Source organism: Salvelinus alpinus, chromosome 2 (assembly GCF_045679555.1).
Source record: "Salvelinus alpinus chromosome 2, SLU_Salpinus.1, whole genome shotgun sequence".
Taxonomy (NCBI): domain Eukaryota; kingdom Metazoa; phylum Chordata; class Actinopteri; order Salmoniformes; family Salmonidae; genus Salvelinus; species Salvelinus alpinus.
The window spans coordinates 22,372,868-22,494,763 of record NC_092087.1 but is presented as its reverse complement, the minus strand read 5'-3'; the positions used below and the strand labels follow the sequence as shown (position 1 = coordinate 22,494,763).

Here is a 121,896-nt window from a genome sequence, read left to right as displayed (position 1 = left end):
AGTAGAAAATAACATTTTTGGGGGCATAAGTATAATACATGAAGGCACAATTTATAGTCCAATATTTACACGTGTTAAAGGGAAGCGGGGATTGGGGGGGAAGTGTTAAAATTGTGCAGCATTTAGCAACCATAGTCTGACTCTGGTAGCAACAGTTCAGTGTGTGTAGCATGAACATACACTAAGTGTAAAAAACATTAGGATCACCTGCACTTTCCATGACATGACTGACGATGTCATGAAACCTATGCTCCTTTATTTATGTCACCTGTTAAAAACACTTCATCAGTGTAGATGAAGAGGAGGAAATGGAGGAGACAGGTTAAATACGGATTTTTAAGCCTTGAGACAATTGAGACATGGATTGTGTATGTGTGCCATTCAGAGGGTGAATGGGCAAGACAAAATATTTACAGTGCATTCTGAAAGTATTCAGACGCCTTGACTTTTTCCACATTTTGTAACATTACAGCCTAAAATGGATAAAATACTTTTTTCAGACCCTTTGCTATTAGACTTGAAAATGAGCTCAGGTGCATCCTGTTTCCATTGATCATCTCTGAAATGTCTCTACAACTTAATTGGAGTCCACCTGTGTTAAATTCAATTGATTGGACATGATTTGGAAAGGCACACACCTGTCTATACAGTGCATTCGGAAAGTATTCAGAACCTTTGACTTTTCCCACATTTTGTTACGTTTCCTCATCAATCTACACACAATACCCCATAATGACAAAGCAAAAACAGGTTTTTAGACATTTTTGTTAATTTATAAAAAATACAAAACTGAAATATCACATTTACATAAGTATTCAGACCCCTCACTCAGTACTTTGTTGAAGCACCTTTAGTAGCATTTACAGCCTTGAGTCTTCTTGGGTTTGACGCTACAAGCTTGTCACACCTGTATTTGGGGAGTTTCTCCCATTCTTCTCTGCAGATCCTCTCAAGTTCTGTCAGGTTGAATGGGGAGCATCGCTGCACAGCTATTTTCAGGTCTCGCCAGAGGTTTTCGATCGGGTTCAAGTCCGGCTCTTGCTGGGCCACTCAAGGACATTCAGAGACTTGTCCTGAAGCCACTCCTGCGTAGTCTTGGCTGTGTGCTTAGGGTCGTTTCCTGTTGGAAGGTGAACCTTCGTCCCAGCCATTTCAATTAGCCATCCTTCTATAGCTCCTCCCACCAGCCTCCACTGGTGTGTGTGTGGATGTGTGGATGTCTGTGTGGGTGTGTGCGTGAGAGAGTGCATCTATGTTAAGGTGCGGAGAATCAGAGCAGGTTTTCAGTCCAGTTCAAGTGTTCAGCAGTCTGATGGTTTGTAGATATAAACTCTGAGCCTGTTGGTATCAGATCTCATGCTCCGATACCGTCTGCCTGACGGTAAGGGAGTGAACATCTCATGGCTTGGGTGTGTCGTGTCCTTGATGATGTGGCGGGCCATCCTCAGGCACCATTTCGAGTAGATGTCCTGGATGGGTGGGTAATTTCCGTACCAGGCCGTGAAGCAACCGGTCAGGATGCGCTCATTGATGCAGCAGTAGTATTTGACAAATTTCTTCAGCCGCCTTAGGAAGTAGAGACTATGTTGCACCCTCTTGACAAGAGTTGTGGTGTTGTTGTTTCGCCCATGTGAATAGCGATGGACATGGCAACTTCTGTTGGAGCGTTAGGCAAACTGGAGTGGGTCCACTGTGCCTGGCATGCTGGCCTTGATGTGGGCCATGACCAGCCTCTTGAAGCACTTCATGATGACCGGGGTGAGTGCTATGGGGCAACAGTCATTTGGGCATGTCACACTGTTTTTCTTGGGCACTGGGATGATGGTGGTCTCCTTGAAGCAGGTGGGGACTACAGCCTGGGACAGGGACAGGTTGAAGATGTCGGAGCAGCAACAGTCTTCCTGGATGGCTCGGTATTGTCTGACTCGAAGCGAGCATGAATGTGTTAAGCTCATCTGGGAGGGAGACTTCGGTGGGCACCACACAGCTGGATTTGCCTTTGTAGTCCGTGACATGCGTCACATTTAGTCATTTAGCAGACGCTCTTATCCAGAGCGACTTACAGTAGAGTGCATACATTTTATTACATTTTTACATACTGAGACAAGGATATCCCTACCGGCCAAACCCTCCCTACCGGCCAAACCCTCCCTAACCCGGACGACGCTATGCCAATTGTGCGTCGCCCCACGGATCTCCCGGTTGCGGCCGGCTGCGACAGAGCCTGGGCGCGAACCCAGCCCAGCCTGGGCGCGAACCCAGAGACTCTGGTGGCGCAGCTAGCACTGCGATGCAGTGCCCTAGACCACTGCGCCACCCGGGAGATGTCGGGTCACATGCGTCGCAAGTCTGAGTTGTTTGAATCTATATTGTCTTTTTGCATCCCTAATGGATTTGAGGAGTTCGTACATGCTTGCCTTGAACTCGTTGCATGCCACAGAGTGATCGGGATGTAAAGCATTTTGCCTATGCCTAGCTCCATTCCATTTATTTTTATCCGGAAAACCTCCTCACTCTTTGCCGATGTCAAGCATACCCATACCATGATTCAGCCACCACCATGCTTGAAATTAGGGAGGAGGTTACTCAGTAATGTTTTGTTGGATTTGGATCCATGTATTCTCTCTCTATATATATTTTTACTCTGTCATTTAAGTAATTATTGTGGAGTCAACTACAATGTTGTTGATCCATCCTCCCATCATAGCCATTCAACTCCATTGCTGTTTTAAAATGACCAATGGCCTCATGGTGACATCCCTGAGCAGTTTCCTTCCTGTTCTGCAGCTCTGTTCAGAAGGATGACTGTATCTTTGATTGTGTCTGAGTGGTTTAATACATCATCCACAGCATAATTATTAACTCACCATGCGTAAAGAGAAATTCAATATCTGATTTGTTATTGTTAACCATCTACCAATAACTGCCCTTCTTTATGAGGCTTTCGAAAAGCACCCTGGTCTTTGTAGTTGAATCTGTGCCTGAAATTCAATACTTGGCTGAGGGACCTTACAGATGTCGTATGTTTGTGGGACAGAGGAAGGGGTAGTCATTCAAAAAGCATGTCAACCCCTATTATTTCACACAAAGTCCATGTAACTTATTTTGTTGATCTGTTAAGCTAAATTTCACTCCTGGACTAATTTTGGCTTGCCTAAACAAAGGGGGTGAATATTTATGCAATGACTATATTTTAGTTATTAAATTGTTATTAATTTGTAAAAATGTGTAGAATGTTCTTTTCACTTTGATATTCTGGAGTATTTTGTGTGACAAAAAATCACAATTAAATCTATTTCAATACCACTTTGTAATGCAACAAAATGTGAAAAAAATCCAAGGGGGATGAGTACTTATGATACCCACTGTAGCAAATTATTTTCCCACCATATGTTTTGTTAGGTAAATGTACCATACGTTTAGTGGCTGATTTCACGTGTGCTGATTTGGTTATCATAATAGTATATCTATGGCTGACTTCTTGGACATCATTTATCTTACCAATTATGTTGGTTAAGTGAGAGTACGGGAGAAAGACAGTTGGAAATTCCCACAACAATGGAGCCCTCTTGAGCGTTGCAGAACACCTGACGGGGATAGGTTAAGGTCAAACGGTGTGGGGTCACGTGTCAGGGGTCTGTAAACCCCTGTTACACAGTTACACAACATATTGTCTGTGAGGGATGCAGGATCACTGCTCAGCCACATGTGGGCATGGTATCCTCTTAAACAGACCTCTCTCCCTTCTCTATTCTAGCACGCCCTTTGTCATGTCAACAGATTTGTATTAACAGGAATGAGGCTCTGTATCTTGTGTTTGCGCATGCTATCAAGTAAGATAGCATACAAAAAGAAAAGTGGACAGTGGAGATAAATAAAAAGGAAGGGGAGAAGAACATTTAATTAATATTTCAACTGTTTTCCTCAAAATCTGCTTACCACTTCGAAAGAACATGGTCATTCAACTTTCAATCTTCTCATTCGTTTTCCTACTCTGGGAAAATACTGCTTGGGTTTTTTCTTCTTTCTGTTGTTAAAATCCCAGAACAAAGTACTTCCTGTATCTCAACCACAAAAAGAGAAAACAAATACTTAAGCATACTGTATAAAGGATGGCTTGGCCTTAAATATAACTCTTATAGGATATATGCTGTGTCAATGAAAAGCCCTCCTCCATGCAGTTAGACCACAGCACAGATTTGGTTTGCGTCTGGTTGCTTTAGTTGTTTGTTTTAGCCAGACTTTAATGATGGTGAGAACTGGGTTTGGAATCAAAGAATGGGTGTGTGTATGGGAAAAGCAACCATTTCAGCTGTTATGACTGTGTATGAAGAAGAGAAGGAGGAAGGAAAAAGATGTCAAGAAGAAACCAGAGGGAGGAGTGGCCTTGAGGCCTTTTTGGCTCTTCTGAGAAACACAAACTTTTGATAAAAATGGAGAGAGAGGAGAGGTATGACACTTTGGAGAAGTTGACATGACACATTGGTCTTGGATGGACACACCCAACTCCCAGATAGTACATCTTAGCACCCAACTGCCAATATAACTTTATCTAAAATATAGCAAGACACCAAAACCAAATTCATGGTAATGACACCCAGAGTAAACTCACTAAATTACCCTTTTATTTATTTCAACTTTTTTTAACCAGGTAGGCTAGTTGAGAACAAGTTCTCATTTACAACTGCGACCTGGCCAAGATAAAGCAAAGCAGTGCGACACAAACAACAACACAGAGTAACACATGGAATAAACAAACATGCAGTCAATAATACAATATAAAAAGTATATATACAGTGTGTGCAAATGAGGTAGGATAAGGGAGGTAAGGCAATAAATAGTCCATAGTGGCAAAATAATTACAATATAGCAATTAAACACTGGAGTGATAGATGTGCAGAAGATGAGTGTGCAAGTAGAGATACTGGTGTGCAAAGAAGCAAAATAAATAAAATAAATAGCAGTATGGGGAATGAGGTAGTTGGATGGGCTATTTATAGATGGGCTATGTACAGGTGCAGTGATCTGTGAGCTGCTCTGACAGCTGGTGCTTAAAGTTAGTGAGGGAGATATAAGTCTCCAGCTTAAATTATTTTTGCAATTCATTCCAGTCTTTGGCAGCAGAGAACTGAAAGGAAAGGCGGCCAAAGGAGGAATTGGCTTTGGGGGTGACCAGTGAGATATACCTGCTGGAGCGCGTGCTACGGGTGGGTGTTGCTATGGTGACCAGTGAGCTGAGATAAGGCGGGGCTTTACCTAGCAAAGACTTATAGATGACCTGGAGCCAGTGGGTTTGGCGACAAATATGAAGCGAGGGCCAGCCAACGAGAGCATACAGGTCGCAGTGGTGGGTAGTATATGGGGCTTTGGTGACAAAACGGATGGCACTGTGATAGACAGCATCCAATTTCCTGAGTAGAGTGTTGGAGGCTATTTTGTAAATGACATCACCGAAGTCAAGGATCGGTAGGATAGTCAGTTTTACGAGGGTATGTTTGGCAGCATGAGTGAAGGATGCTTTGTTGCGAAATAGGAAGCCGATTCTAGATTTCATTTTGGATTGGAGATGCTTAATGTGAGTCTGGAAGGAGAGTCTAACCAGACACCTAGGTATTTGTAGTTGTCCACATATTCTAAGTCAGAACCGTCCAGAGTAGTGATGCTGGACGGGCAGGCAGGTGTGGGCAGCGATCGTTTGAAGAGCATGCATTTAGTTTTACTTGCATTTAAGAGCAGTTGGAGGCCACGGAAGGAGAGTTATATGGCATTGAAGCTCGTCTGGAGGTTAGTTAACATAGTGTCCAAAGATGGGTCAGAAGTATACAGAATGGTGTCATCTGCTTAGAGGTGGATCAGAGAATCACCAGCAGCAAGAGCGACATCATTGATGTATACAGTGAAAAGAGTCGGCCCGAGGATTGAACCCTGTGGCACCCCCATAGAGACTGCCAGAGGTCCGGACAACAGGCCCTCCGATTTGACACACTGAACTCTGTCTGAGAAGTAGTTGTTGAACCAGGCGAAGCAGTCATTTGAGAAGCCAAGGCTGTTGAGTCTGCCGATAAGAATGTGGTGATTGACAGAGTCAAAAGCCTTGGCCAGGTCGATGAATGATGAATGCTCTATTGGGCATAAGGCTATTTTTTTCCCCCCAGACGTGTGTACTGTCAAAGTGAAGTTTCGTATTCACTCTTTAGTGTAAGAAGATGAGCAATTTTCTGGTAAATCTATATTTTACCTTAGTTTCTACCAAAGAATGACAGATGGTGAGCAAGTTTCCTCTTTACTTCTAAATTGCACAATCTGCTCTTTAAAGGAAGTCTCTCCCTAAATCTGGGGTTGGTCATACAAATCAAAGGACATATGAATGCAGCCTTTAGGATAAACAACTGACAAGACATTTAAGCCACTGTCCAGCATAGCTAACCCCAGCAGCAGAGAAGGATCTAACCCTGTTCCAAACACACAAACAGACATGCACATACGCTAGGCAGTCACACATACTAACATTTGTTGTGACACTCTACCTTCTTATTCATTCTCACTGTCACATCATCCTAATCTTAATTAGAGTTCTGCTTTATTATTGAACCATGAGGAAACAGCTATTTAGCTTTACATCAACAGCCTACTTGCCAATAACCAAACGCCTCAGTGACTTCAGGATGTCAGTCTCATTACTTCAAACACTAAACAGCTGTGCATAAGACCACACAGTTCCGGGACTTGCTTTGCAGTTTGTGTTGAACTCAACAGGGTGCAGACTGGCGTCTGAATGGGGCTGAGCCTTTATCAGCAGTGCTTTGCTAACAACACTGAGAGCCCCAACTCTGCCCTTGCCGTCCAGATACAGAACCAGAACCAGTGCCAGGGCTGTGAAAAGGGAAGAGGCAGTCAAGGGGGAACAGCCTGAGTTAACCTCCGTGGCTCATGTTTCTACTGGGCACTAATGGAGACCTGTCATCGTTACGGACTGAAACAGGAGGGCGCCTGCCAGCTGCGTGACCCCCATAAAACAGAGCAGGAAATCTTAGCAGGGGAACGAGAGTGAGGGACAGAGGAACTCCTACTAGTTTTTTTCTCTCCTTCAACCACTCTCTCTTTCTTCTCTCTGTTATCTCTCACATGACCAGTTTCAGTCTTTGACCTCCAGCTTACTGCTGCTGCACTCTGTTCATTAAGCACTACATGGATTAACTTTCATGTTCCCCTCTCTGCCAATCAACTGCCATGTCACCTCTATGAATAGAAAAAAAGAGAAAGCACTGTTTACTGTAATAACTGTCAGGAGTTTCAGAAGCACAAGGGTAGGAATTGGACACAAGATGATTTTAGGTCTCTGTACAATTGATTTAACCGTTACATTGTGCTCATGTCTGGATTTCAATCTGATATTCAAATTATATAGATACCCCCCATTTAATTATGGTTACAGTTGTTGAGGGCCTTTGAACTGTGAATTATTATATGCAGAACGTCACCTTTGCTCTGTCTCTAAAGTCCATGGTCAGTAATCTGACAGGACTTTGTCACATCCCTCTCAGAAGTGCTCAGTGAGACGTGACTGGGGGGGATCCTTATCAGATCCTCAGTGACTCACGCCTGCAAACACGCAGTAAACAGTATCGTCTCCTGACGCTCTATTACATCAAACCGACCTTTATTACAACGCTGGAGCTACACATTAATCTGGATCATGAGTGTCCTCTGCTGAAACCTGCTAAGGCCGTCATGTGATAACCTGGGTCATTTACAGTAGTGCCAACATAATTACAATATAACCCTTTAAAATGTGGCCATCTTGGCTTGAAGACGTGTATTTTATGGTATGCCCAAGGGACTAGCTATAGGAACAAGAGAAACTTAAGACTTGAGAGACTTGACTAATACATTTAGGATCATGCAGTACTTTCAATAATGATCCTAATGTACATGTTTGTGTGTGTGCATGAGTGCATGTGTGCATGTGCATGCACAATCTGTGAATGATTCAGACTGTCACAACTCTGCACAGATAGGACTGGACATCCTGAGCGGAAACCACAAGCTGCATTTTCCTGCACTAAACAACCCGCTCTCACAAAGAGTCACTTGACTGGACCCTCATATAGGAAGTGAAAGAGGAACCCCATTCCATCCTCTATTCCACTCTGCTCTGCTGTTCATGTGAAGTCACAGATAGACAGGTCATCTGAACCAGCCTCATCCATTGCACAATAACAATGGTTAAGTTGGAAATAACTGGCTCTGACTGGTAACGTCCTGCTGCTGTAGAGGTCAAATGTCTGGTCAGTGGATGGTATTATCATAGAAATATCCTCAGCAAGCAGTTGAATAATGAGAAATAATAATTTTACTGGAACTGTTGGCAGGAGAGGGATTAGTTATAATGTTATACCAAGGTCTTGCATTTCTGATGTATGGGTTTAGCTAAATAATGGGTATGACTGTGAGAACGGCGGTGGTGGATTGGCTTCATGTTTGAGAAGGAACAGCCCCTTTTGCCCCGCACCCCTCCTTTACTGACGCCCCTGGCTGTGTTCATTGGTGACACTGCAGCCTGGCGGCCTGCATTCCTGTGCATCTCCCCACACAATGGCGCACATCTCTGACATTCCTCTGTCACCAGTGCCCACTGGGAGCAGCCAGGCCTCTGCAAACCACCACAAAGCGCCAAGCAGGATTCCATTTGCCTGCCCCAAACCTCATCTCACAGTCACCATCCCTACAACTGAGAGCAGTATCCCTAAAGGAATGTTGTCACCTCCGTTTACACATTTTTATTGTGTAACAGAGTTTAAAGTCAAACAGTCTATTGATATGTATTACATTACAAATACAACTAAATCAGCTGTAATAAATGATGATGACACTTTAAAATGGTCTACTCTACTGTGATGACCTGCTGGTATCAATGAAGGTTCACCGTTTGTGACATTGAAAGGAGTGAAGGTGACTGATGATGATTGCCCTCCTTCTTCATTTTTTCCTCCCTCTCAACCACTCTCGCTCTCAACTATCTCAATATATCTCTTTTTCGCTTGTTCTCCCATCCATATATTCTATCTCCTCTCCATCTCTCGTCTATTTTCTCTATCCAACATTCTCTCCACTCTCTTCAACTCTCTCTGACGCCACAGAGAAGCAGACACCTTTTCCTCCTGCTGACTCAGTAATCAGCCTGAGGCGGTGGGTTTGAGGTGGGGGTGTTGGTGGCAGAGAGCGAGGCCGCGAGCAAGGGGGAAGTGCTGGGCTCCCACATCAGGCACACTAGCGTATCACATGCAAAGAAAAAGAGCTGGCTAATGGCTTTTACAATGGCACCCTGCAAGCTGTGTTACATGACCACAAACCGCTGTCTCCTCTCTTCCAACAGTCTACTCCATACTGAACACAGTGACCATGCAGGCAGACATGCATGCACACGTGCACACACGCACACACACAAACACAAATAAACACATTCTTATGCAGATGAAAGTGTGTGAAAATGATTTTCCAGTGTGCTTTTGCAAGGTAACTGCACTGGTTATTAAAGTCAATATTTAGATCTTGGGGGTGGGTCCATCCCTGATTCACGTATTCCTCCTCCTGTGTCACATTGGTGATGGTAAGCTGAAGACGCTACAGACCACTTGATCCTCACCCTGAGCAGTGGGGTGACCTTCAGGAATCTACCTTCTGTTTTCAGTGGGAAAGTGCCTTTGCATCTGTGCTCTGTTTCTGAGGCAGTTTGCACACTGCACAGAGGGCAAGGTCAACACTGTGAGGTAATATACGAGTGGAGGAGAAACAGTCAGCCAGGTTAAAGGTTAGAGCCAATAGTACCCTACCTGCTCATCTAACTGTGGAGAAAAAAAGGTACGGGAAAAAGAACACACACTGAGGCAACACTTCAATCTGTTTTCAATGTATTTTTTTATGCAATTTTATTGTGTCTACTGAACAGCCAGTGGGTATATGTAAATATCATACCAAAAATAACTACACATTTATGTCCCACTTTATTGTGAAAGCATTGCAAAAATTGTATTAGCCTATTTAGGCTACATGGTTGGTACAGTACTGTAGCACTTACAAATGTTAAATATCTTTGCAACTTGCCCAATTTCAGAGATTTTAAATAAAATTTGCGTGATAAAACGTGAGGGAAGGCTTAATACAATAAATGAGTTTGTTTGCAAATGTAATAGATGTACAACATTTGATTAAAATCAATATGCAGTCACACCAACCACATTGTACAAATGTGTATATATTGTGTAATTATACAGTAACATAAAATTACACCTGCCTACAGTTTGTAACTACTACATAAATGCTTTAACAACACTTAATATGAAATGGGACTATGGTGCACAATTTCAATTAAACGTATTCCAAGCCATTTCTCCACATATACGGCTCTGAGAAGTCCCTTAATCCGGGCTCTCGAGTGGCGGTCTAAGGCACTGCATCTCAGTGCTCGAGTCGTCACTACTAACCCTGGTTCGATCCAGGGCTTTAACACATCCGGCCGTGATCGAGAGTCCCATAGGGTGGTGCACAATTGGCCCAGCATCGTCCGGGTTAGGGAAGGGGAAGGGGTATTTTATCATTGTAAAATAAGTCTTTGTTCTTAACTGACTTGCCTAGTTAAATAAAGGTTAAATAAAAAATAAAAAATAAAATCTGAACAAGCTTGCAGTACTGAAGTTTGTGATTGCGTTATATACATTTACCTTTTAGATCTACAGAAAGTATTAAATGATTGCCATCATCTCATGGACATTTTATGAAGATACATTCTAAGATCAACTCCACTGCATGTATTGTGAATATGGTTGGTTCTGTGCATTTCAGCACTGTTCACCGGGCAGAAACTGTCACATTTTGTCCAAGGACTTTCCTTTCATCATATTAAACTTTTACCAAAACTTGAAAATAACTAAAAAGGTTGGAACAGTTCTAATGAAAAATACCCTATAGAGTTCACCGAAAGAGACAAGTGCACAATAATGTGCTGTGCTTGGTGTTTCTCTTTTCCTCTGTTAATGAATGCAGAGGTGACCTGTTTGTCTGAGGAAGAGAGCAGAGGGGAAGCCTGATTTCCACTCATATTATCTCCACCACACAGCCCCAGCCAGCGAGTCTTCAGTGCCTTCACATCCAGGGGTCCCTCAGGAAGCAGCCGTCCATGAAGGTCAAAGGTCAGCACAGAGAAAAAAGACACTCATCCTTTCATTTGTCATGAGTCAAATGAGTGCATTGGTATGGAAAATAGTTTATTATTAGGGGTTCACAGCAAAGCTGTGCAACCTAATGTTATTCTTAGGATTGTTTTTTCCTTGAGATGGTCAAATAACTCAAGCATAGATTGGTAACTTTTTTTCTAATTTGGAACACAGAAACTAGAAGCCTTGAGTACTTGGTCAAAAAGAATTGCACCGATTAGCAAATAAGTGCAAGTGCTTATAAGTGCTGTTATAAGCAGTCTCACTTAAACCCTCATATCCGCTTCCCTGTGGGATCTAGAGACTTGAAACTTTGTATGTCGCTGTCTTTCTTCAAGCTGAATACATTTGCCTCAAGCACCAAAAAGGTCTATCAGGATAGATTTTCCTCCATCTTCAAATTTTTGAAAACCTTTGAAAAAACGTATTCTCATGAACAATAAGTCCAAATAACAACAACTCGGTATGTAGGCCCATGGTACATCTCTTAACTTAGTTTGAGAAAAGCTAAGGGATTGTTTAAGAGATGGCTGAGTTATTAATGAATCAGGAAATCAGATTTCCATTTAAATCCATTGTAAATCCACTCCACAATGGACTATCAATTTGAAGCCTTTTAGGGTCAACAAATACATTACCATGATGAACCATGTTAAGTTTGGCTTTGATATCCTAAAAAATAAGGAAACTATGAACAATTCACTTTTTGGACTATGTCATGCTAATGCTTAAAATAATCTTTAAAAATGTTTTCTCGCGGACTAAAAGTCAGATTAACGCAAAATGTGGTCTTTGAACTCATCACAATAGTCCCTAAAGAGTATGAGAAAATAACATTGATGCATTCAAAAATGGCCACACTATACCAGTAGATGCATATTAGCACATACACTAATATACTAAAATGTGCAAAAAATATTTCAAAAATATTCTCATGAATCAAAAAGACCAAATGACACCACATTTGGAATGTAGGCCAATGGTACATCTATCTTCGTTTGAGAAAAGCTAATGTACTGTTCGAATGATGGCTGAGTTATTGACAAATCATAAATCAGATTTTACGTGTCCATTTAAATCACTGTATATCATCTCCACAGTGGCCTATCAACATGAAACTTGTAATCGCTATCATGGATGTCCCTTACATGAACCACACTAAATTTGGTATTGATACCTCAAAAAACAAGGAAACTATTAATGACTAATTCTTTGCATATGTAACGCTAATGCTCAAAATTATATGTAATAATTTTCTCCTCATGAACCATACCTCAGATTTTTTAAATAGACTCATGATTGCACATAAAGGAAGATAGTTCCTACCATTGTCTCACATCAGATACCGCAACGGCTGTCTGCACTGATCTGTCTAATAACTCGAAAACACTCATGGGATAGCTAAAAAGAAGTCCGGCTACAATATACAAGCTGACATCATCCACTGGGTTAAAAGGGTCAATACATGACACATTTTGATATTTTAAAGAATACAGACAATTTCCAATTAATATTTTGAGTTGATATGCACCATATCCTTTGGATATGCACCATATCTTGGCAAATTCCGAATCCAGATGTGTCTTTTAGATATATATAATATTGGGATTACTCTGAATATCACACATGGACATTTCTTATGGCCGGATATGACCTCATTCAATATCCTGAGATATGCGACATCCTACTTTCTCTCTTTATGTTGACAAATACTGACTGTATACATTGCATATTTGTGTTTTCTCAGCACATTCAAGATATGAAGCTATATTGATTCCAGATATCCTTATCTTGGCTGAGGTCCATCTCCGGATCTTGATAGGCTTTTCGATATGCTAAAAATAAGGATGATTTCTGATGCATTTCTGAGTTTTCAGTACATGCTCAATAATTTGACAAATATTAAATCCATATCATTCTTTCAGACGCTAGCTATAATTCTTCTATTCCCTCTGGATAAAGTAATGTGCAAACCATAAGCTGTCACGAGCTGACCTTAGAGAGCCTTTTTATGTCTCTGGTTGGTTTGGTCAGGGTGTGATTTGGGGTGGGCATTCTATGTTTTGTTTTCTATGTTTCCTTATTTCTATGTTTTGGCAGGGTATGGTTCTCAATCAGGGACAGCTTTCTATCATTGTCTCTGATTAGGAATCATACTTAGGTAGCCCTTTTTCCCTCCTTTCAGTGTGGGTAGTTAACGTTGTTTGTGGCACTATAGCCCTGTAAGCTTCACGGTTGTTTATTTTGTTTATTCTTTTGCTGGCGACATTTTAAGTAATAAGGAAAATGTACGCTCACCACGCTGCACTTTGGTCTTCTTCCAGCATTGGCCATGACAGAACTACCCACCACAAACGGACCAAGCAGCGTGGTAAGGGGGAGCAGCGTTTTCAGGAGGACTGGACATGGGAGGACATCCTGGACGGCAAAAGATCCTGGACATGGGAGGAGATCCTGGCCGGAAAGGATTGCCTGCCGTGGGAGCAGGTGGAAGCATCGAGGAAGGCGGAGGCAGCGAGTAAAGGGGCCCAGCGTTACGAGGGAACACGGCTAGCACGGAAGCCCGAGAGGCAGCCCCCCAATTTTCTGGGAGGGGGCACACGAGGAGATTGGCTGAGTCAGGTTGGAGACCTGAGCCAACTCCTCGTGCTTACCGTGGGGAGAAGCGTGGTAATGGCCAGGCACCGTGTTAGGGCGGTGGAGCGCACGGTGTCTCCAGTGCGCATTCACAGCCTGGTGCGCTACATCCCAGCTCCCCGCATCTGCCGGGCTAGGGTGAGCATACAGCCAGGATGGATGGTGCCGGCTCAGCGCGTGTGGTGTCCAGTGCGTCTCTTCGGCCCAGGATATCCTGCACCGGCTCTGCGCACGGTGTCTCCGGTGCGTCTGCACAGCCCAGTGCGTCCTGTGCCAGCGCCCCGCATGTGCAGGGTGAAGATAACCATCCAGCCAGGACGGGTTGTGCAGGCTCTACGCTCGAGACCTCCAGTGCACCTCCACGGCCCAGTGTATACGGTGCCTCCGCCAAGAACCAATCCTCCAGTATGTCTCCCCAGCCTGGTGAGTCCTGTGCCTGCGGCCAGAACCAGGCATCCTGTATGTCTCCCCAGCCTGGTGAGCCCTGTGGCAGCTCCACGTACCAGACTGCCCAAACATCTCCTCACTCCAGTGATGATCCATGGCACAAAGCTTCCAGTGATGATCCATGGCAAGAAGCCTCCAGTGATGATCCATGGCACGAAGCCTCCAGTGATGATCCATGGCAAGAAGCCTCCAGTGATGATCCATGGCACGAAGCCTCCAGTGATGATCCATGGCACGAAGCCTCCAGTGATGATCCATGGCAAGAAGCCTCCAGTTATGATCCATGGCAAGAAGCCTCCAGTGATGATCCATGGCACGAAGCCTCCAGTGATGATCCATGGCAAGAAGCCTCCAGTGATGATCTATGGCACAAAGCCTCCAGTGATGATCCATGGAACGAAGCCTCCAGTGATGATCCATGGCACGAAGCCTCCAGTGATGATCCATGGCAAGAAGCCTCCAGTGATGATCCATGGCAAGAAGCCTCCAGTGATGATCCATGGCAAGAAGCCTCCAGTGATGATCCATGGCACGAAGCCTCCAGTGATGATCCATGGCACGAAGCCTCCAGTGATGATCCATGGCACGAAGCCTCCAGTGATGATCCATGGCACGAAGCCTCCAGTGAGGATCCATGGCACGAAGCCTCCAGTGATGATCCATGGCACGAAGCCTCCAGTGATGATCCATGGCACGAAGCCTCCAGGGAGGATCCATGGCACGAAGCCTCCAGTGATGATCCACGGCAAGAAGCCTCCAGTGATGATCCATGGCACGAAGCCTCCAGTGTTGATCCATGGCACGAAGCCTCCAGTGAGGAGTCATGGCACGAAGCCTCCAGTGAGGATCCATGGCACGAAGCCTCCAGTGATGATCCACGGCAAGAAGCCTCCAGTGATGATCCATGGCACGAAGCCTCCAGTGTTGATCCATGGCACGAAGCCTCCAGTGAGGAGTCATGGCACGAAGCCCGCAACGAGGGTCCCCAGTCCAGAGTCTCCAGCGACAGTCTCCAGTCCGGAGTCTCCAGCGACGGTCTCCAGTCCGGAGTCTCCAGCGACGGTCCCCAGTCCGGAGCCTCCAGCGTCGTTCTCCAGTCCGGAGCCTCCAGCGACGTTCTCCAGTCCGGAGCCTCCAGCGACGGTCTCCAGTCCGGAGCCTCCAGCGACGGTCCCCAGTCCGGGGCCCGCAACGAGGGTGCCCAGTCCGGGGCCCGCAACGAGGGTGCCCAGTCTGGGGCCCGCAGCGAGGGTGCCCAGTCCGGGGTCCGCAGCGAGGGTGCCCAGTCCGGGGCCCGCAACGAGGGTGCCCAGTCTGGGGCCCGCAGCGAGGGTGCCCAGTCCGGGGCCCGCAATGAGGGTCCCCAGTCCGGGGCCAGCTACGAGGGTCCCCAGTCCGGGGCCCGCAACGAGGGTCCCCAGTCCAGGGTCGGCAACGAGGGTCCCCGCACCAGAGGTGCCACCAAAGTGGGGTGAGCCAGAGGTGGAGCCGGGTCTGCGTCCCGCACCTGAGCCGCCACCGCGGCTAGATGCCCACCCAGACCCTCCCCTATAGGTTCAGGTTTTGCGGCCGGAGTCTGCACATTTGGGGGGGGGGGGGGGGGGTACTGTCACGCCCTGACCTTAGAGAGCCTTTTTATGTCTCTAGTTGCTTTGGTCAGGGTGTGATTTGGGGTGGGCATTCTATGTTTTGTTTTCTATGTTTCCTTATTTCTATGTTTTGGCCGGGTATGGTTCTCAATCAGGGACAGCTGTCTATCGTTGTCTCTGATTGGGAATCATACTTAGGTAGCCCTTTTTCCCTCCTTTCAGTGTGGGTAGTTAACTTTGTTTGTGGCACTATAGCCCTGTAAGCTTCAGGGTTGTTTATTTCGTTTGTTGTTTTGTTGGCGACATTTTAAATAAAAAGGAAAATGTACGCTTACCACGCTGCACTTTGGTCTTCTTCCAGCATCGGCCGTGACATAAGCACTGTAACTGGTTTCCTAGCAACAAGAATCATGTATTTTCAGCTGTGGAGTTCCAACTGTCATTTTTTTACATTTGGGCACCACAAATTAGTGTATAACATTAAACCGCGTTTAGTCGAACTGACAACTGGAGAAACAAGGAAGTGAGAAGCTGTTCAGAAAATACCTCAAAGAAGTTAACGCTAAAGTGAGTAGCTATTAATAACAAACTTGTATGCCATCTGTAAATACAATAAAATTGTTAAATTACAAGCAAAAAGCAAGCAACCTTCCCACTAGCTATGATTGGCTTAGATAATGAGTGGGCTGGACATGCTGAGAGATGAGTTTGGATTGGTCTGGCATATAGAAGGCTTCTGTCTATTTGAGCTCATCAGTCTGTGTTGGTAATCCTGTCGAACGCGGCTTTTTTAAATGTATTGTGTAGTGGAGCTGCATAGGTGTTGCTTTCCACTTTCTGGAGGATCAAGTTTTGAAATCAGTGGAATTAGAGTATGATAGCTAAAGAGATGGAGAAAACACCTGTTTCTGGATTACATCTTCAAACTAAGGGCAACCGTGGCATGGCATTCCTGACAGTGAGACACGCCCATCATGCATGATGATGTATACAGGTAAGATAGTCTAGCGTTAGCTAGCTACATTTTCAGACATTACACATTTCTAATTTTGACAGAAAGTGGTTTCATTTCAAGCTAAAGTGTACTGTTAGCTAGCTAACGTTAGCTTGCTGGCTCCCTAGCAGACGTTATGACTCGTATCCCAGAGCAGTTTGCTTTTCTAGTTAGAGCCTAATGTTAGCTAGCTAACGTTGAATCTGGTTGGTTAGCTCCCAGCACCGTGGCATTGTTGGCAATGTGTTCAATGTTGTTTAACTAGCTAACGTTAGCTGGCTGGCTTGTTAGCTAACGTTACATGACGTGTGTACAACACCCCTAAACGTCTGCAAAAAAGTGTAATGAAATTGTTGTCAGCAGAGCTGGTTAGGCTGTTTTCATGTTATCCCTAGGTAAACAAATCATCGGCCAGAACATCAGGTGTGCGCTCCGAGAGCGAAACAAGATGGGTGGGGCTAAAGCTTAAAACTTCTTAGGTTTAGCCCCCTTTTTTCAATTGTCGCCTAAAATAACATCCCGAATCTAACTGCCTGTAGCTCAGGCCCTGAAGCAAGGATATGCATATTTGTGGTACCATTTGAAAGGAAACACTTTGACGTTTGTGGAAATGTGAATTGAATGTAGGAGAATATAACACAATAGATCTGGTAGGAGAAAATACAAAGAAAAAAACAACTGTTTTTTTTCTACCACCATCTTTGAAATTCAAGAGAAAGTTCCCAGTTCTAGCCATCACTCTAGTTGTAATTCCGATGGTGTCCACAAGATAGCAGCAGTGTATGTGCAAAGTTTCAGGCGGATAACTTGAAGTATGAGCAAACTACATGACATTTAGTGTGAAGTCACCCAGGTATATTTGGGCAAATCATGAAGGAGACATTTGCATTCATATTACATTTTTCTGCAAGAATATTGTCAGATCTGTATACTTGGACTTTGATTTAGCTTTTCCAGTATTAGTAGCCATATTATAAGTTCAACATTTGCAAAACAACCAGTTTTCATAACTTCGTAACTCTGAATATTCTTATAATTTTTGTCCAAAAGGAAAAGGCATGCTGTCGCACAATGTTAGTAGCTACATTTTACGACAGATACAGGGTTTCCAGATACTTCCGTAAAGCCCAGCTCATTGGCTATCTAGCTAGCTTTGTTTGACCCCGATTGGCGCTTATTTCACAAAGGTAGAGTTGTTCAAGTGAAGACCACCCGCGTCATCGCGTGCTATGACCACATTTGGTGTCCTATAGGATATACTACACCCCTAATGATATAGTGAAGTCTGGTTACGTTTTAGGATCTCTGAGGAATATGTACGAACTTGATTTGACTGGTTGAAACAATGTTTTGGGTTAGATTTTCACAGATTCTCTTCTTTGCAAATTGAACGAGTGGAAATATAAAATTAATCGTGCATGCTATATGGACCTTTTTAAGATAGGAAAAATGATTTTATCTACCAAAACGACACTTCATGTTATCTCTGGGACCCTTTGGATGATAAATCAGAGCAATATTTCAGAATGGAAGTACACATTTCACCTTCAGAGGTGAATTGATCAAACCTATCGCGGTGAAAAAAAGTGTTTTGTTGTTAGGAGCTCTCCTCAAACAATAGCATGGCATTTTTTCACAGTAATAGCTACTGTAAATTGGACAGTGCAGTTATATTAAGAAGAATTTAAGCTTTCAGGCGATATAAGATACTTATATGTACCGACATTTGTTGTTTCTCTAAAATCTGCGTTTGTGACACAAGGCGCTGTATGATTTACTGTCTAAGAGGGTGTGAGCGATCCTGAATGGGTGTAGACAAAGAGGAGCTCTTCACTAGATACCAAAATATTCAAAGGCCATTTTCTCAAAAGTAAGTTTACAAGTTGATCAACTTTCAAAGCAGAATTACTTCCACATTGTTCCTCAAATGCAGTGTATGATATACCCTTTTGTAACTCTGAGTCTCCAATGTAAAAAACACAATTTCAAATTTTGCTACATAAGACCGAATCCAGGTGGAGTCACATATGACCACTGAAACAAGCATGCACTTTGCTGCTAGCTGGAGCATGGTTTGGATTGCCATAAGATCAGGTGCATCTATAGCTACCGAGAGCGGAGTGATTTTCAGAATTAGGAACTAGTGTTAGGCGGATGAGCAAAATCAATTTTTGTTTTAGATGTGTTCCATGTCCTACAAGACAGATCGGTTGAGGGATGAGCGTCGCGATCTGACGTAAGACAATGAGTTCCCACATGATAGAGTGCTTGCTTTGTTATGCAACTAGTGTTGTGTCCTTTCCGTCATCCTGTGAACCCCATTCATTGCTGCTCGCAGTTATATTTACTTTTTGTATTCAAATTATTTGTCTATCAAATCAGTTGACTGTGTGCAAAATGCAATAACTGTGTGTAAAAATATAAATAAATACAACTAAATTTTTTCACTATAAATGCCAAAAAACGTTGTTCCTGTCATGACAGTACCAATAACCTGGAATGTTATACTGTGCATTGGAGACTTTCACTGCTCTTCTTCCACACAAGTGAATTAGTAAAATGGTGTAGGATTATGTGTATTATGCAGCACAGGCATTTGTGTGATATATTGTATGCAGTGCACAGAACAGACTTTTAAAAAAGGATTCCGCAGCTTACTTGGCGCCTAATTTACGCACCAGGTGCAAAGTTTGCACTTGTTTTTCCATGATGAAAGTAATAATAGAAGGTATAGTAAGGTGAAAGTAAGAGTGTAAATGAAGAGACATTTGTTTTAATCAATCAATCACTCAACTGTATTTGTTTTTCAATTTTTCTAAAACACATTTGTCTAAAACTTTGAATTTTGCGTTTTATTGAGCTCCTTCTTGTTGTAATGACTCTTTCTTTTTCAGCAATCAAATATTTCTACATCAATTAGCCTAATTAGATGTAAGCAAGATGCTCCTTTACATTATGTCTGCCAGTCGCACTTCACTTCTTCTTTATAGACATGAGAAAAACTATTCTCATACTGCTAACAATATGGCCACATGAAGCAAACCTTTATCTCTGTAAAAACAAAATATTCTGGAAAAATAAATATGATTTTTATTTTAAAGCCCCTGGCTTCCATGCTCAATAAATGTAATCAATTAATTAATCAGACCAGCTCCAAATGAATACATAGATAAGTGAGCCAGCACAATGTCTATAAGTGGATCCAATGATTACTCAACAGATTAAACACAAAGTTGCAGAATAAAAGTATTAATGGCTTTATTGATCTTTACAAGTCTAAAGCAGATGACAATAGATTTCAACACAACTGGACAGGTAACAATGATGGTCATTTGCAGGCAATAATGCATTAATAATACTTTTAAAAGATCTCGCTCTTTTTCTTGTACAATTAATAAAAATGTATGTGAAAGAAAAGAACAAAAACATTAGCCACATCTGGCCAGCAGAACCAGCTCCTCAAAATGTAATATAACATAAAAGGATATCTAGAACAAGGAGATACATCATCATCACCCATGTATTCATTATATTTGTTATAATAGATAGCCTACGGCAGGCAGAATTAATACATGAATACCACTCAAGTGAAGATTTGAACACAAAAAAGAAAAATAATTTCAAATTGTTTTGATGGATGAATCCATTTAAGACTAAATTGAGAGTAGGCCTAGTACATGAATCCAAAAGTAATGTAATTTCATAAACCAGACTGGTTATTCAATTCAACAAAAGTAAGAGGAACTATTTAAAGTATTTTCACGAAGACTTGTGTGACAATGTACAACAGATTTTAGACCTACTAAATAGACAGTTCCATACATGTCCAGCATGCATGATTGATTATAGATTCATATTACAAATCTTATTATCTTAATTTGAAAAGGTGAATTAAATGGTAGGTTTGCATCAAGAACTGGTATGAAATCATTAATATTGTTGAAACAAATAAGCTTATCAATAAAATCAGTAAAATAACTTTGGTAGCTGGTACAAAGAATACACTCACATAAAATATTCAGGCGAGGAAGGGTTGTCACTGGTAGACCCAGTTTCATGGTAACCATTCGAACCAGTCAATTTCTCGCATTTGAGTTTATATGCGTCCCTCTCGCGTGCCAGTCGGTTGAGCTCGTGCTTCAGCTGCTCCACCTGTGTGACAAGGCTGGTCTTCTCGTGCTCAAGAACGTGTTTCTGCTGAACGCGTTTGTAGCGGCACGATTGTGCGTAACCACGGTTTTTCAGGGTTCGGCGCTTCTGCTTCAGACGCATCATGTCGTCCTTGGTCAGACCCCTCAAGTGCCGATTGAGCTCCCTCACTGACATGGAGACCAGCTGGTCGTCCGAGAAGGCGCTCTCCACGTTGAGTCGTCTGTCGTGGCGATTCTGCTGATGGAGGTGGTGCGCACTAAGCTGGGAGTCGGGTGAGTGCGGAGCCGAGCTGTCGAGGTCCTGCTTGTGGTGATATTGATTTTGGCAGTGCATATCTTGCATATCAGGGTGACCCGAGAGACCGTCGGGTTGACGGATAAGTCCAGGGTACTGCTGGACATGGCCGTTGAGGTTATGTGCCGCCCCGTACCCTTCGAATTCTGCTTGGAGAGCCTGTTGGTGACCGTTCGGAGTGGGTTGGTGCCCGTGGACAGTGGTACCGATAAGGGCCTCCACTGCGTCCTCAGGTGTCAGGCCAAAAGTGTGGGGATACATTTGCTGAGAATAACCTCCACTGCTGGGCGTCCAGTAAAGATCATCAGGGTTCCTTTGCTCACCCGGATTGAAACTCGGTGACGATGGCACCGAACTGCAAGGGGTGCTGACCGGGGTAGAGGAGACTGAGTCCGGTCTCTGGAGCTCGCTGCACGGCCCAATGAATGAGTGATCAATCCCCTGCATTGTCTCCTTCTTCACTTCGAACTTCATCAAGTCGAACTCACTGACATAACCCAAAGGGGTTTTCGGCAGACCCAGATTTGTATGCGATTCGGCGGTCATTCTTTCCAGGATCTATTTGTCTTGGCCACTTCCAAGGGGCACAAAACTCTATTCTTTCATGCAGTCTTTTGCAACAATTGCACTATTGATGAGACGCTTCATACAATTAGTAAGTCCGTCAAATTAAATCTACAGTGAAAACACGCGTGCGTAAAAATGGAAAGATAACCGTCCTCTTAATCGGATAGAAGAAAGGTGCTCTGAGTCCACGGCGGGGCCAAAAGCTCTGCATATGTGTAGCTGTCCTGGTTTATGCTTGCGAGCGCACTTTCTTCATAAAGAACCGTTGCATGATGTCACACGGTATAGACTACACCTCCCTGCTCTTCTCCAATAAAAAGACGACGAGAAGGGTAATTTGCATAATAGCTGATGTGTGCGTTTTGACAATCCAACAAAGGTTGAATGTAGAATGATGCCCAACATTTCTTTTACATAGACCTGCAAAGACATATTGTAGACTACACATTTTACAGGCTACTGTGGCCTACTTTATTTAATTTGTGCATATGTTTCTCTTTCTCTCACACACTACCTCACCACTTGATGTATTAACATAGTTTATTGTGAAAGACCACAAGGGAACTGATGCTGGAATGCAAAGCATCTGAGGACTAAATATTTAGTCTGTAGACTATATGTCCAGGGATATATTATAGTCAATAGGGCTAGTTATTAAAAATGTAGACGCACTAAATTACCATCTGACTTTCCATATAAATAACATAAAACTATCACAGTTTTAAAGTCACAATTGTATTTGGACAATGGTCTTTATATTTAAGTGGAAGTCCATCATGCAAAAACACAATTCAATAATTCTAATAGAGCTGTTGTGCGTTTGCAATAATCCACCACCACCCATAATAAACAAATAGCCTATACTCTCTAGTCCATGACTAGCCCACTGAAAATAAATATTTATATTCCACTTGTATGTGTTATTATTTGATTTCTGGTTAAATTATATGGACAAGCATAAAGGGTGGACCATAGAGTTAGAAATAGGTAAATTATAAATAACTGTATTTCTATGGGGTTTCTCCTGAGAGTTCTGGTAGCCAAATTGTATATTTATAGATCTATGCTGACCCCTTGTGGTGATATGAGGAAAACGTCACTATTGACCCTCAGAGTATACTGAGCAGTGAATGAAAGCTAGTGTTGTGTCATTGTCTGATATCTACCCTGTAATTTTTTCCTTAATAATTTTTTAAATATTGGCTTTTTATAATGTCAGAATGTACAGAGCATGCACAGTAAGTAAGTATGATGATGGTGGCTTGTGGTTCTCAATACCCCCCTCCATTCAGTCTGGCCCCTTGGTTATAGGGTCTGGCATAGCTTTCTCTACCTCTTAAGTTGTTTTTGTCCATGGCAGAACAGATTCTGATGAGAATACCTCATCAGAAACCAAGTGTCCTCCTGATTGATGTGAGTGTTGCAGTTATTCTAAACACCATCAGGATTTCTCTCCCTCTCTCTCACAACATCTATCCCACATGGTCAGAGGCTGCAGCTAGGCACTGGTTATTTGGTAAACATACTGGCTTCTAATGAAATTAGTTGTTTTTTTAGACCAGTGTCAGTAAAGGAACATGGAGAAAATGGAAAGCAGCATAAACATAAAAGCAATGACCAGACTGCACAAGGCGGAAATTATGATTGCTGTAGAACAACTGAGGTATGGAAGAGAGAGAAAGAGAGAAAGAGAAGCTTGGTTTTCTTTACAGTTATGCTACCTGTAGAAACATACTGTGTTGAAATCCAACAAGTTCATTTCAGATAGTCACATATTTTCTTCAGCCGACCTTCCCATAAAAAATCTAACAATATTAGATAAAATATATCATGCAGAAATGTCATAACTGAAATTGATTAAATACATGTTTCAATAAAAAAAAATTATGTGCCCTTGCCTACTTATACTAGTTATAGCTGATTAATTGTACATTGTATCTCACTGCAACATTGAGGCTGCATGATGGCAAACTGATCAAGGACCGACTGTACCATCTGCACACTTACCCCAACTACTTTGTGGCCCAAGAGCTTACAGACTGACTGATCAGCCACAAGGAAGCTCTCGATCGGGCAACGGTGGTCTGCCTCATGCAACACCTTATGGACATGACATTGTGCACCATGGTACTGTAGGGCACCACAGTAACATCTCTAAGGGGATATAAAATGCACAGTAAGAGCTTTTCCAAGAGCCTATAGCCCTGACACAGGACCAAGTGTATATTCAACTCCTATTATACACTTCCTCCTACATCAGGGATACCAAGAGCCAAGGAGCTTTGCCAATATACTAACATTGATACAGGAGATCCAAAATGCTGAACTATAAAGTAGGGAAATGTGAAAACATTTTCAGGAAATGTTTCCTTTCTGATCTCTTTAGTTTGTGACAAGTACCCTATGTTCAAGGATGCAACATTTCTGTACCGTTTCCGTAAGGATGATGACATATTTCCATTTAACACTGTCAAGGTCTTCATCCAAGGACAACGATTGTATAAGCAGTAAGAACTACTTTGTTTACCCTGGGGGTCTCTGTCTGGTAGGAACTGGTGCCCTTGAAGAAGTCAAGCCTAGCTTAGGAAGAAGGGTAGCCACATCATCTGAATTACAGAATGTTCTCAGTATGTGCTGGTTTTGGTGATTATGGACTGAAACATTCAACTTTACCAATTGTGTACACAAGTTTGTGTGTAACTGTTCCATTCATTCTGTCTCTCGAGTGCAAAATGGATGTGACATGTTTTGTGTGTGTGGTGTGTTTTGCAGTGTAATAACTGTCAGACTCCATTCTGCATCTAAGGGAGGCGCAGGGTGTTGCATACCAGCGCTCCTTCCCTGGCTGCCAGTTGATCGACTGGTTGCTACAGAATGGAAAGACAGAGAGCAGGCGCCAGGGTTTGGAGCTCTGCCATGCCTTGCTGGAGCATGGCATCATTCATCCCGTTGTGAGATGTTACCTTTTGACCTTTGGCCCATTACATTTGGCTCCCAAGTTGTGCAGCACTCTAAGGCACTGCATCTCAGTACTAGAGGTGTCACTACAGACACCCTGGTTCGAATCCAGGCTGTATCACAACCAGCCGTGATTGGGAGTCCCATAGGGCGGCGCACAATTGGCCCAGTGTCATCCGGGTTTGGCCTGTGTAGGCCATCATTGTAAAATAAGAATTTGTTCCTAACTGACTTGCCTACTAAAATAAAGGTTAAATTTAAAAAATAAAAATAAAATTGAGGTAATACTGGTTCCCCAGCCTCACAGTTGCTAGCCTACTTAAATGACTTCTATCATAACCAATTAGTATGATGCTTTTTGTGGTCCCCTATATATAGTACCAGTCAAAACTTTGGACACACCTACTCATTCAAGGATTTTTCTTTATTTTTTACTATTTTCTACATTGTAGAATAACGATTAAATAATGCATGTGGAATCATGTAGTAACCAAAAGAAGTGCTTAAAAACAAAATTGAAATATATTTTCTATTATGGATTCTTCAAAGTAGCCACCCTTTGCCTTGATGACATCTTTATACACACTTGGCATTCTCTCAACCAGCTTCACCTGGAATGCTTGGAATGCAGACCAAAGGATAGATTTCCACCAGGCAAATGTCCAATGCTCGTGTTTCTTGGCCCAAGCAAGCCTCTTCTTATTATTGGTGTCCTTTAGTAGTAGTTTCTTTGCAGCAATTCGACCATGAAGGCCTGATTCACGCAATCTCCTCTGAACAGTTGATGTTGAGATGTGTCTGTTACTTGAACTCTTTGAAGCATTTTTTTGGGCTGCAAGTTCTGAGGCTGGTAACTCTCATGAACTTATCCTCTGCAGCTTCCTTTCCTGTGGCAGTCCTCATGAAAGCCAGTTTCATCATAGCGCTTGATGTTTTTTGCGACTGCACTTGAAGAAGCTTTCAAAGTTCTTAAAATTTTCCGTATTGACTGACCTTCATGTCGTAAGGTAATGATGGACTGTCGTTTCTCTTTGATTATTTGAGCTGTCCTTGCCATAATATGAACTTGGTCCTTTACGAAATAGGGCTATCTTCTGTATACCACCCTTACCTTGTCACAACACAACTAATTGGCTCAAAAGCATTAAGGAAATAAATTCCACAAATGACCTTTTAAGAAGGCACGCCTGTTAATTGAATTGCATTCCAGGAGACTACCTCATGAAGCTGGTCGAGAGGATGCCAAGAGTGTGCAAAGCTGTCATCAAGGCAAAGGGTGGCAACTTTGAAGAATCTCAAATATAACATTTATTTGTTAAACACTTTTTTTGTAACTACATGACTCCATATGAGTTATTTCATAGTTTTGATGTCTTCACTATTATTCTACTTCTAATAAAAAATAAAGAAAAACCCTTGAATGAGTAATTTCTATATATATATATATATATATATCATTCAAGGATGAGTACTGTCTATATATATATATATATATATAAATATAAATATAGACAGTACTCATTCAAGGGTTATATATTAGATTATTCAAAGTAGCCACCCTTTGCCTTGATGACAGCTTTGCACACCCTTGGCATTTTCTCAACCAGCTTCATGAGGTAGTCACCTGGAATGTATGTCAATTAACAGGTGTACCTTCTTAAAAAGTTAATTTGTTGAACTTCTTTCCTTCTTAATGAGTTTGAGCCAATCAGTTGTGTTGTGACAAGGTAGGGTTGGTATACAGAAGATAGCCCTATTTGGTAAAACACCAAGTCCATATTATGGCAAGAACAGCAAAAATAAGCAAAGGGAAACGACAGTCCATCATCACTTAAAGACATGAAGGTCAATCCGGAAAATGTTAGGAACTTTGAATGGGACAGTACGTCATCCCCAATTCTAAGATTAGAGCGTGAAAATTTTAGCCTCTTGGATTCTGCCATAGAGTTATATTAGAAGTGCCCATCCAAGAAGGCTCAAGGCCATTGGCCACAGAAAGAATGACATCAAATCATGTTATATCTACAGTAACTTTGATTGGACTGATCATGTCAACATCTCACTTTCAATGTCTTAGCTAGCAGTCATCATCAGTTGTCATCAAGTTGACAATCTACTGGCAAATTCTTTTTAATCCTTGTCATATGATGAGAGATAATGAAGAGAAATTATAGATAAAACGTATCGGTGCTCATCGGCCATTGTACATAAAGATTACACAAGTTGGAAATAGCAAACTCTTGTATGCTACAGCATAAATGATGTAATATGCAAGGGAGAAATCTATACTGTAGCTAAAAAAGTAACGTAATACTAAGTGTATGTTGTGTAGTAAACTGTTAGTAGCCCATGTGCCTCACCCTAATAATTTGGAATAGTGCGGTATTGTAAACACATAGTAGTTGTGGTGCTTGGCTTGCACGTGCAAATTCAGCACACACAACATTATAATAGATTATAATAATAGATTTGCGTTATTTGACACGTCAAATTAAAAGCTTATTTAACGTGTCAAATAGTGTTATATAACGTGCATCTTTTTTGACACGCAAAGATAGAAATGGCGTTCAATGTGCCTCACTCTAATAATTTGGTCTATTTTCACCTCCTGTTCTAACTTGGTGGTGACTATAGCCTATAACCTGTTTCAAATAAATGTAATCATTGAATATTGTAAGAGTTGTCTGCCATATCAGCTATGTTTCTTAAAAGGCAGTAAATGAGGCTGAATGAACTATTTCGCTGCCAGACAAGGCTCCGCTGATAGCCAGGTGTAGCAGTGGTAAGGTGTTTGGACTGCTGTTGGGACAGCTTTATGTAGGCCCTAACAGTTTGTAAGCACCATTTGTTACTGTAAAATATGAATATGAATTCGAAGGACCAATAAAAAGGATAGAAAAAAACTTAGGTGCTGGGTTTTAGGCTGGTAGCAACCACCACAGGGTGTCCGTTCAGAACATGAGGAAGCAGTAGTTCCAGATCAAGGATTTAATGATGATCCACACACACACACATACAACACCACTCTCTCTGATACTAATTGTGGTTATTTAGCTGCATGCACAATAACATCAGAAATAAAAGCAATTTCTTCTAAGGAGGAAAAATAAGCAGGAGAGAAAAACAGCTTCATCATCAGAATGGACACTATAGACTGCTGAGGCTCTGCCTGGTCGGGTATTACCCTGTCCCGGGAAAGAAGGCTGCTTATTGACTAATAAAATGATGATGATTATGACCTCATTCCAATAGGAAAACCAAAAGAAAGTTGGGGTCTTGGAAAGGAGATGAGCTGGCCGTTTGAACAGTTACCATTATAGTGCAATTAATGTATTGTTTAGTGTTGTGTTGTGTAGTGGCTTTGCTGGCATGCATCCCACCTTTTTTTTTTGCCCCACTAAGATTTACATGATAAAATCGCCACTGAAAACATTTTTTTTTAATAATAATATTGAGCAAGAACGTCTTCTTTTTCGGACCTTCTGCCGAGTCTCAAATCCAAAATGCTGGAGTATAGAACCAAATTAAAAGTTGTAGCTTCACTGTCCAAATAAATATGGGGCGGTAGCCTAGTGGTTAGAGCTCTGGACTAGTTACCGAAAGGTTGCAAGATCAAATCCCTGAGCTGACAAATCTGTTGTTCTGCCCCTGAACTAGGCCGTCATTGAAAATAAGAATTTGTTCTTAACAGACTTGACTGGTAAAATAAATAAAAATATTTAGGGTAGTGTATGACCTTCATTTTCTAGTCTTGTCTCTATTGGGGGAAATAAATATAGTCCCCTTATAACAGCATCTCATGTGATGGGGGATGCTGGGGCTTTGTGATCAGAGGTATGGCCCCAGTTTACGTCCAGGCAGTCGATCCTGGAAGCCCTGCTGCAGGGGTTAAGGTAACACAAACATAGTTCCTATTTTTTGTGACATTCTCCTGATTCTTATTGTAAACCTAAGTGAGTCAGGTGAATGGGCAAAGCATTCTTCACCTGGGTTACTGCCAGGTCACCAGGCTGGTGATGACGGGACCTCGCACTGTTGTGTTGGAGGTCATGGAACCACTGGGGTGACCAGAAGTACCTTCAAAATTCTCCAAAACCTGCCTCAGAAATCTCCTGAACTAGCTAAACTATTGTGTGCTGTGTTACAAAGGGGCAGTGTGGTTGGACATTTGTACAAATTGATCTCTAAGCTATATATTGATCTGTAAGATACTACTTCCAATTTCTTGGGAGACTCTTGAAAAATGTTTTATAAGAGTGCATGGCTTTGTTGTTGAGCATCCATGCTGTAGATTGTTTAGTTAGATAGTATTAGCCTATTCCTGGTGGTGGCTACAGTTGCTAGCCTAGAGAAAAATTGGCAAAACTAACTAAAACTATATCACAGGGTCAGAGTGTAGTAGCCTAGTCAAATACTTTTTATAACTAGCTCATTGTTCTGTCTGTGGCCTAGTCTTCTATGGGCCCACATGTCGTGGAATAGGTGGGTGGCTCCAGTCAGAGTAAAAAATATATGATGCTTTTGGACCACTTTCCTTGATTTTACACCCAAGAAACATAGGTGTGACTTTTGAAACAATTAGATACTCAGTACTAAGGGAAGCACATATCTCAGAAAAAAATATTGTACATTTAAAACTTATCTCCCCAAACATTCACTTCCGTCTTTTCCTCCTCGCCATTTTGGATTGACTTGGCTCGGGTTAGTTGGGAACGTTCAAGAGAAGTGCTGATGATTGTCGGATTCAATTGTAACAGTCCAATTGGCCATGTATGCTGTACAATATGCACTAGAAATCCACCCCACATATTGTGGCTATTAGCTAGCAATTAATTGAACGTATATTGCAGATGGCTGAGATTTTGCTAACTAGCTAAACAGCACCACCGGCTTGGCGAGGACGAACAACAACCGCATCATTGAGTTGGATTCATTTGTTAGCCAACGAGCTACCGTTACTTGTTAGCTAGCATTTATCTCAGCAAACCATTTGGGCAGCCAGTTTTTGTGTGGTTGGGTTCGGAGACATACCAGGTAAGATTGGTTAGAGTTGAGGCGCGGTATTTTGTATAACTAGTTATCTAACTAGTTATGGCGGCAAGTTAACTAGCGAACAAACATGCCTGGCTATCATCGGCTGGCTAGACATTGGCTAGCTACTGCATGCTAGCCAGTTCGCCTTCTGCTAAACTGACGCTAGCTAACAAATAAGGTATCTTAACTAGCATCCATTGTGTATTTTCTTTACCTCACTTCATAATGATTACTAACATTAAACATAACGTTAGCTAGATAACCAACCTTTGACAAAGGATTTGTAACTAACCATCAGAGGTTTAAGTGATGTTAGCTAGCTTAATTCGCTAACGCGTTAGGCCCATATTCGTTTTAGTCTTAATTTAAGGTCAGTCATAAGGTTAGCACTGTGGTTAGGTTTAAAATCACTTAAAGATAAATTGTAGAAATGGGCGGGGTTTATGATTTTGTGGCTATGGTAAGTAGTGACGACCGCATAGCTACATAAGGACGTTTCAGCTGTACAGGAAGCCAATAGATGAGAATAATGTTGTACCAGAATTGAAGTCGCATCATGTCTGTGCCAATCAATGCTGTTTGTGATTTAGCTATGATCTTCGAATGCAAATAATCTTAACGTTATTGCCAAGTACCTCAACTCCACGATGATTTCATCTACGGAGTTGAATGTAGACTATCTTTTTTTATTAACCTACAACGCATTCGAGTCGCTATGCAATCGATACTTCAAATATTACAATGTTTGTCCTCTATTGCGTGCATTTTTTTTGTTTGCTGAAATGCATACTTTTTAATAAGACTTTAATGAAGTAACTACAACCAGCGACTGTTTCTAAATTGCTGTTGCTCTAAGATGCCAATTCAGCACGAATGCGCATGTGCCAATTAAATCTCAACAAGGTAACGGTTGTATTTGATTAATGTTTTATTAAAACGTTTCAACAAACAAACGCTCGCAACAGCAGAGGATAAACTGGTACATGGTAAGGGTTTAAGAATGTGCTTTTTTTTGTATTGACTTCATAGCAAGTCAGTGGTTCATTTAAAACAAAAACTAGTTTGAGATCAACCCTGGATAAAATCATCATGGAGTTGAGGTACTTGGCTAACTTTGTGTATGAGCAGGCCATATGGGTTTGACATGAGTAGTAATAGAATTCTCTGTGATTTATTCTTGCAGTCTGGAAAGATGTATCAACTCCCTGTGAACAACCTCACTAGGATACGAAGAGCAAGGAAACAGGTGAAGGTGGCTCTCTGTGACATTGGACTGGAGTACTGTAAGGAGCAAGCGGAGGTAGGAGAGAAAATAAAACAAGTCATAGCTTTTACCTATCACTAAGGTTTTAGTGTTGTGTGTGTGCGCCTAACGTAAGAGTTTCACTCATTTTTATAGTCATTTGTGCTTCCGAAAAAAATATGGTGGTAAAAATTAATAGGCATATAATCTAATTTGACAAGTTCCAGCATACAGTACTGTGATTTCTGATCAGAATAATTGTCCCTCTCACATAGGACCTCAAAGAATTTTGCCCAGATGAGAACTATGTGAAGAATACTGTCTGCCTGGAACTTTGTTCATGGGATCCGACATTCTCAAAAACACAGGTAAATGACTCACACTAGAAATGAGAAATTAATTTAATTACCCCTTATTCTGGGGCTTGTAATGATTATAGTACTTCTTTGTTTGTCACAATCATAAATACAACTAGTTTTGGATAAAGGAGCAACCATTTCAATTTTGTAAATGTTGTGATTACATTTTCAAACTCGCCTGTTTATTATTTTAATTTTTTACAGGAGTACCGGTCAAAGCCTTTCTGCTGCACAGAGTGCAACTTCTCTTCCAAGTACTACTCGGGCTACAAAAACCACTTCCGAAATGTCCACAGGCACAACTTTGAGAACCGCATCCTGCTCAACTGCCCTTACTGCACCTTCACTGCGAGCAAGAAGACAATGGAAACGCATGTCAAGGTCTTCCACATATCTAGTGTGGCACGTCAGGGTCTAGGGGGCTACCAGGGGGCTGCTGTGGGGGCAAATAACAAGGTGGAGAAGGCAATGTACTATTGCAAGAAGTGTAACTTCCGGGACCCTCTGTACAATGTTGTGCGAAGGCACATCTACAGGGAGCACTTCCAGCATGTGGTCTCACCCTATGTTGCCATGGTCTCAGCAACATCAGTCAAAAATGGAGCCAATGCTGTCAACGGCAACAACATCCTCTGTAAGCGCTGTCAATTCTCCACCCGTAGTTATGAGGCGCTGGTGCAGCATGTCATTGAATATCATGAGCGCATTGGCTCTCAGGTGACAACCATGATTGGACATGCTAACGTTGTGGTGTCCAGACCGCAAAGCTATGGGATGGCCCAGAAGGGTTCTGTGATGACTGGGGGTCGTACCCTGACATCTGAACAGGTTAGCCATATGGTGGGGGTCCATCTAAAGCAGGGACCTACTGGACTAAAGAATGTGACAAGTCAGTCCTCTATTGCTGGCCAGCGTTTGAACATTCCTGGCAATGGTGGTTTGGGAGAAGGTGCTAATGCTAGTCTTACATCCCAAACACAGAAGTGGAAAATGTGCACAGTCTGCAATGAGCTCTTCCCTGAAAACCTGTACAGTGCTCATTTTGAGAAGGCACACAGGGCTAAGAAGGTATGGGCAATTGCCAAGTATATCATGAAGATCCACAACTTCACCAGTAAGTGTTTGCTTTGCAACCGATATCTTCCCAGTGACACGTTGCTTAACCACATGCTGATCCATGGGCTCACCTGCCCACAGTGTCATGCCAGCTTCAATAATGTGGAGAAAATGCTAGATCATGTGGGGCAGGCTCATCCAGATGACTTTGTTGGTCCTCCAGCCGCCTCCCCGCTTACCTTTGACCTCACGATTGGGCAGGCTAAGAACAAAATCATACAGCTTATTGTTATAACCTATAACATGAAGGAACCTGTAGCTGCTCAGGAGCAGTCTATGGCTTCCCATGCCCAGAACAGCTTCCACACTCCAGTGAAGAGTCTGCCTTCGAAGATGCCAGTGAATAAGAAGGACATGCTTGCCAGAAGTCAAGCCACTGTATCTGGCAGCAATGAGGTTGGCAAGACCCTATGCCCACTATGTTTTACCATCCTCAAGGGTCCTATATCTGATGCCTTGTCACAGCATCTGAGAGAACGACACCAAGTGCTTCAGACAATGCACCCTGTAGAGAAGAAGATGACGTACAAGTGCATCCACTGTTTGGGCGTCTACACCAGCAACATGGTGGCCTCCACGATCACTCTGCACCTTGTGCAGTGCCGAGCTGTGGGAAGGGCCCAGAAGGGCCTGGGACCAAAGTCTGCCTTGACACTCAACTCCTCTGGTGCAGGGTTCTTAAAGCGTCAGCTACCCTCCCAACCCATGTCTGGCTCCAAGAGGATGAAGATAAAAAATGATGTATATTCCCCCATGAATATGGACAAGCCAGGGGAGGCCGTGGATCTAGTGTTGGACCCTAGGAACTATGAGCACAAGACTTATGAAGCACGCAAAGCCTTCCTCACGACCTATTTCAATCGTTGCCCCTATTTAACTTCACAGGAAGAAGAGAAGCTGTCTGCAAGCCTGTGGCTCTGGAAGTCTGACATTGCCAGTCACTTCGCTAATCGACGGAGGTCATGTGAGGGAGACTGTGAGACCAGGAAATTGAAAGTGCTACTTGGCTTTGACATGCAGGCACTCAAGGGACTGAAGCATGACATGGACTTTGAGGAGAAAACCAAGCTCCCCATCACGTCAGTGGAGAAGGCCTTTAAGTCTAGGCCGGCTCTTAACACAGACCAAAGAAAGCAATGCGAGACAATTAACTGTACCCTCAAGCTAAGTACTTACACAGAACCCATATCTATTGACTCATCTGATAGTGAGTCGGAACCAGAGGACTGTTCCATTGAGAATGGGCAAGTTGACACACCAAAATCTGTGGATGTCACATCTTAAGGAAAATCAAACCTGCCAGAAGAGAGATCTCCAAGCATTGAGGCGCCAAAAATAGAGATGGGCCCTTATCAAGATGGTTGATCAAAAACCTGAATCACCTTCTGTTAGTTTACTACAGACTCTAGGCCTAAATAAGGTGCCTTGGGTCGGTAAGATGATCCATCAAAATGAGAGCAGCCTGAAAGACCTGCGGTACAGGGGAAGCATGAGGGTTTGGTGCAGGTAATCCTTACACTCTGCAGTTCTTCAGTTATAGGGAAGTCAGGGAAGGTAGGAGAGACTGACAGGACAAATTAAGACTTCATAAATTCAGTGGGATGCTCAGTTTAAGTAAAGAATAATTACTAATTCATAAATTAGGAACTACACAAGTATAGAAACTAGCTGTTAAAACTTCTGGCTCCAGATAAAGGTATGCTGAAATGGTGCAAAAGAAAATGTATGGTGTCTGTAGCTAATATTGGTGGGAACATTGTACATATTTAGTAGGCCTACATTAGATTATGCATACATTTAGACTGTCAGTTTTAAGTGAAATTCAAAAACTTTCACTTCTTATAGGCATATGGATTGTCCTCCCATATGATGTATTATTGTTATTTCAATTTTAGAGATAGCAGGGTAACATGTATACATACCTATGTTCACTTTTGTTTAAACAAAGAAATTGGTTTAATAAAGCTTTTTTCAAAGAACCTTCATTTGACTAACAGTATATCATGTTATTGTGCCCCTCCATTATACAAATATACTCCATTGTAATAAAATAAAATAAAAATATATATACAGTACCTAGGGTTGCAAAGGGTCGGAAACTTTCCGGGAAGTTAAGCCCTGGATTTGGGGAATTTTGCTTAAATCCATCAAAAAAGTTTGCTTATAACAGTGAACCTTTTTTGTACGATACACAAGGAAATTCTAGATCTTGTGGCATATTTTGGTTAAACTGCTCAATTCAATGGAATTGCAACCCTCTGCATGCACAGTGCACTCTTCCATCACATGTACAGCTGATTCTCAAGATCTTGCACGCTAATGAGATTCTATTGAGACCACACTACTACACTGAGCAAAGGACTACTTGCTTTCTGGTAAGTTTTGATTACAATAATGGGTGGGGTGAATATATTTTGTATGACAATTTTTTTGTTAATCGTAAATGGTAGCTTACAGCAAAGTGTGTTTTAAAGCATTTCTAACTTGTTAACAATTTCTGCAAGTCAGTTTTTGCTACCATGTGGATTTTGACTTGCTTGAGCCTGCTAACTGAGTGTTAATTCACCTGTTACCATACATGTTTCATTTAAATTAAATTAAAAATCTTACAAAGGAGTTTAATCTAACTGCTTAACTATTTATCTGTACATGGAATTATATATATTTTTTATTTTATTTGTTCTTCTAATCGTTACAGGAAAATGCCACGGGCACTATCTGATGTGTGGAGACATTTCACTGCAGCTAATGTAGAAGGAAAAGTTGTGTACATTTGCCAATACTGTGCCAAATCATATGTGAAGAATGCAACAAAGATGCAGAATCATCTGGCCAAGTGCATAAAGTTCCCTCAGTGCTCACATCAAGCAACCTCTGACAAAAGTCCCTCTACTTCTATTCGAGGTGAAAATGATGAATCGGACACCTTATCGATAGCAACAGCTCATGGTACTCCTGGAATCAGAAGTTTTTTTTGACTCAATGGAGGAATGTAATCAGAGAAATGCTGATGAATGTCTTGCTCGAGCTGTGTATGCAACTGGTTCACCTCTGCTCACAGGCAATGTGTATTGGAAGAGATTTCTGAATGTTCTTCGCCCAGCATACACCCCTCCAACCAGGCATGCTTTATCTACTAATTTGCTGGATGCAGAGTTCAAGTGAAGGTCAAGCAAATCATAGAGAAAGCAGACTATTGCAATCATCTCTGATGGGTGGTCGAATGTCCGTGGGAAAGAAATAATTAACTACATCAACTCCACCCCTCAACCAGTATTCTACAAGAGCACAGACACAAGGGATAACAGACACACCAGTCTCTAGATTGCAGATGAGCTGAAGTCAGTCATCAATGACCTTGGACCACAGAAGGTATTTGCACTGGTGACAGACAATGCTGCGAACGTGAAGGCTGCTTGGTCTAAAGTGAAGGAGTCCTACCCTCATATCACACCTATTGGCTGTGCTGCTCATGTATTGAATCTGCTCCTCAAGGACATCATGGCACTGAAAACAATGGATACATTCTACAAGGGAGCCAGGGAAATGGTTTGGTATGTGAAGGGTCAAGTTATAGCAGCAATTTACTTCACCGAGCAAAGTGAGAAGAATAAGAGCTCCACAATAAAGCTGCCCAGCAACATCTGTTGGGGTGCTGTTGTCATCATGTTTGACAGTCCTGGAGGGGAAGGAGTCTCCAAGAAATGGCCATATCACAGTCTGCCGATATGGACAGCCCCATCAAGAGGATCCTCCTGGATGATGTATTTTGGGAGAGCGGTAAGCAGCCTGAAACTCCTGAAACCTATAGCAGTAGCCATTGCATGGATTGAGGGAGACAATGCCATCCTGTCTGATGTTCAGACTCTGCTTGCAGATGTAAGAGAAATCCATACTGCCCTGCCCACTTCACTGTTGCTCCAAGCAGAGGAAACTGCAGTTCTGAAATGCATCAAAAAGCGTGAAGACTTCTGCCTGAAGCCCGTACAGAGTACATGTTGGACCCCAAGTATGCTGGCAAGAGCATCCTGTCTGGTTCAGAGATCAATAAGGTCTATGGCGTCATCACTACCGTGTCTCGCCACCTTGGCCTGGATGAGGGTAAGGTTCTTGGCAGTCTGGCGAAGTACACTTCCAATTAAGGGCTTTGGGATGGATATGCAATATGGCAGTCGTGCCAACATATCTCATCAGCCACCTGGTGGAAGGGACTTTGTATCTGAGGCTCTTTCCCCTGTTGCCTCCACCATCCTCCAAATTCCACCATTAGCTGCCTCAGAGTGCAACTGGTCCTTGTTTTGGAACACACACACCGAGGCACGCAACAGGCTGACAAATACAAGGGTTGAAAAATTGGTTGCCATCCGGGCAAATTTGAGGCTTTTTGAGCCTGACAATGAGCCATCCTCAAGGTTGGAAAGTGACAGTGAAGATGAGGCCTCTGATGTTCAAGAGGTGGACATTGAGTAGGTCGAGGGAGAAGACATGGAAGCCTGAGAGGAAGACAACCAAAGCTTTAGTTTCTAGGCTTTCATGTTACAGAGATGTATGTTGAAAATGTATTTTGGGAGATGCGATGGATCATTGGGGATGATTCAATTTTCCCTTTCTTTTGTTCAGTGAAATCATCCTATGTGAAGAGTCAACTCATTTAATTAAAGTTCAATTCGTAGCTAGTTATTTTATTTATTTTGGAAGGATTTAATAATTTGCAATTGTCTACTTAAGGTAAAATGTTTGTTTCTGTCTCCATATGATATGGTAAATATATCCAATGTAAAAAGCATCTACATTTAAATGGTATTAATATTAATTTGCATAGATTCCTGTTAATTCCAATGGAAAGTTTCCATCTCTGAATATTCCCCAAAATGTGCAACCCTAACAGTACCATTCAAAAGATTGGACACACCTACTCATTCAAGGGTTTTTATTTTTACTATTTTCTACATTGTAGAATAATAGTGAATACATCAAAACTATGAAAAAACACATGATTCCATGTAGTAACCAAAAAAGTGATAAATCAAAATATATTTTAGATTCTTCAAAGTAGCCAGCCTTTGCCTTGATGACAGCTTTGCACACTCTTTGCATTCTCTCAACCAGCTTCATGAGGTAGTCACCTGGAATGCATTTTAATTAACAGGTGTGCCTTGTTAAAAGGTAGTTTGTGGAATTTCTTTCCTTACTGCGTTTGAGCCAAATAGTTGTGTTATGACGAGGTAGTGGTGGTATACAGAAGTTAGCCCTATTTGGTAAAAGACCAAGTCCATATTATGTCAAGAACAGCTCAAATAAGCAAAGGGAAATGACAGTCCATCATTACCTTAACACGTGAAGGTCAGTCAACATGGAAAATGTCAAATACTTTGAAAGTTTCTTCAAGTGGTGTCCCAAAAACAATCAAGCGCTATGATGAAACGGCCTCTCATGAGGACCAACACAGGAAAGACCCAGAGTTACCTCTGCTGCAGAGGATGATTTTGTTAGAGTTACCAGCCTCAGAAATTGCAGCCCAAATAAATACATCACAGTGTTCATAACAGACACATCTCAGCATCAAATGTTCAGAGGAGGCTGCATGAATCAGGCCTTCATGGTCGAGTTGCTGCAAAGAAACCACTTCTAAAGGATACCAGTAAGAAGAGACTTGCTTGGTTCAAGAAACACGAGCAATGGACATTGGACCGGTGGAAATCTGTCCTTTGGTCTGAGTCCAAATTTCAGATTTTTTTTCTCCAGCTGCTGTGTCTATGGGAGACGCAGAGTAGGTGAACAGATGATCTCTGCATGTGTGGTTCCCACCGTGAAGCATGGAGGAGGAGGTGTGATGTGTGGGGGTGCTTTGCTGGTGACACTGATTTATTTAGAAATCAAGGCACACTTAACTAGCTTGGCTACCACAGCATTCTGCAGCGATATGCCATCCCACCTGGTTGTGCTTTTTGGGACTATCATTTGTTTTTCAACAGGACAATGACCCAAAACACACCTTCAGGCTGTGTAAAGGCTATTTGACAAAGAAGGAGAGTGATGGAGTGCTGCATCAGATGACCTGGCCTCCACAATCCCCTGACCTCAACCCAATTGAGATGGTTTGGGATGAGTTGGACCGCATAGTGAAGGAAAATCAGCCAACAAGTGCTCCGCATTTGTGGGAACTCCTTCAAGACTGTTGGAAAAGCATTCCAGGTGAAGCTGGTTGACAGAATGACAAGAGTGTGCAAAACTGTCATCAAGGCAAAGGGTGGCTACTTTGAAGAATCCAAAATATATTTTGATTTGTTTAACACTTTGGTTCCTACATGATTCCATATGTGTTATTTCATAGTTTTGATGTCTTCACTATTATTCTACAATGTAGAAAATAGTAAAAATAAAGAAAAACCCTTGAATTGAGTAGGTGTGTCCAAACTTTTGACTGGTACTGTATATATTTTACCTTTATTTAACTAGGCAAGTCAGTTAAGAACACACTCTTAGTTACAATGAAGCCTACCCCGGCCAAACCTAGGCCAATTGTGCACATCCCGATGGGACTCCCAATCACAACCTGATGTGATACAGCCTGGATTTGAACTAGGGACATCTCTTGCACTGAGATGCAGTGCATTAGACGCTGCACCACTCTCTATACTAGAGATTATACTCCAAAATCTTTGGGGGAACACGTTGACATAAATATCTGAACACACGGATAATCTGCCCGCGATAATTTGAACACGATCTCAACTTCCGGTGTGTCTTTGATTGGTGATTCATTTTGTGAGAAGGCGGAACATCCGATCTACGTGTACAAAACTGGCCAATGGCATTATTGGCCTTCTCGCCGCTCCAATTCGCTTGAAATATGTCGTTATTTTAAATGCTTTTATGCACAAAAATTGAATTTACCTTTAAAAAAACTCGATGCTTATTTATTGAAAGGTACATCAGTCTGATTTGCAATTGTAAGTATGACAGACCATGATATTTTAAAGGATTGGTTTAAGAAATATTGCTATGGAGATGGGAAGCTTGTATAGTGAGTGTAAAAGCAGCTGTCATGTGTAGCTAGGTAGCGGCGATGCTAATTTGCTAGTTACGTATACATACATACATTTGACTTATTTTATGAATACCGTATTAAGAAATTACTGCTTGTTTGTCACTTGTACCCTAGGTGATATTAACTTGATCTCAATACGTTTGTTTTTGAGCTTTGAAATCCATTTATATGGCAGTAGCGCAGCATTAAAAGCAAACACATTTTGACAATTTGTTGTGCACTCTTGTCAAACGTGCTATAATGTAAAATAGTAGCTATATTAGCTGGTTCGTTGTATATAGCCAAAGAAGTGCATTGTTCGGTGGAAATTAATATGATGGTTATAGCTTTAGATAGCCAAGACCGATAGCTTGCTACCTGACATCAAAGCGGCGCCCCAATGGTATGGCGTAATAAGTTTCATACAGTATGTGTCTAAAAAAAAAAAACTTAAAAAAACATCTACCATACCCAACAGACCTGGGTTTAGCAGTGCAGTATTTCAAGGTGATTGTGATGCTGCTGGGGCAGAGTTCCATTCTTAATAACAATGAACAATAGAATCCAGTGTTTTCATGTTTTCTGCACCAGAGAATTTGTGTGAGTGTGTTTTTTTTCTTCCAGGGTGTGATAACTTGTTGCATCCCAGAGGAAACTGCCAGACAGCAAGCCTTTATTCCAGACATCTCAGTTAGTGTGAGATATGGCAGAAGAGCCCTGGGGATCCAAATAGAGTGAAAAGTCAATGGATAAAGAGGGTGCATAGAAGGTGGAAAAGATGTCTTACAGTAACAGGGAACTGGTGGTGTTTTTTATAAGCTATAGACTGTCCCAGAGGAATTATTCATGTTGTCAATTGGGGCTGGAGGGTGCAAGTGGACGGACTGAGGGAGATGAGGCCATTGCAAATGGGTCTGTGGGGAACAACCGGAACAGCCGAAGCAATTTGGCGAAGCCCTCATCTCCACAGGGGGTCATGGAGCCAGTGAAAGCAGCACTACGGGACTCAGTGGATGAGTTTGAGCTGCGCTACACCCGTGCCTTCAGTGACCTCTCCTCCCAGCTCCACATCACCCCTGCCACAGCCTACCACAGCTTTGAGAGTGTGATGGACGAAGTGTTCAGGGACGGGGTCAACTGGGGTCGCGTGGTGGGTCTGTTTGCTTTCGGCGGGGCCTTGTGTGTTGAGTGTGTTGAGAAGGATATGAGCCCACTGGTGACACGCATCGCAGACTGGATGACCACCTACCTGGACAACCATATCCAGCCCTGGATCCAGAGCCAAGGAGGATGGGTAGGTTGGAGCTGATACTTTACTCTGCACATTATACATCCTAATTATGGGATTTAGTAATACATTCTCATTGTCAACACTATTGTGCGTGCGCATCCTTTTCTGCACCCACTCTCTCTGAGAAATAGAGAATACCATGATAGACTACACTAAAGGGAGAAGCTACATAGGAGTATTGGGGCAAACAGCTGGGCTGCTAACACATAGTTCACTGTATTAATCTTCCTCTGTTCCTTGAAAGGACTGTTTTGCAGAGATCTTTGGCAGAGATGCTGCTGCAGACGTTCGAAGGTCCCAGGAGAGCATAATTAAATGGCTGCTATTTGGGGTGATTCTGCTTTCAGGAGTGCTGGTCGGCACTCTCATCATGAAGAAACGCCAATGAAGTGGTGTAATACGAGCCGCATCTAGTTTACCCCCAGCACATATAAATGCAAAATCAACAAAAATACAACTTTATAGTTTATGTTTACATAAGCCCAGTCTGCTTGTGCACTGACAGAAACCTGATGATTAGCCCTGGCTATAACAGTTTTTGGGCAATGAATATGTAGCTTGGTGAGCTGTCTCACTACTCACCTCTCCTGTGCTCTGTAACATTTGTTTTTACATTTGAAAAGTAATATGTAAAATAACATTTTATGACATTATTTTCTTACTTTTATAATTATTGGTTTTATTTTTTTAACTTGGATAGAGGGTGTTGCATTCGAGACTGGAGGTGCTTTAAATGGACCTGAAGCTAAGCGTGAATGGGAAAACTACAGCTGGTGTAGGAGGACATAGGAGATTGTTTATGTATTTTTAGGTTTGTGTGTTACCCTTTATACCCTAGTACCAACTACATACATTCTTTCCAAATTGACATTTGACCAATTACATTGAAGATTTTAGAATATTGTTTTTTATTTTGTGGTAACGGCCCAATGCTGCTGTTTTTGTCTTCATATCAAATCATTTTGGGGTAACAATTAAGTACCTTACTGTGATTGCTTTCAATCGAAATGGTAATAAAAAAAATTGTAAACTCCCTTAGCAAGAGAATTTCAGCTAGGACTCTGGTTGTGGTCTTAGTAGGGAGGGGGAAACAGCTCTCGCTAAAAGGGCATTATCATAATTTTCACAGTATTCTACCAACCTCTTAGTGGAAATATATATATATATAAAACACAGCTATATCATGTTTTTTACTGCATTGGGCCTTTAACTGAAACCTCAGTTTCAATGTGACAATTGCTCTAAAATGTTATGTTCTTTCCTTGCTGTACTGGAGTTTCAGGCATGCACTAAATAATAAAACATATTTATGTTTTAAGTGGGGGTTTTTCTATGTGATTCACAGACAACATTTCAACACAGATAGTGGGAACATGGAGAAAGTAATGAATTCAGATTTGTCCATGCTGCATTCTCATAATATGCCTTTAGGGGGTGCATGTGCTCAACAAATACAGTTTCTGGAGCGACTATTTTTCAGCCTCAACTCAGTGCAACATATCAGGAATACCTTGTCCTGTTTCCCAGAGAAAGTGTTGCTCTGAAAAGTCTACCTCTAACATACTGCCAATATCACATTGTCTCTTGGAGCTCCTCGCTAATAGAGTTTGGAAATTGTCTACAGTACTGATGGCAGTGAAACATCCAACTTGGTTTGGAATCATAGTCCTTCTACCCTTGCACAATTAAAAGAAGACATCACAATCCCTTTTAATTTAATATTTGAATGTATATAATTGTAAACACCAATGAAGTGGCGTAATACGAGCCACATCTAGTTTACCTCCAGCACATATAAATGCTAAATCAACGAAAATAGAACTTAAGAGTTTGTCATGTTTACATAAGCCCAGTGTGCTTGTGCACTGACAGATGATTAGCCCTGGCTATAACAATCCCTTTGAATTCAATATTTGAATATTTATATATATACATGTAGTTGTAAATCATGTATATTTATTTCTTATCCTACTTTTTTGTCTTTTTCAACAAAAATGTATTTTCAAGAGTAGGTACAGAACATATACAGCACATACTAAACATAACTCTGCAGTCATTTCCCAAGAGCAGAAATAGATTCACATAGTGGTGTTTTTTCTTACACAATGTTTATTGATGTATTACTCTGAACAATTATCGCATAGGCTGATACCAAACTTTTAGGTTATTTCTGATAATAACATACTATTGTATCTATTCATTGGAGCCTACATTATTCAAAACACATGAAGCAATGACTTCTCAAAGAATAATACTGAAAGTGTCAATGGAATAGACAGATGGGAACCAACGGATGGCCTGTGGTTGCTAATCTCTCCCTGTCATTTTTTGCCATTTCCCCAAACCATAGCTGGCCGCACCAGCAGATAAAGCCAATTAAGGAAAGGCTGAATAAATTATGGAAACTCACCAGCCTCTCGGAGAATCTAACTCTTACTCTCTTCATATTCTCATGTCATATTCACTAACTCAGCATCTTCTTATTTTTTTTAAGCTCACAAAACAGTGAGAGGAAGAGCCGAAACCTTGAGAAAAACAAGCAGAGTTGTGTATTAAAAAATAAATTATTATAGAGAGCATGTATTGTATATATACATTATATAATATTAGGAGGGATAGTTATGGGAAATAGAGATGGCTGAATTCTCAGTGATTTATTTCACAAGGCCTTTATACATTGGCTTGACACTATGGTCAGAGAGCCATGGATGTCAGAGAGCCCTGGAAGTCATACTGTATGAAGTTCGTTTTTGATATGCATTCTTCAAAAGCAGGCTGAAGATGATTATGATCCGCTCTCGTAATGAAAGTGGATGTAAGCTTGAGTCTAGGTGGCATGTTCACTGGCTCTTCTTGCAACGGTGGTGTGCTCACAAGGCTGAAACAAAATGTTGCATAAATAAAGGTCCTGCTTCTCCCTGTGACCATCATGGCAGAGTCCTTTCTCCCTGTGACCGTAATGTCAGTGAACCGTGGATTCAAGGGTTGTATAAACACAACTTTGCAAATGACTGTTTAGATCTAGATCTGGTCCATTGAATCTATTTGTCTGGATTTATGTCCACAGCTTGACATGTTCATGAAGATATTATTGTGGTAGTGTTTTTGAAAATAAGTTTATGTACAGGAATGTACAGTAATACTGAAGTCAAAATTATTCTCTTTAGAGAGCTGCTCACAAATGTAGCCTTCTTTATGGTCATGCCTCATGAATAGCTTGACACCACAAATAATGTTGTTTTTTATTAAAAAGTGACTGTTGTCATACTGTCATTTATTAGTTTGATATTATCATTGGATTAATATTACTGTGATAATCATTATTGTTAGATTGATTTGTCTGTTTAGATTGAATAGTCTGTCTATTGTTAGATTAAGTCTGTTGAAGCATGCGTGGGCATTGGGCTGAGTACCTATGTGCACTGCAGAGCCTCTTAGTGAGTAACTGGAGGGGAGTGTGTATGATTGGCTTTTGGCAGCAGGTGGGTGGTTTAGAGTGTGTGGCTTCAGTGATAAGTTATCAGTAGTCTGACAGCCACTGTACTGAATAACCCCAACCCCACTCCCCACCATGAAATAGAAAAAGAGACACTTTCGAGGTCACAACTTCTATATTATATTGAGATGTACTTGTCCATACCAATCTGTACATATAGCAGTCCGAATGTTGTCTAGTTCAGCCATGCTACATTTTACATTAAAAAAATGTAATTTAGCAGATGCTTTTATCCAGAATGATTTACAGTTAGATATTATCACATGATATTGATTTGAACATGTTTATTCTGCCTGTAAGCTGATTTTAATCAGAATATCAAACTGTCATATCATATTTGTTTCTGAGTTATTACAAAGCAAATTATGTTTGTTGTTAATACATGACCTTTGCGTTCACGCACCATAGCAAACAGCAGGGAAATTGTGTAATGCATGAAACACCATGAGCATGCAGGTGTTTGTGGAACACTGTGTGTGCCCATGGTGTGTGTGTGTGCGCATGTGTCATTTTTTGTTCACCTAACGGTAAGTAATGTCACATCAATCTAAATTTAGAACCTGGCACAAGTTCCTCACTTGAGTTAAATGTTTTGTCACTTTCCCGCAGCTTAATGGAAAACCGAGGATTTGCATGTCTGGTGCCTCCAATACAATTCCACTGTCAGAGTCCTTACCCTAACAGAACCTGGACAAAGACACCATTATACCTCAGCAAGTGAGAGTACAATGCCACTATAGTGATACTCACTGCAGCACCTGAAACAGTCCTGATAATTTAAATACCATTTACACATTGAAAACGAGCAACTTGTGCCTAAACCCAGGTATTTGTTTAGAAATTAACCAGAAATAGTATAGAAGTTTTCTTAATATTATCATTCATGTTTTATTGTTTATGTGGAGCTTTTAAGAAATTACAAATATAGAAATGTAGCAAATGCAAAACAATTTCACATTTGAATGCCCTTTCACATTGGTCTACTAAAATCATAAACATTTGAAAAGGGATATGGCAACTGTAGTTGGTGCGTATTTACAAAATACAGCTACAAGCTCATACCAGTGTTAGCCGTATCAATGATCACAGTGGGACGTATAAACTTTACTTTTATTATTTTACTTTTCATAAACATAGAATATGCCTTTTAACAAAATACAGTCAAATTATTCTGTAAAAGTTTTTATTTTTTGATCTTGAAAAAATTAGCCACCATATTATGTCCAGTGTTTAGACAAGATCAACTTCACACGCAAAATTGGTAAGCAAGTATAAATGCATTTATGTACAGGGCATCCATTGTTACAAAGAAGCTTTTCCTCAGTAGGCTACTTTGTGTCTGTATGCTCTGTATGTTGCTGCCTTTATGGGTCTGCATATGCCCAGGTCTGTTTCACACCAGAGTGGGCACCATGGCAGTGTTTGGGTGTTGGGTGTAGGACAGGTTGGCAGACGGGTGCAGGCCGGAAGGTGGGGGGAGGAAGTGAGGGGTGTGGCTGTAGGAGAGCAGTGACCCTGGGCCCAGGGAGTAAGGGCCCCCGTGGTAATCGAGGGTGGGACCCTGTGATAGGTCAGGGTATTGCTCCAACATGGCACTCATCTTGCCCTTCTTGTTCTTGTTGGACACTTTACGGTTTCGTGTTTGGATACCGTCTTTCTTCATAGTAAGGGGTCTGTTGACCTGTGAAAAGAGAAGTGTGCCTTTACTTCATATACATAAGTTAGTACATTCTCTTTCTCCGTTATTACCCTGATACTACTATACTACATGAGGTAGATCTAAAACAAACCGCTCTTGCGGTTCAATGACTAGGGTTCAGTAGCTTGGAGTTGTGTGGGGTTTTGTCTTTTTAACCAGTGAAGGGGTGCTAGCTAGAAGCTGGTAATAGTAGCTCTCTAGCAGTCAGTATACTGTATCAGTGTATCTTGTTCATTGACTCACGTTGTGCAGCTTGAAGTAGAGTCCACAGGCATTGCACACAGGCTCACCGCTGGCATTCCGTCTCCACAATGTGGTGGTGCTGGTGTTACAGTTGGCACATTGTGTCCCAGCCCGCTTACTGACAATCTGAAACAGAGAGAGAGGAATGTACGTCAATTCTGTGGATGAAAGGTGAGTTCCAATGTTCATTTGGATTCTTTGAGTTTTTCAATCAATAGGTTGGCATGTCAACACAATAGAATTTACAACTGATTAGCTTATCCAATCCTTGTGCCATATCATACCAGTCTTTTCTTTGGCCGGATCAGGGGACGGTTTTGGCCATTCATCTTGTGATAAAGCCCACAGGCGTTACACAGGTAGTGTCCTGTCCCATCTCGACGCCATAGAGGGGTGTTAGTGGCTCCACAGTTGACGCACTCCCTGGCGTCTGCCACAAATCACAAACACACTACATCAGTCTCCTACTGGTCATTTGTTCCCAAAGAATCATCTGAAATCCCAAAGGATGTTCAGAGGAAAGCATGGGTGGATTGGCCATCTGGCAATTCTGGCAAATACCTATTGGGCTGGATCATTTTTTAGTTGGGTGGGCTGGTTGAAATTAATACACACACATACGAAAAAAATCTAACTATATAAAAATAAAACAATGAAAAAACTTAAGATGGCTGGCGGACCATGGGCATGTTGCGCAATTTCTGTTATACTAATATAAACTGGACAAAAATATAAACGCAACATGTAAAGTGTTGGTCCCATGTTTCATGAGCTGAAATATAAGATCCCCAGAAATGTTCCATATGCACAAAAAGCTTATTTCTTTCAAAGTTGGTGCACATATTTGTTCACATCCCTGTTAGAGAGCATTTCTACTTTGCCAAGATAATCCATCCACCTGACAGGTGTGGCATATCAAGAAGCTGATTAATTATTATAGATCAAATCCCATTAGCGGGATCGATTTGACAACATCCGGTGAAATTGCAGAGCGCCAAATTCAAATTAAATTATTAGAAATATTAAACTTTCATACAATCACAAGTGAAATACACCAAATTAAAGCTGAACTTCTTGTTCATCCAGCCACCGTGTCAGGTTTCAAAAAGGCTTTACGGCGAAAGCAAACCATGCTATTATCTGAGGACAGCACCCCGCATACAAACACATGCCAATCATATTTCAACCGTCCAGGCGTGACACAAAACTCAGAAATAACGATATAATTCATGCCTTACCTTTGAAGATCTTCTTCTGTTGGCATTCCAATATGTCCCATAAACATCACAAACGGTCCTTTTGTTCGATAAATTACGTAGTTATATCTCCAAAATGCCCATTTATTTGGCGAGTTTGATTCAGAAAAACACCGGTTCCAACTCGCCCGACATGAATACACATTATCTAATGTTACCTGTAAACTTTGTCGAAACATTTCAAACAACTTTCCTAATCTAACTTTAGGTATTTTAAAACGTAAATAATCGATAAAATTTAAGACGCTATAAACTGTGTTTAATAGAGGATAAAATGAAAGTGGAGCGAGCTTCAGGTCACACGCCCCAAACAAAAGAGTACACTTGGCTATACACCCAGAATGGAAAGGGCTACTTCTTCACTACTCAAAGGAAAAACATCAACCAATTTCTAAAGACTGTTGACATCTGGTGGAAGCCATAGGAACTGCAAGCATATTTCTATTAAAACGGGCTTGCCATAGGAAACCAATAGAAAACAGATTAGCTTTAAAAAAAAAATCCCTGGATGGATTGTGCTCGGGGTTTCGCCTGCCAAATCAGTTCTGTTATACTCACAGACACTATTCAAACAGTTTTAGAAACGGAGTGTTTTCAGAGTGTTTTCTATCCAAATCGACTAATAATATGCATAGCTTCTAGGCCTGAGTAGCAGGCAGTTTACTTTGGGCACGCTTTTCATCCGGACGTGAAAATACCGCCCCCTAGCCCAGAGAGGTTAAGAAAATATTGTATTTTTACTCCATACATTTTCCTTGACACCCAAAAGTACTCGTTACATTTTGAAATGGCTAGGAAAATAGTCAAATTCACGCACTTATCAACCGAACATCCCTGGTCATCCCTACTGCCTCTGATCTGGTGGACTAACTAAACACACATGCTTCGTTTGTAAAATATGTCTGAATGTTGGAGTGAGACCGTGGCTTTCCGTAAATTAAAAAACAAGAAAAAGGTGCCATCTGGTTTGCTTAATGTAAGGAATTTGAAATGATTTATATATATTTTTTTTGATACTTAAGTATTTTTTAAACCAAATACTTTTATACTTTCACTCAAGTAGAATTTTACTGGGTGATAATTACTTTTACTTGAGTAATTTTCTATTAAGGTATCTTTACGTATGATAGTTGGGTACTTTTTCCACCACTGGAAATGTTATACGATCAGAACACATTTTTCTCTCAAGCGCATGTGGGGGAGAGGAGAGTGGCTCACTCATCACAGCAGCAGGCCTCAGCGAGTGCACAGGCACAGGGGCAGGGAAGACAGTTTAAATACAGGAATCATGAGCATAATGCACTTTACTGTTTGACTAAATCATGGTTTTAGCCTTCCAAAAAACTGGAAGTTTTGATTGAGGTGACAATGTAGAATGTTTTTTATTTTCTTATTTTTTTTATTTCAGCTTTATTTAACCAGGTAAGCCAGTTGAGAACAAGCTTCATTTACAACTGTGACCTTGCCAAGATAAAGCAAAGCAGTGCGACTAAAACGACAGCACAGAGTTACACATGGGATAAACATACGTACAGTCAATAACACAATAGAAAAATCAACGTACAGTGTGTGCAAATGTAGTAAGAGTGATAGATGTGCAGATGATGATGTGCAAGTAGAGATACTGGGGTACAAAAGAGCAACAAATAAAAAAAATAACATTATGGGGATGAGCTAGTTGGGTGTGCTATTTACTGATGGGCTGTGTACAGGTACAGTGATCGGTAAGCTGCTCTGACAGCTGATGCTTAAAGTTAGAGAGGGAGATATAAGTCTCCAGTTTCAGTGATTTTTGCAATTCATAACAGTCATTGGCAGCAGAGAACTGGAAGGAAAGGAGGCCAAAGGACGTGTTGGCTTTGGGGATGACCAGTGAAATATACCTGCTGGAGCACATGCTACAGGTGGGTGTTGCTATGGTGACCAGTGAGCTGAGATAAGGCGGGGCTTTACCTAGCAAAGACTTATAGATGACCTGGAGCCAGCGGGTTTGGCGCCGAATACGAAGCGAGGGCCAGCCAACGAGAGCATACAGGTTGCAGTGGTGGGTAGTATATGGGGCTTTGGTGACAAAACGGCTGGCACTGTGATAGACTACATCCAATTTGCTGAGTAGAGTGTTGGAGGCTATTTTGTAAATGATCGCCGAAGTTGAGGATCGGTAGGATAGTTAGATTTACGAGGGTATGTTTGGCAGCATGAGTGAAGGAGGCTTTGTTGTGAAATAGGAAACCGATTCTAGATTTAATTTTGGATTGGAGATGCTTAATGTGAGTCTGGAAGGAGAGTTTACAGTCTAACCAGACACCTAGGTATTTGCAGTTGTCCACATATTCTAAGTCAGAACCGTCCAGAGTAGTGATGCTAGTCGGGCGGGCGGTTGTGGGCAGCAATCGGTTGAAGAGCATGCATTTAGTTTTACTGGCATTTAAAAGCAGTTGGAAGCCACGGAAAGAGTGTTGTATGGCATTGAAGCTCGTTTGGAGGTTTGTTAACACAGTGTCCAAAGAAGGGCCAGATGTATAGAGAATGGTGTCATCTGCTTAGAGGTGGATCAGAGAATCCCCAGCAGCAAGAGCGACATCATTGATATACAGTGGGGCAAAAAAGTATTTAGTCAGCCACCAATTGTGCAAGTTCTCCCACTTAAAAAGATGAGAGAGGCCTGTAATTTTTATCATAGGTACACTTCAACTATGACAGACCAAATGAGAAAAGAAAATCCAGAAAATCACATTGTAGGATTTTTTATGAATTTATTTGCAAATTATGGTGGAAAATAAGTATTTGGTCACCTACAAACAAGCAAGATTTCTGGCTCTCACAGACATGTAACTTCTTCTTTAAGAGGCTCCTCTGTCCTCCACTCGTTACCTGTATTAATGGCACCTGTTTGAACTTGTTATCAGTATAAAAGACACCTGTCCACAACCTCAAACAGTCACACTCCAAACTCCACTATGGCCAAGACCAAAGAGCTGTCAAAGGACACCAGAAACAAAATTGTAGACCTGCACCAGGCTGGGAAGACTGAATCTGCAATAGGTAAGCAGCTTGGTTTGAAGAAATCAACTGTGGGAGCAATTATTAGGAAATGGAAGACATACAAGACCACTGATAATCTCCCTCGATCTGGGGCTCCACGCAAGATCTCACCCCGTGGGGTCAAAATGATCACAAGAACGGTGAGCAAAAATCCCAGAACCACACGGGGGGACCTAGTGAATGACCTGCAGAGAGCTGGGACCAAAGTAACAAAGCCTACCATCAGTAACACACTACGCCGCCAGGGACTCAAATCCTGCAGTGCCAGACGTGTCCCCCTGCTTAAGCCAGTACATGTCCAGGCCCGTCTGAAGTTTGCTAGAGAGCATTTGGATGATCCAGAAGAAGATTGGGAGAATGTCATATGGTCAGATGAAACCGAAATAGAACTTTTTGGTAAAAACTCAACTCGTCGTGTTTGGAGGACAAAGAATGCTGAGTTGCATCCAAAGAACACCATACCTACTGTGAAGCATGGGGGTGGAAACATCATGCTTTGGGGCTGTTTTTCTGCAAAGGGACCAGGACGACTGATCCGTGTAAAGGAAAGAATGAATGGGGCCATGTATCGTGAGATTTTGAGTGAAAACCTCCTTCCATCAGCAAGGGCATTGAAGATGAAACGTGGCTGGGTCTTTCAGCATGACAATGATCCCAAACACACCGCCCGGGCAACGAAGGAGTGGCTTCGTAAGAAGCATTTCAAGGTCCTGGAGTGGCCTAGCCAGTCTCCAGATCTCAACCCCATAGAAAATCTTTGGAGGGAGTTGAAAGTCCGTGTTGCCCAGCAACAGCCCCAAAACATCACTGCTCTAGAGGAGATCTGCATGGAGGAATGGGCCAAAATACCAGCAACAGTGTGTGAAAACCTTGTGAAGACTTACAGAAAACGTTTGACCTCTGTCATTGCCAACAAAGGGTATATAACAAAGTATTGAGATAAACTTTTGTTATTGACCAAATACTTATTTTCCACCATAATTTGCAAATAAATTCATTAAAAATCCTACAATGTGATTTTCTGGATTTTTTTTTCTCATTTTGTCTGTCATAGTTGAAGTGTACCTATGATGAAAATTACAGGCCTCTCTCATCTTTTTAAGTGGGAGAACTTGCACAATTGGTGGCTGACTAAATACTTTTTTGCCCCACTGTATACAGATAAAAAGAGTTGGCCTGAGGATTGAACCTTGTGGCACCCCATAGAGACTGCCAGAGGTCTATTTGAGAAGTAGTTGGTGAACCAGGCGAGGCAGTCATTTGAGAAACCAAGGCTATTGAGTCTGCCGATAAGAATGTAGTGATTGACAGAGTCGAAAGCCTTGGCCAGGTCGATGAAGACGGCTGCACAGTACAGTACTGTCTTTTATCGACAGCGTTTATGATATCGTTTAGGACCTTGAGCGTGGCTGAGGTGGACCCATGACCAGCTCAGAAACCAGATTGCATAGTGGAGAAGGTACGGGGGGTTTCGAAATGGTCCGTGATGTGTTTGAAATGATCGATTATCGTAGATTTATCGGTGGTGACAGTGTTTCCTATCATCAGTGCAGTGGGCAGCTGGGAGGAGGTGCTCTTCTTCTCCATGGACTTTACAGTGTCCCAAAACTTTTTGGAATTATTGCTACAGGATGCAAAGCTAGTCTTAGCTTTCCTAACTGACTGTGTATATTGGTTCCTGGCGTCACCTGAAAAGTTGGATATCGCGGGGGATATTCGATGCTAATGCAGAACGCCACAGGATGTTTTTGTGCTGGTCAAGGGCAGTCAAGTCTGGGGTGAACCAAGGGCTATATCTGTTCTTAGTTCTACATTTTTTGAATGGGGCATGCTTATTTAAGATGGTGAGGAAAGCACTTTTAAAGAACAACCAGGCATCCTCTACTGATGGGATGAGGTCAATATCCTTCCAGGATACCCGGGCCAGGTCGATTAAAAAGGCCTGCTCACTGAAATGTTTTAGGAAGCATTTGACAGTGATGAGGGGTGGTCGTTTGACCGCGGACCCACTACGGACGCAGGCAATGATCGCTAAGATCCTGGTTGAAGACAGCAGAGGTGAATTTAGAGGGCAAGTTGGTCAGGATGATATCTGTGAGGGTGCCCATGGTTATGGATTTAGGGTTGTTTGATCATTTGTGTGAGATTGAGGGCATCTAGTTTAGATTGTAGGACGGCCAGGGTGTTAAGCATATCCCAGTTTAGGTCAACCAACAGTACGAACTCTGAAGATAGATGGGGGGCAATCAATTCACATATGGTGTACAAGGCACAGCTGGGGGCTGAGGGGGGTCTATAACAAGCGGCAACGGTGAGAGATTTATTTCTGGAAAGGTGGATTTTTAAAAGTAGAACCTCAAATTGGAAAGGTGGATTTAAAAAGTAGAACCTTGAATTGTTTGGGCACAGACCTGGATAGTATGACAGAACTCTGCAAGCTATCTCTGCAGTAGATTGAAACTTCGCCCCCTTTGGCAGTTTTATCTTGTCAGATAATGTTGTAGTTGGGGATGGAAATTTCAGAATTTTTGGTGGCCTTCAGACACGGTTCAGACACGGCTAGGACATCTGGGTTGGCTGAGTGTGCTAAAGCAGTGAATTAAACAAATTTAGGGAGGAGGCTTCTGATGTTAACATGCATGAAACCAAGTCTTTTACGGTTACAGAAGTCAACAAATGAGAGTGCCTGGGAAATAGATGTGTTGCTGGGGGCTACAGGGCCTGAGTTAACCTCTACATCACCAGAGGAACAGAGGAGGAGTAGGATAAGGGTATGGCTAAAGGCTATAAGAACTGGTAGTCTAGTGCGTTGGGAACAGAGAATTAAAGGAGCAGATTTCTGAGCGTGGTAGAATAGATTCAGGGCATATTGTACAGACAAGGGTATGGTAGGATGTGAATACAGTGGAGGTAAACCTAAGCACTGAGTGACGATGAGAGAGGTTGTGTCTCTGGAGGCACAAGTTAAGCCAGGTGAGGTCTCAGAATGTGTGGGGGGTGGGACAAAAGAGCTATCTAAGATATGTTGGGCGGGGCTGGGGGATCTACAGTGAAATAAAACAATAATAACTAACCGAAACAGCAGTAGACAAGGCATACTGACATTACGGACAGGCATGTGTAGCCGAGTGATCATAAACGCAACATGGAACAGTTTCAACAATTTTACTGAGTTACAGTTCATATAAGGAAATCAGTCAATTGAAATAAATTCATTAGGCCCTAATTTATGGATTTCACTTGACTGGGCAGGGGCGCAGCCATGGCTAGCCATGGGAGGGCATAGGCCCATCCACTTGCGAGCCAGGCCCACCCACTAGGGAGCCAGGCCCAGCCAATCAGAACGAGTTTTTCCTTACAAAAGGGCTTCATTTTAGACAGAAATACTCCTCAGGCCTCCTGAGTGGCGCAGGGGTCTAAGGCACTGCATCGCAGTGCTAGCTGTGCCACTAAAGATTATTGGTTTGAGTCCAGGCTCTATCGCGACCGGCACATTGGTGCGGCTGGCTTCCAGATTAAGTGGGCATTGTGTCAAGAAGCAGTGCGGCTTGGTTGGGTTGTGTTTCGGCGGATGCATGGCTCTTGATCTTCGCCTCTCCATACGGGAGTTGCAGCGATGAGACAAGACTGTAGCTACTAATTGGATACCATGAAATTGGGGAGAAAAAGGGGGTAAACATTTTTACAAATTTAAATAAAAAATAAATACTCCTCAGTTTCAACAGCTGTCCGGGTGGCTGGTCTTAGACTATCCTGTAGGTGAAGAAGCCGGATGTGGAGGTCCTGGGCTGGCGTGGTTACACATGGTCTCGGTTGTGAGGCCGGTTGGACGTGCTGCCAAATTCTCTAAAGCGACGTTGGAGGCGGTTTATGGTAGAAAAATGTATATTCAACTATCTGGCACCAGCTCTGGGGGACATTCCTGCAGTCAGCATGCCAATCGCATGCTCCCTAAAACCTTGAGACATCTGTGGCGTTGTGTTGTGTGACAAAATTGCATATTTTAGAGTGGCCTTTTATTGTACCCAGCACAAGGTGCACCTGTGTAATGATCATGCTGTTTAATAAAGAATGTAGTGAAGTAAAAGTAAAAGTAGCCAAAATATAAATAGTAAAGTACTTAAGTAGTACTTTAAAGTATTTTTTATTTAAGTACTTTACGCCACTGAACATTTCAAAATGCAATTGTGGTTAAAACACAGCTTTGGAAGCTTTGTTCCCTTGTCACTGTCAAAGAGAGGAGGGTCTCAGCTTTCTGTAGTTATAATTGTTATTTCTCAACTCTGAATATTCAGCTCAATAGCTACGATTTGGTATGGCTTTGAGGTATTGAGTAGAACTTGAGCGAAATGCACTTGTTGTTGAGGGCATAGGCCTATAAGTCTCATTGTTAATACTGTCGGGCTGTTAAGGTGACCATATTACCACCACACAATCAAATTCACAATAAAATTCCACATGACCATTTAGTCATGGTAACTTGGCTTCTCCAAGCTCTGATGCTGCTGATGGTCATTAGTAGCCTACCAAACTTGACAACTGTCAAGTACTCAGGACTCTATCGTCCCTCTAGTCACTCTGACATCAATGCAAATGTTTACGAAAATAAAATCAAACACTTCATGAGAGCCCATGAGCTCATGTTGCGCAATATTTCTATAGGCTGATGCATTTGCTTAGAAAACAGAGTTTTGATGGCCTCTATTAAAAAGAGGATCCCAACAGCTTTCTAAAGGCTAGGCCTACTTTATTTATTTATCAACTTTCCTAATATTAAGCACAATGCTTCACTTTACAATAGGAGTATAGCCTACCAGGCTGGCATGAAAATGAACAAAGGGAAAAGCGTCCTCCATTCTCTATTTAGGTGCATAGATGACATGTCTTTTTTCCCCTCATGCTCTGTCCGAGACAGACATGTTAATGGTCCATTCTAAATCCAACCTAATTTCACACATATTTTGCGACTTTCTCAAATCATAGTCGCACACCTCATTCAGCCTAGCCCATAGGCCTATATGTTTTGATAATGTTTGTATCACAACTAAAGTGGCCAAATAACTTCTTAAAATTAAGCACATTATTCTGCTTTACAACGGGTGTAGAGCCTAACAGAAATACATAGGCAGCACGAGTTTCAAATTCGGGGAAAATCATTTTCACCATAAAAATGCACCTTTATAATAGAGCATTACATGCATAATCGCATTTGCGGTCATTTTTGAGAACAGTGTTTTCCGCTAATTGATTGCATTTTGGAAAAATCGCAATTATAGCCTACTGCCGTGTGCGCGTTGCTACACTTATAATATGAAGAAATAGTCTAATAGTTTATCAACATTTTAAGCAAAATGTTCTGATCTGTTGCATCACCCTCATTTCTTTTAAAAAGTTTTTTGATGCGAGTGGTTGTATTAATTTGGGATCTATCGCATCCCACAACTGTCCCAGAGTATGTTTGGAATATTTATTTATTGCACAGAAGAACAAGTTGTCCAATAGAATAGGTCAACTTCTGTACGATGGGGGATAGTAGATTGACATAGGCTAATGCTTTTGCCTCCTCATCTTATTGGCTGACGAAAAGTAGGCTAAATTTGGACAGTTCTTCTAACATCTTCAATATGCGCCTCGGAATTTGATAAGAGTGACACGTGCAATTGCATCCCCGATGTGCCTGTCTTCACTTGTAGCCTACTGCTTAGCTGTGACAAGGACCTGATCACGTGACGGGCATTAGCTAATAAGAATTAAGATATCTGAGAAAGCCATGTGAGTGAGAGTGCTTTGGAGCACAGCAGCCGGGAGAAGGGAATTATAATTACACTGAACAAAAATATAAACGCAACAAGCGACTATTTAAAAGATTTTACTGAGTTACAGTTCATATAAGGAAATCAGTCAATATAAATACATTCATTAGGCCCTAGTCTATGGATTTCACATGACTGGAAATACAAATATCCATCTGCTGGTCACAGATGCCTTAAAAAATGGTAGGGTCGTGGATCAGAAAACCAGTCAGTATCTGGTGTGACCACCATTTGCCTCCTTCGCAAAAAGTTGATCAGGCTGTTGATTGTGGCCTGTGGAATGTTGTCCCAGTTCCTCTTCAATGGCTGTGCGAAGTTGCTGGATATTGGTGGGAACTGGATCACACTGTCATACACGTCGATCCAGAGCATCCCAAACATGCTCAATGGGTGACATGTCTGGTGCGTGTGCAGACCATGGAAGAACTGGGAAATTATCAGCTTACAGGAATTGTGTACAGATCCTTGTAACATGGGGCCGTCCATTATTATGCTAAAACATGAGGCGATGGCACCGGATGAATGGCACGACAATTGGCCTCATGATCTCGCCATGGTATCTCTGTGCATTCAAATTGCCATTGATAAAATGCAATTGTGTTCATTGTTCGTAGCTTATTCCGGCCCATACCATAACCCCACCGCCACCATGGGGCACTCTGTTCACAACATTGACATCAGCAAACCGCTGTTCCACACAACGTCTGCCATCTGCCCAATACAGTTGAAACTGGGATTCATCCATGAAGAACACACTTCTCCAGTGTGCCCATGGCCATCGAAGGTGAGCATTTGTCCACTAAAGTCAGTTACAACGCCAAACTGCAGTCGTGTCAAGACCCTGGTGAAGACGACAAGCATGAAGATGAGATGGTTTCTGACAAGTTTGTGCAGAAATTCTTCACTTATGCAAACCCACAGTTTAGTCAGATGTCCTGGTGGCTGGTCTCAGATGATCCTGTAGGTGAAGAATCCGAATGTGGAGGTCCTGGGCTGGCGTGGTTACACGTGGCTCTGCGGTTGTGAGGCCGGTTGGACGTACTGTCAAATGTTCTAAAACAATGTTAGAGGCGGCTTATGGTAGAGAAATTAACTGGAAACAGCTCATGTGCACATTCCTGCAGTCAGTATGCCAATTTCACGCTCTCTCAAAACTTGAGACATCTGTGGCATTGTGTTGTGTAACAAAACTGCACATTTTCACGTTTGCTTTTATTGTCCCCAGCACAAGGTGCACCCATGTAATGATCATACTGTTTAATCAGCTTCTTGATATGCCACACCCGTTAAGTGAATGGATTATCTTGGTAAAGGAGAAATGCCCACTAACAGGGATGAAAACAAATTTGTGTACAAAATATGAGAGATATAAGCTTTTTGTGCATATGGAACATTTCTGGGATGTTTTATTTCAACTCATGAAACATGGAACCAACACCTTACATGTTGCGTTTCTACTTTTGTTGAGTGTACTATATTCAGCCCAATGGCACAACGGCCACTTTGGCCGCAAAAGGCATGGATTGTTTAGGGGCATTACGGCCACACAAGGGGGATGCCACGGGAAATTCGAGGCCTGGTGAGAATACTATCAAGTGCTTGTCAAATTGTAATTGAGTGACTGATGAAGTATGTGCAGCCTGCAAAAAAAACAAAGAAAAGCTCATGCCTTTCATGCAACCTTTTTCAAATCATCATTAGAGTCGCATCATGCAGCCTTAGAATGTATTAAAAATCAAAACATATAGCCAATGGTGGAAAAAGTACCCACTTGTCATACTTGAGTAAAAGTAAAGATACATTAAAGGAAAATGACTCAAGTAAAAGTGAAAGCCACCCAGTAAAATACTACTTCAGTAAAAGTCTAAAAGTATTTGAATTTAAATATACTTAAGTATCAAAAGTAAAAGTATAAATCATTTTAAATTCCTTATATTAAGCAACCCAGATGGCATGATTTTCTTGTTTTTTTTTATTTACCCATATCAGGGCCTAACATAAAGACAACTCAGAGAATGCTATTCTGTTTTTCTGAAATAGACTACATTTTCTTCATATCATGTTTCTTTAAACCTGTCTAAAATAAATAATGGATTCAATGTGATGGTGTAGGCTATATTAAATTGATTTACTAGACTTTTTAAAATGTAGATGTTCCAAATGTCTGCATCAGTGAATTGTAGGCTGTACATGGAAGCCAGGAAATGCTAAACGTGTTTATGTTAATTAACTGTCAATTACCATGAGACTGGCAGTTATTTTCTTGACAGTCACCAGCTGACAAAATGTAATGACCGCCACAGCCCTACTGTAGGTGGTAGCCTACAACTGCAATGATTTTTAAGACATTACATTTACTGTTGGATGAATACATGGCTACTAGCAGTGGGTATTATATTTAGAGTTAGCGATCTAGTTAATGTGTTTTGAGTTTCCACTTCCTCAGGTATTGAACCCCAAATAATTAGCCTACGATATTAGTTAGTGCACATAAATATGTATGTAATTAAGTAATCTCTACTGAACCCCCCAAAAATCAGGCTATTCTGGAGTCCTATTTTGCTCACCTGGTGGGGACAGCCTCATCTTATTACGTAGTTTGGGGGAGTAGGAGGAGGGGTTAATCCATGCCCCTGGAGAGTAGAGGCCTGCTGTGCTGTAGTCCTGTGGAGAGGTTATGTACGAGCTGTAGGGGCCCAGCATCTGCGAGTGGGAGTGGGGAGATGGTGTGTAAACACCCCCAGCAGCTGAAGTCAGATTCAGAAAACTGCTTCCACCACCTCCCCCTAAAGGACTCAAGCGCTCGGCCTTCAAGGCCTCCTGAAGCCTGGGACTTTCCTTGCCATCCCTGCCTGGAGAGGAGTACCCATTTCTGCAGGAAAACGAGGATGTGGCACTGGAGGCATAAAGGGAGGTTGGGGTGTGTGGGTGCAGTGGAGTCTTGGTGAAAGGGTTGCTGGTCCAAGTAGAGGTTGATGGGTTGTAAGGAGAGCTCAGAGAGTGGCTTCCAGGCCCTTCTAGCCATTGGAGGTTGCTTGGGAGAGAGGGCGAGGAGTACACTTGGCGGACTGTACGAGAGAGATACAATAGACGGGCATAGTTGTCAGGGGAGTCCCTCATTACACATTTTTCAAATACTTTTATATTCAATGTTAATTTAAACTCTGAAAGGTCAACATAAACGTTTTAAAGTTATGTTAGGTTCCACACTGCTGACCTGAGCTGTGTCTGTAGGCTGATGGAGCCCTGCTGTGGCTGGGGTTGGAGAAGTAGGAGGGCAGGCTGGTGAAATCAGTCTCATGGTTGGAGAAGAAGGGCTCTCCCTCCTCTCCTGGAGGTAGTAAGCCAGGCTCTGAGGAGAAGCTGGCCAGGGGATCAGAGCTGAGCAGAGCCGGAGACACCCAGTGAGACTGTTCAGTAGAATCCTCCATGTTTACAGAGATAACCACTGACTCTGAAACAACAGAAAGGATTTGGAGAAATCTGCCATTCTTAGGGAGTCCCAGGGAATAGATCTAGTTGGGACCTGATTTGACCTATAGAAACAACCAGACAGGACCAGCATCTCAGTAGGCCGATGTGATTTACATTCAATAATGTTGTTTGTGTGGATGCCATTTTAAAGAAACCCATGTAACTTCAAGACATGATGGTCCCTCGACAGCAGCAGTTCTTTTCTAACTTCCCTTTCAAGAATCCTCATTTGCCTGTGGCTGAAAGTAGACCCTAATAATTAATAAACCTATCTGTAATTACAAACAGTGAACAAACGTTTGCTGACTACAACAAATGACCTTTATAGGAATTCATATTATGTGTTTTATAAAAACAGAATATGAGAGAAACATCCCTGGGCTAAAACATTGAGTTCTTCTAAGGAAAAAACTAATAAAAATTGTAATAATGAAATTGAAAACAGTTCATTCAATGGAAATAATCTGTTTATAGATGTTCAGCACTTACATGGTGCTGGTGCTTTGATAATTTGATATAGTTCAGTGACAATTTTGCATAATATAAAGTGAGTTTATCACATTCAATGGAATTGATGGTATAATTAATCTCTGCAAACAACGGAAGTATGGTCTGCTCTGTAACAGACAGTGCAGGGTGTACAGTAGTTAGTAGTAGACACAATGTTGCACCATATCTTTATTCACTTGTGATAAGGGAAAAGAGGAGCCTAATAGGGTCTGATGGAGTCTGAGAAAATCAGATAGAGTACATTATTGTCCTACTTAATATACCTAGCACCAGTGATATGACGGAATCAACTAATCCCATCTGATTAGTATAAATCTATTGCAACACAATTACTGCTGACTAACAGCCAGTGGACCATAGAAAACCACTGTTATGGAACTTCTCTTAATAAAAAAATTGTGCATAATATATCAATGCTATCACTGCAATAACAACAACAAAACAATTTGCCCAAATAATCACAATAGGAAAATAGTGAAATGACACTGTAAATTTCCAATGGTATAGGAGAGTTTTACTCTCATTGTATACCATCCGTTATGGCAAAAATACATAGATGTCAAAATTGTAAAGTGAAATAGTTACAATTCAAATGTTAATGAAAATGCTTTATGTTAAATTAAGATTCAACTCAAATTATTAATCCAACTAGATGGAGAGAAGTAACATACTAGAAATAAAGACATGATGAGCAATTAAGACCCATGTTGATAAGTGTACACTTGTCTGGATATAAATAATTCAACAATGCCCTCCTTTACTGTAACTGTAGTGTTACAGTTGTAGCTAGGGTTACCAAAATGTAACATGATGAAAAAGTTTAAGAACTTTATCTAAAGAAGCCATTGCCACTTTTATCTCCCATAGTGTTGCAGCCAATCAATCAACGAATGATCTGGAGTAATGCAGAATGCTAACTTCCACAGGTTCCAGTTTCACACCATTACACTTCCACTGTCACTCACAGGCTGATAGTGTGTACAGTGGCACTGTAATGTGACAGAAAAGCTGTACCTACCTGAGGTCCCTGTGAGGAGTGGATGTCAAAGGTGAGTAAAGTACGGCCGCAGTAGAAGGATACCCAGCTAGGTGAGAGATTAAGAGATCATACAGCCTGAGGTTTGTATCTGTGTATGTGTGGGAAAATCTCCAGAAGACTAACTGAGTTCTAGAACCCCTCGAAAATGACTGAGATTAAGGTTAGAAAGGGAGCGATGGGAGGGGTTGGGGAGAACCTTTTTGAAAGACACACCTCCTTGTCCTGCTATACCAAGAGATCTAATTTGTCTGTTAGGGTAGACTCACTATAGTCAGTCCCAACTAGAAATTGTCAGCAAATGTATCAATACCCAGAAACTCCTTATTATGATCATTATTTACTTCTATGTTATTGATAGGAATGGTTAACATGAACATTTTTTAATATTTTCTATATGATTCCATTTATGTCATGGTATTGTTGTATAAAAAAGGGGAGTTGACGGGTATTAATGTGGCTTGTGTCAGTAATATCTGGACTAGCCAACTAAACTCAGCTCCACGATTTACAATAGATTTAAACTGCAACTAGTGTGGGGGGACTGGAGCTCCAACGTCACATAAAATTACGTTTTTATCAAAAACGACATATTTCAGCACCCCAACAATAGACTGTAAATGTGTGCTGTTCTTTGGGTGCTGAAATCTGTCATTTTTTTATAACATTTTCATTTTATGTTTGGTCGGAGCTCCAGTCCGCCCACACTAGTCGCCGCTCAACTCTATCTCAAATCGTGGGGTTGAGTTGCTGGCTACAGTTGAAGTCAGAAGTTTACATACACCTTAGCCAAAGACATCTAAACTCAGTTTTTCACAATTCCTGACATTTAATCCTAGTAAAAATTCCCTGTCTTGGGTCAGTTAGGATCACCACTTTATTTTAAGAATGTGAAATGTCAGAATAATAGTAGAGAGAATGATTTATTTGAACTTTTATTTCTTTCATCACATTCCCAGTGGGTCAGAAGTTTACATACACTCAATTAGTATTTGGTAGGATTGCCTTTAAATTGCTTCACTTGGGTCAAATGTTTCGGGTAGCCTTCCACAAGCTTCCCACAATAAGTTGGGTGAATTTTGGCCATTCCTCCTGACAGAGCTGGTGTAACTGAGTCAGGTTTGTAGGCCTCCTTGCTCGCACACACTTTTTCAGTTCTACCCGCAAATGTTCTACAGGAATTGAGGTCAGGGCTTTGTGATGGCCACTCCAATACCTTGACTTTGTTGTCCTTAGGCCATTTTGCCACAACTTTGGAAGTATGCTTGGGGTCATTGTCCATTTGGAAGACCCATTTCGGCCCTAGTCGGCTGGCCCTCGCTACATGTTCGTCGTCAGACCCACTGGCTCCAGGTCATCTACAAGGCTATGCTAGGTAAAGTGCCGCCTTATCTCAGTTCACTGGTCACGATGGCTACACCCACCCGCAGCACGCGCTCCAGCAGGTGTATCTCACTGATCATCCCTAAAGCTAAAACCTCATTTGGACGCCTTTCCTTCCAGTTCTCTGCTGCCTGCGACTGGAACGAATTGCAAAAATCTCTGAAGTTGGAGACTTTTATCTCCCTCAACAACTTTAAAAATCTGCTATCCGAGCAGCTAACCGATCGCTGCAGCTGTACATAGTCCATCTGTAAACTACCCACCCAATTTACCTACCTCACCCCCCATACTGCTTTTATTTATTTACTTTTCTGCTCTTTTGCACACCAGTATCTCTTCTTGCACATGATCATCTGATGATTTATCACTCCAGTGTTAATCTGCTAAATTGTAATTATTCGATTTATTGCCTACCTCATGCCTTTTGCACACATTGTATATAGATTCTCTTTTTTTCTACCATGTTATTGACTTGTTTATTGTTTACTCCATGTGTAACTCTGTGTTGTCTGTTCACACTGCTATGCTTTATCTTGGCCAGGTCGCAGTTGCAAATGAGAACTTGTTCTCAACTAGCCTACCTGGTTAAATAAAGGTGAAAAAAAAAAAAAAAAAAAAAAAAATTTCGACCAAGCTTTAACTTCCTGACTGATGTCTTGAGATGTTGCTTCAATATATCCACATAATTTCTCATCATGATGCCATCTATTTTGTGAAGTGCACCAGTCCCTCCTGCAGCAAAGCACCCCCACAACATGATGCTGCCACCCGTGCTTCACGGTTGGGATGGTGGTCTTCGGCTTGCAAGCGTCACCCTTTTCCCCCCAAACATAACGATGGTCATTATGGCCAAACAGTTCTATTTTTGTTTTATCAGACCAGAGGACATTTCTCCAAAAAGTACGATCTTTGTCCCCATGTGCAGTTGCAAACCGTAGTCTGGCTTTTTTTTTGCAGTTTTGGAGCAGTGGCTTCTCCTAGGCTGAGTGGCCTTTCAGGTTATGTCGATATAGGACTCGTTTTACTGTGGATATAGATACTTTTGTACCTGTTTCCTCCAGCATCTTCATATGGTCCTTTGCTGTTGTTCTGGGATTGATTTGCCTTTTTCGCACCAAAGTACGTTAATCTCTAGGAGACAGAACGCGTCTCCTTCCTGAGCAGTATGACGGCTGCGTGGTCCCATGGTGTTTATACTTGCGTACTATTGTTTGTACAGATGAACGTGGTACCTTCAGGTGTTTGGAAGTTGCTCCCAAGGATGAACCAGACTTGTGGAGGTCTACAGTTTTTTCTGAGGTCTTGGCTGATTTCTTTTGATTTTCCCATGATGTTAAGAAAAGAGGCACTGAGTTTGAAGGTAGGCCTTGAAATACATCCACAGGTACACCTCCAATTGACACAAATTATGTAAATTCCAAGCTGTTTAAAGGCACAGTCAACTTACTGTATGTAAACTTCTGACCCACTGGAATTTTGATACAGTGAATTATAAGTTAAATAATCTGTCTGTAAAAAAGTGTTGGAAAAATTACTTGTGTCATACACAAAGCTATAGTTTGTTAACAAGACATTTGTGGAGTGGTTGAAAAATGAGTTTTAATGACTCTAACCGAAGTGTATGTAAACTTCTGACTTCAACCATACGTCTCAACCAATGTCTTGGACTAATAAAATGTGTATGTCAGAATTTCACTGTCTCTGAATTTCACTGAATTTTGCGCACTGGAATTCTTCTCAGTATCTGCTCCTGAATTACAATCTTCATTGAGTTATGCAAGCAGCTTGCAGCAGGGACTATTTTTGTCTGTTGATGGATATGCATACAACGCTGATAAGACCCACATCGTAAAAAGGAGAGATGGGCATTTTAACAAAACAAATAAAAAATGCAAAGAATATATTTCTCTGTGGTTCTGCACAGCTTAGAGTGGAGGACAGTAATGCAAATTGGGAGAGGTGCTGCAATCATGGAGAGAGATATGGTCTGGACACAGGCAGGCTTCAGACAGGCCTCACTCTGTCACAATCATTTGGTAGTCAAAGCATCCTCGACTTTCCTCCTCCTTTGTTCATTTACAGTTTTCATGGAAATTAGGAGAGAGTTAGAGAGAAGTGAAACCTTTCATTGCACAAGAAACACGTCCTACTGTAGCTCACTGCCTGTAACTGTCTTTTTGAAGTGGAAATGTAAGAGAATTTACATGAACAACTGCTGTATAGTCCCTGTTCCTGTCATGGTGATAGAGAGCATTCAAATACACAATATTCAAATTAGAACAATTCAGAGGAACTATATCTGTTGATGAATTAAGTATTCAATCTTAAGTCAGAGAGATAATTTTGAGCCTTATGGCTCACTCAAAGAAAGAGAAAACAATGAGGATGAGGTCCTGACTGTGTACAGCTGGGTTTGTGTGAGGAGAGGAGAGTGGTGGAGAGCGGTGGCGAGGGATGTGGCTGGTGACACTCAGTGAGCTGCTTGTCTCTGATAAGAGGTTATCAAGATGAAAGGGGGAGGCCGGGAATTACGGGCCTAACACTGTCACCCAGCAGACACAGAGGAACACTGTCATCCAGCAGACACAGAGGAATATACAGTAGGTATTATACTAATCATAAAATGTTTATTCTATTCTACTGAGCCATTTACTTTACGTTCGTATCCTTTTATTTTATTATTTCTTACTGTTGTTGAATTTTTGAGAAGGAACCTGCAAATAAGCATTTTGTTGGACGGAGTATACCATGTGTTTCCTGTACATACAACCAATAAAACCTGAAACCCTGCAAAGCCATGCCACTCTTAATACACAAATGTACACAAGTTAAAAAACACATTTACACACACAGATACATCTCTGTCTATGCACTGGCACACACACACACACACACACACACACACACACACACACACACACACACACACACACACACACACACACACACACACACACACACACACACACACACACACACACACACACACACACACACACACACACACACACACACACACACACACACACAGAGAGAGAGAAAGATATCTGAAACTGACAAAGTGGAACCTATAATATACAGTTGAGCAGTTCTATGATATGGTTATGACATGATGATGGGGGAGGGGGGACAGCGGTGGCAGACCAGTGGCCATTGGGGTCAGACCTCCAATTCCGAAGAAACAGTCTTCTGTGTATGCAGTAGTGTTATCTCTACCACACAGAGGCTGCTGAGCCATTCTCAGATACCAGTATACCCCCCTGTCTCTCTCTCTCTTTCTCTAGCTCTCTGTGCCAGAAAGAAATCTCCTGGGGAATCTACACAGTTATAACGGTAAAAAGACAGATTATTACACAAATTATTTGGATTTTTACTAATTAACTCAATAATGGTCCATATTTTTTAAATGTAACCAATTATAGGCTGGTACCACACCCCAACTGTCATAAAACACTGACACACCACAACATATGTGTGCAAAGAACTCTAAGCAAGGCTAATGTCAGCACTTGCTTCATCTGATACACGAGAGACAGATATGCATGTCTTACAGAGGTCCTGGAAGAGAAGAGCACAGCTTAGCAACAGATCATATTCATAGAGGTTTCATTTTTATATATTTTATTCAGCAATAGGAAAATAAAAATATGTTATTAACATTTTTCACTACCATCTATTGCCCTTTCTTTGTAGTTCTCCCACTAGTAAATGTTATTCTAAATATAAAAATCAGAATGACAAAGATTTCTTCTACTGTTGCAAGTGCTTGAAATACAATAAAATACCTTTACTGTCTAAATCTATCTTTCCTGTTGGAAAATATAAGATATTTCCTATTTGATACTCTGACTGCCTATTCTTTTGCATTATGATAATGAAATCAAATGTTGAATATATTTATCAAAAGTAAGATAAACTCTTGAGTGTATTAATATATGATATAAGATCTGAATTGATCATGGCATGGTAATGGTGGTTATGGTGACTATCATCACACCTTGGAACAGTGAGAGCTGATAGAACCCTAGCAGGATTCCTGAAATCCTTGAGTAGGCCCATATCAACTCAGCAAAAAAAGAAACATCCTCTCACTGTCAACTGCGTTTATTGTCAGCAAACTTAACATGTGTAAATATTTGTATGAACATAACAAGATTCAACAACTGAGACATAAACTGAACAAGTTCCACAGACAAGTGACTCACAGAAATTGAATAATGTGTCCCTGAACAAAGGGGGGGTGGTCAAAATCAAAAGTAACAGTCAGTATCTGGTGTGGCCACCAGCTGCATTAAGTACTGCAGTGCATCTCCTCCTCATGGACTGCACCAGATTTGCCAGTTCTTTTTGTGAGATGTTACCTCACTCTTCCACCAAGGCACCTGCAATTACCCGGACATTTCTGGGGGGAATGGCCCTAGCCCTCACCCTCCGAAAACAACAGGTCCCAGACGTGCTCAATGGGATTAAGATCCGGGCTCTTCGCTGGCCATGGCAGAACACCGACATTCATGTCTTGCAGGAAATAACGCACAGAACGAGCAGTATGGCTGGTGGCATTGTCATGCTGGAGGGTCATGTCAGGATGAGCCTGCAGGAAGGGTACCACATGAGGTAGGAGGATGTCTTCCCTGTAACGCACAGCGTTGAGATTGCCTGCAATGACAACAAGCTCAGTCCGATGAAGCTGTGACACACCGCCCCAGACCACGACGGACCCTCCACCTCCAAATTGATCCCGTTCCAGAGAACAGGCCTCGGTGTAACGCTCATTCCTTCGACGATAAACGCGAATCCGACCATCACCCCTGGTGAGACAAAACCGCGACTCGTCATTGAAGAGCACTTTTTGCCAGTCCTGTCTGGTCCAGCAACGGTGGGTTTGTGCCCATAGGCGACGTTGTTGCCAGTGATGTATGGTGAGGACCTGCCTTAAAACAGGCCTACAAGCCCTCAGTCCAGCCTCTCTCAGCCTATTGCGGAAAGTCTGAGCACTGATGGAGGGATTTTGCGTTCCTGGTGTAACTCGGGCAGTTGTTGTTGCCATCCTGTACCTGTCTCGCAGGTGTGATGTTCAGATGTACCGATCCTGTGCAGGTGTTGTTACACATGGTCTGCCACTGCGAGGACGATCAGCTGTCCATCCTGTCTCCCTGTAGCGCTGTCTTAGGCGTCTCACAGTACGGACATTGCAATTTATTGCCCTGGCCACATCTGCAGTCCTCATGCCTCCTTGCAGCATGCCTAAGGCATGTTCACGCAGATGAGCAGGGACCCTGTGTTTTTCAGAGTCAGTTGAAAGGCCTCTTTAGTGTCCTAAATTTTCATAACTGCGACCTTAATTGCCTACCATCTGTAAGCTGTTAGTGTCTTAACGATCGTTCCACAGGTGCATGTTCATTAATTGTTTATGGTTCATTGAACAAGCATGGGAAACAGTGTTTAAACCCTTTACAATGAAGATCTGTGAAGGTATTTGGATTTTATGAATTGTCTTTGAAAGACAGGGTCCTGAAAAAGGGACGTTTCTTTTTTTGCTGAGTTTATAACATCATATGACCACCCTCTGGTGGTGGAAATGTTTCAGTAGCTGAGGTTCATTCATTTTAAATGGAGTGTCTTCATTCAATGGGAATAATAAGATCACTTTCAAATAATTGGCTCAGTTGTTGAGGGACTTTCCAAGATGCCAGGCTTCTTGCTTTCTGCTTTCTGCGCTGGGAGGGGATTGCGTGCACTGCATTGAATGGAATATTGAAATCTCAGGAATGTACTAAACATGTTTTGTAGCTTATTTTCCAAGAAACTTGGCACAAATTGTTCAAATCAATAACCAGCTGAATAAATTAAGAAAATGTATGTGGACAAAAAAAGGAGGATTGTGTTTCAAACATGGAAAAATTATATGTTGGAATATATTTCAATAAAATATAAATATATTTAAATATATTACGAAAATGTATTTGTCAAAAATATAAATAAATAAAATGTATGTACATATATTTGTAAAATACACACTCACTGACTCAATCCCATAGAAAATCTGTGGGCAAAACTGAAAAAACATGTGCGAGCAAGGAGGCCTACACACCTGACTCAGTTACACCAGCTCTGTCAGGAGGAATGGGCCAAAATTCCCCCAACTTATTGTGGGAAGCTTGCGGAAGGCTACCCGAAACGTTTGACCCATGTTAAACAATTTAAAGGCAATGCTACCAAATACTAATTGAGTGTATGTAAACTTCTGACCCACTGGGAATGTGAGGAAAGAAGTTAAAGCTGAAATAAATCATTGTCTCTACTATTATTCTGACATTTCACATTCTTAAAATAAAGTGGTGATCCTAACTGACCTAAAACAGGGAATTTTTACTAGGATTAAATGTCAGGAATTGTGAAAAACTCAGTTTAGATGTCTTTGGCTAAGGTGTATGTAAACTTCAGACTTCAACTGTACATAAATACATGTACATCCATGCTGTTAAAATACATGGAGTGTACAAAACATTAGGAACACCTTCCTAATATTGAGTTGCACCCTTTTTTGCCCTCAGAACAGCCTCAATTCATCCGGGCATGGACTCTACAAAGTGTCGAAAGCATTCCACAGGGATCCTGGCCCATGGTGACTCCAATGCTTCCCACGGTTGTGTCAAGTTGGCTGGATGTCCTTTGGGTGCTGGACCATTCTTGATGCACACTGGAAACTGTTTAGCTTGAAAAACCCAGCAGCGTTGCAGTTCTTGACACACTCAAACCAGTGCATCTGGCACCTACTAACATACCCCGTTCAAAGGCACTTAAATCTTTTGTCTTTCCCATTCACCCTCTGAATGGCACACATACACAATCCATGTACGAATTGTCTCAAGGCTTAAAAATCCTTCTTTAACCTGTCTCCTCCCCTTCATCTACATTAATTGAAATGGTGACATCAATAAGGGATCATAGCGTTCACCTAGATTCACTTGGTCAGTCTATGTCATGGAAAGAGCAGATGTTTCTAACTCATGACATAATTGGACAAACCTAAGTCTCATTTGAAAATAATACTCATCGGCAATTCTGGGTAAGCCCGAAAAATGGTATTAGACAACACTGGCCAATGTTATTACTTTTCATTATTTATAGGTATTTCCAAGATGGCGTAGCAGTTGGGCGTCTGTTTTATTTGTCTTGTCCCATCCCGTGTATATATCGTTTTCTTTGTATATATTTTATACATATTTTTTTGATTTTTAATCTCAATTTCCATCAACGGACTGAACATACTCTCCTGCAACCCTCCTCACCGAATGTGGTATGGATCTGCTATTTTTTTTATACTTTAGAACCGGAACCCCCATCAGAAGCTAGCCAGCTAACTAGCTACTAGCTAGTAGTCAGTTAGCCACTGCTAGCGGTCATTACTGTTAACGCGGACATCAGCCAGGATCAGCCCGGTCAATTCCTGCTAGTCTGCACAACGCGAAATCAACCCAGAGCATATCGGACTCCTTTTTCTCCACCACATCTCCGGATTACTACTGCAAGCTTTGAACCTTTACTCCAGATCATCGCAGCTAGCTTGCTGCTATCCGAGTGGCTACTCTTGGCTAACATCTCTGTCCTGAAGCAAGCACCAGTTAGCTGGAGCTAGCCTCGAGCTAGACCCATCTCCCGGCTAGCTGAAGAGACCCCTCAGACAATTCCTGGGTTTCAATACCTCTTTTGCCAATTGGCCTGGACCCTTAGCTGCCAACACAGACCCCCGCAGATCCATCACGACTGGTCTGTCGACGTAATCCGTCCAAGGAAGTTTCAACAGGCTCTTCCGTTGCGACATCCCCCTGAGGCCCATCTGCTAGCCTGCTATCCCGGCCTGATAGCTGTCTGAATTGCCGTGTCTCCAGCTCGCTTAGCTACTCACTGGACCCAATGATCACTCTGCTACAAATGCCTCTCCCTAATGTCAATATGCCTTGTCTATTGCTGTTTCGGTTAGTGATTTTTGTCTGATTTCACTGTAGAGCCTCCAGCCCTGTTCAATATGCCTTAGCTAGCCCTTTTTTTCCACCCCCCACACATGCGGTGACCTCACCTGGCTTAAATGGTGGCTCTAGAGACAAAACCTCTCTCATCATCACTCAATGCCTAGGTTTACCTCCACTGTACTCACATCCTACCATACCCTTGTCTGTACATTATGCCTTGAATCTATTCTTCCGCACCCAGAAATCTGCTCCTTTAACCTTTACTTAATACCCATCCCGGATCCGGGAGCATCCTCATCAAAAAAGCTGACTAGCATAGCCTAGCCTAACGGGACAGGGATATCATATAATATAATTTCATGAAATCACAAGTCCAATACAGCAAATGAAAGATAAACATCTTGTGAATCCAGCCATCATTTCCGATTTTTAAAATGTTTTACAGTAAAAACACAATATGTATTTCTATTAGCTAACCACAATAGCCAAACACACAACGGCAGGTTTTCACCATGTTTCCACCGCATAGGTAGCTTTCACAAAACCGACAAAATAAAGATATAATTAATCACTAACCTTGAACAACTTCATCAGATGACAGTCTTATAACATGTTATACAATACATTTATGTTTTGTTCGAAAATGTGCATATTTGAGGTATAAATCATAGTTTTACATTGCAGCCACCATCACAAATAGCACCAAAGCAGCCAGAATAATTACAGAGAGCAACGTGAAATACATAAATACTCATCATAAAACATTTATGAAAAATACATGGTGTACAGCAAATGAAAGATAAACATCTTGTGAATCCAGCCAATATTTTCAATTTTTTAAGTGTTTTACAGCGAAAACACAATATATATTTCTATTAGCTCACTACAGTAGCCAAACACACAACGCAAACCGACAAAATAGAGATAAAATTAATCACTAACCATGAACAACTTCATCAGATGACAGTCTTATAACATCATGTTATACAATACATTTATGTTTTGTTCGAAAATGTGCATATTTAGAGCTGCAAATCGTGGTTATACATTGTGAATACGTAGCAACAATTCATCAAAATCTCCAGAGATATTTTGGACAGTCACCTAATCTAATCAAAGAACTCATCATAAACTTTACTAAAAAATACATGTTGTACAGCAAATTAAAGATACACTGGTTCTTAATGCAACCGCTGTGTTAGATTTTTAAAAATAACTTTAGTAGAACATACAGCATGCAGTATTGTGAGACAGCGCTCACATATTCTCCGCCTTGTTGGAGTCAACATTTACCACAAAAATACGAAATAACATCATAAATATTCTCTTACCTTTCTTGAGCTTCCATCAGAATGTTGTGCAAGGAGTCCTATTTCCAGAATAAATCGTTGTTTGATTTTAGAATGTCCATTTCTTGTGTCGAATTAGCAACTTTGGCTAGCCATGTGGCGCGAACATGCCCATCTTCTCTTAGCGCATGGAACGAAAAATTCCAAAATTCCCAATAAACGTTGAATAAACTGATCAAACTCGGTTGAAAAATCCTACTTTATGATGTTTTTCTCATATGTATCAAATAAAATCAGAGCCGGAGCAATTCGCCGTGTATAACGAACGCTTTTCAGAAGAGAATGTGAGGCTCCCCTGCGCGCCGTCGATAACTGCCAAAAGAGCTGACGTGTCATTCCAAAAGCTCTTATTCGGCCTCAGATCAAGCTAGACACCCCATTCAACCTTCCACTGCCTGTTGACATCTAGTGGAAGGCGTATGAAGTGCATACAGATCGATAAATAAAAGCCAGTTGAATAGGCAGGCACTGACACAGAACCTCGTTTTCAGATTTTTCACTTCCTGTAAGGAAGTTTGCTGCCAAATGAGTTCTGTTTTACTCACAGATATAATTCAAACAGTTTTAGAAACTTCAGAGTGTTTTCTATCCAATAGTAATAATAATATGCATATTGTATGATCTAGAACAGAGTACGAGGCCATTTAATTTGGGCACGATTTTTTCCAAAGTGAAAACAGCGCCCCCCTATTGACAAGAAGTTTTAACTCTCTGTTCCCAACGCACTAGATGACCAGTTCTTATAGCCTTTAGCCATGCTCTTATCCTACTCCTCCTCTGTTCCTCTGGTGATGTAGAGGTTAACCCAGGCCCTGCAGCCCCCAGCATCACTCCCATTCCTCAGACGCTCTCATTTGTTGACTTCTGTAACGGCCTTGGTTTCATGCATGTTAACATTATAAGCCTCCTCCCTGAGTTTGTTTTATTCACTGCTTTAGCACACTCCGCCAACCCAGATATCCTAGCCGTGTCTGAATCCTGGCTCAGGAAGGCCACCAAATATCCAGAAATTTCCATCCCCAACCTATAACATTTTCCGACAAGATAGAACTGCCAAAGGGGCAGAGTTGCAATCCACTGCAGAGATAGCCTGCAAAGTTCTTTCATACTAACCAGGTCTGTGCCCAAGCAATTAGAGCTTCTACTTTTAAAAATCCACCTTTCCAGAAACACGTCTCTCACCATTGCCACTTGTTATAGACCCCCTTCAGCCCCCAGCTGTGCCCTGGACACCATATGTGAATTGATCGCCCCCATCTATCGTCAGAGCTCATACTGTTTGGTGACCTAAACTGGGACATGCTTAACACCCTGGCCGTCCTACAATCTAAGCTAGACACCCTCAATCTCAAATAATTTATCAAGGAACCTACCAGGTACAACCCTAAATCCGTAACCATGGGCACCCTCACAGATATCATCCTGACCAACTTGCCCTCCAAATACACCTCTGCTGTCTTCAACCAGGATCTCAACGATCACTGCCTCATTACCTGCGTGCGTAATGGGTCCACGGTCAAATGACCACCCCTCATCACTGTCAAACGCTCCCTAAAACACTTCAGCGAGCAGGCCTTTCTAATCGACCTGACCCGGGTATCCTGGAAGGATATTGACCTCATCCCGTAAGTAGAGGATGCCTGGTTGCTCTTTAAAAGTGATTTCCTCACCATCTTAAATAAGCATGCCCCATTCAAAAATGTAGAACTAAGAACAGATATAGCCCTTGGTTCACCCCAGACTTGACTGCCCTTGACCAGGCACAAAAACATCCTGTGGCGTTCTGCATTAGCATCAAATATCCCCCGCGATATGCAACTTTTCAGGGAAGTCAGGAACCAATATACTCAGTCAGTTAGGAAAGCTAAGGCTAGCTTTTTCAAACAGAAATTTGCAGCACTAATTCCAAAACGTTTTGGGACACTGTAAAGTCTATGAAGAATAAGAGCACCTCCTCCCAGCTGCCCACGGCACTGAGGATAGGAAACACTATCACCACCGATAAATCTACGATAATTGATCATTTCAATAAGCATTTTTCTACGGCTGGCCATGGCTACCCCTACCTTGGCCAACATCTCAACACCCCCTGCAGAAACTTGCGCAAGCCCCCCCCCCCCGCTTCTCATTCACCCAAATCCAGACAGCTGATGTTCTGAGAGAGCTGCAAAATCTGGATCCCTACAAATCAGCTGGGCTAGACAATCTGGACCCTCCCTTTCTAAAATTATCCACCGAAATTGTTGCAACCCCTAGTACTAGCCTGTTCAACCTCTCTTTCGTATCATCTGTGATCCCCAAAGATTGGAAAGCTGCCGCGGTCATCCCCCTCTTCAAAGGGGGTGACACTCTAGACCCAAACTGTTATAGACCTATATTCATCCTGCCCTGCCTTTCTAAAATATTAGAAAGCCAAGTTAACAAACAGATCACCGACCATTTCGAATCCCACGTACCTTCTCCACTATGCAATCTGGTTTCCGAGCTGGTCATGGGTTCACCTCAGCCACACTCAAGGTCCTAAACGATATCAAATCAAATCAAATCAAATTATATATGTCACATACATATGGTTAGCAGATGTTAATGCGAGTGTAGCGAAATGCTTGTGCTTCTAGTTCCGACAATGCAGTAATAACCAACAAGTAATCTAACCTAACAATTCCACAACTACTACCTTATACACACAAGTGTAAAGGGATAAAGAATATGTACATAAAGATATATGAATGAGTGATGGTACAGAACGGCATAGGCAAGATGCAGTAGATGGTATAGTGTACAGTCTATACATATGAGATGAGTAATGTAGGGGTATGTAAACATAAAGTGGCATACTTTAAAGTGGCTAGTGATACATGTATTACATAAAGATGGCAAGATGCAGTAGATGATATACAGTACAGTATATACATATACATATGAGATGAGTAATGTAGGGTATGTAAACATTATATTAAGTGGCATTGTTTAAAGTGGCTAGTGATACATTTTTACATAATTTCCATCAATTCCCATTATTAAAGTGGCTGGAGTTGAGTCAGTATGTTGGCAGCGGCCACTAAATGTTAGTGGTGGCTGTTTAACAGTCTGATGGCCTTGAGATAGAAGCTGTTTTTCAGTCTCTCGGTCCCTGCTTTGATGCACCTGTACTGACCTCGCCTTCTGGATGATAGCGGGGTGAACAGGCAGTGGCTCGGGTGGTTGTTGTCCTTGATGATCTTTATGGCCTTCCTGTGACATCGGGTGGTGTAGGTGTCCTGGAGGGCAGGTAGTTTGCCCCCGGTGATGCGTTGTGCAGACCTCACTACACTCTGGAGAGCCTTACGGTTGTGGGCGGAGCAGTTGCCGTACCAGGCGGTGATACAGCCTGGTATCATAACCGCCATCGATAAAAGACAGTACTGTGCAGCCGTCTTCCTTGATCTGGCCAAGGCTTTCGACTCTGTCAATCATCGAATTCTTATCGGTGGACTCTATAGCCTTGGCTTCTCAAATGGCTGCCTCACCTGGTTCCCCAACTACTTCTCAGATAGAGTTCAGTGTGTCAAATCGGAGGGCCTGTTGTCCGGACCTCTGGCAGTCTCTATGAGGGTGCCACACGGTTCAATTCTACGGCCGACTCTTTTCTCTGTATATATGAATGATATTTGGCTTGTGGGTACCCCTTAATGCGACTTTTCTCTGGAAAGAAGCTTGGAAAGGGCAGATCATTTTCTTTTTGAGATTCCCCTCCCCTTTTCTGAGACACAACGTAGGGTAAAATTACTACGCTGAACAGAAATATGAACGCATGTGTCCTCCTGGCTCTGATGACTGGCGTATCTGCTGCTTTCCTGATTCATTGTACAATTTGTAGAACTGTCATAATGCATGTAGATGTATATGCCATTAAACAATAATATAGGATTATATTAGATCCTAATAATTCTTCAAAATGTCTTCATAAAGCACAGACCACACATTGGAAAACGAAGAGGATTTATTATATGGAGATAAGTGGGTGGGGGGGGGGGGGGGGTGGAGGTGAGAGAGCGAGAGATCTCCTTCACAGGTGTAGGGAGAGGAGTGGGTTTTAGGTGATGGTGGGTAGGTGGACCCAGGTGCTCCGCCATTTTCTGCCACTGCAATGAAACCAACAACAAAGTGAACAAACAACATTAAGATAGGTCAAATGGACGAATTCAATAAGTAACTTTTATGTTTACATTTTTTCCTAACACAACGTACATACTTCTGTTTTGGGACACTTGTGGATATGACAGAGGCGCATGTGAATGCACAAATGGAGGGGTGAGGGAAGAGACTAATTTGGTATTTGTATTTATTTCAGTCATCATTCTTTTTATTCTTACACCTGATAGAATGGTTATGTATTTTAGTCATTGCCTCAAACATAGCAATACATGATGTTGATAACTTAGCTGACTTTCACTGTCGTTGTCATTGCTGTACACTAACAAACAACTAAGATAATGTGCTGTACTATAGAGATGACAGCCCACACTCACATTGTGGACAGTGGAGACAAAGAAAATAGATAGGTTCATGTACCATTGCACTTCTTCGGTTCTGTCTTTTCTGGCACTCTGCAGTGCCAGTGTCCTTGGCCATGGTCACAAAGGACCCCTGCATCTCTTCCACTGTGAATTTAAACCTGAATGAACACACAGACATGATTTGTATTGAAACTCTTAGGTGGCACATACACATTTTCTGGTCCAAATGCACTCCCTACCCCTCCTCCTTGGCCCTGACCTAACCCTTAGATTTTTCTGACGGGTCTGGGTAGGCATAATCAGGAAAGTGGTGGAGCTCACACCATATTGCTTGCACATATACACATATCGAAAGGGTCAGGGCCAAGGGAAAAGGTTAGGGAGTGAACTGGGACTGGCTAATTCAATATGGGGTAAAGCCCAAAGCACACGGGAGCCTTTTTTTTTTTACATGCGTGAACGAGCATGCTTATGCTGGACATAGAATGCATGGGAGTCAATGAGAGAAAACATACAGGCTTTGAGCGTCAACGATATCACAATTATATAGAACACCAAATTAGAATTATATTTTTCTCGCGGTGCAATGCTGATCAAATTAACTGATTAAGGGCACGTTACTAAATTCACTCTGGCTATCTACTCAGATTTCAGATGCACTCTCGCCTGAGTGTGCCAGAGTGCAGAATAACTGATGAATTTACGAACGCTAAACACCAGTTGAAGATGGGCGGTGCCAGTAAACGTCGGCAAAAAAAGCGTAATTAAATTGTTGATAGCAACAGTTACAGTCACCAATGCTATGGATAACATAAAAACAGCCCAACCACCTCTACCAGGGCGAGTAAAATGGTCAGAGTGAGGTGTTCTCTCATTTTTGTCTGGAAGTAGCAAGCAAGCTAGCCAACCTTAGCCTGTTAGCTTGGGTGCTTATCCTGTTAGCTTGGGTGCTTGACTGCCGTTGTGAGGTCAGAACGCTCGGATCAACCCTACTCCTCGGCCGCTCGGAATGCTCCGAGGGCGAAACGCACTGAATTAGCGCACTCTGAGTACCCTCTTGCGCTCCGGAGTGAATTTACGACTGTTTGTGCATTGTTACCGAGTCAAGAATTGTGAAACGCAGGTTAGCGTTTTTCGTCATGCATCTTGTTCTGGAGGTGGCTCTGTAGAGTGGTCACTAGCTGGCAAAGCCACAAAGCCATAACATCTGATTTTAAACCTAACCTTAAATGAAGGCCAAATAATTTGTACAATATAGCCACCTGGCCTATTTAAGGGGAAATCGCCCAGTTCTGCCTCCAGGACAAGACCGGTGACAATAAATGTCAACATGCTTGTGAAGTTCAGTTAGCGTCTATTACTATAAATAAGTTTAACTGCAGGCCAATAATATGTATAAAATAGCGTTTATGAAAAACAATGTAGCAATGTATGAATGCAACGTTATTTTACATTTATAAACTGGATTGTGTTTCAGAATTATATATCACATTGTCAATGTCATTTTCTTGACCTTATCACTGTTGTTGCTTACAGCCGATTTGTTTGTAGAGTTCAAACAAAGTGGTTCAAATGAATAAAATATGGTTTAGATATTGAGTGGGTTGTTTGTAGAAAAGGAATTCAAGGAATTGTTATGATTTTCCCTAGGCTTCCCTAAGTTTCCCTAAGTTAAGTTGTGTGGTTAAAAATATATATTTTAAGATGTAGGCTATGGTTTATCTGAAAAATAGGCTACCTATTTGGGGGAAAAATGCACCAGCTACTCCTGTTTATTTAGATCATCGACATGTAGCCTGGGCTATGTCTGGAAAATGTGAGGAATGAGGCAACTCTTTATAATGGCTTTTCCTGACAATGATGGGGTACAGCTTGTTATTTCTTCTTTAAGATTCAGATTTCTGGCTTACATACTGACCACACCGCCTGCGTTGCGTGCGCAAGCGTTGTAAAATAAATGTACACATACATGTTATTCAATCATCCAAAATGCTTGTGCGCATCAACGAGTGTCAACGAGCTCATAGCCATGAGCTAAAATAGAACTTGGTTCTATTTTTGACTGCTTCACATGCTGCAAGTCCCCCCTCTCCCATCTCCTCCTTGGTTTTTAGGAGCATACATGGGTGATTGATCCACACTCCAGTCCAGTTGGTGGTGGTAATGCACCTTAAAGTTGGTTGCCAACCGCCATATAAAGTCCACAGAAGAAGAAGAAGAAGAAGCCTGAAGGAGGAGAGATTACTAGAAATTAACTAGGTTTCCCATTTTATCTGTGGATTAATTGTCGAAGTAGAGAACATACAATTTTTTATGAGTCAAAATTGGTCCAAATTCTACAAAGAACCAGAAAAAAGGACCTTGTGCATTTCAGGTTAAAAAAAACAACCTAATGTTTATATCCCAGGACAAATTAGCAAGCAACAGTAATCTAGCTAAATGTCCATGAATGTTTCATGTGTTTCAACCTGTCCCCAAATTAATATAGTCAGTTCCCTCCATCACCACGGCCCCTCAACTGCCTCCTCCACGGTATCCACGTTCACCTGGTTGGTTGGCCTACAAGCCAAAACTGAAAACCATGCATACTATTAAGTAATACACTTTTGTGGCATAAATCATTTCCAAAAAAATACTAAATTACAAATTACAACAGTATTTGCAATGGTTCAAATCATTTGGTTGCAAATGTGACTGAGACTGAGTACATGTTGAGACTTGTTAGGCTACTCATTTTCAATAACCACATATGACCACAAAAGTCTGTGTATGACCAGTTTCAGTAAAATAATGTGGTTGCAAATGTGACTGGCTATATGCCTACATCATAGACAATCTACATAAATCATAGGAATTAGAATTACTAGTGATGCCACAGGGATTATGGGAAAAATAAAAAGCCTAAAATGTCAAACACAGGTCCATAACTGCATTGTTGGTTAAGGGCTTGTAAGTAAGAATTTCACGGAATTGTAGATGGAGATTCTAGCACTCGTCTGGTGCTTAAGGTATTGAAACAAAGATATCATTTGAGAATCAACTGTTCATTCATTTGAATGGCAATTGAACACATTTAAGGGTGGTTCACACTAAAAACTACAACTTCAGTCAATATTTTCTCACTTTAGATTTTATATATTTTAAGTGTCTTTGTTACAGTTGAGTGCATGATGCACTCCAAAAACGTGAGAATGCCAATCAACTGTTAATCAACGTTTGCTTCCTATCATTCAAACCAGAAACAGAAACAAATTTTCAGTTCTGAAATACCCAATTATTTTTCAAGTGTTCCACTCCGCTAGCCAGCACCTCGCCTAAACAGGTGTGCATTTTTTCTGCCTCCAGAAATACCCAATTCTAACATTTAATCCAATCTGATTGCCGAAATCTGATTAGAAAAGTTTAGAAAAACTTGGTCCGGTTGATTACTATCATTCACGCCTGTGTCTCACTCTACATAACTGATGCCTGAAACCAGAGAAACAGACATACACCGATGAAGGTGGACACCGAAACGTTTGTGTTAGTTTTCCACTCCTGCCTGCTGAAAAGCAAAAAAACAAAAGAGGAAGTTTGAAAGTTGTATATATTTTTGTGTGCAAACCACCTTTCATTTTTTGGACTTCGTTGTATATTGGTTTAACACAAAAACATTTGTTGTTTTTTTCATGCTTTTTTTCATAAAAAGACTTCACTCATCCGCTGCTTATTCGGCTAGTGTAACATCATTGGTTATAAATTAAGTAAAGCATATTTGTGTTCATCTTCATCCATCCCTTATGGGACTTTATTTGCGTATTCCCGTATAGAGAGTCATATGAAGTTGTTTGTGAAATGGAAAGATCCAACTACCTCATAAAATAACTTTAATTAACCCAACAACAAAAAAGAACAACTGTCACACCCTGACCGTAGAGAGCTTTTTATGTCTCTATTTTGGTTTGGTCAGGGTGTGATTTGGGTGGGCATTCTATGTTATTTTTTCTATGTTTTGTATTTCTTTGTTTTGGCCGGGTATGGTTCTCAATCAGGGACAGCTGTCTATCGTTGTCTCTGATTGGGAACCATACTTAGGTAGCTTTTTCCCACATGGTTTTTGTGGGTAGTTAATTTCTGTTTAGTGTTTTCACCTTACAGGACTGTTTCGGTTATTCTCTTGTTTATTTTTGTTATAGTGTTCAGTTTTAATAAAACAAGCATGAACACTTACCACGCTGCGCTTTGGTCCGATGATTCCTCTTCTTCAGACGACGAATACCGTTACAACAACAGATTAATCTACAGACACAGACAATTTACTTACCGTTGAAGTAGAGGCTAGTGCTCTGGCTGGAATCCATGCAACACTGGAAAAGTTGTGTGAGGTAGCAGGGCTGAGGGGGAGTTTGTAGTTTAGCCAGAGTGAAATTCTCACGCTCCAAGGAGAGAACAAGGCACTCACAGCCAAGGTAAAAATCCACGATTCCAACATGGATTGTCTACTCAGGGAAAACAGGGTGATGAAGGAGTCGCTACTAGACATACCAAGTCGTAGCATGCATGAAAATAAAACATTTTCTGGGATTCCTGAGGATGCATCCAATAATCCAGAGGGCGCGATCAGAGAATTCCTGCAATCCGCCTTGAAACTTCCTATAGAGACTGTAAACAATGTGCCTTTCCACCGTGTACACACACTTGGAGCTCGGAGCGACAAGACCAAAGGTCCCTGGCCGATCATCGCAAAATTTGAACACTACCAACAAAAGGAACTGATCAAAAGCAGGGGAAGGGAGCTTAAAGGGACCAAATTCGGTCTCAATGACCAATTTCCAATGGAGATAAACGAACGTCATAAGAGACTGTATCCGGTACAGAGGCAACAGAGGGAGAAGGGTAAGCGTGCCTTTCTCATTGTGGACAAACTCTTTATAGATGGACAGCTATTCCCGAGACAGCTTCATAACCCCATTGCTGTACTAATTTCTACAGGGACTTCAGGTTACGAAAAAAATTAAGTATGGGAACTGTAAAAATATATGAACACTATGAAGTGGATATGAACACACACGTACTCAGTTACATGCTCGCTTACACATACGGACTTATACATACACATACACACTTGATCTCGCTCTCTTCTCTCACTTTCTCTTCTCTCACTTTCTCTTTTCTCTTCTTTTATTGTCGAGAACTGTTTTATAATTTAATATGTTTCTTGTTTGTCTATCTTTTTTATGTATTTGTCTACAAGTTTATATATGTTTACAACAAGCAAGGGGAAGATATAATAATAACATATTTTGTACGGAATACATTTGTACTGTAGTGAAGCTGTCTCTAGAGTAATGCAAGGTCTCTTTCATGATCATGTGAAACGTCAATTGCTATGGAAATGCTGGGATGTGTTTTTCATTGATGTTAAAGGTAATTACGATGCAACTATGACGGCGATACGATATGGATTACAATTATCATCATAAATATTAAGGCTATACGCACTACATGTTACACACATAGACATTCAACCATGCAAATTGGCAGAGTTATTATTTATTTGGACAGCACACATTATAGTCTTACTCTTATACAGACATCGTACACACTCACTAAATCACATCCAATATCATACACATCAACCTACTCAGATTTACTACACACAAAATACCTTGTCTCAATTTTCTAACATCTGTGGCATTGGCTCACAGGCAAACAGGCAAGATAATAAAACAAATATTGCTAGAACCTATTTCTTGAGTTCTAAATATCAGACATTTGAAAGCTCCAATTTTGACTGTCATAATACCTCTGATGGCAGTAACTTTACAAGCACTAATTATGGTCAATTTAGACTGAGAATAGTATCTAGTTATGGTAAGGGGTGAAATAAGTATAGCCAGTTATAATTTTAACGGTTTAGCGGATTATAAAAAAAGAAGATCAGTCTTTACGTGGCTAAAAGAAAAGGAATATAACATATACTGTTTGTCAGGTTTTGGCCAAGACTGTTCGGGTTTTGGTCACTAGATGTCCCCATTGCACCTTTTTTGTACCTTTTGTTTTTCTTGCTCTTATTATTGTTTGCACCTGTAGGTCATTCCCTTGTTAGTATTTAAACCCTGTGTGTTCCTCAGTTCCTTGCTCAGTGTTTGTAAGTTAGCACCCAGCCCCAGCCCAAGCCTTGTTTTATACAGATATTTCTCTTGTTGGATTTTCCAGAGGTTCTCTGGTTTAGTTCTTGTGTATTATTTGAGTAGTCCTTTGAGGTTTGTTTTTCCCTGCTGTTTTTTACCACTTTGTGGAGTTTCTTTTGTATTTTGGAGGATTTCCATTTTGTGCCTCTTGGCTTTATTTTTGGACATTGTGGATTTAGTTTCTTTGCCTGAAGATTTTGTTCTTTAATTAAACCACCATCTCTAGTACTGCTGTGTCTGCCTTATCTTCTGGGTTCTGACGATTATTAGTGACTGTTTCTCGCACCGGGTCCTGACACTGTTCACAGGAAACTCACTCTACATCCTTAGATGAAGTTGTGTGGAAAAAGGAATGGGGTGGTGAAATAATTTTCTGTCATGGACAAAGGAACTCAAAAGGTGTGATGATATTAATTAACAAAAATTTCGATCTGAATGTGCAAATAGTCAGGAATGAATCGCGTGGAAGGTGGATCTTTTTGAATATGAAAGTGGACGAAAAAGAGATTTGGCTCATTAATCTATATGGTCCAAATCAGGATGATCCATACTTCTTTGAAAACATTTATACCAATTTACTAAACTTACAGGCAACAAATGATCAAATCATTATGGTAGGAAACTTTAACACAGTGTTGAGTACCTCAATGGACCGTAAAGGTAATCACTCTACAAACTATCATCACGTGACCTTAAGGAAATCACAAATATTATGGACACATTAGAAATAGTGGATATTTGGAGACTAAAAAATCCCGACCTAGTGAGATATACAGTGGGGAGAACAAGTATTTGATACACTGCCGATTTTGCAGGTTTTCCTACTTACAAAGCATGTAGAGGTCTGTCATTTTTATCATAGGTACACTTCAACTGTGAGAGATGGAATCTAAAACAAAAATCCAGAAAATCTCATTGTATGATTTTTAAGTAATTAATTTGCATTTTATTGCATGACATAAGTATTTGATACATCAGAAAAGCAGAACTTAATATTTGGTACAGAAACCTTTGTTTGCAATTACAGAGATCATACGTTTCCTGTAGTTCTTGACCAGGTTTGCACACACTGCAGCAGGGATTTTGGCCCACTCCTCCATACAGACCTTCTCCAGATCCTTCAAGTTTCGGGGCTGTCGCTGGGCAGTACGGACTTTCAGCTCCCTTCAAAGATTTTCTATTGGGTTCAGGTCTGGAGACTGGCTAGGCCACTCCAGGACCTTGAGATGCTTCTTACAGAGCCACTCCTTAGTTGCCCTGGCTGTGTGTTTTGGGTTGTTGTCATGCTGGAAGACCCAGCCACGACCCATCTTCAATGCTCTTACTGAAGGAAGGAGGTTGTTGGCCAAGATCTCGCGATACATGGCCCCATCCATCCTCCCCTCAATACGGTGCAGTCGTCCTGTCCCATTTGCAGAAAAGCATCCCCAAAGAATGATGTTTCCACCTCCATGCTTCACGGTTGGGATGGTGTTCTTGGGGTTGTACTCATCCTTCTTCTTCCTCCAAACACGGCGAGTGGAGTTTAGACCAAAAAGCTCTATTTTTGTCTCATCAGACCACATGACCTTCTCCCATTCCTCCTCTGGATCATCCAGATGGTCATTGGCAAACTTCAGACAGGCCTGGACATGCGCTGGCTTGAGCAGGGGGACCTTGTGTGCGCTGCAGGATTTTAATCCATGACGGCGTAGTGTGTTACTAATGGTTTTCTTTGAGACTGTGGTCCCAGCTCTCTTCAGGTCATTGACCAGGTCCTGCCGTGTAGTTCTGGGCTGATCCCTCACCTTCCTCATGATCATTGATGCCCCACGAGGTGACATCTTGCATGGAGCCCCAGACCGAGGGTGATTGACCGTCATCTTGAACTTCTTCCATTTTCTAATAATTGCGCCAACAGTTGTTGCCTTCTCACCAAGCTGCTTGCCTATTGTCCTGTAGCCCATCCCAGCCTTGTGCAGGTCTACAATTTTATCCCTGATGTCCTTACACAGCTCTCTGGTATTGGCCATTGTGGAGAGGTTGGAGTCTGTTTGATTGAGTGTGTGGACAGGTGTCTTTTATACAGGTAACGAGTTCAAACAGGTGCAGTTAATACAGATAATGAGTGGAGAACAGGAGGGCTTCTTAAAGAAAAACTAACAGGTCTGTGAGAGCCGGAATTCTTACTGGTTGGTAGGTGATCAAATACTTATGTCATGCAATAAAATGAAAATGAATTACTTAAAAATCATACAATGTGATTTTCTGGATTTTTGTTTTAGATTCCACCTCTCACAGTTGAAGTGTACCTATGATAAAAATTACAGACCTCTACATGCTTTGTAAGTAGGAAAACCTGCAAAATCGGCAGTGTATCAAATACTTGTTCTCCCCACTGTATCAGATCATCATCTAATTGGCATTCACATAACTCTTATAGATTTTCCACGTGGACGGGGATATTGGAAATTTAGTCAAAGTTTACTGGAGGACAACTTATTTTTAACTAAGACAAAATAATATATAACAGAATTTTTCCAGTATCATATTGTAACAGAATTCGTCCTCCTCATCTGACGAGGAGTAAGAAATGTCGGACCAATGCGCAGCGTGGTAAGTGTTCATGATGAATCTTTAATGGAACAAACTGAACACTGAAATACAAAACAATAAAGTGAACGAACGAAAAAAACGAAACAGTTCCGTGTGGAACACACAGACACGGAAGACAACCACCCACAAAACACAACAGAAAACAGGCTACCTAAATATGGTTCCCAATCAGAGACAATGACAAACACCTGCCTCTGATTGAGAACCATATCAGGCCAAACAAAAAACACAACATAGAAACACAAACATAGATAACCCACCCAACTCACGCCCTGACCATACTAAAACAAAGAAAATACAAAAGAACTAAGGTCAGAACGTGACATAACCCCCCCCCCCCCCAAGGTGCGGACTCCGGCCGCAAAACCTCAACCTATAGGGAAGGGTCTGGGTGGGCATCTGTCCGCTGTGGCGGCTCTGGCGCTGGACGTGGACCCCACTCCACCATAGTCTTAGTCCGCTTCAGTAGCGTCTTTAGAGCGGCGACCCTCGCCGCCGACCTAGGACTGGCAACCCTAATAAAGGGCCCCACTGGACTGAGGGGCAGCTCCGGACGGAGGGGCAGCTCCGGACTGAGGGGCAGCTCCGGACTGAGGGGCAGCTTCGGACTGAGGGGCAGTTCCGGACTGAGGGGCAGCTCCGGACTGAGGGGCAGCTCTGGCAGCTCCTGACTGGCGGGCGGCTCTGGCAGCTCCTGACTGGCGGGCGGCTCTGGCAGCTCCTGTCTGGCGGACGGCTCTGGCAGCTCCTGACTGGCGGGCGGCTCTGGCGGCTCCTGACTGGCGGGCGGCTCCTGACTGGCGGGCGGCTCTGGCGGCTCCTGACTGACGGGCGGCTCTGGCGGCTCCTGACTGACGGGCGGCTCTGGCGGCTCCTGACTGGCGGGCGGCTCCTGACGGGCGGGCGGCTCTGGCGGCTCCTGACTGACGGGCGGCTCTGGCGGCTCCTGACTGGCGGGCGGCTCCTGACTGGCGGGCGGCTCTGGCGGCTCCTGACTGACGAGCGGCTCTGGCGGCTCCTGACTGACGGGCGGCTCTAGCGGCTCAGGACAGACGGGCGGCTCTGACGGCTCTGGACAGACGGGTGGCTCAGACGGCGCTGGACAGACGGGCGGCTCAGACGGCGCTGGACAGACGGGCGGCTCAGACGACGCTGGACAGACGGGCGGCTCAGACGGCGCTGGACAGACGGGCGGCTCAGACGGCGCTGGACAGACGGGCGGCTCAGGCGGCGCTGGACAGACGGACGGCTCAGGCGGCGCTGGACAGACGGACGGCTCAGGCGGCGCTGGACAGGAGGGAGACTCAGGCCTGCCGAGGCGCACAGTAGGCCTGGTGCGTGGTGCCGGAACTGGTGGTACCGGGCTGGGAACACGCACCTCAGGGCGAGTGCGGGGAGCAGGAACAGGGCATACTGGACTCTGGAGGCGCACAGTAGGCCTGGTGCGTGGTGCCGGAACTGGTGGTACCGGGTTGGGAACACGCACCTCTAGGCGAGTGCGTGGAACAGGAACTGGAGGCCTGGTACGTTGTGCCGGCACCGGAGGGCTGGTGCGTGGGGCTGGCTCGGTGCTCGAGATTGTTTCAAATTTGCCTTGTTGCCTTAGTGCAGATTGCCATTTCTCATTTTCGATTAATTGAAAATTATACTTTTGTCAAAGTATCTCTCTTTTCCAAACAAGCATTGCAGAGCTGGCTACAATTTAAATTTCATGCCCTTGAAAAGATAGAACATATATTACAACAAATATTATTGCTGAACTCAAATGTGCTTGTTGATAAAATACCTGTATTTATGGGAAAGATGTTTGAAAATAGTATTTTGTTCTTAATTATATTGTAAATTGGAATGGGAGAGTTATGTCATTCATGGAGTTATCAGAATTGTACGAGAAGGTCTGCTCAATCCAAGAGTACAACCAATTGATTACAGTATTACCCCAAAAATGGAGGAGGCAGGTGGCAGCGGGAGGAGGTAGGGAACTGGTCTGTCTGCCCAATATAAAGGATCAAAACTGGTGGAGGAATAAAAATAGCATAAATAGGAAAGTATACCAGTTTCATTTGAGGACCAGGATGTTGACAACTGTGCCATACAGATTGCAAAATAGTTGGGAAGAGATTTTTGATGTACCGATTCCATGGTACAGGGTGTATGAGTTGATATATAAAACAATGCAAGATTCAAGACTTTGTGCTTTTCAGCAAAAATTATTATATAGAATTCTTGCCACCAACAAAATGTTGAATATTTGGGGCATAAAATCATCGAAGCTCTGCAGATTCTGTTGTGAGGATACAGAATCAATAGACCATTTATTTTGGTATTGCCCTCAGGTAGCCTGTTTCTGGTCTCAGGTTCAGGAATGGCTGAAAATGCATAGCATTGATCTAAAATTGACACTAGAAATAGTCACCAGACTTCTTTCTATGGTTAACATGACATGACCAGTCCAATCAAAGCTACGGTAGATATAACGTGATTTGACGTCATTTTATCTGTGGCCTTCTTGGATGGGCACTTCTCTATGGCAGCACCCAAGGAGCTAGAAATCTTTTTAGCTCTCCCTGTAGATTTTGTGGTGACATAATGTGCCCATGAGTGACAGAACACTGAGCCAATAACAGTGCAACTAGACAACATTACCAACCCCTACGCTCCGTATTTTCCGCTGGATGCCCCAACACCACAGAAAGCATGGAGCTAGGCTGAAAAACCTGCATTTTGTAGCTGCTTTACTCAAAAAAGCAAAAAAGAGAACATATTTGTATGCAGCTTTATTAACAAATTATTTTATATATTGTTTGCAAATTGATATGTGACATGTTGAAATGCCAAAATAACATGCAAAACAGGCACATATATACAGTGGGGAGAACAAGTATTTGATACACTGCCGATTTTGCAGGTTTTCCTACTTACAAAGCATGTAGAGGTCTGTCATTTTTTATCATAGGTACACTTCAACTGTGAGAGATGGAATATAAAACAAAAATCCAGAAAATCACATTGTATGATTTTTAAGTAATTAATTTGCATTTTATTGCATGACATAAGTATTTGATACATCAGAAAAGCAGAACTTAATATTTGGTACAGAAACCTTTGTTTGCAATTACAGAGATCATACGTTTCCTGTAGTTCTTGACCAGGTTTGCACACACTGCAGCAGGGATTTTGGCCCACTCCTCCATACAGACCTTCTCCAGATCCTTCAAGTTTCGGGGCTGTCGCTGGGCAGTACGGACTTTCAGCTCCCTTCAAAGATTTTCTATTGGGTTCAGGTCTGGAGACTGGCTAGGCCACTCCAGGACCTTGAGATGCTTCTTACAGAGCCACTCCTTAGTTGCCCTGGCTGTGTGTTTTGGGTTGTTGTCATGCTGGAAGACCCAGCCACGACCCATCTTCAATGCTCTTACTGAAGGAAGGAGGTTGTTGGCCAAGATCTCGCGATACATGGCCCCATCCATCCTCCCCTCAATACGGTGCAGTCGTCCTGTCCCATTTGCAGAAAAGCATCCCCAAAGAATGATGTTTCCACCTCCATGCTTCACGGTTGGGATGGTGTTCTTGGGGTTGTACTCATCCTTCTTCTTCCTCCAAACACGGCGAGTGGAGTTTAGACCAAAAAGCTCTATTTTTGTCTCATCAGACCACATGACCTTCTCCCATTCCTCCTCTGGATCATCCAGATGGTCATTGGCAAACTTCAGACAGGCCTGGACATGCGCTGGCTTGAGCAGGGGGACCTTGTGTGCGCTGCAGGATTTTAATCCATGACGGCGTAGTGTGTTACTAATGGTTTTCTTTGAGACTGTGGTCCCAGCTCTCTTCAGGTCATTGACCAGGTCCTGCCGTGTAGTTCTGGGCTGATCCCTCACCTTCCTCATGATCATTGATGCCCCACGAGGTGACATCTTGCATGGAGCCCCAGACCGAGGGTGATTGACCGTCATCTTGAACTTCTTCCATTTTCTAATAATTGCGCCAACAGTTGTTGCCTTCTCACCAAGCTGCTTGCCTATTGTCCTGTAGCCCATCCCAGCCTTGTGCAGGTCTACAATTTTATCCCTGATGTCCTTACACAGCTCTCTGGTCTTGGCCATTGTGGAGAGGTTGGAGTCTGTTTGATTGAGTGTGTGGACAGGTGTCTTTTATACAGGTAACGAGTTCAAACAGGTGCAGTTAATACAGATAATGAGTGGAGAACAGGAGGGCTTCTTAAAGAAAAACTAACAGGTCTGTGAGAGCCGGAATTCTTACTGGTTGGTAGGTGATCAAATACTTATGTCATGCAATAAAATGAAAATGAATTACTTAAAAATCATACAATGTGATTTTCTGGATTTTTGTTTTATATTCCATCTCTCACAGTTGAAGTGTACCTATGATAAAAAATGACAGACCTCTACATGCTTTGTAAGTAGGAAAACCTGCAAAATCGGCAGTGTATCAAATACTTGTTCTCCCCACTGTATCAGATCATCATCTAATTGGCATTCACATAACTCTTATAGATTTTCCACGTGGACGGGGATATTGGAAATTTAGTCAAAGTTTACTGGAGGACAACTTATTTTTAACTAAGACAAAATAATATATAACAGAATTTTTCCAGTATCATATTGTAACAGAATTCGTCCTCCTCATCTGACGAGGAGTAAGAAATGTCGGACCAATGCGCAGCGTGGTAAGTGTTCATGATGAATCTTTAATGGAACAAACTGAACACTGAAATACAAAACAATAAAGTGAACGAACGAAAAAAACGAAACAGTTCCGTGTGGAACACACAGACACGGAAGACAACCACCCACAAAACACAACAGAAAACAGGCTACCTAAATATGGTTCCCAATCAGAGACAATGACAAACACCTGCCTCTGATTGAGAACCATATCAGGCCAAACAAAAAACACAACATAGAAACACAAACATAGATAACCCACCCAACTCACGCCCTGACCATACTAAAACAAAGAAAATACAAAAGAACTAAGGTCAGAACGTGACATAACCCCCCCCCCCCCCCCAAAGTGCGGACTCCGGCCGCAAAACCTCAACCTATAGGGAAGGGTCTGGGTGGGCATCTGTCCGCTGTGGCGGCTCTGGCGCTGGACGTGGACCCCACTCCACCATAGTCTTAGTCCGCTTCAGTAGCGTCTTTAGAGCGGCGACCCTCGCCGCCGACCTAGGACTGGCAACCCTAATAAAGGGCCCCACTGGACTGAGGGGCAGCTCCGGACGGAGGGGCAGCTCCGGACTGAGGGGCAGCTCCGGACTGAGGGGCAGCTCCGGACTGAGGGGCAGCTTCGGACTGAGGGGCAGTTCCGGACTGAGGGGCAGCTCCGGACTGAGGGGCAGCTCTGGCAGCTCCTGACTGGCGGGCGGCTCTGGCAGCTCCTGACTGGCGGGCGGCTCTGGCAGCTCCTGACTGGCGGGCGGCTCTGGCAGCTCCTGTCTGGCGGACGGCTCTGGCAGCTCCTGACTGGCGGGCGGCTCTGGCGGCTCCTGACTGGCGGGCGGCTCCTGACTGGCGGGCGGCTCTGGCGGCTCCTGACTGACGGGCGGCTCTGGCGGCTCCTGACTGACGGGCGGCTCTGGCGGCTCCTGACTGGCGGGCGGCTCCTGACGGGCGGGCGGCTCTGGCGGCTCCTGACTGACGGGCGGCTCTGGCGGCTCCTGACTGGCGGGCGGCTCTGGCGGCTCCTGACTGACGAGCGGCTCTGGCGGCTCCTGACTGACGGGCGGCTCTAGCGGCTCAGGACAGACGGGCGGCTCTGACGGCTCTGGACAGACGGGTGGCTCAGACGGCGCTGGACAGACGGGCGGCTCAGACGGCGCTGGACAGACGGGCGGCTCAGACGACGCTGGACAGACGGGCGGCTCAGACGGCGCTGGACAGACGGGCGGCTCAGACGGCGCTGGACAGACGGGCGGCTCAGGCGGCGCTGGACAGACGGACGGCTCAGGCGGCGCTGGACAGACGGACGGCTCAGGCGGCGCTGGACAGGAGGGAGACTCAGGCCTGCCGAGGCGCACAGTAGGCCTGGTGCGTGGTGCCGGAACTGGTGGTACCGGGCTGGGAACACGCACCTCAGGGCGAGTGCGGGGAGCAGGAACAGGGCATACTGGACTCTGGAGGCGCACAGTAGGCCTGGTGCGTGGTGCCGGAACTGGTGGTACCGGGCTGGGAACACGCACCTCTAGGCGAGTGCGTGGAACAGGAACTGGAGGCCTGGTACGTTGTGCCGGCACCGGAGGGCTGGTGCGTGGGGCTGGCTCGGTGCTCGAGATTGTTTCAAATTTGCCTTGTTGCCTTAGTGCAGATTGCCATTTCTCATTTTCGATTAATTGAAAATTATACTTTTGTCAAAGTATCTCTCTTTTCCAAACAAGCATTGCAGAGCTGGCTACAATTTAAATTTCATGCCCTTGAAAAGATAGAACATATATTACAACAAATATTATTGCTGAACTCAAATGTGCTTGTTGATAAAATACCTGTATTTATGGGAAAGATGTTTGAAAATAGTATTTTGTTCTTAATTATATTGTAAATTGGAATGGGAGAGTTATGTCATTCATGGAGTTATCAGAATTGTACGAGAAGGTCTGCTCAATCCAAGAGTACAACCAATTGATTACAGTATTACCCCAAAAATGGAGGAGGCAGGTGGCAGCGGGAGGAGGTAGGGAACTGGTCTGTCTGCCCAATATAAAGGATCAAAACTGGTGGAGGAATAAAAATAGCATAAATAGGAAAGTATACCAGTTTCATTTGAGGACCAGGATGTTGACAACTGTGCCATACAGATTGCAAAATAGTTGGGAAGAGATTTTTGATGTACCGATTCCATGGTACAGGGTGTATGAGTTGATATATAAAACAATGCAAGATTCAAGACTTTGTGCTTTTCAGCAAAAATTATTATATAGAATTCTTGCCACCAACAAAATGTTGAATATTTGGGGCATAAAATCATCGAAGCTCTGCAGATTCTGTTGTGAGGATACAGAATCAATAGACCATTTATTTTGGTATTGCCCTCAGGTAGCCTGTTTCTGGTCTCAGGTTCAGGAATGGCTGAAAATGCATAGCATTGATCTAAAATTGACACTAGAAATAGTCACCAGACTTCTTTCTATGGTTAACATGACATGACCAGTCCAATCAAAGCTACGGTAGATATAACGTGATTTGACGTCATTTTATCTGTGGCCTTCTTGGATGGGCACTTCTCTATGGCAGCACCCAAGGAGCTAGAAATCTTTTTAGCTCTCCCTGTAGATTTTGTGGTGACATAATGTGCCCATGAGTGACAGAACACTGAGCCAATAACAGTGCAACTAGACAACATTACCAACCCCTACGCTCCGTATTTTCCGCTGGATGCCCCAACACCACAGAAAGCATGGAGCTAGGCTGAAAAACCTGCATTTTGTAGCTGCTTTACTCAAAAAAGCAAAAAAGAGAACATATTTGTATGCAGCTTTATTAACAAATTATTTTATATATTGTTTGCAAATTGATATGTGACATGTTGAAATGCCAAAATAACATGCAAAACAGGCACATATATACAGTGGGGAGAACAAGTATTTGATACACTGCCGATTTTGCAGGTTTTCCTACTTACAAAGCATGTAGAGGTCTGTCATTTTTTATCATAGGTACACTTCAACTGTGAGAGATGGAATATAAAACAAAAATCCAGAAAATCACATTGTATGATTTTTAAGTAATTAATTTGCATTTTATTGCATGACATAAGTATTTGATACATCAGAAAAGCAGAACTTAATATTTGGTACAGAAACCTTTGTTTGCAATTACAGAGATCATACGTTTCCTGTAGATCTTGACCAGGTTTGCACACACTGCAGCAGGGATTTTGGCCCACTCCTCCATACAGACCTTCTCCAGATCCTTCAGGTTTCGGGGCTGTCGCTGGGCAATACGGACTTTCAGCTCCCTCCAAAGATTTTCTATTGGGTTCAGGTCTGGAGACTGGCTAGGCCACTCCAGGACCTTGAGATGCGTCTTACGGAGCCACTCCTTAGTTGCCCTGGCTGTGTGTTTTGGGTTGTTGTCATGCTGGAAGACCCAGCCACGACCCATCTTCAATGCTCTTACTGAGGGAAGGAGGTTGTTGGCCAAGATCTCGCGATACATGGCCCCATCCATCCTCCCCTCAATATGGTGCAGTCGTCCTGTCCCCTTTGCAGAAAAGCATCCCCAAAGAATGATGTTTCCACCTCCATGCTTCACGGTTGGGATGGTGTTCTTGGGGTTGTACTCATCCTTCTTCTTCCTCCAAACACGGCGAGTGGAGTTTAGACCAAAAAGCTCTATATTTGTCTCATCAGACCACATGACCTTCTCCCATTCCTCCTCTGGATCATCCAGATGGTCATTGGCAAACTTCAGACAGGCCTGGACATGCGCTGGCTTGAGCAGGGGGACCTTGCGTGCGCTGCAGGATTTTAATCCATGACGGCGTAGTGTGTTACTAATGGTTTTCTTTGAGACTGTGGTCCCAGCTCTCTTCAGGTCATTGACCAGGTCCTGCCGTGTAGTTCTGGGCTGATCCCTCACCTTCCTCATGATCATTGATGCCCCACGAGGTGAGATCTTGCATGGAGCCCCAGACCGAGGGTGATTGACCTTCATCTTGAACTTCTTCCATTTTCTAATATTTGCGCCAACAGTTGTTGCCTTCTCACCAAGCTGCTTGCCTATTGTCCTGTAGCCCATCCCGGCCTTGTGCAGGTCTACAATTTTATCCCTGATGTCCTTACACAGCTCTCTGGTCTTGGCCATTGTGGAGAGGTTGGAGTCTGTTTGATTGAGTGTGTGGACAGGTGTCTTTTATACAGGTAACGAGTTCAAACAGGTGCAGTTAATACAGGTAATGAGTGGAGAACAGGAGGGCTTCTTAAAGAAAAACTAACAGGTCTGTGCGAGCCGGAATTTTTACTGGTTGGTAGGTGATCAAATACTTATGTCATGCAATAAAATGCAAATTAATTACTTAAAAATCATACAATGTGGCGCAGTGGTCTAGGGCACTGCATCGCAGCGCAAGCGCGCCACCAGAGACTCTGGGTTCGCGCCCAGGCTCTGTCGCAGCCGGCCGCGACTCTATAGTTTTTTAGCTAAACAGGTGGGGCTCAAAACAGACCCAGAATGACTGCGTCTATTACATAATTAATGGGAGACAAGGTTGGTTGTGCTAACCTCAACAGGTGGCAGTTATGTCCTGGCACAATTTTTGTTTATCTGCTTCACACACATCCATGTGCTTTCATGGGAAACATATCTATTAGATCCTTACAACAGTAAGAGCCTTATGGATTTCACAAATTGCATTCATGTAGACTAAGATTATCACCATCACATCTTGGTGGCACAAACTGCTAAAGCGGTTGACTCGAAATTGTGGGTTTGAGCCCCCCTGTCATCTGTTGAGGAAAAACTGTTAATTGCCAGTGCTTTCTTCAAAATGCATTTGAGGAAGTGGATGATTATAATAATGCAAAGCCTATAAAACACTGTAGGCCTGTATGTACAGTGCCTTGCAAAAGTATTCATCCCCCTTGGCATTTTTCCTATTTTGTTGCATTATAACCTGTAATTTAAATGGATTTTTATTTGGATTTCATGTAATGGACATACACAAAATAGTCTAAATTGGTGAAGTGAAATTTAAAAAATTACTTGTAACAAAAAAATGTAAAAAAATGAAATGAAAAGTGGTGCGTCAATATGTATTCACCCCCTTTGCTATGAAGCCCCTAAATAAGATCTGGTGCAACCAATTACCATCAGAAGTCACATAATTAGTTAAATAAAGTCCACCTGTGTGCAATCTAAGTATCACATGATCTCTCACATGATCTCAGTATATATACACCTGTTCTGAAACACCACTAAGCAAGGGGCACCACCAAGTAAGCGACACCATGAAGACCAAGGAGCTCTCCAAAGGTCAGGGACAAAGTTGTGGAGACGTCGAGATCAGGGTTGGGTTCTAAAAAAATATCTGAAACTTTGAACATCCAACAGAGCACCATTAAATCCATTATATAAAAAAATGGAAAGAATATGGCACCACAACAAACCTGCCAAGAGAGTGCTGCCCAATAAAATTCACAGACCAGGCAAGGAGGGCATTAATCAGAGGCAACAAAGAGACCAAAAATAACCCTGAAGGAGCTGCAAACCTCCACAGCAGAGATTGGAGTTTTTTTTTTATTATTTTTTTTTATTTTACCAGGTAAGTTGACTGAGAACACATTCTCATTTGCAGCAACGACCTGGGGAATAGTTACAGGGGAGAGGAGGGGGATGAATGAGCCAATTATAAACTGGGGATTATTAGGTGACCATGATGGTTTGAGGGCCAGATTGGGAATTTAGCCAGGACACCGGGGTTAACACCCCTACTCTTACGATAAGTGCCATGGGATCTTTAATGACCTCAGAGAGTCAGGACACCCGTTTAACGTCCCATCCGAAAGACGGCACCCTACACAGGGCAGTGTCCCCAATCACTGCCCTGGGGCATTGGGATATTTTTTAGACCAGAGGAAAGAGTGCCTCCTACTGGCCCTCCAACACCACTTCCAGCAGCATCTGGTCTCCCATCCAGGGACTGACCAGGACCGACCCTGCTTAGCTTCAGAAGCAAGCCAACAGTGGTATGCAGGGTGGTATGCTGCTGACAAGTAGCTGCTGACGAGTATCTGTCCATAGGACCACTTTAAGCCGTACACTCCACAGAGCTGGGCTTTACGGAAGAGTGGCCAGAAAAAAAAACATTGCTTAAAGAAAAAAATAAGCAAACACGTTTGGTGTTCGCCAAAAGGCATGTGGGAGACTCTCCAAACATATGGAAGAAGATACTCTGGTCAGATGAGACTAAAATTGAGCTTTTTGGCCATGAAGGAAAATGCTATGTCTGGAGCAAACCCAACACCTCTCATCACCCCGAGAACACCATCCCCACAGTGAAGCATGGTGGTGGCAGCATCATGCTGTGGGGATATTTTTCATCGACAGGGACTGGGACCATCCCCACAGTGAAGCATGGTGGTGGCAGCATCATGCTGTGGGGATATTTTTCATCGACAGGGACTGGGAAACTGGTCAGAATTGAAGGAATGATGGATGGCTCTAAATATAGGGAAATTCTTGCTTGAGGGAAACCTGTTTGAGTCTTCCAGAGATTTGAGACTGGGACGGAGGTTCACCTTCCAGCAGGACAATGACCCTAAGCATACTGCTAAAGCAACACTTGAGTGGTTTAAGGGGAAACATTTAAATGTCTTGGAATGGCCTAGTCAAAGCCCAGACCTCAATCCAATTGAGAATCTGTGGTATGACTTAAAGATTGCTATACACCAGCGGAACCCATCCAACTTGAAGGAGCTGCAGCAGTTTTGCCTTTAAGAATGGGCAAAAATCCCAGTGGCTAGTTGTGTCAAGTTTATAGAGACATACCGCAAGAGACTTGCAGCTGTAATTGCTGCAAAAGGTGGCTCTACAAAGTATTGACTTTGGGGGGGGGTGAATATTTATGCAAGCTCAAGTTTGATGTTTTGTCTTATTACTTGTTTGTTTCACAATAAAACATACTTTGCATCTTCAAAGTGGTGGGCATGTTGTGTAATTCAAATGATACAAACCCCCCAAAAATCTATTTTAATTCCAGATTGTAAGGCAACAAAATAGGAAAAATGCCAAGGGGGGTGAACACTTTCACAAGAATATACTAATGACAGCCAAGTGTCTTCATACAGTAAGACTGTTGATTCGAGTCCTCTGGACTCGCGATAAACTTATTTAAAAATAACTGCAATACTGCAATGGTTGCAACCAACCTGATGATAACGAGAGTGCAAACTACAATACTACTGTACACTTTGTCATGCTCATCCTCCTCGAGTCAAATAACGTATACAAAGCAGATTATTATTCAAATGTTGTAATCCTACATTTAAATGTACACGTCCATGTCATATTGCCTATGCAATATGATTATTAGGCAATTGTTATGGGATTTTTATGAATAATGACTAAATTATGTATACATTTAACTTAGAACTATAACTAAACAGAATACTACTATGTTACTGTATGGATGTATGAATCTTATTATAATCATAATACTGAATATAATGTGTGTTTTGTGAAAGTCTGACAAAAGAAATAGCTCCATATTAAATTCATAATCTTAATTTTCAAACTGTTGGCGTCCCTTTTCAACACCATACATGTATATCTACATTTCCAAAGGGGGTGCTCATATGAGATTCGAACCCTTGCCACAATCTGCGACAATTACGTGGTCCAGGCACATTACACAGAAAACCTGCCTAAATGACTACGTAGCACTCACGTTGTGATCCATTAAGTGCTTTGAAAGGCTGGTCATGGCTCACATCAACACCATCATCCCAGAAACCCTAGACCCACTCCAATTTGCATACCGCCCCAACAGACACATATAACGCAATCGCAATCCATACTGCCCTTTCCCAACTGGGAGAATGCTGTTCATTGACTACAGCTCAGCGTTCAACACCATTGTGCCCACAAAGCTCATCTGCAATCTAAGAACCCTGGGACTAAACACCACCCTCTGCAACTGGATCCTGGACTTCCTGACGTGCCACCCCCAGGTGGTAAGGGTAGGCAACAACACATCTGCCACGCTGATCCCCAACATGGGGCCCCCTCAGGGGTGCATGCTTAGTCCCCTCCTGTACTCCCTGTTCACCCATGACTGTGTGGCCAAGCAAGACTCCAACACCGTCATTAAGTTTGTTGACGACACAACAGTACGCCTGATCAATGACAACAATGAGACAACGTATAGGGTCACGTGTACTACTATCAGTACACTCGTAACTGAAGCATTGTGAAACTTCTATTCAATCAAATAAACCTCATGTAGCAAATAAGCCATTACATTTTTTTATAGCTAAAATTCGACTCATTGACCTCCATACAATTTAGCGTTCTGTCACGTGCAAGTAAATCGACGATTTGAATTGGCTGATACACATTTTGTGCCGGATAACCTATATACATTTAAATAGTTGCTTAGGTTCACAAGTATGGATGGATCCATTGATACTGGGCGCGTTTGACTTTGCAGCCACTTTAAAGGAGAGGCAGACTAATCTACAAATCACCTTGCATCATAAATCAATATCATTGTAGAACAATTTACCCATGATACATCACGGTTTCTCGAATAGGGCCATTGGCTTTATCATTTAAACCTAATCTAGCATATGACCTGACCCTTCACCTTATAATGGCCCCCCTGTAGTAACATCCCCCCCCAAAACAATACAGCCTCCCATACAGGTTCTGTCCCTAAAACTAAATAATATAAAAACTAAACTGAAATATTTGTATACAACTCTAGCAAATCAAGTCAGAAAAATTACTGAAACTAAACAGAATTTCAAATTAAATTCAGGGGGGAAAAATGTAGAAATAAAAACAAATATTAAAACGCAAAACTATAATAACCTTGGTATCAAGGTATCCCAAAATGACTGGAATGTTTAACAAGTTTATTTTGATAAAAACCACATTACTTCCTACAGTACAAAAAATACACATTGGAAAATACAGGACAATTCCAGATAACCTGCAAACAGCCGGAAGAAACTCTCAACGTCAAGCGTCAGTGCTAAGACCAGCACCTGCCCCAGTGTGGAAGGAAGTCCAGAGAACTCAGCACTGTTGATGACCGACCTAACAAGGGTGTAAAAATGAGTGACTCTGTAGATGTACTGTGGAAGAAAAGAACAGACACATTTGTATACCACATAGAAAGGAACAAACAAGTTTTTTTTTGTTGCATGCATGTCTAGTTTTGCTCAAAATCATGGATGTATATGAAATAGGGTTTTCATTATAGAAGTAAATCTGGAGACTTGAAATCAAGGTGCAAGTACTACAATCCTAAGAGGTAGCAAGTTCACCCATGGCTTCATTACCCAATCTGGCTATTTCCATCCTGAAAACGATCTTTATTTTACAAACTAATGAATACAGTCATTACCACTCCAAGACTTCCCTCTCTATAAAACTCCATGGGTTGATTGATCCTGAGTACAAATATTTTGGTACTGGTAATGCACCTTGATGTGATTTTGAGCAAATCTGTTTAACAAAGCAAGTCATAGCAATTGATCAGGGAGACAGTATATATATATATATATATATATATATACACACACACACACAATGTTTTTTTTATTTTTATATATAAGTCATGACACAAAAGGCAATCGAGAGATGACAAACATGTAAAAACTTTTTGGTACAGGTAATTGTATAAAAGGCAAATATATTTTATTCTTGCTATGGAAGAACTAATTTACAAGTGAGTCCAAACTCTGGCTATTCATCTTCCTTCCCACCAAGACATACCAATTTAAAGACATACAGGTAAACTTCTCAGAAATAACTTGCACATCTCACTTCTGTAATTGGTAAAATACAGAGCCTAAAAAAATGTAATGGTTTCACATACATCTTCCGCAACAGTATAAGGAACAAAAGTCTCCAAATATATTCTTTCTTGGTCTAAAATAAATTTAGGGTACTCAAATTAATGACCCCAAAAGCAAAGCGTATACAGATTACTAATTGGAAAGGTGGTGTATTGGGGTGGGAAGGAAGGAATGTGGGACTGAAAATATTTTTCTTCATTAAATTGTCCATGTTTGTGTCGCTGTACACACAGCGACACAAACATTGTGTCAAACATAGTAAACAAAATGCACTCCTCTCCACAGGTCTGTTTCAAATACCCTTCAGTCCTATTACATTTGCGGTCCTAGTCAGCACAAATACAAAAGCCTTAATTTTTCCATACACTCTGACACAACAAGAACATACAACTGATCAAAACAAATATTTTAAAATATAGTGCCTACCTCAGCACTGCCACCCCTCTTCCCACAAACACTTGAACTATGGGGATGAACAATAATAAACAAAACAAATAAAAGTAGTTTACATTTTTAAAATGCATGGTGATAGACACAGGGAAAAGCTTAAAAAAATAGAAAAATAAACTACGCAAAGATCTGCATCATCGCTTACAAAATTTTTGGGAAGATTTTGCAATATTTGTTGTGTGTATGCTGCAAGTCTCAGTCTTAGCAAAGTCTCTGTTCCTCTACAAATGTCTTCCTTTGTCATTAAATCCTTTCTCCACTTCAGAGCCATCAGTCCTCATCTCGGGGCAAAAGCACAGTGATGAGATTACCAGGAGACTGGAGTCCAGTATGATGTTTGTATATATTGGTTTCTTAATTGAAGAACATTTCTGCTTGAGGGAAAACATTTCCCCTTTTGAGGACAAGTGCTTTGTTTTTCCATTTTGATGGTTCCTCCCATCTAAACCAAAACTGCCTCCTGTTCAGCACATGCTCAAACTGTACATCATCTCATGTAGTCTCTCTCTCTACACCCCCCAAATATGCAAAAATAAAAGTAACATTAAGCTCAGGCCGGCTCACAGCTTGCGATGCTGCAAATGTTTCTCTACAACTACTGAAACTAGCCAAAAATATGTATAATAAAAGTAGCTAGGGGGAAAGCAAAGAAAATAAACAAAAAAGACTAATGAAGTAAAAGCTATAATGTGCTTTTTTTAATTTGTGTTGCTCTACAAAAAAAATTGTCTTGCCTACAGAACTCTCTCTCTTGTTGATTTTCATCTAGGGTTTCTGCTGCCATTTTGCTTATGTTGCTGGCTGGTTGTGGGTCAACTCGTAGATGGGGTGAAGCCAGGATGAGGATGAAGTCTTCCTGTTCAAAAAGGACAACGAGTAGGGAGGGGGGGGGGTCATCTGGGCCATCTCACTGGTCCGTTCTTGCTTTCTTTTGACCAGCAGCCTTACTGCAGTGCAGACAAAGCAAAACATTTATTTTTAAGATAATTTGCCATTGTCGAGTGACCAGTGAGTGATGTAATGTAGGCTAGATGGAACCAGGTACTTACACATCAGGTGAGGACACTGCTGGTCTTTTTGGGGCAGGTTTTGCCGAGGCGCCATCTTTGCTGGACTCTGAAAAGGGGGGAGAAATCCATTCAAGAGAAACCGTACTTAAAAACACAACCCAATCAAGTACAACCATAATTATGATTGACAAGACACTGCTCTATTTTGTTGAACAGCAGAATTTCTAAAAAAAATCAGTCTGCCCACCTTGCAGCCATCGGACTTGTGTGGCAGGGCCATAGCCCTTCTCGTTGCGCGCGGCAATGCGGAAGATGATGGCGGGCTTGGTGGTGTAGTCTATGTGGGCGTTCGAAAGGCTGGTGGACTGCACCAGACAGGAGGGGTTGGGCCCACAGTACACCCGCATGAAGGCCAGCTGGGCTGGGGTGGAGGTCTTGGGCTCGGCTGTCTGGGTGCTTTGGATGGCCAGGTACACAGAATACTCAATGATCTTCCCTGATGTCACCGAAGGAGGCTCCCAGGTGAGGTGGGCACCATCTGGGCTCTGAGGGGGAAAAGATGGAACTGTTGTTTTAATGCAAAACCAGCAAAAATACCATCAACATTCCATCAAACCTAGAAAAAGTTGACAACTTGTGATTTGTCAAGGGTGTTCAAATACAGTAATTGTTTCATGACTAATTTGCATAGTTTTACCTTGCTGATTTTGATGGCACAAGGTGCTCCGGGGAAGCCTGGTAGACAGGTCTTGAAAGCAGAGATCTCTGAGACGGAACCACGACCACAAGCATTGATGCCAGCAACACGGAACTTGTAAGCTGTGCCAGGCTGCAGCTCCATTTTCTTCATCTGGTTATAGTCTGGAATGGCGCCCGAGTCATCCTACAACACACACATCGTTGGTGCTGCAGCAAACTCACTGATCTCTAAGCCATAAAGGCATGAATCCATCCATAAAAAAAAAAATCACCCCCTTTCTCTCCCCATTTTCGTGATATCCAATTACGATCTTGTCTCGTCGCTGCAATTCCCCAACAGGCTAGGGAGAAGTGACGGTCGAGTCATGCTTCCTCCGAAACATGACCCGCCTAACCTGGCTTCTTAACAACCGGCCATTTCAACCGGAAGCCAGCTGCACCAATGTGTCGGAGGAAACACTGTTCAACTGACGACCGGAGTCAGCCTGCAGGCGCCCGGCCCGCCACAAGGAGTCACAAGAGAGCGACGAACCAAGTAAAGCCCCCCTGGCCAAACCCTTCCCTAACCTGGACGACGTTGGGCCAATTGTACACCGCCCTATGGGACTCCCGGTCATGGTCGGTTGTTACACAGCCTGAGATCGAACCAGTGTCTGTAGTGATGCCTCAGGTACAGCGATACAGTGCCTTAGACCACTGTGACCCTCAGGAGATGAATCCATCTTTGAGGCTTACCTCTACTTGAGAATCATCCCCTGGGATGAAGAAGTGTGTGACCACCATGTTTGTCACCTTAACAATTCCAACATCGAACCACTGGTTCTCTTTTTTTACAAGTGTCTTGATATTGGCTGGTTGAGGGTTTAGCTTCTGTATGACAGAGACAAAAAGGGAGTTAGAACATGCTATGCCATTCAACGTTCCTCTCAAATTCTGATCATCAAACTGGCAGGATAAAAACAGGTCCAATATTGGTACTCACCCTGCCCTCGATGCCATTGGCAACCTCTGCTAGAGAAGCTGCAGGTTGCAGGTTGGCTGGACTGGAAACAGCAAATGTGCTTGAGGGGGCCAGAGCTGCAGAGTCAATACGACACAAGAGAGAGGTCAAGTTAGGACCTGGAAAAACACTAGCAGTAAGAAAGAAATATATATACACTGCTCAAAAAAATAAAGGGAACACTTAAACAACACAATGTAACTCCAAGTCAATCACACTTCTGTGAAATCAAACTGTCCACTTAGGAAGCAACACTGATTGACAATAAATTTCACATGCTGTTGTGCAAATGGAATAGACAAAAGGTGGAAATTATAGGCAATTAGCAAGACACCCCCAAAAAAGGAGTGATTCTGCAGGTGGTGACCACAGACCACTTCTCAGTTCCTATGCTTCCTGGCTGATGTTTTGGTCACTTTTGAATGCTGGCGGTGCTCTCACTCTAGTGGTAGCATGAGACGGAGTCTACAACCCACACAAGTGGCTCAGGTAGTGCAGTTCATCCAGGATGGCACATCAATGCGAGCTGTGGTAAAAAGGTTTGCTGTGTCTGTCAGCGTAGTGTCCAGAGCATGGAGGCGCTACCAGGAGACAGGCCAGTACATCAGGAGACGTGGAGGAGGCCGTAGGAGGGCAACAACCCAGCAGCAGGACCGCTACCTCCTCCGAATGGAAGCATTCAAAAGTGACCAAAACATCAGCCAGGAAGCATAGGAACTGAGAAGTGGTCTGTGGTCACCACCTGCAGAATCACTCCTTTTTTGGGGGTGTCTTGCTAATTGCCTATAATTTCCACCTTTTGTCTATTCCATTTGCACAACAGCATGTGAAATTTATTGTCAATCAGTGTTGCTTCCTAAGTGGACAGTTTGATTTCACAGAAGTGTGATTGACTTGGAGTTACATTGTGTTGTTTAAGTGTTCCCTTTATTTTTTTGAGCAGTGTATATATAGAAAGACTTACTCTCCGTGGAGGTGCGCGGCAGCAGTGACGCCACAGCGCTGGAAACGGCTGCAGCCATCTCGTTGTGTCCGTTGCTCTCAGACGTGGGGTCATTCAGGCTGTCTGCGGGGGCCAGGCCCTCAGTGGGCAGGGCTTGGGCGTTTCCTTGCTGCTGGGCCTGAGCCTGGGCCTGAGCCTCCTGGAGCTGCTGCTGCTGCTGGACCAGGGCCGCCAGCTCTTGCTGGGTCAGAACGATGGGGATTGTGGTGGTCTGCTGTCCGTCCGAGCCAGAATCACCCTCGTCTATGCATGCAGAGAACGTACATTTTGATTGTGAGACTACGGCAGTTGGGGCGGCAGGTAGCCTAGCGGTTCAAGACCATTGGGCCAGCAACCGAAAGGTTGCTGGTTTGAATCCCTGAGCTGACTAGGTGGAAAATCTGTCGATGTGCCCTTGAGCAAGGCACTAAACCCTAATTGCTTTGGTAAGTCGCTCTGGATAAGAGTGTCTGCTAAATTACCAAAATGTAAATGGGGAGCGGTTGTCTTCACACACATGTAAAGTCTTGAAATTCATCTCTATAATTTACCAACAATCTGAGGGCCATACTTACTCATGGCAGCCTGCTGTGCTGCCTGGAGAACTGCCTGGATGGCCCGGGCCTGGGCCTCCTCAGTGGCTGCAGCCTGTGCTGCTGCAGTCGCAGCCAGCTCCTCTGCAGACAGACCTGTTCCTATCTGTCCCTCTGACATCAGCTCTGGGGGCAACCCAGTCTCCATAGCGGTGTCTCCCCCCTCTGTGGCCGCATCAGTCTGCATGGGCTCTTCTGTGGAAACTGCTGCACCCTCAGTGATCAAAGAAATGGACTGGAGATACAAGGGTAGAAGTTAGCAAGAGTGCAAATTCTTAAAATGGCCAAGATGACTGAATTGTCCATATAATGCATTTATTTTTGGCATTAGTTGCTGATAATTTGCCTAACCATGCCAGTGTGTGATTTATAACTAAACCCGTAGCATGACAATTCTGAAATTGCTAGTGCATCAGTAGTCTAGACTGGCAAAGTATTATTAGTGGTTCTTTTACAGGTACTGAGGGCCCTGGGGCTGGTGTGGACTGGGTCACAGTAGTGATAGCTCTGCTCTGGATGGTGGCTGGGGTTGTTCCTGATGCAGTAGTGGAGGGAATCTCTGTACTGCTGGTGCCACCGTCTGCTCCATCTGCTGTAGGACACGCATTAACACAGTCCATGAAATAACCCTAAAACATGATCCTGTTTTTTAAAATAAAAACACTGAAAACAACAAGTATGTATTCTAGCGTTATACCTGTGGCAGTAGTTGCCGTGTTGGTGGTGCCAGTCTCGTGGGTTTCACAGGGGGGGTTTGAACACACCCCCTGCACCGTCACTGTTCCTGTCTGGTTCCCAGCCATGTTGGAACTGGCCTGGGATGGGGTGTTGGTGGTCCCCGTTTCGTGGGTCTCGCAGGGTGGGTTTGAGCACACTTTCTGCACAGTGCTAGTCTGCCCGTTACCCATGCCGGACGAGGACTGAGTGGCAGTGTTGGTTGTGCCCGTTTCATGTGTCTCGCAGGGTGGGTTAGAGCAAACTGTAAGGCCCACGGCTGGCTGATTGGGACTCTGCACAGTGCCGGTCTGGGCTGAGCCCATGTTAGAGCGTGCTGTGGCGGGGGTGAAGGTGGTGCCGGTACACAGGTTCTCTGGTCCCTGGTTGCCTGTGGCGGTTCCGGGGTAAGCAGAGGTGGTTGTCTGAGGGGTAGAGGAGTACAGAGATGGGGGGTGAGATGAGCTACTCTGGACAGTATCCATTTTGTTAGTTCCCATGATGGAGTGGGCGGTGGTCGAGGTGTTAGTGGTGCCCGTCTCATGGGTCTCTGACGGAGGGCTTGTACACACCCTCATTGCCCCTCCCATGTTGGTGGAAGAGGTCGTTGCGGTGTTGGTGGTACCAGTCTCGTGGGTCTCACAGGGAGGGTTGGAGCAGACCATGGTGACAGTACCAGGGGCATCCCCGGCCTCAGTGGAGGGCTGCTCAGAGGTGGGGGAGGCCAGGAAGGACACGGGCAGGTCCTGCACTGGCTGAGCTTCAACCCCGCTGGGGGTGGTGATTAGAGTCACCTGGGTTGGTTGGTTCCCCGACTGCAATGAGAGAATATCAGCTATTGACTGAGAAAACCCATTAAAAAAGTGCTCCACATAGGGCAGCATGACATTTCATGTTCCAATTCTCAAAAACATAAATTGGAGCTACATCTACATTTCTGTATAAAGAATAGCCCCTAGCTGTCTTACCATGGTGGAGGTGGACAGGGTAGTGACTGTGGTCAGACTGGCCTGGGCCGCTGACACAGTGATGGCCGTGGGGTTAATGACTTGGCTGGGCAGGGTGGCGATGGTGCCCAGGGTGGTGATGGGAGTTGCCAGAGAGGCATTGGCACTGGCTACACTGCCCCCTGCCAGGCTGGAGCAGACAGTGCCTGTGACTGTCCCCAGGGTGGTGATACCTTGGGGAACAAATAAATCACAAACTCAAAGGGCAGACAGCTGGATGGAACGTGGCCTGAATTTCTTTTACTGCATACTTATTAATTGAACAGACCATTTGCCATCTTCAATCAAGGAGTAATTATGAAATGTCATCCATACCAGTTGTTCCCTTGACGACCAGTGTAGTTACATTGGGCTTGACAGAAGTCATCGTAACCGGGGTGACGAGTCGGACTCCACCCATGGGTACAGTGCGCAGAATGGTGCCAGGTTGGCCCGGAGCGCCCTTCAAAACCACCTTAAAACCACCAAGGGGGAGGTATAATTGAGACGCTAGGGGGCACTATAAAACTCCTCTACTGGGGCAAGACATTTGATAGAGCCAAATGTATTAGTAGCATCAATCAGAGCAGATCCTAATTTAGTCCCCAGAACTACTCAAACATTTCAACTGCTCCAAAGGCCTTGCTGTATGAGATGTATCGTATGAGACTAAATATAAATGCCATGTGATATTTAAAATGGAAAGTGCCCAAATGTAAAAACTGTGAAACATCTTCAACACCTATAAATATTGTACAATTCATATAAATAATATGCATCTGCTACAAGAGGTTGTAAGGGAAATTCCTGTGAGGTACCTGTGTCAGCCCCTGTTGGCCAGTTGCAGTGCCAAGCTTAGGCATGGTAGTGATGATTTTGCCTGGAGTGCCAGTGGTCATCATCTTGGTGGTGAGAATGGTGTAGGGCATCTTCCCTGTGCTGCTGGTCACTGTTATCAAAACAAAGAAGAATAATACCTGTCAGCATATGCTCCCGTTGTATTGTCCCTGAAACATGTAGCCATTGGGTTCTGACCTGTGGCTCCAGGCTGGTTCATAATAGCAGACATAGGGATGGTCTTGATGATGGTGGTGCCCTGTTTGGTTGTGGTGGGCGACATGCCGCTGATGTTCAGGATGGTGGATTTGTTCCCTGTGCCCCCTGCCTGCGACGTGGTGATGATGGTGGTGGGCTTGCCATCTGCTGAAGTCACCAGCTTCAGTATGGTGCCGGCAGGGAGAGAACCCTTAGTCTATGGGAGACAAAGTGGATTATGAACATGATCAACAGAAAGCTGGCTGAGCCTGTCCATTGCGGATTAGTTAGCTCCTTTTCCTGCACTCATGAAGATAGCTGACCTGTATGAGCTGTGATAGAGGGTTAGTGGAAGCCTGGCCTGTAACAGCTGATGTCTGCACTGGCTTGGTTTGTACCACAGATATCATCTTGCCAAGGCTGGAAATCTGCTGACATAGGAGAGAGACTCAAGTTTATGAGTCACCAGAAAACATCACAGTACTTAGCGTCAGGAGATCAGTGTCTCATGTGAACAACTGAACTGTGAGTGTGGATAGCTACATTACTCCATGCTAACTGACCCAGACAGTTATGCAGATCTATGAACTCAAGCTGTTCTTTCTCTGAGTTTTCCACAGCCACATCTTCTATAATGGGTTCATGCCTAGCCCATATAAGAGTCATATGAACAAAGGTGGAAGACCAAAAAAAGAAATCAAAGTGTGCCAAACTATTTCTCAGTTCATGGCATGCATATAAAATCCTTAAGTGGGATCGGGTATAAGGAGAGACATTTCTCACACAGCCTTCTCCCTGTACTCCCTTACTGTTCCTGTCAAGTTCTCTCACCAGAGTGCCGCTGCCTCCCATAGTAAGGGGGCTCTTGACCAGGGTGATTGTCTTGGTTACTCCTCCCACCATTGTGGTAACCACCTGGTGTTGCTGGGCTACGGTGACCGTGCCTGACTTGTGCACAGTGATGATGGGTCGGTTGGGCGAGTTGGGTGACGATACAGTCGCTGTGCCCACCTGAGCTGCAGCAGTCTTCAGCATGCGAGTGGCTGGGTTACTGACCTGGAAGCAGAAAATACAAAATGTTAAGGTGTCAATTCTAAATTGGGCCTTGACAGAGACTGCCTGACAAACCCATACATTCTGCCAGCGAGTTTCATTTTCACAGACCGATATTTTATGAGTCTTACCATGAGAGGAGATGACATCTTGACTGTGGTGGAGCCAGGGGAGACAGCCATGGTTTTGACAAGGGTGGCACCTGCTGGAATGTTGAGCACAGTGCCTGAAGAGGGCGGGATCTTTTGTGTGGCTGCTGCAGCTGCAGCCAAAGCTGCCATGCCACTCATCTGAGGGCTATTGCCGATTGGCTTAAAGGAAAACAAATAGTCTTGAGTGAGACAATACTCTCTTGGCATTACTCGAAAACTTTTTATCCTTGAATAACCAAACCAATTCACAACTGTAAATACCGTTCCTTGGGCAATCTGGGCAGGAACCATCATCTGAACCCCTGGAGGAAGTGATGTTACAGTGACAGGGGATTTCACAGCCTGGTTGGCTCGCACAGTGACAAGGGAGGTACCCGTGCCAGACTGAGGGGCTGCAACCTTCAAGATTGCTGTCAAATCAACAGAATAAATGTTCAGTATAGAGCCCTCAAGGCCTTCTTTTTACATACCATTTTGGGCTATGATTATTGAAATACAATGGGCTGTAGAAGAAAACAATGCAAATTATTTGTGACAATAGTCCACAAATTGGTACGAACAACCTCCATAGAACAAGTAGGACATGCATGGTTTTAACTGGCCCACGAGCTGTGGAGGCAGTCTGCGTGCTTCTGGGGATGTTGGGAAGGATAGTAGGGGAGGAAACTTGGGGCACCATAGTGATACCTGTGTGTGGTAGGTTCTGAGCAGAGGGAGCAGCTGGGCTTTTGGGCAAGTTCCCTGGTAGAGAAGAGGTGGCGGTGAGGGCCGGGGAGGTGGCAGCAGCGGCAGCTGGGATATCGTACTTCTGCAGCTGCAGCAGGTAGGTGTCTGCGGTGGACACAGCGCCCCAGCTCACCTCCAGGGAGTTGGTGTTGGCACGGACAAGCTGCACTCTCGAGGGAGCGTGTGGCCTCTCTGTAACCAAAAGACAAAATGGTCACATTTCTTATAAACAATGAACAGAAGCAGAGTAAGCATTACCAATAGCACAGTTGAGCAAATAATGTGGGTTTGCTTTATCAGAGTAAATTACCTAAATAAAGGTGACTCACCTGTCTCAAGGTACCAGAGGTCTTTACAGCAGACTTGGTTGTTCCATGCTTTACGGTAACCGTCACGGCCACTCCAGACATACAACCTAGAGTTGATGGACACAGAACAATGTCCTGCCCGGGCCCTTGGGATATTGTCCTCCAAGGTATCCATCAACACTGATTCCCAGGCCATGGAGTCTGGGGTAAAAAGGATCATGAGGGTTCAATCTTATTTTCTGACAGTAATATAATTTGACCACCAGGCGACACTGCCATTTATCAATGGAAAGGGGGATACCTAGAAATGTCACAGTGAATGTTTTCACTCAGAATGAGCTTGTTGAAGTAGGTCAGTTCATAATGCACAAATCTAGATAAACATTACTCGACAGTATGTAAGGTTAAATGCAAGTACTAGCACCAATAACTGAAAATGGGGAAGACAAACCAAGATTTAGGCAGGCCAGAGTGTTTGTGCACTTCCATTCTTTCTCATGTGTTGCCACCTTCACGTCATCCATAACCAGGGGAACCCATCCCCCAAAAACAAACATCCTACAATGAGAGGCAGACAGAGAAATCAGAAGCAAGCAGTAACCAAATAGGTTACTGCTGAGAGATTTAACCGATTGTTATCCCAGACACTGAATTGATCATTTCAACAGGTATTCTGGGAGAACTCACTTGTTTGTGATGGTGATGGCAGAGTGGAGACTCCTGGGCAGAGGTGCTGTGCCATTCACCGATGGCTTGGTCCAGGTCAGGGTGTCTGCAGACAGAGCAAGATCATTTAGAAAATACATTGTCTCTTACTCTAATGAATCAGTCATGTCAAAGGGTTCACTGTTAATAATTTGGTAATACTGTTAACTCAGGAGCCTACCAATGTCAAGAGTCCATAGATCTCCCAGACGACAGCCACTCATCCCTCCATAGATGATCAGGTGAGATTTCTTGCTCTCCTTTTCTGTGTACACTACAGCAGTGTGGCTCTCGCGAGGAGGTGGCAAAACGCCATAAGTAATTGGTATATCCCAGCCTACAACACTGGAGCCAGCACGAAGCTCCAGGGTGTACAGATCATTCAGGTATCTAGTGATGAGAGATTTCAGTCAAAATGTCTTTCCAATTGCTGAAATACACTACAGGTCAAAAGTAATAGAATACCTACTGATTCAAGGGTTTTTCTTTATTTTTTAATATTTTCTACATATCAAAACTATGAAATAACACATGGAATCATGTAATAAACAAAAAAGGGTTAAACAAATCAAAATATATTTTATATTTGAAATTCTTCAAATAGCCACCCTTTGCCTTGACAGCTTTGCACACGCTTGGCAGTCTCTTAAACAGCTTCATGAGGTAGTCACCTGGAATGCATTACAATTAACAGGTGTGCCTTCTTAAAAGTGAATTTGTGGAATGTCTTTCCTCCTTAATGCGTTTGAGCCAGTTGTGTTGTGACAAGGTAGGGGGGTATACAGAAGAAAGCCCTATTTGGTAAAAGACCAAGTCCATATTATGGCAAGAACTGCTCAAATAAGTAAAGAGAAACGATAGTTCATCATTACTTGAAGACATGAAGGTCAGCCAATCAGGAACATTTTGGGGAAAAAATAAGTTTGAAAGTTTCTTCAAGTCGCAAAAACCATCAAGCGCTATGATGAAACTGGCTCTTATGAGGATCGCCACAGGAATGGAAGACCCAGAGTTACCTCTGCTGCAGAGGATAAGTTCATTAGAGTTACCAGCCTCAGAAATTGCAGCCCAAATAAATGCTTCACAGAGTGCAAGTAACAGACACATCTCAACATCAACTGTTCAGAGGAGACTGTATGAATCAGGCCTTCATGGTCAAATTGCTGCAAAGAAACCACTACTAATGGACACCAACAAGAAGAGACTTGCTTGGGCCAAGAAACACGAGCAATGTACATTAGACCGGTGGAAATTTGTCTTTTGGTCTGGAGTCCAAATTTGAGATTTTTGGTTCCAAGAGCCATGTCTTTGTTAGACGTGGTGTGGGTGAACGGATGATCTCTGCATGTGTAATTCCCACCGTAAAGCATGGAGGTGGTGGTGTTATGGTGTAGGGGTGCTTGCTGGTGACACTGTGATTTATTTAGAATTCAAGGTACACTTAACCAGCATGTCTACCACAGCATTCTGCAGCGATACGTCATCCCATCTGGTTTGGGCTTAGTGGGACGATCATTTCCCCCCCTACATGTCAATGACCCAACACACCTCTAGGCTGTGTAAGGGCTATTTGACCAAGAAGGAGAGTGATGGAGTGCCGCATCAGGTGACCTGGCCGCCACAATCCCCCGACATCAACCAAATTGAGATGGTTTGGGATGAGTTGGACCGCAGAGTGAAGGAAAAGCAGCCAACAAGTGCTCAGAATATGTGGGAACTCCTTCAAGACTTTTGGGAAAGCATTCCAGGTGAAGCTGGTTGAGAGAATGCCAAGAGTGTGCAAAGCTGCCATCAAAGCAAAATATGGCTATTTGAAGAAACTCAAATATATTTTGATTTGTTGAACACTTTTTTGGTTACTACATGATTCCATTTGTTATTTCGTAATTTTGATATCTTCACTATTATTCTACAATGTAGAAAAGTAAAAAGAAAGAAACTCTTGAATGAGTAGGTTTTCTAAAACGTTTGACTGGTAGTGTAGGTGCCGGTGCTCATTTTGGGTGCTGGTAATGTTTATATTTAGGTGCAGGACAATACTGCACCTAAATACCACAATACTTTCGAGATAATATTCTATAAGAGGAACAGGCGCTCAAGCAGTATAATATTTGAGGAGCCGGTACTCAGCTCGAGTGAGCTCCTGCCCAAGTCAAGCAGTGCTTACTACAAACTATTCCATAGCATTTACATTTTAGTAATTTAGCAGAGTCTCTAATCATGTGGCTTACAGGAGCAATTGGGGTTAAGTGCCTTGCTCAAGTGCACAGCAGCAAATATTTAACCCAGTCGGTTCAGGGATTCAAACCTTTTAACTGCTAGGCTACCTCCCGCCCCATCTGTTTTCCCCGTCACATTGGTCACATTTCACGTCTCCTTCTTACGGCAACTGTACCTAGGGATGTTGTTTTTGGGGTCCTCGCTGTCATTAGCCAGCCCTCCAAACAGGAGGCACTTGTTGCCCAGCAGAGAGAAACTGTGGCCAAGTCGAGCACAGGGAGGTGGGCCATTTTTGGGAGACTTAGCTTTTAACTTTTTCCATTCCCATCTGCTGGCCTGAGCAAGAAAAAGCATACAAGAAAATTTGCAAAAGACAATAGCATGCTGTAATCCAGTAAACATAATCATCTATTCATAAGTACTTAAAGACAGCCATTTTAGCTCTGGTTTTATTGCTACCAATGTTTAGAGCGAGAGTGTGCTGTAAGCATTCTATTACCTGTAGCTCATAGAGATCGTTGCTGTATTTTCCATATTCCACCATTCCACCAAACACCAGAAGCCGGGTGCCATCACAAACAAAACCGTATGCAGCACATCCAGGGGGAATATCACCACGAACCGCAGGGATAAACCATTGGTTTGTCGCTAGATTAAATAAGTAGATGTTAGTCTGTGTGTGACAGTGTTGGGTGGTCAAGTGCTACGTTGGCCTATGATGTGAGGTGTGAAGCGAACGCTCTTTGAGTAAATATTTACTTGAGCACGATCCAAGCATCTCTGACAAATGCAGCCTGCATCTTCAGGCCAGGTCTGTCACCTGAGAAGTGCATGTTGTATATTCTATACATTGTACTTATATCTGAAATAACCCAAAGATGAAAAACAACAACTGAAATGTCAATTGTAATATAATTTCTCCCTCATAAAAACTAAACAAACATAGACAATAAGAAGAATGTATAGCTGTCCAAATTGACTACATGAGTCACACTATCATAAAACATGGGAATTGCTGCAATCCACTGTCTTTCTTGTGAACAAAATGTTCAAATAGTCCTAACTAACTTTCCTACTCAGGAAAATATCAGTAGTCATGTGAACAGAAATTGCGTGCATCCATTACAACATGCACATGTGATACAGAATAATTTAGTGTTCAAAACAGTACTCCTGTCGTCCATTTTATTTCAGCGCGCCATTTTTATTTGTACGCTTTCAGTTCTGTACCACCAGACGGCGACAGTTTCTCAGGTAATATGTCAGGCTACATTTCCCGCTAAATTATCTTACCTGTGTTGTAGACATGCAATTCATCCACAATTCCTTCATTTCCTCCTCCAAAAACCACCATCAATTCCTTTATAGCAACGGCTCTGTGACCATGTCTTGGCCGAGGCACAGGCCCAGACCATCCTAGAACCCGCTTCCATCGTGGCTGCAGAGTTGAGCCAGTGGTCCCAGACACCATTGAACCAGGAAATGTCATGTCCTCTTCAGATGAAAAAAAATAATACAGCTAAAAGAGCATTCCAAAACAATATTGACAAGTTCTGATCAGGTCTATTGTTGATACTTGCGAAGTGAAGCCAAAACACAAGACACATTTTGCAAAGTGAAGACTGCACATGCAATCGATTGCTGTGACCAAAACCGATGCATGTGAAAAATAATATTGTAATTGTAAACTCCAGGGAAGCAGCCATTTTACTAACGCTTCACAAAAAGGGGAAAGCCGGATATTATTACCACAATACACATAATAGTAACAAAAGATAATTATAAATATGTATTCGACACCACAACTCAACGTATAACAAAGGTGTATTGTATTTCCTTCTAAATGTCATGTTTTTTGCCGTAGCATTTTGCAGTTAAAACTCTGAACTAATCAGTGCCACTCATGGGAGCCGCCATCTTGTAACAACCAAACAAACCTCCGCCAGTCTGAAAAATGGCGGAAGAGAATACAAATGAAAAAGACAAATAATACCGGTGTTAGATGAAACCTTAATTTAGCTACTGCTTCATCAAGAACGTACACCAGCCATGTCCCACTACAGTCATATTGGTAAACCTGTGGATGAAGTGTACCACAATTAAATACTCGTAAAGCATTTGTAATTAGACCCGTTTACTGTGGATTACTATTTTCATGCTTCTCTGGGAGTCGCCATATTGTCACACATTCATTCAATCTGTTGCCGCTTCTGCTTCACATTAACATTATATACACCTTTAAATAGGAATCGAATACAAATCGGATGCACACCATCACTTGAAATGTGGAATTTTCGCAACACATCAATTACAAAACCGCGCGTCCACTATAGAGTAATGGCTAACTAGCTAGGTTAACGTAGCCAGCTGGCTAACAATGTTAGCTTGCGAGGAAATGGTACTAGTACAGCGTCATGCACCGATTACATGCAATTCAGTTAGATAAATATACATGTATTATATAGCCAGCGTAATGCAATTCAACATATATCTTATTCAAATAAGCCGAATTGTATTCAATATCATACAAAGTGTTGTTATTTATCATGCCGTGTCTGAAATCGGCCTACATTTAAGCTCCCTCAAGAAAAATGGCCGAGCAGTCTGCCACAACAAAACCCCTAGTCACAAAACCTGACGTCCATAATACGAATTACTTACTTCGTTCGACGCACTATTTCCAATGAGATGATTTGAGGGTCTACTCTTGAATCACTAGTCCAAGTTCATTCGATTTGTGATTAAGTATTCCCTCTCATGCCTGCCTGGAAGCTGCCATCTTCTTGACAACCAAAAGGGGAGGAAAATACAGCGATTTGGCGTCACCCAAAACAAACATGGCGACTGGTATAGAACCAGTACCAATTAATGCATATTAGAGTAAACTAACCGTGCATTTTCAATTCAAAACAACCTACACCATTTCGGTTGAGATATTTGAAATGGGCATGGACATTTAGACATTGAAACATTTTCTTTAGCTCGTTGGAAGTTATCATACTTGCACAGGCTACATTGTCCCTTACTAAAGATGGCGACCTACACAACAAACTCATTGCAGATTTCTATCAGTTTAGTACACGATTAAAGAAATATAAGATATGTGCTATTGGTGTTCCCTAAATTACGTGTAACAAAACACAAAATCAACTGCATTATGAACATTTCATTTTTGGGGACTATACAGTCCCATTCAACAACCCAGTGGATGCTAATTGCCATGTACCCCCCCACACTTTCAATAAGTGACAAAGCCATGGCGCATTTCCAGGCAGGGTTTACCCAAAGCGGGCCACTGGCACTTTTCAGCGTTCATATACATAGGCTAAAACAATGGCTAACTAATACCCGCCTCACAATGCAACTTGTTTGATTATGCAGAGGTTGTTTATGCAGAGGATGCTCAGGCATCATCCAATGTTGTTACACAGGAGGCAAATGCTTTGATTGACAACTGCCACAACTATACTGGCATGACAGACTCTATGACACTTACCGTGTCAGACGAGGATTTTCCTTCTTTGCCTATAACCCCAAGCAAACCTCAAGCTCCAGATGCCGCTGCCAATAATGATGTTATTGCTACTCTTTCCAGGCTCATCACTGCAAGGTCCGATGCCATAGAGAAAATGCTCGGCGACAACGCAACAAAAATAGAAAGCTTAACAAAAACTGTTGACTTTGCATGCATGGAAATCAAGGATGTTAAGAAGAAGGTCGCCCACATCGAAAAGCGTGTTGAAAAGGAGGAGGGAAAGATGGTCTTGTGTCAAAGAAGAATCGCGGAACTCGAAAGCTACTCCAGACAGTGGAATCTGAGACTGTATGGAGTTCCCAAGGCAGATGGGGAGAACGTGCGGCAAGAGACCATCAAAGTCTGCCGAGCTATCCTACCTGAGGAGAAGGCTAAGCTAACAGATGTTGTCGGCACTGTACATCGCCTCGGCACGAGAAGGTAGGGTGACTCCAAGCCCAGAGGTTTCATTCTCCAGTTCACATCACGGTTCTACAAGGATGTCACTTGGAAAGCAGCCAAGAAATATACCTTCCTACGCGACAACAACCTGCGGTTTGCTGAAGACCTCTTGAAAGCAGACAGAGAAAGGAGAGAGAAACTGTGGCCAGCTGTGGGAAAAGATGGGAAAACGGCTTACTTAATCGGAGGGCACGCTTTCATCAACGGATCCGAAATCAACCTTCCTCCTTGAGGACAGTCATAGACTGTGCCTGGTGGTCAACATAGGCTACCTAGATATAGTGGGGCAAAAAAGTATTTAGTCAGCCACCAATTGTGCAAGTTCTCCCACTGAAAAAGATGAGAGAGGCCTGTAATTTTCATCATAGGTACACTTCAACTATGACAGACAAAATGAGAAAAAAAATCCAGAAAATCACATTTTAGGATTTTTAATGAATTTATTTGCAAATTATGGTGGAAAATAAGTATTTGGTCACCTACAAACAAGCAAGATTTCTGGCTCTCACAGACCTGTAACTTCTTCTTTAAGAGGCTCTCTGTCCTCCACTCGTTACCTGTATTAATGGCACCTGTTTGAACTTGTTATCAGTATAAAAGACACCTGTCCACAACCTCAAACAGACACTCCAAACTCCACTATGGCCAAGACCAAAGAGCTGTCAAAGGACACCAGAAACAAAATTGTAGACCTGCACCAGGCTGGGAAGACTGAATCTGCAATAGGTAAGCAGCTTGGTTTAAAGAAATCAACTGTGGGAGCAATTATTAGGAAATGGAAGACATACAAGACCAGTGATAATCTCCCTCGATCTGGGGCTCCACGCAAGATCTCACCCCGTGGGGTCAAAATGATCACAAGAACGGTGAGCAAAAATCCCAGAACCACACGGGGGGACCTAGTGAATGACCTGCAGAGAGCTGGGACCAAAGTAACAAAGCCTACCATCAGTAACACACTACGCCGCCAGGGACTCAAATCCTGCAGTGCCAGACGTGTCCCCCTGCTTAAGCCAGTACATGTCCAGGCCCGTCTGAAGTTTGCTAGAGAGCATTTGGATGATCCAGAAGAAGATTGGGAGAATGTCATATGGTCAGATGAAACCAAAATAGAACTTTTTGGTAAAAACTCAACTCGTCGTGTTTGGAGGACAAAGAATGCTGAGTTGCATCCAAAGAACACCATACCTACTGTGAAGCATGGGGGTGGAAACATCATGCTTTGGGGCTGTTTTTCTGCAAAGGGACCAGGACGGCTGATCCGTGTAAAGGAAAGAATGAATGGGGCCATGTATCGTGAGATTTTGAGTGAAAACCTCCTTCCATCAGCAAGGGCATTGAAGATGAAACGTGGCTGGGTCTTTCAGCATGACAATGATCCCAAACACACCGCCCGGGCAACGAAGGAGTGGCTTCGTAAGAAGCATTTCAAGGTCCTGGAGTGGCCTAGCCAGTCTCCAGATCTCAACCCCATAGAAAATCTTTGGAGGGAGTTGAAAGTCCGTGTTGCCCAGCAACAGCCCCAAAACATCACTGCTCTAGAAGAGATCTGCATGGAGGAATGGGCCAAAATACCAGCAACAGTGTGTGAAAACCTTGTGAAGACTTACAGAAAACGTTTGACCTCTGTCATTGCCAACAAAGGGTATATAACAAAGTATTGAGATAAACTTTTGTTATTGACCAAATACTTTTTTTCCACCATAATTTGCAAATAAATTCATTAAAAATCCTACAATGTGATTTTCTGGATTTTTTTTCTCATTTTGTCTGTCATAGTTGAAGTGTACCTATGATGAAAATTACAGGCCTCTCTCGTCTTTTTAAGTGGGAGAACTTGCACAATTGGTGGCTGACTATATACTTTTTTGCCCCACTGTAGCTACCTCTGATGTGAGCAGATCCCACTCCCGGCTCTAAGGTGATTTAACTTTCGTTTTAATTGCACAGGACTACTGGAGTAATGGATATTTATTATTTTATTTGTTCTCTCACTTCTGATATTTTTACCTGCAGTATAGGCAGTGAGCAAGCTCGTTGTTGTTTCTTGTTCTGGGAGAAATATTTGTTATGCTAAACTATTCTCACTCAATCATTTATATCTATATGGTGTGCAACACTGGTTTCTTTTCATTCTTACTCGATTTGCGATTGTTGTTTAGCTCGTAATACTTTCTGTTCTATATTCCACTTTGTCGTTGTCTATAGTTTCACTCAATGCTTTTTTCAAGAGTCTCATTCAGTTTCTACCAACGTCATCTTCTGGAGATCTCAGTGGGGAAATTATGTATAGGCTCTCTCATGGTTCTGAACACTCTGCTGCAGTTATCACTCTAAAGAATAATTTCAATGGAAGTATTTTGCACTCCGACTGTGACCCTTTTGGTCACTTACTTTGTCTTTTTATCAACTGTAACAACATCATTATTATTATTACTAACATTTATGGGTACAATTCCAAACTTGAAAATAATCAGTTACTTGAATCTCTGGAAAAGCGTAGATGGCCTCCGGGACAGTCCACTTCTATGAATACAAGTTTGAGGCAGTTTATGGAAAGGCTTGGTATTATAGATATTTGGAGAGTAAAGTTTCCTAATGACAAAGTCTTTCACTTGGAGTAATAAGGCACGCTCCAGACAATCATGCATATATTTTTGGCTGGTGTCTACATGTTTTTATTAACAGTGTATTTCTGTTAACATCCTTGCCACTCCCCTTACTGATCATAGAGCTATTTATATTGACATTAAACTTTTTATCTCTGATAATGGCCTTGGCAGAGCATCCTACTGGAAGCTTAATAGCTCTATATTAAAAGATTAGTTAGTCAAGATGGAGATAAACAATTTAATTACACACATCTGGAACAAAGCTATAAATGACAATTCATACAGTAATAACTGGGAGCTTTTTAAATATGAGGTTGGAAAATATTTAACAAAATATGGGAGTATTCTTGCCAAGACGAGGAGAGCTGTAGAAGAAAGTGTAATTACAAAGATCACCTCTCTTCTTCAAAAGTCTGTTGAAAGTCTCTCAGAGGAGAACAAATCTGTTCTGTTTGAGCTACAACTTGGATGATATGTATAAACTGAAAGCAGAGGGAGCCTTTGTCAGATCTAGGAAGAAGTGGCTAGAGGAGGCTGAACAAAATTCATCTTATTTTTTCAGGTTAGAAAAATACAGCTCCAAAAATAATAAAATTCAACAATTAAATACTAATGGTCTGTCACGATTGTTAGATGGTGTAAGAGAGGAGGACCAAGGCGCAGCGTGAAGTGAATACATTTTATATTTATTTAAGCGACGTAATAAAGAATAATAACGAACGAACGTGACGCTATAAACAAATAGTGCTGACACAAACACTAGACATAGACAATAACCCACGAACTACCCAATGAATATGGCTGCCTAAATATGGTTCCCAATCAGAGACAACGATAGACAGCTGTCTCTAATTGAGAACCAATCTAGGCAACCATAGACATACATACACCTAGATTAGACACTGCCCCATAAACATACAAAACCCCTAGACAATACAAAACACATACATCCCCCATGTCACACCCTGACCTAACTAAAATAATAAAGAAAACAAAGATAACTAAGGCCAGGGCGTGACAGTACCCCCCCCCCCCAAGGTGTGGACTCCGGCCGCAAAACCTGACACAGAAGGGGAGGGTCCGGGTGGGCCTTCTTACGGCGGCGGCTCGGGTGCGGGACGTGGACCCCACTCCACCATAGTCAATACCCGCTTTGGTGGCGCCTCTGGAGCGGGGACCCTTACAGCGAGTCCTGGACTGAAGACCATCCTAGAGGGCGCCACTGGACGGAGGGGCAGCTCCGGACTGAGGGGCAGCTCCGGACTGAGGGGCAGCTCCGGCCTGAGGGGCAGCTCCGGACTGAGGGGCAGCGCTGGACTGAGGGGCAGCGCCGGGCGGCTCTGGCGGCTCCTGACGGGCGGGCGGCTCTGGCGGCTCCTGACTGGCGGGCAGCTCTGGCGGCTCCTGACTGGCGGGCGGCTCTGGCGGCTCCTGACTGGCGGGCGGCTCCTGACTGGCGGCGGCTCTGGCGGCTCCTGACTGGCGGGCGGCTCTGGCGGCTCCTGACTGGCGGGCGGCTCTGGCGGCTCCTGACTGGCGGGCCGCTCTAGCGGCTCCTGACTGACGGACGGCTCTAGCGGCTCCTGACTGACGGACGGCTCAGGACAGACGGGCGGCTCTAGCGGCTCCTGACTGACGGGCGGCTCAGGACAGACGGGCGGCTCTGACGGCTCAGGACAGACGGGCGGCTCAGACGGCGTTGGGCAGACGGGCAGCGCAGGCGGCGCTGGGCAGACGGACAGCGCAGGCGGCGCTGGGCAGACGGGCAGCGCAGGCGGCGCTGGGCAGACGGCAGACTCTGGCCTGCTGAGGCGCACAGTAGGCCTTGTGCGTGGTGCCGGAACTGGTGGTACCGGGCTAAGGACATGCACCTCAAGGCTAGTGCGGGGAGGAGGAACAGGGCATACTGGACTCTGGAGACGCACAGGAAGCCTGGTGCGTGGTGTTGGCACTGGTGGTACTGGGCTGGGGAGACACACCTCAGTGCGAGTGTGGGGAGCAGGCACAGGACGTACTGGGCTGTGGAGGCGTACTGGAGGTCTGGAGTGTAGAGCTGACACAACACGTCCTGGCTGGATGTTTCTACTTGCCCTGCAAATGCAGGGCGCTGGCACAGGACGCACAGGGCTGTGCAGACTCACAGTACGCAGAGCCGGCGCAGGATATCCTGGTCCAAGGAGGTACACTGGAGACCAGGAGCGCTGAGCCGGCACTCTCCTACCTGGCTGGTTGCCCATTCTAGCCCGGCCAATGCGAGGAGCTGGAATAGAGCGCACCGGGCTAGAATAGCGCACTGGAGACACCGTGCGCATCTCTGCATAACACGGTGCCTGACCAGTTACACGCTCCCCACCGTAAGCACGAGGAGTTGGCTTAGGTCTCCTACCTGACTCAGCCAATCTCCTCGTGTTCCCCCCCCCCAAAAAAAATCTTGGGGCTGCCTCTCGGGCTTCCGTGCTAGCCGCGTACCTTAATATCGTCTCCGTTCCTCCATTCTCCTGTATCCCTCCTCGCACTGTTCCATTGAATCCCAGGCGGGCTCCGGCACTCTCCCTGGATCGATCGACCAACTCTCTATTTCCTCCCAGGTTGTTTTCCACTCATCCTTCTCCCGGGTCCATTTTTCCACCAAATGCTGTTCCTCCCTTTCACGCTGCTTGGTCCT

At 43.0% G+C, this 121,896-nt stretch overlaps 6 protein-coding genes and 2 long non-coding RNA genes across 21 annotated transcripts; 4 read left to right on the top strand and 4 right to left on the bottom strand.

Annotated features, from left to right (window-relative positions):
* Window positions 1–20,121: 20,121 nt before the first annotated feature.
* mafbb (v-maf avian musculoaponeurotic fibrosarcoma oncogene homolog Bb) lies at window positions 20,122–22,173 on the bottom strand. The gene has a single exon (XM_071370831.1). The coding sequence runs from the start codon at window positions 21,870–21,872 to the stop codon at window positions 20,886–20,888; it is 987 nt and encodes a 328-aa protein (XP_071226932.1). The 5' UTR covers window positions 21,873–22,173; the 3' UTR covers window positions 20,122–20,885.
* Window positions 22,155–28,918, top strand: LOC139540639 (DEP domain-containing mTOR-interacting protein). The gene is given in 7 exon segments (XM_071344452.1): window positions 22,155–23,556; window positions 23,843–23,997; window positions 24,000–24,020; window positions 24,280–24,400; window positions 24,666–24,674; window positions 24,676–24,851; window positions 28,806–28,918. Coding segments are annotated over 7 exon segments (681 nt in total). The 5' UTR covers window positions 22,155–23,470.
* Window positions 28,919–29,511: 593 nt separating this feature from the next.
* On the top strand, window positions 29,512–34,588 carry adnpa (activity-dependent neuroprotector homeobox a). 2 transcript variants are annotated; one of them, XM_071370807.1, is made up of 4 exons: window positions 29,512–29,885; window positions 31,069–31,185; window positions 31,404–31,496; window positions 31,692–34,588. In XM_071370807.1, the coding sequence occupies exons 2-4, from the start codon at window positions 31,078–31,080 to the stop codon at window positions 33,885–33,887; spliced, it is 2,397 nt and encodes a 798-aa protein (XP_071226908.1). In that variant the 5' UTR covers window positions 29,512–29,885; window positions 31,069–31,077; the 3' UTR covers window positions 33,888–34,588. The 2 variants fall into 2 exon arrangements, with proteins under 2 accessions (XP_071226908.1, XP_071226918.1); XM_071370817.1 differs by lacking the exon at window positions 29,512–29,885 and adding an exon at window positions 29,935–30,985.
* A 4,722-nt stretch (window positions 34,589–39,310) lies between these two features.
* LOC139556620 (bcl-2-like protein 1) lies at window positions 39,311–42,242 on the top strand. The gene is made up of 3 exons (XM_071370792.1): window positions 39,311–39,556; window positions 40,258–40,927; window positions 41,169–42,242. Exons 2-3 carry the CDS (start codon window positions 40,412–40,414, stop codon window positions 41,310–41,312), a joined length of 660 nt encoding a protein of 219 aa, XP_071226893.1. The 5' UTR covers window positions 39,311–39,556; window positions 40,258–40,411; the 3' UTR covers window positions 41,313–42,242.
* A 3,274-nt stretch (window positions 42,243–45,516) lies between these two features.
* Window positions 45,517–61,652, bottom strand: gata1a (GATA binding protein 1a). Its single transcript, XM_071370779.1, has 6 exons — window positions 61,479–61,652; window positions 59,694–59,930; window positions 59,044–59,544; window positions 46,647–46,792; window positions 46,363–46,488; window positions 45,517–46,101 (listed from the first exon to the last, which is right to left on the bottom strand). The coding sequence occupies exons 2-6, from the start codon at window positions 59,905–59,907 to the stop codon at window positions 45,814–45,816; spliced, it is 1,275 nt and encodes a 424-aa protein (XP_071226880.1). The 5' UTR covers window positions 59,908–59,930; window positions 61,479–61,652; the 3' UTR covers window positions 45,517–45,813.
* Window positions 61,653–65,926: 4,274 nt separating this feature from the next.
* LOC139556608 (uncharacterized) lies at window positions 65,927–69,771 on the top strand. The gene is made up of 2 exons (XR_011671150.1): window positions 65,927–66,212; window positions 69,434–69,771. It is a non-coding gene; the product is annotated as an uncharacterized lncRNA (long non-coding RNA).
* A 6,394-nt stretch (window positions 69,772–76,165) lies between these two features.
* Window positions 76,166–78,020, bottom strand: LOC139556601 (uncharacterized). Of its 2 annotated transcripts, none has more exons than XR_011671149.1 (3): window positions 77,800–78,020; window positions 76,756–76,858; window positions 76,166–76,325 (listed from the first exon to the last, which is right to left on the bottom strand). It is a non-coding gene; the product is annotated as an uncharacterized lncRNA (long non-coding RNA). The 2 variants fall into 2 exon arrangements; XR_011671147.1 differs by having other exon boundaries at window positions 77,609–78,004.
* A 21,021-nt stretch (window positions 78,021–99,041) lies between these two features.
* Window positions 99,042–115,450, bottom strand: hcfc1a (host cell factor C1a). 12 transcript variants are annotated; one of them, XM_071370690.1, is made up of 28 exons: window positions 115,305–115,450; window positions 113,937–114,137; window positions 113,143–113,291; window positions 112,819–112,979; window positions 110,605–110,813; window positions 110,406–110,490; window positions 110,170–110,330; window positions 109,740–109,919; window positions 109,372–109,602; window positions 108,946–109,094; window positions 108,664–108,843; window positions 108,311–108,535; window positions 107,803–107,910; window positions 107,480–107,696; window positions 107,263–107,393; window positions 106,781–106,919; window positions 106,427–106,638; window positions 106,031–106,273; window positions 105,442–105,883; window positions 105,200–105,336; window positions 104,727–104,979; window positions 104,134–104,415; window positions 103,152–103,246; window positions 102,905–103,039; window positions 102,168–102,353; window positions 101,718–102,015; window positions 101,510–101,576; window positions 99,042–101,407 (listed from the first exon to the last, which is right to left on the bottom strand). In XM_071370690.1, exons 2-28 carry the CDS (start codon window positions 114,130–114,132, stop codon window positions 101,368–101,370), a joined length of 4,911 nt encoding a protein of 1,636 aa, XP_071226791.1. In that variant the 5' UTR covers window positions 114,133–114,137; window positions 115,305–115,450; the 3' UTR covers window positions 99,042–101,367. The 12 variants fall into 12 exon arrangements, with proteins under 12 accessions (XP_071226791.1, XP_071226799.1, XP_071226762.1 ...); XM_071370698.1 differs by having other exon boundaries at window positions 105,200–105,333; XM_071370661.1 differs by adding an exon at window positions 114,637–114,720 and having other exon boundaries at window positions 105,442–106,273; window positions 107,803–107,907; window positions 115,305–115,446.
* Between the last annotated feature and the right edge of the window lie 6,446 nt (window positions 115,451–121,896).

Coding starts and splice junctions, on each gene's coding strand:
- mafbb (XM_071370831.1), bottom strand. CDS start 21,872: ATGACCGCCGAATCGCATACAAATCTGGGTCTGCCGAAAACCCCTTTG.
- adnpa (XM_071370807.1), top strand. CDS start 31,078: ATGTATCAACTCCCTGTGAACAACCTCACTAGGATACGAAGAGCAAGG. Junction 31,186..31,403: donor ACTGTAAGGAGCAAGCGGAG/GTAGGAGAGAAA, acceptor CCTCTCACATAG/GACCTCAAAGAATTTTGCCC. Junction 31,497..31,691: donor CGACATTCTCAAAAACACAG/GTAAATGACTCA, acceptor AATTTTTTACAG/GAGTACCGGTCAAAGCCTTT.
- LOC139556620 (XM_071370792.1), top strand. CDS start 40,412: ATGTCTTACAGTAACAGGGAACTGGTGGTGTTTTTTATAAGCTATAGA. Junction 40,928..41,168: donor TCCAGAGCCAAGGAGGATGG/GTAGGTTGGAGC, acceptor GTTCCTTGAAAG/GACTGTTTTGCAGAGATCTT.
- gata1a (XM_071370779.1), bottom strand. CDS start 59,907: ATGGAGGATTCTACTGAACAGTCTCACTGGGTGTCTCCGGCTCTGCTC. Junction 46,793..59,043: donor GATGAGGCTGTCCCCACCAG/GTGAGCAAAATA, acceptor GATTTGTGGCAG/ACGCCAGGGAGTGCGTCAAC. Junction 46,489..46,646: donor TCCGGCCAAAGAAAAGACTG/GTATGATATGGC, acceptor TCTCTGTTTCAG/ATTGTCAGTAAGCGGGCTGG.
- hcfc1a (XM_071370653.1), bottom strand. CDS start 114,132: ATGACATTTCCTGGTTCAATGGTGTCTGGGACCACTGGCTCAACTCTG. Junction 106,639..106,780: donor GGTCGTCAAGGGAACAACTG/GTATGGATGACA, acceptor TTGTTCCCCAAG/GTATCACCACCCTGGGGACA. Junction 103,040..103,151: donor CCAATGGCATCGAGGGCAGG/GTGAGTACCAAT, acceptor TCTGTCATACAG/AAGCTAAACCCTCAACCAGC.